General features: G+C 32.9%; 11 protein-coding genes, 2 long non-coding RNA genes and 1 pseudogene across 42 annotated transcripts; 2 read left to right on the top strand and 12 right to left on the bottom strand.

Annotated features, from left to right (window-relative positions):
- Positions 1–14,759: 14,759 nt before the first annotated feature.
- Positions 14,760–19,971, bottom strand: LOC122600645 (vesicle-associated protein 1-2-like). The gene is made up of 8 exons (XM_043773395.1): positions 19,807–19,971; positions 19,592–19,662; positions 19,153–19,234; positions 18,001–18,116; positions 17,760–17,924; positions 17,620–17,661; positions 16,602–16,679; positions 14,760–15,171 (listed from the first exon to the last, which is right to left on the bottom strand). Exons 1-8 carry the CDS (start codon positions 19,856–19,858, stop codon positions 15,067–15,069), a joined length of 711 nt encoding a protein of 236 aa, XP_043629330.1. The 5' UTR covers positions 19,859–19,971; the 3' UTR covers positions 14,760–15,066.
- Positions 19,972–25,602: 5,631 nt separating this feature from the next.
- Positions 25,603–92,317, top strand: LOC122599226 (elongation factor 1-alpha-like). 11 transcript variants are annotated; one of them, XM_043771700.1, is made up of 8 exons: positions 25,603–25,838; positions 27,728–27,836; positions 27,929–27,994; positions 28,084–28,119; positions 89,498–89,545; positions 89,648–89,698; positions 90,500–90,980; positions 91,077–92,317. In XM_043771700.1, exons 2-8 carry the CDS (start codon positions 27,787–27,789, stop codon positions 91,923–91,925), a joined length of 1,581 nt encoding a protein of 526 aa, XP_043627635.1. In that variant the 5' UTR covers positions 25,603–25,838; positions 27,728–27,786; the 3' UTR covers positions 91,926–92,317. The 11 variants fall into 11 exon arrangements, with proteins under 11 accessions (XP_043627635.1, XP_043627637.1, XP_043627636.1 ...); XM_043771702.1 differs by lacking the exon at positions 25,603–25,838 and adding an exon at positions 27,503–27,581 and having other exon boundaries at positions 27,688–27,836; positions 27,932–27,994; XM_043771701.1 differs by lacking the exon at positions 25,603–25,838 and adding an exon at positions 27,503–27,581 and having other exon boundaries at positions 27,688–27,836; positions 89,651–89,698.
- LOC122599227 lies at positions 30,862–41,345 on the bottom strand. The gene is made up of 2 exons (XM_043771705.1): positions 40,877–41,345; positions 30,862–31,545 (listed from the first exon to the last, which is right to left on the bottom strand). Exons 1-2 carry the CDS (start codon positions 41,297–41,299, stop codon positions 31,171–31,173), a joined length of 798 nt encoding a protein of 265 aa, XP_043627640.1. The 5' UTR covers positions 41,300–41,345; the 3' UTR covers positions 30,862–31,170.
- On the bottom strand, positions 43,439–50,171 carry LOC122599231. 7 transcript variants are annotated; one of them, XR_006323888.1, is made up of 4 exons: positions 49,697–50,171; positions 44,900–46,146; positions 44,051–44,119; positions 43,439–43,789 (listed from the first exon to the last, which is right to left on the bottom strand). It is a non-coding gene; the product is annotated as an uncharacterized LOC122599231 (long non-coding RNA). The 7 variants fall into 7 exon arrangements; XR_006323890.1 differs by having other exon boundaries at positions 44,900–45,058; positions 49,697–50,166; XR_006323887.1 differs by lacking the exon at positions 49,697–50,171 and having other exon boundaries at positions 44,900–49,682.
- On the bottom strand, positions 55,305–61,490 carry LOC122599229 (leucine carboxyl methyltransferase 1 homolog). 2 transcript variants are annotated; one of them, XM_043771706.1, is made up of 12 exons: positions 60,013–61,490; positions 59,826–59,856; positions 58,393–58,481; positions 58,163–58,293; positions 58,023–58,070; positions 57,851–57,932; positions 57,561–57,698; positions 57,277–57,374; positions 56,994–57,041; positions 56,322–56,404; positions 56,014–56,078; positions 55,311–55,634 (listed from the first exon to the last, which is right to left on the bottom strand). In XM_043771706.1, exons 3-11 carry the CDS (start codon positions 58,472–58,474, stop codon positions 56,057–56,059), a joined length of 732 nt encoding a protein of 243 aa, XP_043627641.1. In that variant the 5' UTR covers positions 58,475–58,481; positions 59,826–59,856; positions 60,013–61,490; the 3' UTR covers positions 55,311–55,634; positions 56,014–56,056. The 2 variants fall into 2 exon arrangements, with proteins under 2 accessions (XP_043627642.1, XP_043627641.1); XM_043771707.1 differs by lacking the exon at positions 57,561–57,698 and having other exon boundaries at positions 55,305–55,357; positions 60,013–61,372.
- On the bottom strand, positions 61,623–62,809 carry LOC122599232. The gene is made up of 3 exons (XR_006323893.1): positions 62,692–62,809; positions 62,269–62,335; positions 61,623–62,186 (listed from the first exon to the last, which is right to left on the bottom strand). It is a non-coding gene; the product is annotated as an uncharacterized LOC122599232 (long non-coding RNA).
- On the top strand, positions 78,053–83,174 carry LOC122599230 (annotated as a pseudogene).
- Positions 92,318–95,444: 3,127 nt separating the features above from the next.
- On the bottom strand, positions 95,445–98,511 carry LOC122601980. Its single transcript, XM_043774711.1, has 2 exons — positions 98,409–98,511; positions 95,445–96,819 (listed from the first exon to the last, which is right to left on the bottom strand). The coding sequence occupies exon 2, from the start codon at positions 96,749–96,751 to the stop codon at positions 95,753–95,755; it is 999 nt and encodes a 332-aa protein (XP_043630646.1). The 5' UTR covers positions 96,752–96,819; positions 98,409–98,511; the 3' UTR covers positions 95,445–95,752.
- Positions 98,512–106,546: 8,035 nt separating this feature from the next.
- On the bottom strand, positions 106,547–108,961 carry LOC122602359 (SPX domain-containing protein 3). Its single transcript, XM_043775058.1, has 3 exons — positions 108,737–108,961; positions 107,589–107,739; positions 106,547–106,911 (listed from the first exon to the last, which is right to left on the bottom strand). Exons 1-3 carry the CDS (start codon positions 108,959–108,961, stop codon positions 106,547–106,549), a joined length of 741 nt encoding a protein of 246 aa, XP_043630993.1.
- A 1,645-nt stretch (positions 108,962–110,606) lies between these two features.
- LOC122600473 lies at positions 110,607–116,822 on the bottom strand. 2 transcript variants are annotated; one of them, XM_043773192.1, is made up of 5 exons: positions 115,936–116,822; positions 114,873–115,412; positions 114,381–114,452; positions 111,459–114,298; positions 110,607–111,396 (listed from the first exon to the last, which is right to left on the bottom strand). In XM_043773192.1, exons 1-4 carry the CDS (start codon positions 116,761–116,763, stop codon positions 111,803–111,805), a joined length of 3,936 nt encoding a protein of 1,311 aa, XP_043629127.1. In that variant the 5' UTR covers positions 116,764–116,822; the 3' UTR covers positions 110,607–111,396; positions 111,459–111,802. The 2 variants fall into 2 exon arrangements, with proteins under 2 accessions (XP_043629127.1, XP_043629126.1); XM_043773191.1 differs by having other exon boundaries at positions 110,607–111,224.
- Positions 116,823–123,110: 6,288 nt separating this feature from the next.
- Positions 123,111–126,308, bottom strand: LOC122600308 (transcription initiation factor TFIID subunit 11-like). Of its 3 annotated transcripts, none has more exons than XM_043773015.1 (5): positions 126,162–126,308; positions 125,155–125,492; positions 124,452–124,539; positions 123,813–123,912; positions 123,111–123,455 (listed from the first exon to the last, which is right to left on the bottom strand). In XM_043773015.1, exons 2-5 carry the CDS (start codon positions 125,472–125,474, stop codon positions 123,328–123,330), a joined length of 636 nt encoding a protein of 211 aa, XP_043628950.1. In that variant the 5' UTR covers positions 125,475–125,492; positions 126,162–126,308; the 3' UTR covers positions 123,111–123,327. The 3 variants fall into 3 exon arrangements, with proteins under 3 accessions (XP_043628950.1, XP_043628949.1, XP_043628948.1); XM_043773014.1 differs by having other exon boundaries at positions 125,155–125,533; positions 126,162–126,307; XM_043773013.1 differs by having other exon boundaries at positions 125,155–125,512; positions 126,162–126,307.
- Positions 126,309–127,475: 1,167 nt separating this feature from the next.
- On the bottom strand, positions 127,476–129,999 carry LOC122600229. Of its 7 annotated transcripts, none has more exons than XM_043772913.1 (8): positions 129,693–129,999; positions 129,431–129,479; positions 129,188–129,318; positions 128,900–128,981; positions 128,681–128,811; positions 128,290–128,364; positions 127,966–128,103; positions 127,476–127,875 (listed from the first exon to the last, which is right to left on the bottom strand). In XM_043772913.1, the coding sequence occupies exons 2-7, from the start codon at positions 129,476–129,478 to the stop codon at positions 128,088–128,090; spliced, it is 483 nt and encodes a 160-aa protein (XP_043628848.1). In that variant the 5' UTR covers position 129,479; positions 129,693–129,999; the 3' UTR covers positions 127,476–127,875; positions 127,966–128,087. The 7 variants fall into 7 exon arrangements, 3 of the variants coding, with proteins under 3 accessions (XP_043628848.1, XP_043628850.1, XP_043628849.1); XM_043772915.1 differs by having other exon boundaries at positions 128,681–128,742; XR_006324025.1 differs by lacking the exon at positions 129,431–129,479 and having other exon boundaries at positions 128,471–128,815; positions 129,693–129,988.
- A 2,740-nt stretch (positions 130,000–132,739) lies between these two features.
- On the bottom strand, positions 132,740–134,292 carry LOC122601899. The gene has a single exon (XM_043774632.1). It carries the CDS (start codon positions 134,280–134,282, stop codon positions 132,816–132,818), a length of 1,467 nt encoding a protein of 488 aa, XP_043630567.1. The 5' UTR covers positions 134,283–134,292; the 3' UTR covers positions 132,740–132,815.
- A 4,382-nt stretch (positions 134,293–138,674) lies between these two features.
- Positions 138,675–142,045, bottom strand: LOC122599202 (transcription factor UNE10-like). 4 transcript variants are annotated; one of them, XM_043771662.1, is made up of 6 exons: positions 141,728–142,045; positions 140,353–140,977; positions 140,155–140,259; positions 139,939–140,004; positions 139,134–139,529; positions 138,675–138,976 (listed from the first exon to the last, which is right to left on the bottom strand). In XM_043771662.1, exons 1-6 carry the CDS (start codon positions 141,868–141,870, stop codon positions 138,887–138,889), a joined length of 1,425 nt encoding a protein of 474 aa, XP_043627597.1. In that variant the 5' UTR covers positions 141,871–142,045; the 3' UTR covers positions 138,675–138,886. The 4 variants fall into 4 exon arrangements, with proteins under 4 accessions (XP_043627597.1, XP_043627600.1, XP_043627598.1 ...); XM_043771665.1 differs by having other exon boundaries at positions 140,155–140,253; XM_043771663.1 differs by having other exon boundaries at positions 138,675–138,973; positions 141,728–142,043.
- Between the last annotated feature and the right edge of the window lie 2,134 nt (positions 142,046–144,179).

The raw sequence follows: 144,179 nt of genomic DNA, 5'->3' as shown, positions 1-144,179 counted from the left end.
TCACATAAAATAGCTGAATCATTGTCACATAACACATTAACAGGAAGAACATTTTCAACATGCAAATCCTTTAAAATCTTTAAAACCCAAATGATTTCACAAGTAACAGCAGCCATTGCCCTATATTCAGATTCAGTAGAAGATTTAGAAACTGTGTTCTGTTTTTTACTTTTCCAGGAAACAATTGACCCACAAAAGAATAAACAATAACCAGTTACAGACCTCCTATGAACAACATTCTTTGCCCAATCTGCATTTACATAAGCTTCTAAAGTAGTCATACTATCTTTAGAAATGAAAATTCCTTTACCTGGATTACCTTTGAGATACCTCAAAATTCTTAATGCAAGTTTCAAATGAGAATTTAAAGGTTTATGCATGAATTGACTTAAGCAATGCACTGTATAGGATATATCTGGTCTAGTATGAGTTAAGTAAATAAGCTTTCCAATAAGCTTTTGATACTCAGACATATTAACAATAACAGGATCATCAACAGTTTCAAAATTTGTAAAACTAGCATTAGGATCAAGAGGAGTATTCATAGGTTTACTTGCAAGTAAGCCATAATCAGAAAGTAAATCTAAACAATATTTCCTTTGGCTTAAACACAAACCTTGATTATTTTCAAGAACCTCAATTCCTAAAAAGTATTTTAATTTCCCAAGGTCTTTAATTTGAAATTGAGTTCTAAGATACTTTTTAAATTTATCAATTTCATCACAATTATTTCCAGTAATAATTATATCATCAACATATACAAGAATAGCAAGAAAGATATCTTATTTAGATTTTGTAAACAAGGAGTAATTACTTTTACTTTGAGTAAAACCATTATCAAGCAATGCACTAGTTAACTTAGCATTCCACTGTCTTGGAGCTTGTTTTAAACCATATAGAGACTTATTCAATTTGCATACTCTTTGATCACTACTATTAAAAAAACCTTCAGGCAGTTTCATATAAACTGTTTCATCTAAATCTCCATATAAAAAAGCATTATTAATATCAAGTTGATACAAAGGCCAACTCCTTTGGACAACCAATGTAATAAGACACCTAACAGTTACAATTTTCACAACAGGTGAAAAAGTTTCATCAAAATCCACACCAGCCTTTTGGCTGTAACCTTTAGCTACAAGTCTAGCCTTATATTTTTCTATCTCTCCATTAGACTTATATTTAATGTTATAAACCCATTTACATCCTATAGGTTCCCTGATTTTAGGTAAATCAACAATTTCCCAAGTATTATTCTTATATAAAGCTTCCATTTCTTTATTCATAGCATCAATCCAACAAGTATGTTTAGAAGCTTGAAGATAAGTATTTGGTTCAATACTTTTGTTCAATTCAGAAGTAAGGTTAAAACATTCAGAATCAAGATTGGCATAACACACATAATTTTCAAGTCCATATTTAACACTACTTTGCATAACATAGTCATTGTAATGTTTAGGCACATGAGAGTCTCTATTGGATCTTCTCAACCCTTGATCATTTGTATTAGAATTAGGTTGAGTAACCTGTTCAAAACTATTATTATTCTCATTATCATTTTCATGTATATGATCACCCTCAGATTCTTCATTATGTTCATCAAGTGTTGCTGTGACATCCAACTCATTGGTAACATCATTAGAAATGCTGCCAGAATGAGTGTTGTCACTGCCATCACTATCAGAATCCTCCTTCTCTCTTTCTTCATCATTGGGAGTACTAGGATTGTCAAGATCAAAGAAATTTAAATTGTTTGTATCATTATTTAAAGATTGAGTAGTTAAAACAGGTTTTTCTTTTAAAGGAAACTCATTTTCAAAAAACTTAACATCTCTAGAGTAAAAAATTGATTTATTTTCCAAAGATAACAATTTATATCCTTTCTTTGAACTTGAATATCCTAGTAATATACATTTAGATGATCTGCTTAAAAATTTGTCAGTTAAATTCAAGTTTTTTGAGAAACAAAGACATCCAAATGATCTTAGGTGAGAAAGAGAGGGAGAATGACCAAATACTAACTCATAAGGAGACTTTCCTAACAGCACAGATGATGGCAATCTGTTAATAAGATAAGTAACAGTTAGAACATATTCAGTCCACAAATTAAGTGGAATACCACTTTGAAACATCAAAGACCTAGCAACATTAAGAAGATGTCTATATTTTCTTTCAACAATACCATTCTGTTGAGGACTATAAACACAAGATGTTTGATGTACAATACCATTTGTTTCAACAAATTTAATGAAAGCATTATTAATAAACTCAGTCCCATTATCACTTCTCAAAGTTTTAATGTTTTTCTTAAACTGATTTCTCAACAAGTTATAAAAAACAATAACATTTTCAAGAACATCTTCTTTAGTTTTTAATAAATACACCCAAATAGCTCTTGTATGATCATCAGCAATAGTGAGAAAGTACCTAAAACCTTCTCTACTAGTAACTCTGTATGGACCCCATACATCAAGATGAATTAATTGACCAAGTTCAGATGTTTTATGATCACTTAAAGGAAAAGGATTTCTAGTTTGCTTAGCCTGATGACAAATATCACAGACTTTTAAATTTTCTTCCTTATATTGCAAAGCACTGTGTAACTTTTGTAAAACAATTTCAGCAGGATGTCCTAACCTAGCATGCCAAATAGATTTAGTCACATTGCAAGAATAAGCACATTGATTACCTTCTAAATCATTCTTAATATAATACAATCATTGAGATTGTCTACCAGTCCCTAGAACCATCCTTGCATTCAAGGCCTGATGCATAACATAAGACTTAATATCATCAAACAAAACAAGCATCTTGCTATCCTTGGCAACTTTATGAACAGATAACAAACTCACACAGTATTCAGGAACAACAAGAACATCATACAAGTTAAAAAACTAGTTATTCTTAAATTTCCAATTTTCTGAACATATGCAAAAGTACCATTAGGATGTCCTACTTTTATTTTTAAATTTGATACATCAATAACATCAGTCATATCTTTATCAGTAAAAGTAATATGATGATTTGCACCAGAATCAACAATCCACTCAATTAGTGTTTTAATAAGTAAACTCTTATTAGCACAAAAAAATTTATCAAAATTTTCATTAAACACTCTACTATGATTCATAAACACACCTGCCATATTTGAGCTAGCAGCCCCATCTTGAACAGTATTTTCCTTAATCAAATTCACAATTTTAGCAAGTTGCTCATCAGTAAAACTCACAGAAGAATTATCAGTTCCTTGAGATGTGGTAAAACTGCTGTTAGAAATTTTCTTTTGTGAAAACTGATTATTAAAAGTCTTTTTCTTTCCAAAGTCATTAGGGTAACCTATAGTTTTGAAACATCTTTCCTTTGTATGTCCATTAAAACCACAATGTTCACAAACAATAGTAGACTGACTTTGACTCTTTTGAAAATTCTGAATATTACCAAACCTTGGATTTTTTTGAGAATTGTTATTAAAATTGTTAAACCTTGAACTGAAATCTTTGTTAACAATTCAAGAATTAAAAACAGAAGACTGAGATTTTTGCATAGAACCATTAGACACAATTCCTCTATGTGACTCTTCCCTGGAAATTAAAGAATAAGCAGTTTTCACATCTGGCAAGGGGTCTTTGGTCAAAATATTGCTTCTAATAGGCATATACATATCATCAAGACCCATTAAAAATTGCATCAACTTTATCAACTGATTATGCTTAGAAAAATCTGCAGCAGCATGACAAGTACATCTAGGTAATCGAACAAGAGCATCAAATTATTTCCATAATGCATTCAACTTATGATAATAATCAGCAATAGGCATACCATTCTGACACATAGAATTAATTTTATGATGAAGATTAAATGTGACAGAACCATCTACTTTATCATAGGTTTCTTTAAGTTCTTTCCAAATTAAAGATGCTTTTCTAGAAAAAATCTGACCAAGATACAACTCTTCAGCAATAGAATTAAGAATCCAAGAAATCACAACAGCATTACATCTATCCCACTGTCTACTAAGAACTTCATCAGTATTAGACCTCCTACATGTTCCATTAATAAATCCAATTTTATTTTTTGCTTCTAAAGCTAAAATCATAGCACAACTCCAAACTTTATAATTCTCGGTACCTTTTAGTTTAATAGACACAATAGACAAAGTACTAGAATCATTAGGATGCAAATGTAAAGGACTACCAAGATCAAGTTTACTAATTAAAGTCATTATTATCACTTACATCAGACTCAGTTTCATATTGATAATTCACATTATCATCATCCATTGTAAACAAATAGCAAAGAAAGACAGTTAATCTCAATTAACAGTAACAGACCAGCACACAATAAGCAAGTTAATCTCAATTAACAGCTAATCAAGTAATTAATCTCAATTAATCACTTCAACAAACAGATAAAGAATAAATATATATATATATATATATATATATATATATATATATATGTTTTGAAAATAGATCTTATCTCGCAATAATGTCAGGGACAGGATTCCTTGCCTTTCATGAAGGTAGGTTAAGTTTAACAAAATTGTTTTGAATGAGAATAAGATAAAAAAACTTTTATTTTTTTTTAAAAAAAAATAGAGAAGAGGGAAAGAAATCGCAAACAGTGCTATCGGCTGAAGTGAAGATGGAACCCTACTAAATATTTATTCACTTAGTCAATAATTTTAGCAGGATCTGATTAAGCATTTGAATCTCTGCAGCGGAAACACCAGATCGTAAATCAAAAAACCCTAACTTCTTATTGATTCACTTAGTCAATAAAATTAGGGTTTTATTTACACAATTAGATCTAATAATTCAAACGGTGATCAAAAGATCATACGCCGTTCATAAAACCAGATCTCAACAAAAAACCCTAAAATATTATGAAACCCTAAATCGGACGAGATTATTATTAAGCAGTTTTAATTCGATTTTAAAACTGATGATCTAAATTGGAACCTGGCTCTGATACCATGAACAAAAATTGAATTTATAACAAACTTATTCTTTCAAGAATACAAACCAAGATCTAATCTCAATTAGATCAGAAATAGAAGCCAACACAATATCAAAATCTATACCTGCTACTCAAGTATAGATCACTCAACAAAATTATTGAATGTTCTATTACAAAACACTACTGAAACTCTAATTATTATTACAAGTTTATAAATCGAATATATAAAGAATATATATCAGAAAGATGTATATATCGTCCATCAAACCCTAAATGGAAGGAAGCGATTATATATAGCCAACAACTTTGCCACTAACCACCTTTAGTCCCTGTAGTATGTAAACGATCATCATTAGCCCGTCTTCTTATTATTTACTGAGTAAACCCTCTCCTTTACTTTCTTTGTCAAAACTGGTCCAACCATTAAATCCTGCAAATATACTAATCATACACTAAGTATTATGTCTAACAAGAGTTTGAGAATAAGATTACAATATATCTTTTAACAAAAACCTTATTTGATTTATAATATGGTATAGATATAAATATCTCGTCATCTCCTCGGTCTTCATCAACAACCAACCATAAGTTTACTTTTCTTAATTGTAAACTTTTTACATTTAAATAACCAGATAATCTCATTATAATAATTTTTTATTTTTTAACAGCAGAAATCTTACTACAATATTATCAAGGATAAAAACTTAACCTTTAGTTTTTTTACTTCATGTGACACATATTCTTATCAAGTGAGCTAACTTAACATTGATAACAACCGTCTACGCTTTAACCCTTTTCAATGAGCCACTTTTTTCTCTACCCCTTATGTAATAACACACCTTTCGCGCACTTGCCATCACCAACAACAATCGGCGACATTGGCCTTAATCTCTTGTATTCTTCATGTTTCTATGTAGTTCTGTTTTAAACATTTGATAAACTCTCTCTATATATTTTACCGTCAATCTAAACACTAATTAAGCAAATGTTGGTTACTTAGTAACGTGGATTCTTACCGTATGAATTAACTATCCAATGAAGTTGAATTGGAAGTTTAGTGACATCTTTTGTGATATATAGTATTCTGAGAAATATTTATTTAAAAACTAAAAATTTTGTGAAACTAAAATACCGGTCAAAACACAATACAATGTGTTTTTGATAGCATGTGAAAACCGGAAAATTGATATGTGATTTGAAACTTAAAACAATATTTTTTTAGAACACATATCATGTTAAGTTTACAGAGACGGAGTCAGAAAATCAACTGTAAGGGGGCAAATTATATGTCACAATCATTTGTAAGGTCGGTCATGGATTTTTTGATATTAAAGAGGAGTTTTGTCAAAAGATGTTCTTACTAAACTTGGAAAATATAGCTCATTCATATTTTAAGGTGCATAAAACATAATCAAGCTAATCGACCCATTTATATATTTATTTTAATTCTATAAGGAAAAAGTTATAGTTTGTTGCCATAAATATATTATTAGTCGTGAATTAATATATAGGATACGGGGTAAGTTCATGAAATCAGATATTTTATGGGCATATGGGTTTAAAAGCCTTAAATATATTAACTTTCAAGTCAAAGAGAAAAAAATTGTAAATATGATAAAGCTCTAGTGGTGAATTGTAAATAAAAGGAAACAAGACAAAACATCCATCTCATCTTCATCTCTTTACTTTTCCAGTTATCTTCTTATGTTTTCTCTGTAAAAACTTCCGATCATAATTTTCAGATCTCAAGTTTTGTTTTATAATTACCTTTAACAGTCATATACCCATTAAAGTACAACGTAAATCCTTCGTGGTTGAGTATCTCTTCATATCTTTAAGTAAAATTTCCATAATATATTATTAAAGAAATTTAAAAAATTATAATAATCTACAAAAATTGGAATGGAGGCATTTGTCCACACTACCTCCAAGCTAAATCCGTCCCTGACAATATGTGTTGGCCAGTTTTTTAATTTTTATGAAAATTTTAGTTTTTCAAATGATTATAATCCATAGTATTCTTTATTATTAAAATATGTTGTTAATTAATATAATAAACTACATAAAAAAGCATACACTAATTAATAGAGTAACACATACACACGTGCATGAAATTATATTATCAGTAAAGAATAGATTAATATAAACACAAATACATAATATTAAGAAAAATAAAAGTAAAGCCATATACCATGTGATTAAGAAAAGCAAAAAAATGTGGGACTTAAAAGCAATAGAAAAGTTAAATCGATAAAGGAAATAAAGGGGGTTGATAAATGATAAATATCTACATGGGTGTGAGTGTGCAAAAAAGGTTTCACCAATGCAAACGCTTTTCTAAATGCTTACCACCAATCACCATATAAATTTTTAATTATTCCATCTTTATTACTATATACGAATTACGAATTAAGTTCTTGTTTACCTTTCATGTTAATTACTCGTATACTTTTGTATTTAAAACACACTCAATGCCATCTATCATAGGTTTTGTGTACAAATAATACAACAGTGTATGAGTTAGGTTGAGATGTAGATAATCTTCCCTCTACTTAAAATAAAGAAATTGTCATATTCTGTCGAAAATATTTTTAAAAAAAAAGACCCCTGGCCTTGTTATACATGAAGATACAATCCTTAACCTTGTTTATAAAGTTAAAACCCCTGTTTATAGAGTTAAAGTCTTAACCACTTGATCCAACCTTACTAGTTTGTATAGTTTTATATTATAAATTGCGTATCATGAAGTGATAAATAATTATAAAAAAATATTACAATTAAGTCAACTTTTCAAAATACTTTTAGGGATATTTACGTACATGGTCAAATTGAAAGGAGATGGTCTTGCTTTGGCCTCCTTTGTAAAAAATGACTAATTTGGTCACAATATCCGTGGTATACAGGTAGAAATCATACGGGTTTTGAAGTGTCAATAAAGAATAGACACGTGCCCCATTTTTTTTTCTCTTTCCCCAGGTTAAATTTATTATATACAATTAGCAACTAAAAACTGCATGTGCATATAGCAACTAAAAATTGCAATTTCAGCTTTTTAGTTGAACTTAAATTTAGTATATCATTCGATCCTAATTTTAGGAGATTAAATAGAATCATTTCTTTTTAAGTTTAGCGCAGGTTGTAAAATGCAAAAGACTATCTTCTATTGAACCTCAATTTCGTGTTCTATCTTCGTGACCTTTTTGTATGTTTTGTTCTCTTTTCTTTCTGTTTGAACAAGCCTTGAACAACCCACAAAACCAGCAAGATCAATACTCGTACAACCTCAAAAATGAGCAAACAATCCCTGTTTCTATCTCTGTGACAACGTGCTCACTCTAGATCATGTCCGACACAACCTCAAAAATGAGAACCATTAGATCCAGATCCGTATATATGGATGATATTAATTGTTCATTGCATAAATTTCTATTTAAAATGAGCCATAAATATGATGAATACGCTTCTGTCTTGTAAAGCAAAACAAACAACAATTGGAAATTCATGGTTAAATTTATGTGGCAAGTTACATATCCGGTCATAGAACTAATCATACTTACATAGAGATTGGAATCAATACATGTACAAACATCTAAATTACAAGAAGAAAAAAGAAACCCGCTTGATCTGAAGTGTGAAAATTTGCTACCCCTTTGTGGTTGACTACAATTATTAGGAAACTCATTTATTATGGATGAAGGTTTCTTTTTCTTTTCTGTACTCCGTGTTGTTGCGGAGCAGTTATTTCTAGGGTTTATATTTCATGTTGTGTTGATGTCTTCCATTTCGTTCACATAGCATGAATCTCTGTGTTTTTTCAATTTTTTTTGTAATGGAACAACCGAAGGGAAAGTTGGAGAAAGGTAGGAGAGAGAAACAGAGCCACGTGTTATATATTTATTGGTCACATTGGATCTGTGATTATTTATCATGTATACCACGGATATTTTGACCAAATTGGTCATTTTATAAAAAAAATTCTAAAACAAGACCTACCCTTTTCAATTTGACTGTAAATTTCCCATACTTTTATCATACTAAAATTAAACATTTAGACATCATGCACTTCATTGAATTAAAGATAAGAAACATATCCAATAAAACTCTTCACTATTAACTAGTATTAGTATATTTTGATATTTAAATTTGCATTATTTTTTTATATACTGTTAAATATTAATAAAACAAACAAATTTAAGATAAGGGAAGTTAATACAGTATTCAATTAACAAAAAGATGGACTCACACATATGGTTGTAGTGGTTTACAACTTTACACAGATCTATAAATAATTTTCAAACAAAATAGTTACAAACACTATGGTATGCATTATGCAATGGGGGGTGGGGACCCATAAACAAAGAGTAAAAAAAGGAAAAAGAAAATAACTTGAGTTTAATTGGTTGAAATTTTATTTATAAAATTTTGTTTGTAAATTATTTATCAATTTAGGGGTTGTTTGGTAGACTTGAATTCATAGAAGTTTAGTGGAATTGGAATTCAAATTCCATTTATTGCTTTGTTTGGTTGGACCATGAAAGGAATTTGAATGTAAAACATTTTTTCAAATTCCTTTGTATACAGAATTCAAGATTCCTTTATATATACATGTGATGGAAAGTTAATAATTCATTTGGAATTCAATATCTTGACCAAAACAACCATCCTTTCCTTTCATCACTAACGATCAACACATGGACATCCATCAACACTTGGACCTCAGTCAACATTTTTACCGCACTTCCATCACCACTTGCACCCTCCGGTGACCACCATCGTCACCATCACATTATTTTCACGGAGGCCAGAGGCACCACCCCAACAGTTCTTCGTAGAACAACAGTGAATATCAAGAAACAGATAGATCTAGAAGATATATATATATATATATAAAGAGAGAGAGAGAGAGAGAGAGAGAGAGAGAGAGAGAAAACGGGGGGGGGGGAGAAAAAGAAAGATGGATGGTGGCTCAGTTTAGAAGATTGTTCTTGCATCTCGAATTGCAATGCTTACCAGATCCATGATTTGAAAGGGATGATTGATTGAAATGATAAAATGGAAGTATTTTTGTTTTTGATATATGATTGAATTCTAGTTTTATAAGAAAGTTAAAATTATGTTGAAGATGAAACGAGAGAAGTGGGATCGGTGATGGTGATGCTTTTGTCAGTACCTATCATGACTTATCATTTGTATATGCATAGACATGAGAAATGAGATAGTAATAACTAGCAATGGAGAAAAATGTTGAATGACATTATTCTTATTGCGATTTGGAGTCTTTAGAAAGCGCGAAATAATGCGGTTTACAATAGGATTTTTTCTACAGTCGAAATGATCTTTGAAGAAATTCGTTCCATGACATTCTTATGGATTTTAAATAGAGCTGGGAAAGTAGAGTTCGATTGGGAAATTTGGTGCAACAAACCTTGTATTACTTGATTTTATTTTTCTTTTTAGTCTTTTGACGTGTACTATGTTACTACTAGCTTCTTGCTAGTTGGATTTTATTAATAATATTTCGCCTTTGCCGTTCAAAAAAATAAAAAAAAAGTAATAACTAGCAATGGCAATAAAGTCATTTTAATAAAATATCTAATCTAATTCCGTTGATACATTTTTTAACCAAACACTATTGTAAAAATAATAAATTTCAATTCCCTCAAATTCTAATTTCTTCAATGAATTCCAATTTCTTTAAAAACATTTCGCGAACCAAATGCACCCTCAGTATTCAATTTGGTTTTAGACTTATTATTTTTGGCAATAATAACCATGGAATTGAGTTTAGATAAAATATCACTACAACAAATTAATTATTTCTACACACTTTATTCTACACATTTTTGAAATAGTGTATAAAATTTTGTTAAATACTTCGTACTTAAAAATGTGTACAAAATAGTTTACATTAAAATGTGCGAAGAAAGCTAGAAGCTTCACATTTAAAAGTGTGAAGAAAAATGTTCACACTAATAAGTGTGTACAAATTTATACTTTACACACTTATAAGTGTGGAGATCATTTCTTCGCGGGCGATTTCTTCGCACTTTTGTAAAATTCACCTGCGAAGAAATGATTTCTATAGTGCGTAGAAATCACCCGCGAAGAAATTATCTTTACAAATAAAAGTGCGTACAAATCTAATATTTTATACACTTATTAGTGTGTAAAAATTTTCTTCACACTTTTAAATGTGAAACTTGTAACTTTTATTACACTTTTTCATGTAAATTATTTGTGCACATTTTTAAGTGCGAACAACTTGGAAAAATTTTTTGCATTTTTAAAAAGTGGTGCGTACAAACGATAATTTTTTTTTAGTGTATCTAAAGTTGTAAACCGACAATGTTGTTTTAAATTAAACTAATTGAACTGATTATAGACTTATAGTACGTTGAATCTCATATGAAAGACTGCTTAAAAACAACGCTTGCCTCACTTGTGTTGTGTGGATGTTTTTTTTTTTCTTTTTTTTTTTTTCACAAATACAACCAAAAGACAAAAAGCTAAGTATTCATGCTTGCCAAAAGCTCATTATACCCATCGGCCATCCATATCAACAAATACCCATTTGCCTTTTAATGGTCTTCTGGTCTCACCCCATTTAGGGATTGTTTAGTTTTTTAATCATTAAATACTGATAATATTAAGTGATTGAATATATTAAAAATGTCTTTATGTATTAAATAAAATATATGTCATCACCACTTTGGTTAAAGACTTTGTCCTCTTAGGAAAAAGACCAAGGTTTGAAACTTGACAATGGTGTTTCTTTGTGTATTTAAATAGTATAGTAGTAGTTTAAAAAAGTAAAATATATATAATTGACGGTTATTTTTATTTATTAAGTCAAAAAAAGAAATATGAAATTTGACTAAATGATTAAATTCTTAACTATTAAGTTTATTAAGTAAAAAATAAATAAGGCCTTACTGTATAATTAATCTTGTAGCACTTGAATAAATTCTACGCATATAAATTACGGTAAATGATTAATCCTCTAACTAAATATCTTAATAATTTTTATAACCATGAGATGATGACACGTAAAAAAATTAAGGGGCAAAATAGGAAAGAAAGTTAGTTGATACCACATGTCACCTACTTAAAAACAATTTGATTTCAATGACACATTTGTGTGTGACTAGATCGTTATAACTAATTTGTTTTCATATATTTTCTCTTCCATTACTTTCTCTTACATTAACAGAAAAATTTGGAAACACATTTTTATCTCACTTTCTTTGGAGATGAAATAACGATACAACATACATACATGATATATACACAAAGGCGTATCGCATGGGGAAAGGGGTCAATGCACCCCTCGAAATTTAAATTTTGTCATATATTTTTAAATTTTTTATGTATTTTAAATTTTCTTATAGGTTTTAATATTTTGCTCTCTTTTGGATCCATTTTTCATGGATTCTTTAATTTGATTTCTTTGAGATTTTTTTCTGCTGCATTTTACATACATGTATCTATATCTAAATTGTCAACCATTCACAACATTTAAAATACGTGCATTGTATGACAACTTAAACAACTACTAAAATCAAACATATTGATAATGTCAACTCGAGGATAACATAATTGTTACAATTGTTGTGTCACATGTATAACGATATCGACCATTCAAAGAAACTTTATTGGTCAAATCTTCACATACCATCGTGCATGGAAGTGGATGGTTGTGTTGGTGATGCCCACAAATCCATGATACGTTTTCATTCTTTTTAAACACCATACGATGATTTGATTTAATGAGACATTTATTTATCATTCAATTCAAATTTAGGGTATGCAAATTCTTTTTGAGGTCAACCCCAATATCACTATAGCTCTCAAGTCCTTTTCATCATCATTCCTTGATAGTCACATCCATGATTTTGTAATTTAATCCATCAAGTTTCTTTTCATTTCCCATTTAGGGCCTTCAACTATTATTTTGTTACAAAAGATTTCATCTATTCAATTCCCTTTTAGTCCTTGAGATTAGTTGCAAAGTGAGTCACCTTGAGTCACCCAAGCTAATAAAAAGGCATAAAAAAAAAACCTTTCTATTAACCTCAGCTCATAATGTTACCTTATGAAATTTGTATCTGAGACTTATTTGTAAGGACATCAAATCTTATGACCATTGTCCATTTCACTTGATAACTAAAAATTTCTATCATCTTATTCCAGTTTTAAAATAAAAATGTATAAAAATTTAAATCATATATAGAAAAATTTACTTTAAACGAAGTTTTCAAGGAGATGACAAAAGCCATGTGTTTGCACATGGCCAATCATAACCTTCATATTTTAAGCAAACGTTAATCATTCTATTATGTGCATAAAGTACCAAAACCTGCCCAGATATACAAAAACAAAGATTGGCATTGAACTGATTGAGGAAACTTGACAACTGTTGCCAAACCTAATGATTACAAGATTGTGTTTATGTGTCCTAGCAAACAAACAAAAAACAAATACGTCCTTGCAAATTAACAATATTTGGATACTTTCCTATGAATTATGCATTGGATGTTTTAAAAAAGAAAATAAAAGAATACAAGTATAGTTTTGGCACTAGACATTTCCTAAGTAGGTAGTGCTAAGTCTAGTGAATTCGAATACAGACGTCATGACTGGTTGCGAGCAAAGCTGTAAAATTCCTCCGAGTCAGCCGAGTACCTGTAATAAACTTCTAACTCTCCACCTTGCCGAGTCGAGCCCAAGTTCTCCAACTTTGATATGGACAAAATGATGATAAAATGTTAATCGATCCATTAATATTATGTTTACTTATTAAGCTTTGAAGTATGTTACTGCTTTTTTAAGCAATTACTATGTTTTAAATTTGAAGTTCCTAATATATTTTTAATGTCTTATATTCAAAATTAATTATGTTTACATATAAAATTCCCATCACAAGTTCCTCAACCTTAGCTGTGAGGGAAGCTAAACATTTGGCACCCATTTCTGTTGGTCATTTACTTGTGGAGATTTAAAAGTGAACGCACAAAGTTATGGAAAAAAAATCTTGAAACTCACCATATATTCAGAAAACAAATAAAGTTGTATCGTAACCATGTAGCAAATTCTTATCATGCTAAAACTAAGTAGAATAGTGCACAGTGCACTACTTCAATTCAGTACTTTGTGGCACATCAAATCTCGCTTACATATCTTGCTCTGAGTTTTCTCACATTGAGAGCAGAACCTTTAGATTAAGTCTGGGATCTCTCGACTCTGGTATGGCACCGAGCTTTTTCATATTAAAAATAAAAAATTTCAGATAGAGGGTATGTTTGGCACAAAAGCTTGGAGCTGATGCTGTAATTAAGGGTTTGGGGTTGGAGCTTGATGTTGGGGCTAAGGGCTGGGGCTTTTTTTCAACACTCTTCCTACGAGCTTTTATTTTAAAAACCTTTTGGGGCTTTTAGGAGTTTTTCGAAGCTGAGGCTTTTGATTTCTTATATATTACCAAACAGGGCTATAATTTTCAAATGAACTTATTTTTAAAAGCTAAGGGCTTTTAAGCCCTTAAAAGCCCATAAAAAACCCCTGCCAAACAGTCCCAGAGTCTAAACTTTCCTGATCAATATACAGTAAGCTTTGAGATAGACTATTGAAAAAATATCCAATGTAGAAATGAAATAGCAAACACAACTAAAAAAAAAAATTAGATGCTTAAAAGTTGAAACCCCAAGAACTTGTCAATTGAAAAAATATCCAATGTAGAAATGAAATAGCAAACACAACTAAAAAAAAAAAAATTCTAGATGCTTAAAAGTTGAAACCCCAAGAACTTGACAAGCAATGGTGCATTCTTAACAGCTAGGCAAAAGAAAGAAAACTATAAAACTGATTAGTACAAGAAGATGGTTCCTAACTGGACAGTTCAACTTTGTACCAAATAAAAATAAAAGAAAAAAAAAACTGACATGGGACTTTAGATTAACATAACAAATAGCAATCACAGGACACACATTACAAAAGGCACACAAAAAAAAAAAAAGAAAAAAAAAACATGTCTCTTTGACAATGTCTCTTCATATCACAACTAACACAGGCTTTGTCCAACCGTTGTCTTTTTAATCATCTTCAGATGAATGTTTACTTCAGAAAATATCCCAACAGAATACTCAAAATACCAATAAGAAGAACATATATGAATGGGATACCGCCGCTCGTTTTGTTGCCTTGGCGCCTCAATAACTCCTACACAAATAAAAAATCAAACGCGGATTGAGATAATGTGCATTTAGGTGGCGGCCTCTCTCCTGACTTGTGTGGTTATAAAAGAATCTAAAATGACAAGAAAAGGGAAAGAAAAAGAAAAGAGAAGAATGGCAAAGTAACTAAAGGTGGTACCAGTGACCCATTTATATAGAACAGAACAACTCTGAATGTATTTTACTGATAATAACTGATCATATGGGTAACACAAATAAATTGGCAACAAAACATGTTAAGGGGGTCAAAACGGATAGTGTATTGGAAAAAAACATCTTAGTAATCATTGTGTAAATGAACTAATATCATTATTTTACTTGATACAGTTTTCCTAATGAAATTTAATATATTAATTAGTTTAGTAATAAAATTCAATATACTCCCCCAACAATATGCCGCAGGTCAGCCCGGCCCAGTTACTGTTGACAAACTTATCACTTGCCCATTTGACCCATTACCCACCACCTCTAATTATATCTCTTTCAATAATTAACTATATATATTACTCTAGAACTTCGGTAATCTTCACTGGGCATTTCTTACATGCACATTTACATAAATAGTACTTGAAAGGTTTATGTCAAAAGTGGCGCGACACATTGATATATTGGTACACATGTCCTATCTTGTTAGAATAAAAGATTGATATGATCCCACATCGGCCAAGTATGGGATTGGTTGGTGGTTTATAAGCCTAGGTGTCCCCTCCTCCTTTGAGCTAGCTTTTGGGAGTGAGTTTTACACCTAGCTTGTGGCATGATACGAGCCTATTATGGGATGGGTTCGTATCAATTGGTATCAGAGCCAACCCTACCTTTCGAGGTTCCAACACTCGGAGTGGTGGCCTATGGAGAGGTGGCTTGGACCCAAGGTGAAGGGTGCCAACCGTGACCAACATAGCCGTGACCAACGAGGACGTTGGCTTTTCAAAGGGTGGGGTATTGATATGATCCCACATCGGCCAAGTATGGGATTGGTTGGTGGTTTATAAGCCTAGGTGTCCCCTCCTCCTTTGAGCTAGCTTTTGGGAGTGAGTTTTACACCTAGCTTGTGGCATGATACGAGCCTATTATGGGATGGGTTCGTATCAAAGATGTGTCACACCAGATGATTGAAGCCAAGTCTTTTTATACTACTTCTGACAGTAATAAACTGTGATATATACGCAGAGATATATTACTGATGTTAGAATGTTCAAAGCTCGTGCTATAGAAAGAAGAGAGGGATACCTAATTAGGCCTGGGAGTATAGTTAAACAGTACAACCCATAAATAATTTTGAAGGTAGTAAAGTTCAAGGCAAATCAGTGATAAATATTTTTCTTAAGATTTAACAAGATATTATTTGCACGAAGATAGCTGCAAGATATTAAATTGTTGACAACACCTTAGCAAGATATGAATGAAGACATGTACCAGTTCTTGCTGAAGCCTTTTAGACTGTTGAATGGCAGAATTCTTCTCATCTGTCAGCTTGGAAATAAGCGCCCTTGTCTGGAAGCACAAGAGGATCAAAATGTATAGAAGATTAAAACTTAGAAACAATGAATACAAACATGACAATCTAATGACTGCATAGCAGAATTATTCATTGCATAACTTCTGTGTGCTTGTACTTCAATAATTTAAAAGACTAAAAAACGTCTATGTAATCATGACTAGGATGACAGTTAATGTCAAGAAATCAGATGTCTATTGCTTAACTTCAACTTTACAAAGATACTGAAATGACAAGTTTCTTGGGTGAAGTGTTGCATCACGACAGTCTAATCCATTGTGTTTAAGTTGATAACCTGTAAAGCGCGTATATACTTCGAACATTTTATAAACCAAAAGCCCAAAAGATAGTGGCATTATATGCATTGCAAGTGCCATAGACTAAAGCTAAGGCTGGTAAGTTTCAAATTTCGAAATTGCCGTGCTTATGAGGAAATGATCAATATATGGGATGTGAAGAATTTGGATGGATTTTAGATTCGAGTCTTTTAATGTTTGCAGGTGTGGCAGAGTAAAGTCACATTGACAAACTGGGTAAAGAAATTAAGCAAGAAGGTCATATGGCAATGGGAGGTACCAATGTACCATGGATAATTTAGTGTGAAGATATGCAGGTGAAGCTGACGTCTTATTTTTTGAGTATGTCATTACCAGTGTGTATATATCATGTAGTGAGTCTTAATACAAATGAAATGGTAGAGATATAGCATTTGGTACAGGATAGGTATATGGTGTGAGTTTGTACATGATGGGGTTTCTCCATCATTGTTCATTGAATGATGTAAAGTATTTGTGATTAATAAAATGATGAGGTGCTGGCCTCTTTTGGGTAAAAGAAAAGATGCCATAGACTAGTCAACATATATGACAGAAAGTTTTAGCCGGACTTTGTATTTGAGCAATCAACAGATACTCTTTAAGTAACGCAAAAAATTACCTCAGATGAATTCTCATGAGATTCATTATATACTCTTGGAACCTGCGAAAACAAAATTAATGCATTTTACAACACTTAAATAAAAAGAATTTACATGTTTAAAATATAGATTTTACTAAAACAAGCTTTTAGGAACTCACGGTAGTAGAATCAGTTGTATTTATAGTCCCATTGTCTGATATTGATGCCCTTGGAGAAGAGCCCTCCTCTGATCCTTCTCTTACAGGTGATGGTGGTCGCTTGGGAGCAACATAATTAACTTTTAACTTGAATTCCTCCACCTGATTTCCGGATTCCTTGTTAAACTGTTACAAGAGATGTATAAATTTCCATTTCTGGAGTCAAAAGTTTAAAGATAATGCTATCAGCCCAAGTAACTACCAACTCTGGAGTAATATCTTTAGGGGAAGCTCCAGGACTTGCAACAGCACTCTGAAGCAGAAACTTGTCCTTGCATTGCATGTTAGGAGGAGCCTCCTTTTGAGCTTGCATCGTAACTATTAACATACAAATCCGAGTTACCCACCAAATATGCATGTGTACAAGCACATATATGCACTATTACTGCTTGCGTCACAGATAATCAATCCATATACTCATACGTCATCAGCCATATGCTATTTGAGAATCAAATTTGGGTATTTAAAGGCTTGAAATACAAGTACTAATAAACGGCCATCATGTAAGGACCAACCCTTATCTATGTACAACATTCAAAGAAAAAAGTATGCCCTTGGCAGCTAACTTAATTTAATATGTTGTAACATGTCATAAATATAAATGTATTGAATATACCTTCTTAAAAAAACAAGACACAAGTTACATTAATCAAGCAACAGATAGCCAAAGTATTATGTTTAACTATTATATCAACCAGTTATATATTGGAAACAGTCAGAAGACAGATTATCCGCTTCCTTAGTTACATCGACATAATGTGATACAACTTTGAATGCACTTCTTAGAAGTGAAAGCTTGGAGTTTAATGGGTAAAACTTTGACAAAAAGACTGGCATAAAAGACACTTTGCATTCCTTAGTCACTGAAGCATCTCTTCCAAAACTTAACAGCAATCACATTACTTTTTTGTACAACCGTACAAGTATGGAGTTGCAGAATCTTTTACTTTAAAACATAAAAAGATAAAATTAAGGACTAATATCTATCTGCTATAACTTTGAAAACCTGTTCAAACACCCCATCTATAAAGCCTCGGATTGATTAAAATGGAGATAGCCCTTAATATATACATGTACAGTTTTGGACATAAGAACAACCGAATGATTGCGTGTTCTAAAGACGGTAAGAAAAAACATTCTTAATATTGCCAACATATAACGATGGTTAGAATTTAGATATAGACCAAATCCTAATGTAAGTGACACGTACCAGAATGTTTTGTTTGGGATCATTAAGATTTAAGGATAACAATCAAACTGGGATGGGATTGATAAAGACATACAACAAACACCAAAAAGGGAACTCGAAACATACGTATAACTACTATACCAAGTAAAAGAAAAAGGTAAAAACCTATGACATCACAGGTAGAATGAGGCAACACGACTCCAGTGTTAGGCCGAACACAGTACTTTTTCGGATTCGTAGTTTTCACCTGCAATTTCAACAAAAAAGAGAAAGCTAAGAACACATAAATGAAAACTTACTAAATTAGTAAATTCAAAAGTTAATTTGTGATCCCCATTGTCAATAAATTGGTAATCGGTGAGGAACCTATGTTAAGACTTAAGACTACAAGGGGAAAGTCGAGCCTTTAGCGATGTACTCAGCCAAACCGGTATTTTCATGCCCATTTCCTAGACTTTTACCTTAATTACTTAAAAATGTTTGAAACCGGGTTTCTAAGACCTTGGTACACCCAATGATCCTATCCTCAAATAATAATATATATGAAACATATACAATTATACATACAGTTTATAATACTATACAAATAATTTTAGAAAAATACCTTAAACGCCACATGATTATCGGTTTTGTTGGTCAATCGCATGGAACAACAGATCTGCTTCTTCAATTCAACTATACATATACATACATCAAAACGACACCGTATCACACACATAGAAAATTAAATAGCAACAGATCTATATATATATATATAGAACAATAACAATATATACAGAATTGTAACAAAGAGATGAGAATAATAAGATATTCATATACACGGAAAATTAAGCTCCTGGGGATCAACGCTAAGAAGCTCTCCGGTACTCATTTTTCAAATTGAAACGGACGCCGGAAAAATAACCGGCGGTATATTCCGTTACTGACGTCTGAGAAGCTATGTGTGTGAGAGAGAGAGAGAGAGAGAGAGAGAGGGAGATCTGGTTGTGGAAAAATGTGTGTTTTGTTGTTTTCCTGTTTCTGTGTGTGTGTGTGAGAGAGAGAGAGAGAGAGAAAGTAACAGAAATGCGTGTGTGTTGTGTTTTGTTGTTTTATTAATCACGCGGCTGTGATTATACCCCGGTTCCAGCGGTTCGGTTCGGATTCTTCCGGTGCAAAAATATTTTTGCTGGATGATTTACGTAAAAATTTAATTTAATTTATAACTAGATTTTAAACTCGTGTCCAACACTGGACACGAGACTTATGACATTATTAATTAAATGATTATCTGATTATTTGTTTTTTATTAATTAAATAAAATTATGTAAAAAACTTAATAACATCAACGAGAGTCAATTTGATGAAATTGAACGATATGTGATAATTATGGTGAAATCTCACCAAAACAAACCCTAATTTATATATATGTAAATCGGCATTCAAGAGATTCTATATATATATGTGTGTGTTTATATATATATAAAGAATCGGAACCTCTAAGATTAGGAAAAAAGAGGAAGAGGATCCTAAAGTTGTGCTCGTATATAAGTCGGACCCTAATATAAGTTACAAGGCTTATCAGACTTTTATAAGTCGGACCTTAATATATATATACACACATATATATAAAGTTGTGCTCGTATATATAACACGTGTATATAAGTCGGATCCTAAAGATCGGGAGACCGGATCTTGGAGGCTTAGCATTAATCAGATTTTAATATATATATGTATATATGAAATCGGATCTTAATATATATATATATATATATGTATAATCGGATCTTGAACAACCAGATTTATTCACATATATATATATATATATATATATATATATATATCAGTTGAGGCTTAGAAGAAAATAAAGGATCAGAACCTACCAGAGAGAATCCGGCTAAGCCCTGGGATTGGATGACACATTCAAAGAAGAAGAGATGGGATCGGATGACACGTTCAAAAAAGAAGAGATTGAAACAATATTAATATATATATATATACATTTATACATATATCAATATATATTACAAACCTAGGATTGGAACTTAGGATTGGCTATCAGGTGGGTCCCGCACTCAAATCAGATGACCCAAGGTCGGATCCTAGGAAAAGGAAAGGGGTTTCAAAGTAAGGTCGGATCCTAGAAGGTGATTTGAGAACCCTCGGTCTAGGGCTTGAGACCTCGTTGGTTCCCATTAAATTTGGCCCAAGGCTTTATTATTTTTCCTATTAACATCAACTTAAATATAATTATATTTAAATTGATAGCTTGAATTTTGGATGACTAATGGTTGACTAACAAGTAATAATTCTTGAATGATCGACCTCGTACCTTGGAATTTGGGCCAGCGGCCCAGTACAGCCCACGTACGAGGGAAACCCTAATGTGATAGCCTATAAATACTCATAATCATTGTTGTTAGATCATTCGAAAAAGACACAATCATTCACTATCAATTCAATTCACACACACACATTTATAACATTCTCTGCAACCACAGAGAATATACAGCAGTAGCAATACATACATATTCATCAACGTTCATCATCAATCAATCAATCATTATATCAAAATCATATTACATCCATATCCTCCATAGACCGATACATCTCTATGGGAAAATCATCTTACACCTTAGATTCGTCAAGAATTTATTAGGTTTGCACTCTTGTTTGAGGAGATCTTGATGATTTTCGTGGTTAAACCCTCCTTGTAATTGAGCTTTTCATTCTCATGCTCAAACAATATATTGGTTAATAAGTCATTAGTTTGACTATCTTTTAGTATATATTAAAATAAAATCAAAATTATACAATTACTATTAAAATCTTAATATATTTACTTTAAATTGAATTCATTTTTAATTATATATATATATATATGATATAATATAATATTGGATATACATTAGTTACTACTTTATTGGATAAATATTAACTTCTCGATTATTCTATTGGATATACATTAGCTATTATTATTATTTTTTATTATATTTAAATTATTAGGTAAAAAGTGTAAATTTGTGATGAAAAACAAAAAAGTGTAAATTAAAGTCAAAATTGAAAACAAAAGTCAACATTAAAAAATCAAGAGATTTGATCGATAAGTTATTAGAGCAATTGTGCTTTAGTGTAATAAAAGATTGACATATTTAAAAGTTATACTTAAGTTTTTCGACTATTGTTTTTTTCATGAGCTAATTTCATATAATCCCTTTAATTTAGTTGACTTCATCTTTTTAGTTTAGAGTGGGTCATAACCAACTCCATTTAAGTGGATTGACTAGGAGTATCTTATAAATTCATAATGTGGGCCCCAGATGTGAGTTTTTTCCGAGGTCTCTGGTTCGAGTCTTGAGTTTCTCATCTCAAGATATTTTTCAGAAAGAGGGGGTTGGAGATTCAGCAAATCGCTGGTTAAAATAAATTGTCTCAAACACGTCTAAATCGAAACTAACTTTAAAAAAAAAAAGAGTTAATTGCACAAATCATCCCCGTGGTTTACGTATTTTCATGATTTTCATCCTTTCAAGTTATTTTTAGTGGATTTCATCCTTCAACTTTACCTTTTTAGTGGATTTCGTCCTTCAACTTTACCTTTTTAGTCGATTACATCCTTCTGAGGGATGAAAAACACAAAAAGTATTCAAACTTTTTTAGCATCTTACATCCCTCAAAAGGATGTAATCCACTAAAAATGTAAAGTTGAAGGACGAAATCAACTAAAAAAAACTTGTAGGGATGAAAACCACGAAAATGTGTAAACCACGGGAATGATTTATGCAATTAGCTCAAAAAAAAAAGTTTAGAGTCGGTTGTGAACGTTTAATAGTCAACAAAAATGTCCCAAATTCTTTTTAAAAAAACAAAAAACAAAGTAAATGGCTTCCACCTTTTACATAATAACCAAAGTTATACATCATCATGTTTATATTCATCAAAAATGAAAATGGAAAAAGAAGATGTTACCAAATAAATCTATCAATAAAAGTGAAAAAAAAGTATATAATAAGTAGTATATTATTAAAAAAAACCCCAAAGATAAAACTAAAAGTAAAAACTAAAACTAAAAGTTTTTAAAAGTTTTGTTTAAATAAAAACATGTTAAAATTATATGCTAAAACCAAGAAAAGAAGTACATTTTTATTTCATAAAAGAGGAAACTTTTAAACAGATAATATTTAAATAAACCATGTTAAAATACATAAGAAATAAAGAATAAAAAAAGCAAAACCATTTAATAAAATCCAAAGTAACCCAAAATGAATAAAGACTCAAAACCCAGCCCATTAACACATTAAGAGACAAGCCCACCAACACATTCAATGTGTTCAGCGTTCAATATTAAAAAAAATAGAGAGTAAGTCACACCAGGATTCGAACTCGTATGAACATTAAAAGCGAAGTCCTGACCAACTTAATAATCCAGCCACTTGTTCAATACTTTCTGCAGCAAATATATATGTCTAACTAAAAATTGGCACAAAAAGACAAAATAACACTGTTCATTTCCATTTCTGTTAATAAAAGGTAATGGTTTTACAATAAAATTTAAGCAACATTTTTTATTGCAACAAGCCTCATTTTTTATCATCTTAAAAAGAATGGATGAAGATCTTAAAACTTTAGGGGTGAAGTTGGTGATCCTAACCCTTGAATTTAAATCAAAAGTCAAGATTCAAAGGTGATCTTTGAATCTTGATCCTTGATTTTAATTCAAGGGTCAAGATGTTTCTAACTTTACCCTTAAAGTTATAACCAACTTTAAGGGATCCTCATCCAAAAAGAATAGTACCTGCTTTAATTGATCGAATTAAGTGTCATTAACAATGAGTATAAGTGGTTGGTGACCAAGCAAGTGTTTTACATGTGATAGATAATTAATGAGAAATGGATATCATTATCTATACTATATTATAAAACAAATTTATATTTCAACTTGCAACTTTTTAATATTCAACATTTTAACATTTAACAATATACACTATATCATAACCTACATTACTCGGATATCAGATGAACTTTTTAAAATTATAGGTTATGTTTGGCACAAACTTTTTAAGAGCTATTTTATGAGCATTAACTTTTTATTTTAAACTAAAAACTCTTAAAGTGTTAAAAACTTTGTTTGGATGCAATTAGCCTTAACTTTTATTTCAAAGAAAGAACTTCAAAATGAAATCCTATTTGAAGTAGCATTTCAGGAGCTTTAAATTTTCGATGAAGCTTTTAATATTTAAAAACTACACAATTATCTCTGAAGTTGCAGTTGTGATTATCATACCAAGCACTTTTAAAAAATAAAAACTACGTATCTGCTTGGCAAGGGGCTTTTGAGGGCTTTTATTGGCTAAAAGCCTTGAGCTTTTATTATAAGCTCCTTTTAAAACTATGGCCCTCTTTGTAAAGACATTTGAATTCAAAAGCCTCAGCCCCCAAAAAGTTCCTAAAAGCTCCGACAGGTCTTTAAAATAAAAGCTTGTGTAAGAAGGGTTGAAATAGAATCCCCAACCCCAAGCCCTATTTCTAAGCTCCAACTCCAAACCCCTAATTACAACCCCAACTTGAAGCTTTTGTGCCAAACATATCCTACAACTCACAACTCAAACTAAAAGCTCCAACTAAAAGCTGCATCTACAAGCTACAACTATTTTTGCCAAACATACCCATCATATTCGAAAGAAAGAAAGAAACTGCTCAGTGCCGCCTTCCGCGGGTTTTGAGCCCCAACACCTCGATGGTATATGGGGGAGGTTAAGATGTAGGCAGACCTTACCCCTACCTAAGTAGAGAGGTTGCTTCCAGTTTCTACCTAAATGGTACCTCTAACCTTTGCATGGGATAAGGATCGAACCCATGACCTCTGTTTCCAAAGGCCAAAGTGTTTACTACTGATCATACCCATCATATTCGGATTATCCAAATATCCAAAACTTACACATTTGGCTGGGCTGGACTTACTGCTCTGTTAATATATACTGGGCCACTGTCACTTGTTAAAGACTTTAAATTAAACATATTCCTTTTTTACTTTGTCTTTTATTTTTACCCCATTGAGTGATTTACTCCATCTCTCTCTCTTTCCTTGTACTTTTCCTTTTCATTATTGTCTTCGATCTAAATTTCTCAACCGCCCACCTTCGTTTAATTTACCATGTTCTTAAGTTCAATATATATCTCCATTAATATTGGGGCATTAAGGATATCAGAAATAGTGGCGGTGGCTTGGCTCACAAAAAATGATAATGGGTTTTGGGAAACTCACTACCATTAGTCTGATGATAATGGGGCATATAAAGGGTAGTTTGGTTCGCAAAATGTTTTTGAAGGTGGTGCTCGTTGGTTCCTAGTTGCGAAAGGCCGAGAACAAGTAAAGAAGTAAAGTGGCAGCCCATTTAATTAACATTTAGCCCAAAATATTGAAAGTCTAATAGAGGTGGTGCACATGGGCCGAAGCCCATTCCTTTCCTTGTGTCTAAATGGAGCAGCAGCCCACTTGGGCTAGATTAGTCGTGAGCCCAGCCAAGAAAAAAAAGGCCACAGCCTTTTGTTTTGTAAAAAGAGGTCGGCAGGCATCAAATATATATATATAAAGAGAGGTGCTTGGGGAGATTTGGACGTACATAAAAGTCGGCTAGGAGGGAATATTTAGAGTAGAAGTTTTCGAGGAGGTGCTGGACGAATTTGGAGGGGACGAGAGTTTGGAGGTCGGCTAAGGGTTTATTGGTGATTGGTTAGAAGGTGCGAAGAGATAAAAAAGGCTTTTGCTTTTTCTTGGTTTTAATTATTCGTTCGTGAGAGGCAGCAAAAGACGAAAGCCGCAGCCACGTTCTTAGTTTTAGAATCATCAGCAAAACTGCAAGCCAATTCTCGTTCGACTCTTTTCTCTTTTATTATTAATAGTTGTTTAATTACAAGACTATATTACTATACAATATTATTATGGATTATACTTATATAATATTTGTTAGTTTTATTAGTCTTGTCATGTGTAGCTAGATTTTTAATCATCTACTAAGATGAAATGATACAATTGAATGATGGTTGCACTATTTTTATAATTCAAGTTGATTTGATTTAACGTTGTGTCGTAATCTTAGCTTGTTATTTTTTTGTTATTTAACTCTTAATTGCAGATAGTTTTTGCATGATCTTAGTGGTAACTTAGGTTGTGTAAAAGTTATTTTGATTGCTTGATTAGAAGCGATTGTTTCTATGACGGGTACGGTAGAAAGTAATTAATAGTTAATAACATATTAATTATCATACATCTTAATCTTTTACAATAATAATAATAATAATAATAATAATAATAATAATAATAATAATAATAATAATAATAATAATAATAATAATAATAATAATAATAATAATTGTACTTTCCATCATAGCTCAGTGGTTGAGCACCAGCTATATATGCTAGAGGTCTCGAGTTCGAGACATGGAAAGACATTTTAAAGGAATTTCACATAAGGTACTCCATTGAAGCAGATTTGAGTCATGTAGAGGGGGCATGGTTTTATCCTAATTAAATGTCGTGCCTTCGGACGGTTTAGTTGGGAGTTTCTCCTCCTATTAGGTATTGAGGGTGAGGTGGCTCTCTAACGTGGATCTGGTTAAAACAACGTAAGCTAGATACCGTGTTGCGGGTAAATAATCCACATTTAAAAAAAAAATTAAAAAAATAATGATTAATAATAATAATGATAATAGTACTACTGTAGTAGGTATACTCTCGGTCAAAACACACAACACACCACACACAACACAATCTCCCAAGTCCCATCAAAGACCTATCGAACAAAAAATCCATCACCGATCCACCCAAACTTCTTTTCACCACAAATTAGCAGTGTCTTACTCCGGCGATCAAGTTTTATTTGTTTTTTTAAACAGCATCCTTATAAAGATCCCCTTTTCACCTTTATTAATCTTTCTCCGGTGGCTGTTATTCCGACCGCCGTGAATAACTAGCAGCGGTTGTGGCTATTACTCCGATAAGCATTAGTGGTGGTGGCTTTTTCTCTGATAAGCAACATCGCTGGTGGCTACTGACCTACTATTACTCCGCTAATCAGCAGTGGTGGTGTTACTGTAATTCCGGTAAGTACCATGGTGGAGCTGATAATATGGAGAAAAAAGAGAGGTAGGCTAAATAAATAATGTAGGATTTAATTTTAGAGGAGGGGTTGTTTTTTCAAATTTTAGATTCCAATTCCATCAGCTATCTCAACCAAACGTTAGAATTCAAATTCCAATTCCTAGGAATTCCATGAACCAAACACCCCCTAAGGAAAAGAAAGTTGATGTAGCTGTTTTGATCACTATCTGCGATTGAACACCCCTGGCTCAAAGGTATTATAGACTTTTTAGTTAGATAAGGGATGGTTTTTGTTAACGAAAGGACACCATGTAGAGATGGATGTTGTTAATATCTTCAAGTAGGGATGGTTAATGAGAAAATAAATAAAATACAGGGATGGTTTCTGTAATTTGTATAAGTATGGATAAATATATATATCTATATAATCGAGGAGGATACCCAAACCTGACTGAAGTCTTATAACCGAAGTCTTTTAAGTATTTCTATAGGATTTATTTATAACCGAATTATGGTAGTTTTCCTCTGTTTGATTTTTTTTTTATTATTTATTATTTATTTCAGTTTGCCCCAAACACAATAATTCTCATCTCAAATTGTCGTTTTTGTTGTTGTTATAGGTGTAATTACTTAAATTAATTTTTTGTATCATTATAATAGAAGATATCGTCAGTTAGAGATCCCCCCAAGCAGCATCTAAATTATTTACTTGACCAGCAATGGTTAAGTTGGGTAATTTATCACTACGGCCTTGGACTCTTTACCAAAAGTAATAGTTTTTCTCTTTCTTTGTTTTTGTTTACAAAAAGAATCCTTACAGCTATAATGAATGGTTTTCTCAAATTGATTGATTGATTGTAGCAGCAGGAGGAGAAAAAGGAAATCCAAGGATTCGGGTGAATTAGAAGCGAATAAAGCCTACAAAAAGTAATCATTCTTCTCTTTGTTTGTTTTCGCATTTCAGTCTTTAATAACACCCCCGAATTGTTCCTACTTTAACAAATTGATTGTTGCAGGAACAAAAATTCCGCACGAGCTCAGTTTGACAAAAAGTAATAGTATTTTTCTTTTTTCTGTTTGTTTGTTTTTGTGTTTCAGTTTCATGTGCCCCCAAATTACAATAACATCTAGAATTGTTGGAGATATAAAATTTCTATTGTTAAAAAATTGTAGCAGGGAAGCAAAATCCATATGGTGTTGTTCACCCAAGTTTTCGGATGTGCTAAAAGCTAAAGCGGCTGTGTTTCCATCTCTACCTCGTCAAGAACAGTTAGCCTTTGCCCCCATAATATCTATTATTTTGTTTCACAACCCTATTTTTTAATTGTCGTGGTTATGAATTGATTGCAGACTTGTGTGCCTAACAGCGGCGAGCTTTGCAATCAAAGCGTGAGTCTATTCGTTCTTTCCTTGTATATATCACTTTCATATATGTTGCGTTGTATAATTGTTTCAAGTAGTATATATCAGTGTTAGTGTTTGTTTCTGTGTAGTTATGACAGCGATTTAGTATACTCTAGAAAGAAAAAAAAGGAACTTTCCGACCGCAAAGGGTGGGGTTCATACCTGACCAATGAAGAATTGTGAGTATCTAGCTAGTATTTTATATTGTAATAATTTTTATATAAATAAGAGTAGTATAGATTGATAGTAATGTTTAAATTTTGCAATTGATCGAGGGAGCTCGGTTCAGTTACTTTATCATTAACGAATTGAAATTATTGTTGTTGAAGAGCAATAATTGGGGAATTGGACGGAAAGGAGGCCACAGATATATTCAATGGATCTCAGAAGAATTCCTACGAGTATTCTACTTTTGGCAGCAGTGTCAGTTCATATTCTATTGAAGGAAGGGAACACGGGCTATATAGTATGCACTGCGGAGATCGCATGGTATCAACTTGGATTGGAGAACCTTTTGTAGACAGAGATGATATAGATTACGAAGATGAAGATGAAGATAATAGTGAAGAAATACTCGAAGACAAAGCAAGTACAAAATTGCTTGAGGGACATCAAAGTTATTGGATGAAGATGGAGGAGGCGATGTTTAGAAACCAAGTTCTATCAATCTGATGACAAAAATGAAAAGAAAAGAAGCAAAGTTCGATCAATCTAATGACCAAAAGAAAAAGAAATGCTTGAGATGAAGTTGACGCAGAGGGAAGAAGATATTGCCATATTGGCGGAGTTTGTTTGGTAATTTTGGGGCCCGTGGAATATTGAATGGTCGTATGCTTATTTTTTTGTGTGTTAAGAAGATTGTTAATTTTTTATTTTGGGGGGGAGAATCATTATTGTCATATGCTTTTGTATTAAGATATTTAATTTAGTTTTCTTAATTGCTCTCCTTACTATGTGTTTTTCTTATATTAGTGTGTATTTGTATTATAATTGTATGTATGATATGTAGAAAAAGTATATGTTGGGTGAAGTACTAATTGTCTGCTGGAAAAGTACATTGAGTTTGGGCAGCCTAAAGTTTAGGCAGGATAATACAAAATAAAGTGTGTAGCAGAAGAGAGAAGACTCTCTTGTAAAGGAAGATTAAATCCTTCCAACTGCACAATCAAGAAACAAACTTTAGATTTGAATCGAAGCTGAATCTCTTCCTTTTCTTGATATATTCAGATTTATTGTGGATCCAAATTCAGATTGGTTATTACATGTGCCGACAATATAAAAAAGAAGTCTGCGCTGTTGAGACTATTTTTAATAAGCAGATTGAAAAAGCTGAGAATCTGGATTCTGGATCCGTTTTCTTGTCAAGCTCATCAAATTGAGGCCATAACATACGAACTGGTGTAACATTTGACAATGATCATAAGTTTTACAAATTCTACAGCAGGTATAACTGTAAGCAACAAAAAAAGAAAAGAGATTAGCTGAAGAAAAGTTCTCGTGAGTGCCTCTTAGTTCCTTTTTAACTTTCTATGGTTTTCTGTTGTAATTTTCTTATTGCTTAACCTTTGTTGTACATGATTATACCGTTCGTTTACAAGCTACTCCGAAACTTTTTAAGGTTTTTTTTAATATTTAGGTTTTTAAAATTATTTTTATAGTTATAATAATGAGTAATGAAAGGTACACAAATGTTACTGAGTTTACTAGCAATGGAAATGAAAGGTACACAAATGTTAATATGGTGAAACGTGAAAGAAAATGTATATCCAAATCCATGGTGGCTGATTTCTTTGAAGTTGGATTTGTGTTTATTGTTGCAGATTTTTTTTGTTCGGATGTAAATAGGTTTTAGGTAGACAAGACATAGTTATATAGATCTTTGAGTACATATGGGATTCTTGATTTCTGATTTTTATTTGTTTAGATATACATATTTTTGATTCAGATCTTAAAGGTTTTTGCCCCGAAGAATGATGTTCTTGGAAAAGAATATTTTTATATTTGACACACTATATGCTAACTCATAAGTCCATGTAGACATTTTAACGACTATGGCATGTCACATTAATAGTTAACGGAAGTTTAGCGTTAAAAATTAATGATATTACCTTTATTGAAAACTTTTTAAAACCAAGTCCTTTTAATAGTCAAAACCTAAATAGGTTCCCCTAATTAGGAATTTTGAGTAAAAAGATTACCTTTTTATGTATTTTGCCAACTGCATAAATGTTTAACATCTTACACAGAATTAAAAAACTATATATGATAATTATATTTTTTGAACAGGTCACTTTTTGGTAACATAAAATTTCAAACATACAACCTCTAATTTCATAACTATAAATAACAATAAAAGTTTATATATCAATTATTTTTCAAAGTAAAAAAGATTATACAAGGTACATCTCCATTATTAAAATTTTGAGTATACAAAAGTTTATCAATTAAGGATCTGACACACTGACAATTGTATGTTACAATCTCTTGAGTCTCTTGAGTTAAATCAAAAAAGATATCAAATTGTTAATTGGAAGATTGGTCCCTATGGTTTTTCCATTTAAGCAATGGAGGTCCTTTCTGAGTTTACTAGCAATGATGGTCCCTTCTATTAAAACTTGACGACATTCGCTAACGGTTCTGTTAGAAAGGGACCAATCTTGCAAAAAATTCTCAAAACAGAAACCCCATTGCAACGATACTTAAAAAGGGATCCTCATTGCTAAAGTGTGTAAACCACACGGACCAACTTTGCAATTAACTCTTCTGTGTTTTTTGACTTTTGTTTTTTGAATTTGCTTTGTGGCAGCTATTTGGTTGCTTTTTGGCACATTTTGTGTTTCTGGTTTTTGCTTTTTGCGTTTTCTTTTCGGCATCTTATCCGGCTCAAAAGGAATTTCACCGATTCCATCCATAGCCCAATCGTCATAAACGTAAAATCTGACTTTGGACATCTTAATATAATAAGGCATGTTGAAGAAATTGGAAAACCCATTAGCAAACTTCCCACCATGCATGTCAACAATAGCATCACGCACCAAGTTCATGAGGCTTTTGATCTTCAATTGGATAGCAGCCTGACATGAGAAGAGAAAATTGTGAAGCAAATTAAACAAATGATATGTATACATATTCATAAGAAAGCAAAAAGGGCTAATTGATTGGAAAATTCTCCAACTTGACACAATAACTTTAATTGAGGTCTAAAAAAATAATAAGTTCTTTATCTATCATTGTATTAAAAACTTGTTAAAACATTTTTTTTGGACATGATGTGGAGTCGGTCATTGCTAATCTGAAATCTACCTTCGAGAAACCATGCTAAACCCCACTTAACCCCTATTTAATATTATTTATTTTTATATATATCTATCCTGTAACTAAAACAACAACTTATTTCTACACCTGGCACTACTAAGAGTCTTTGTTGGGCCTAAACTTCCCCCCTAACACATCCTGTGCGCTTGTCCCAACATTCCTTTCTACTCTATTTTCTTTTCTAACTTTTGCTAAATTAAAAATTACAAAAAAAAAAAAAGTTAAGTATTTAGGGATGTACGTAACTTGTACACTTTTCCAATTGTATGAAAACAACTTCCATCCGGTTCATTGTATGTAATTAACTTGCAAAATTGAAAAAACTGTGCGGCTAAATGTTGATGTGGAGGTCACTCATTGTGTCACGTCTCAGATGTCAGACGATGCAACATTAGTTTTCGACCGAATTCTTACACGATTCGTTCAATTTTGCAAGTTAATTACATACAATGAACTAGATGAAAGTTGTTTCACACAATAGGAAAAGTGTACAAGTTCGTACATCCCCAAATACTTAATCCCCCAAAAAACCCTTGTCACATCTGCAAGTTTCTCAACACTTTTCCATATGTAAACCTTATCCCTTTTTTTCAAAATTGATCCATTCACTCCGATCAATCTCCACATCAAAATCGCCCTTGAAACCCCTGAAACTGTCCTCTGCGGTTCCATCTCCAGGTTTGTCTATCTATCTATTTATCTATCTATCTATATAAGAATCCTGACATTTTTTTTTACCAATAGATCTAATCGAACTTCCAATCCAGGTCTATCAAAAGTTGTATACAGTTTGGTTTACGGAGACTTGATAGGCCAGCCTAGTTTAGAAGGCTGTTAAGGCAGAAGGCCTTACAGCTTAAGACAAAGCAGCCCTGTCAAGCACTGTTCACACGAATTTTGATTAAATAGGTAGTAATTGTGTTTGTTTAATGTATAGTGTATACTTTTGTGATGTAATTGTGGAAGTCTTGTATCATTAGTTATTTGACATGTTTTTACATTTTATTTGAATTATCATGATTTGTACTAGGCTACTGGGTTTGTATTAGCAATCCTTGTATACTTTACAAAGCAATCATTTGACTATGAACAGTGAAATTGCTTACTTAATACAGTAAGATGGTATAGAAGGAGTGTCAGTACTGTAGTTTAAGTTGACGTTCTATCAATCTATCATGATTGATACTGCATTTTTTATTGTTATGTTATTGATCACTTCTGCTTACATACTTTAGGTGTTAGAGCATAGCATGCTCAAACTGATAAAAGAGAATATGCTATTGAGATGAAAAAGATTGTTGAAAGGCAAGCTTACTTATCATTTCTTTTTGGTTTGGTTAATTTATAATCTAATGGATACCCAGGTTTTATGAGATATTGACTATTGGCTTTAAACTTGAACCTTTTTCTTTCAGCACTCCCAATTTGTTAATTAGATAGGTGATGGTAACATATCTTTATCTGAGAAAAACTGATGATGTCAAAAGTGTTCAGATGTTTTTTGGGGATGAATTAGTGAGGTTAAATTTCATTTATAAATATATAAGTACTTTGTGCACATATTATGGAAGTCAAATTAGTTTTTATATAAATGGGTTGCTTAATTATTATTATCTACATTGCTTTGCAAAATATTAAATATATTTCATCACATGTCTGACCTTGCCTTACATCATAGTGTGCTAATCTGAAAACTTTGTCTTTAGTTCCTAAATTTTCAAAGCATATGCTCCTTTTTAAAAATAAATATTCATACGAACTTGCATGCTATCATGATAATATTGTTGGATATAATACTTCTTCGTTTGAAAACAAGCATCTCTACATCCATATGGAACTCTCTGATCACAGTCTATCTATTAACCACTCCACAAAATTGAGTCTAGACGGTGAAGTGTTGGAAGCAATGCCCAAGGGTGATATACTTTATACAACACATTTCTATTATGTGTAGGAGTGCAAAGTTCATGGGTTTGGGCGGGTCTGTGTAAAAGGGAAAATTTGTTTCGACGAATTCAATTTATGTCATTTGTCTATTGAGATAGTATATATATATATACACACACACACACTATATGAATGACTACTTAGTTTTTGTGTAAGTTTGTCCTATGTGGCACCCCCTAGATTGCAAGAAAAGGGCTGAAATCTTTAGTGGATTTTTTAAGAAAAAGGTATGCGTGCTGTTGAAGATAAAACAACAGTTATTACTTTGTAGGATTCTCCCTTATTTTTGCAAAATCATATTATATTGTATATGTAAACCGTCTTCTATCTCCCTCCCTCTCTTTCTCTCTTTGTACGTAATCCATCTTCTCCAAATTATTATTGAATAGGTCGTTGAATTATCAAAGGGATCAGAAAGGAATTAAATTAAGTTTTGCACTTGGGTGACAAAGATGATCATTATCAAGTATCCTTCTTTGTCTATTACTATTTTGGTGATTAGATGAAGGATTTTTTATTTTATCAAACTGTATAATAAGATTACATTACATTAAACTCATACATAGAAAGTAAAGCAGGTCTCTTTTTCATATTCCATATCATCGGGAAATCACAAAAACTCGATTCTTTGATATTATGAATCCCAATTTTTTCTTAATCAACTCAAGGTATCCTCTCAATTTCAGTTGATGTTTTATTGAGCTTTGATAGGGTTCTTATTTATTTATTTATTATTTTTAATCAATTTTCGTATTGATACGGTTGTTGTTGTTGTAAATTCGGGAATGTGACGTCGTTGGTGTTATGTTTTGTGTAATAAAGTTCATACATATCTTATTATGCCGTCTAATTTATTTAATTGTATATGGTCATCAAATTCAATTTATGTAAATTTTCATACACAGATTAAACATAGATTATTTGGTTTTACGGATTGTGAATGAACCTATAAACCAATCTTAGTATTCTGTTTAATTTTTATAACTAGAGCATAAAGTAGTTCAATTTGTGTTCGGTGTTGCATATCGCTTTAATTGATATTTGTTTCTACAGTTTTGTGTATCCCATGATATAGATCTTATTATGTTGTCTAATTCAAGCTATTGTTTCGTTTCCTTACATGAATGACTACGATAAGGGAATATTTTGAGCATAAGTTGTTTCTGATAAGAGAATATTATGTTCCTGATTTGAGTTGATTGCTGTTCAAACAACTCCATGGGAAAAGACAAACCTAACTATTCTACTCAGGTACTCATCATCATATCTGCTGGTACATTCAAAAGTAATTCTTTCTGTTATTTCTTTGTATTATTCTGTGCTGTTTAATTAGTTCTCACATGTAGTGTATATTTGTATGTAAATTCCAAATTAACTTCTCATTCAAAATTGTGGCTCTATGAAACAAGGAAACTTGGTATGTTCGCATGAGTTAAAAACTGTTATCATTGTCAATCTGGAACCTTTTTTTTACATTTTTATTGTGAAAGTATATTGCTCCATTAGCACGGGCTCTCATATATGTCCATGGGAAGCATGTCATTCATAGAGATATTAAACCAGAGAACCCCTTAATTGGTGCATAGGTAAACCTTCATAATACATCAGTTGTGGATAGCATTTGTTGTTTTACAATTGATTTGGCTGAAGCTACAAAGCATAATGTATGTATTTCCTGTTTGTTTCAGGGTAAATTAAAGATTGCTGATTTTTGCTGTTCCGTATATACATTCAACAACAGGCAAACCATGTTTCAGGGTTGGATGTGAATGGCAGAAACACGGACAGGGTCAGCACATACTACTTTATGGGTCATTTTTTGGATATTCAATGGTTAGAAAACCTTTTAACCACGGAATGCTGGTTTAGTCTTAGTGTTGGGCATGCTTGGGGACCTCACTGTGGCAACATATAAGAAGACTGCACTTACTATTAGAATTATTGCTCATCACCAGAAAGAAAATAACACAAAGAAGTTGTGAGTTCTATTTTCCTGTAAGACGCAATTGACCCAGGTTACTATCTTTTCATAAAACTTCTTTTTTACATTTTCATTGGTTCTGCTACTGTAGCATTATGATAGATAATGCATGTCTTTTAAGAGTTGCGGGCTATAAAGAGACCGTTATAAAAGTGACTTACTTTAGTTTGGTTTCTATTTGGCATAATGAATGTCATTTCCACCCAGTACTTCCTATTCTTGATTCAAGGTAATTCTACTTTAAAAGAGGTTGATGTTGGGTAATCTGACCTCAGTACGTGATCAAAATGATATTTGACAGCTAAATTGTTGGTAGATATTTGAGAGCTGAATTGTTGGTAACTTCGATTATATTGGCCTTTGATTTCTGACGTGGGTGTTGTCACACTAATGAGTCATATAAAAGTTGGCTAGCTTAATAGAAAATTTTGAGTAGGTGATACCTTTTTTTAGTGGATAAAGTGTTAAACAAAATTTGTTATCCTTTATAAGTCAGACTAAAGCATGTTATCTATCTATATGCAATTTGCCCTTTATTTTGTTCGTGCAGTTCCTTTATGGAAGGGCTATACCTTACCAGCAGGTTACTTTAATCACCATGTACCTGATGGGTGTTGCAATTAATTATTGCATACATTTTTCTGTCGGTTTTGAACTACAAGGCTTACTATTAGAATCCATGAATGTAACTGCGAGACGTATAAAAGAACTTATAAATGAGATTAATGATAACTCAACTGAGATAGGTAGAATGGTTCGTGTTGAAGAACATTTTACTGGTGAGAAAAATGCATTAGTATTAAACAAAAGTTAAGTAATCAAATATTCAAATGTCAATTTCCACCATTATTTTAGATAGAATTGGTTTAAAATAGTCTCTAATGGGTCCAATAAAAATCGATATGCTATTTAAGGAAAAACCAGAAAGTTCCCCAAATTTTATTTCGAATGCATATAATCTCCTATATCATTTTTGATCATGAATTCATTATTTTTGAAATAGTAACTTTTAAAATCATATTTTACATGAGGGCCTTGTGTGAGCTAGATTCTAGAACGAAACAGAGTAATCTTAAGTATTTTATGATCCTCTGACTAACTACATAACTTTATAGTTAGTGACTTAAAGTTAATTGCATTAGTAATATGTAAATTTCTACGGAGTACATAATATTTAGGTCCAGACGAGATTATACATTCTTTATTCAAAACGGGGGGTACCCAACAGGAGGCTGCAAAGCTTTTCGGCCAGTCACAAACTACGATCAAAGCTGAATAGATTCATCTCCACAACATACATCTACTGTTAGCTACATCAAACAATGTTTAATTTTTTTAAATATGAAAAAAGATTTGCAGTTTTCAAGTTGCATAAGATCAAGTTACTTAAGTTATCTGGTGATTTAGATAGAAGCAATTAAGTGCCCTGGAAACCTTATGCTTTTTAGCATTTTCCTTGTATTCAGTCGAAATAGTGATTGAAATTGGTTTTGGGTTACTCCATGTAAGTAAAAGCAATTAAGCTTTTAATTTTATAATATCTAAAAGCACGAATGATTGGTCTTGGGTTACTTGGTGTAAACACTAATTGCTTAAAAGAAAGTTATGTTGAAAAAAGTGAAGGAAATAATTGAAACAATACATGGAGTTGAAGTAGATGATGGTGACAGCTCGGATGTGCAATCAATGACGAATGAAGAAACTGAAGAAATGTTCAAGACTGCATAAGGCATTGTTGATGTGATTGTTCCAGAAGCACCCCAAGTTACAACCGGTCAGAGAGGGCAGAAAAATGATGTTCCAAAACATCGAAGGTTAAGTAAACGTGGGGTGGATGCAAGTCAACTTAATACACGCATGTGCTTAAGGGCTAAGGCCAAGGAAATTAAAGCTTCATGAAAAAGGTGCAAATTTGGAGAATCCGATTGAATTCAATAGTTTGATATTTGCAGTAATGATTTGTGTTTGTAAGTCATGTAGTTTAAGTTTCAGTCTAAGAACCATATGTTGTCTTTTGTGCCTTAATGCTGACTAATTACATTGTTTTGTTGAAAAATTAGGGTTAAGTCACTGGATGAAAAATGTACTTTCCTTCATTTACATGGTTGGCTGATTGCATATTGAATTGGATTATTAATGTATATCACCCATATAAATTTCAACTTTTTACATGGTTGACCAACTGATGACCTAATGACCTGCTATACAGGTTAAACTTTATTTTTACCTTTTTTTTAAAAAAAATATTATTTTATGCTTCTCTCTCATCTAAGTTTCTCCTTCATCTCTATCAATCATCTATTTGATTACCCTCTGATTGATTATTAAATTTCATAAACATACACACTAATGTATACATTTTGATTGATTTCTCTCTCTCTCACACGCACATAAATTTCTATAGGAATAAAATGCAGAAACCCTATATTCCATACCAAAATTCCCAACATAAAGTCACCCAAATATTCCGGCAGAAAGGGACTGCTTAAAATTTTCGTCGGAATAACGATTTATGGTGGTGCAGTAGTGTTAGATATTGGGTCTTGGAAAGTGGTGGGCTGTGTAAAATGATTTTGTATCTATAGAATATAGATGTGTATATATTGTGTATTAAATGTGTTTGGCTTTTATGAGTAAATTGGTTGATTAATAAGGAAGGAATGAAGGAAGGAGATATTGGGATCGGATGGAAGAATATGCTGCCTAAAATTTACCTTTTCATACAAATCTAGTGGGTCAAATTTACCTTTTCTTGTTACCATCTTTTTCCGGCGAACATTTCCGGCCAAGAAGGTATGGAGGGTGGGTTGTTCATCAAAAGAAAATATTCAATTAAAAAAAAAAGCAATTAACCTGTTATAGCAAGTCATTAGGTCAGCAATTGGTCAACCATGTAAAAAATTGAAAAGTATATGGGTGATATATATCAATAATCCATTTCAATGGGCAACTATGTAAATAAGGAAAAGTCCATTGTTCATCCAGTGACGTAACCCGAAAAATTATGATTGTCTTAGTAGAATCAATGGCAAGTGGTTATGAACATGTGTAATGACATGAATGTAGGAGTTTGGTTTATCTTATTAGATCATAGTTCTTGTTTTGTATGATTTGCATTGTCTCATAAGGATCATTATGTATCTTTATAAAAGGTAGCATCATGTAATGGTATGTCTTCACAATAACTCCTTCATGCACTTTTATATCATATTAAGACACAGTTACTTTTTTTGGTTGTTCTTTATGAACAACTGATTATACAACGATTATGAAATAGTATTGGAAATTGGATGGGGTGTTTGGTCAGAATATTGAAAATACAATACCATCCAAATCAAATGATATCGTTCCTTTTAAAAGGTATCTAATATTAAAGTTGTTATTGTAAAACTAAATTGACCAAATATATTGGAAACCTCACAACATTTTCAATTTACTTAATGTATCGCAATTACTGTTGTATATACCTATAATTGCATTACATATATATGTGATGAAGTTGCGCCATATCAACCTGAGACACCCCTTGACAAGCCGTTATAAATGTGTTCCTTTGATTTTTGTTTTGTAGCTTTATTAGTAAAAAGAAGTATTAATTAGTCTATTGAATTGCTTTATTTACAAGCTCTAATGTTTACAATATCCATCTACATCCTCCACCCATCTTTCAAATTGCTTGCATTATGGTGGGATAATGTTTAAGTTACGCAAAGGCTATGAATATGTCGGTGGTGGGACAATCTTGATACCTAATATCAATACAAACAAATTTATGATAAATGAATTGCGAGCATTGTACTATACAAAATTCCCTAGACGCACACATGAAGTTTGGTACAGAAAATGTCCAAGGAAATTTCTTCGGATTAAGATTCATTTACTTCGGTTTTTGAGGATCAGCACCTGATATTGTTATTTAGGATATGCTAGATTTTAGACTCGTGTCCAACATCGGACACGAGACTTACGACATTATCAATATTAGATCTTCATACATTTAACTCATCAAAACTTTTAATTTCTAAGTTGAAGATATACGTAATAACTAAATGTTCAATTCAAATGTCAAGAATGTTATGAAATAAAAAGCAAAGTAATGTAATAAATGAACATTGGAAGCATATATTTCTCTTGTTTTATGATTCCTATTGTGTTTATGCTAGGATGTTGTATATCGATCTATGTTTTGTGATTTGTATTGTGTTTAGGATTGAATCTAGAGATTTTTATATTAAATATTAAATTAATTATTTATACAATGTATATTTATCTAATTTAATATTGTGTAAAGTTCGGTTATGGGATTAGGATATATAGGTAGCTACCAATTTTTTTATTTTTTAATAACATTTAATAACCTCATGGTCGATATTTTTATATGTGTTTATATGTTTATTTTATTTATATAATATAAAGTCAATAAAAGTCAAAATTAATTATTTGAAGAAATCAAGAGATGTAATTGGTCAATAAGCTATTAGAGCAAGTGTCCTTTAGTATAATAAAAGATTGATATAAAAAAAAGTACCAATAGCACGTGGAGGCAGTAAAATGTCACTTTTTAGTTCTTTTTTTCTCTTTTTTTTGTACTATTCATTTTTATTTGTGTTTTATGTTATTCCCGGTTTATGTTTTCGGTTTTTGTGACTTTGGTATGTAATTGCAATATAGAGGCTTAATCCTCCAGTTTTTTGTGTTTATAATGATTCACATATCAGTACTCATATAACTTGATACAATCATAAAGTTTGTTAATCATAAATTCATCCCGTTTTCATTATCTTAACATTATCAACACGCACTCATATATATATTCATACTATCGTAATTTGGTGAGTATTGTACTATTTTATAAAGAATACATAATTAAATATTTAACATCGGGATCTAAGTTTGTAAGCGCATTGCGCGGGTCTAAACACTAGTATGTATATATATTCTAGAGGGTATGGAGTATCCAAATTGGGTGTGAACCCCTCACATCTTTTTTTTTTAATCCATCAAAAGCATGGGCCCAAGCATATATATATATATATTAAAATATTGTTATGTGAGGGGTTCTACACCCTTGGGTATCTAACAGCCATATACTGATATACTCCATTTTCTCATATATATATATATATATTAAGGAGATAAGAAGAAGGGGCGGGCGTACGTACACTGAGAAGTAGAGCAAGAATGGATAGCGGCTTATCACGGACGAATTCGGAGTTGAATTCCCCCAACTTTTTTGAGAAGAGATCCACATGTTGATGGCCATAGGTTTCCATGATGTTGCAACGTCCAAGACAAAAACTTTCTACCATTGAAACGATGTGCTTTGGGCTTTGAATATCTCGTGGACTATAGCCTATATCTCGTGGATCCACATCAAACCGTGGATCTGGATCATCCTCCTTTCTCGTTTCATCTATATCTTCCAAAAGGTCATAGAGTTCTTCAGATTCATAGATACATCTCACATCCACACGCACAATCTCACCGCCCCGACAACGCAATTTAAACTTGGCCTCCCTCTGCAACCCTTTTATTTTTGGTGAACCCGTTTTTTCTATCGGCGCTGATTTAGAATTATTTTCCATGGTCGGTCGGTCGGTCCAAACCTTCTGATCGATGATGATTTATTTTTGATAGAATAAAACCCAGCTCCATCTATTAAAAAAACCTATTATATTTCCTTATTTTTATTTCAAACCACTCCTTACTAAATACGTACTTTACACATTCAGTCCTAATCTAATGTACTTGTACATTGTAACCCCAAACTCTTATCACAGTATCTCCCACACAATATTTAATAATCCGTCGATCGAACTAGTTAGGTTTTTTTATTTATTTTTCTTAAAAGATGCTACTAATTTGCTATAAGCCAACAAAAATAATTAAAATACCAAAATAACATTAAAGTATACACATTATTATAATAATAATTTTTTAAAGAAACTGGTTATGCAAAAAAATACCAGCCAAAAACCCAAAAATAGGTTGGACAAAATAAGTAAAAAAATCCGGGTTTAAAAACAGGAGACCCTTCAAAAACTCATCAAAACCGACCAGCTAACTCGTATCCGTGTATAAAGCATTGCTATCAAGTAAGCCTAGAAATCTCATTTGCAAATATGCGACCAATACAAGCTACAATGATGAAAATAATTAAACTTGGTTACAATCATACAAAGATGATACTCAGATTGGTTAATTTTAATGACTTTCTAATTTTCATTTTTTTTTTACTTGTATATTTACACATATCTAAAACCTTCATTTTCACATTTAACTATTAAATGATTGTATCTACACAACAATGACAGAATCCGAACAATGAAATGCAATGCGACAACATGGTCGAATCGAATCTCGTCACGTAGCATTTTCACTATTTACATCCTGTTGATATATCAGAGAAGATAACACATTAAACAACTTTAGTTCTAATGTTCTTTAGGATCATGGTGTCATTTTATGATTTATATTTGTAAATCATAAAACATATTGACAAATAGCGTACCCTTAAGCCACCTACAAACCCGATTGGACAACTTCCCTACAAATATTAAAATTGTTAGATGATATTAATTATGATGTTCGTTGTTGGAAACATAATATGATTTTTTTATGTTTTTGTTTTATAAATGATTATTAACATTGGAAACTAGATTAGTCTTTAGCATGTACAAATCATGGAAAAGAGGGAGAATTATAATGTCTAGGGTATTAGTGTATTACCGTATTATAGACCTTTTAGGGGATGGTTTTTGTTAACGAAAGGACATCACGTAGAGATGGATATCGTTAATATCTTCAGGTAGGAATGGTTAATGAGAAAATAAATAAAATACACGGATGCTTTCCGTAATATATTTATAAAAGTATAGACGTAAGGATAGATATATATACTAGTGCTTAGACCTACGCAATGCGCTTGCAATCGTAAGTAATTTTTTAAACTTTATCCTTTAAGCATTTATACATACATAAGTAATTAGAAACATAATTGTGTAAACCAATAACATCGTAAATAGGAAGATAAATTACAATAACGTTGATTAAAGATCCATGTGAACATAATACTATCATATAACTAAACGTAAAAAAAACCACAAACTACAAACTTAAACATTAAATTCTTAAGTTGACTTCATGCTTGATTTGTTCCTTTTCTTTGACTTGGCTACATCTTTTCGTGAAATTTAATCAACTTCTTGTATACTAGAGACATTATTGCAAGAACATGTTAGATTATTAGATCCATCTTCAACTGCATAAATCTCGTCTTGTGAAATAAAACTGGCTCAGATATGGAAGATGGGTTATATTGATTCAACATGATACCATATATGATACGGGGAAATATAATAGAATGAAACTCATCATACGTCTCACAAATTTTAGTTATTTGATCAAATATTAGTGATCCAATTTTATAAAACTTGCCATTACTATCACCAATAGTATACAGAATTCTACCCATCAATTCAGAAACCAAGTTGGTATTTAAATATAGAACCCAATTAAAGATACCAACATCAAAAAGAGCCATATACTTTGGAATTAGTATTTTATAAGTAATTTTTTTTTAGCCCATGAATTAACCATTCCACCTAGTAACGTTCGAGCAATGTCATGAATATCAATATTGTTTCATTACCAGGCAATCCAAAATATTTATTAATAATATTGGACGAGAATTCATAAAAGTGATCCCTTACAAAAACACGAAGGAACATAAGAGACATATGACATTTTAAATAGCTACTTTCGTTGCATAAAACAACATGTTTGAGTTGCCATAGACCAAGTTACAAATACAAATATCATAAGAGTCGGTGGTTTGATTCGTGGGCACTCCTTGGGTAGAGGGATAGCGGATACAACGAAAGTATCCAGATACATCCTTGAGCCTTTTATCTATCTAAAAAAAACATAAATGGACAACACTATTTAAATCCAACGTCGTGAGTCTAATCACTTTCATAGTTGTGTAAGATCTTCTTGCTTACTTCTCTAGCGAATGTGCTTCTAACGGCTCAAGTCCAAGGGATCATTATCGAGGATCTCCTGGACAACTGCAACTACGAAGAATAAGAGACATCTCATTATTAATAATACCACCAAAACAGCTACAACAAAATTGAAGCCAGAGTATGTTTTTTAGCTGTTTACATGTTACACTCATTTGACAGGGACCAAATTTATATGGTTATATACACGCCTAATTCACCTGACAACACCTTTAATAACTAATGCACATTTGGTTCAAACAAATTTGACATAATTTTGCTGTAGTATATGGAGATAATATAAGAAAGAATATAAGGTAACTCATCACTAACACTTGTAGCTGCATACTTTCGGAGGGTAGCCATGGAGTTTATCGATCAAGGCTCAAATTTAGTAAATACCTATCATAACATAGAGCATAATTATGTATTTTCTCAAATTCAACTTTAAAGTAATCCATATAGTAATAAGCTTTAGAGTCACGACGACTGATCATGAAATCAAAACAACCTTTACAAAGTTGAACACTACATTCTTGCGGTCAAGCAAGATGTTAACAAACCATGCGGGTATATCTCTTTTGGTCCAGTGTAGCAAAACTCATGTATTCTAACTGTTTTTATGTTGCTTCTAATTCTGGAAATGATAATACAAATTTGCCTGAAAGTTGACCCATCCTAAATTTTAACCAGTTTAACCAACTACCAAAACAACTAATGCCACCAGAAACACCTTGTCATAACCTCACGAACTCACCAAGTAACCCCTTTGGTATTATTAATGAGTCAGTTTCACTTTTGTTTTCATAAAGGCACATAATATACAAAAGATCATTATATATAACATATATATAAGATCAAAAGGGTCATATGTAGGTAAATTAATCATTGAAGATAAGCATATTAAACCTCCTATATCATCTCATCAAAAGTTTTTAAACCTCCTATATCATCCCATCGAAAGTTTTCAAAATAACAAAATAGGTTTTGAATCATACTTGACACTTAACCGTTAATAAAGAACTTGTAAAATTCCAAAAAAGTAAAAAAAAAATGGGTGAACCCAACTTGTCACAACCCACAACAAAAACTTTTAGCATTATGAACAGAATCTCCGTTTGGCCCAATCCATCCATATATACTATCGCCGCTATTAAAGAATTATAGCCAACAAAGACATACCTCATTACATAGTAATGTGCGAGCACCAGTGATGGGGGTATCATCCTGCTTTGCTTTCCAGTTCCCTTGTTAATGGCAGTAACAAAGAAGTCCTTTGTGAGATCCATTGTCAATAACAGTAAAGGAGAAGTCCGTTGTGAGTTCCACTCAGCATAGAAACTTCTTGTATGTATTCAATGAAACATTAAAGCAAACTCATAACCGATTATCATAACAAATGCTTGAAAATATAATATCAAACACAAATTGGAACGCTGTAACTATTAACAAAACCAAGATACAACACAACAGTCGGTAAAATCATCACAACACCTTCTTTATTCAACATTTTTAACTAATATCACATGTTTCTCTTGGGAATCCCATAGCTATGAGTGTTATGATAGCATCACCCAACATAATTTCTTTATCTTGCATGATTCAATAAAAACCTACATACATTTCAAGTTTTCATTGTAACAAAATATGAATAGAACTAAAAGACACTAACATGTCGTATGGCCAACTGACATGAGATTGGATACTATCAACAACTTAAATGAGTTAAACACAAAGATTAAAACAACAAACAAAATGGGCTGGATGTGCTGCTGATCAGATCAAAAGATCATAAGTTACTCGAAAGTTTTTAAAAGCGTAAAAACTCCTATATCTCTTTATTGAAATCTTATCGTATTTAACAAATTATAATTTTTCATGTAATTACATAGAATCAAAGAAAGAAAAAGTGTGTTGGGCCGCCCCAAAGTGTGTTGGGCCGCCCCAACCTGTTAGTTACTCAACCTTTACCTACCCATGCAGTATATGTATACAGATCAAATGAGGGAAGACTGTAAAAAATATTCAACCAAATAAAAATAATCTCGAAGGTTTTGAACTTGGACGGGAATTTGTAATAGTGGGAGCACGATGAGTGTTTTGACATTTGTTTGAGATCAACGTTGGGTTCTCAAAACCAGGTTTTCGAATGAAATCTCTCCTGTGATGCTACCGCTAGTGGAGAATGTTGTTCCCCTGGAGTCTCTGGAGCTAATATTTTAACTCAGTGGGAACCGGTTGAGATTGAGGACGAGTCATTAGTGGTCTTAGCCATGACTAGGTCAGTTTGACGGTATTAGAGCGGTTTACAGCTTCAATAGGCCTTTCAGGTGACTGATGAAAAGGGTCGTTGCAACTAGGTACACTTGGGATGCATGGATTGAGGTTTGGTTTGTTCTTGGGAGCTGGCATAACAAGTCCGACACGACCTGTTAAGACACGACAGGATAAGACACGAAACCTGTTGGGGTTGAACACGAACACGATAAGTAATCATGTCATTTTTCCCTGACACGAAAACGACACGAAAATTATCAGGTAACACGATAAGTACCTGTTAAGAAACCTGTTTATTTTTTTTACTTTTTCTGGAAATGTTGATATATAGATATACATATTATATCTCTATCAATCTTTATATCTATATTCAATGATTAAATCTCTATACGAATTCTTATACAAAAACACATATACAAAACATTTCCCATATTCACACAAATCCAAAAAGAAATAAACCCTAGATCTATAAAACAAAATAGAAAGAAGAGGTGGTGATGAAGACGACGATTGTCGTTGTCGTTGCCAATAGGAACCACGATGCAGATCTCCGTATTTGTTGTTGCAGTTGGCGAGTTCTCCGGATCTATCAGAATCGTCTTTGAGTGATGTCGAAATATATTTCGATGAGGATGATGGTTAATTGGTTAAGATCAGATCTGAAACTAGAAGAATATCTTCTTTAATATTCAAAGTAATATGTATGGATCAAGAAACAGGAGTAGACGTTAAGAAAGAAATGAGACAAAAGAAAAAGAATGGAGTATGGGGTTGGGTGGGAAGTGAAAGTGAAAAGACAGTTACATCATCTGATTATATGTTATGTTTTACATCTATACGATATACATTATTATATTAAAAATCTTAAGAGGTCCTAACAGGTATTAACGGGTCTTGACCTTTTAAGACCTGTTAAAATTCGTGTCTTAACAGGTCTGGACCTATTAAGACACGAAACCTATTAAGGCCAAACACGAAACCTGTTAAGAACAGGTCGTGTCGTGTTAACAGGTTTCGTGTCAAAATTTGCCAGCCTTAAGCTGGGCCTGTGAAGACTTATATTGAAATCTTAGCTTGTTCATGGAGAACGGAAGACTTAGGAAACATCTGTTTTGAAGTTTTAGTTTGTTCTTGGAACTAGAGGCTTAAAGGATTTCTATTATCCGAAGGTTACCAGAGTTACTGTTTGACCGGAATATTGTTTGCTTCAATGGCGGGCTAAAGTTTTTCGCAAGGCCTTCAAGTGGGAGATTGTTGGGTTTGAAGGCTTGTTGGCCAGAAGGCCCGATCTATTAAGGAGGCCTGTTTCGGTTACCTTGGGGACAAAGCTATTTACCCTAGTTATTCTCCTATATATACCTCTCATTGTAATTGTAATCTTATGGTTCAGAGCTTAATAAAATAACCTAGTTGCAGCCGGTGGACTAGGCCCCCCCATTGGGGCCGAACCACATTAAATTCGTGTGTCGTTTATCTATTTTCTTGTTTTATCTTCTTGTTTAATTGCTCCCGTTGTGCTTAAGGCTAAGGTTGTTCCTAACAGTGGCAACTTTTTGTCTTATCAGTCCACCCTTCGGGTGGGAAACTTGAAGAATGGAAACAAGGTAGTGTCACTATTTTCTAGACATTGTGCTAAAGTTCTATTTTGTAGTTTACTTTGGTTGCCACTTTGCATTTTGGATTCTTTACACGAGAATTAAAGATTCTTTATCATTGGATTTGAATAAACACGAAATTTATGTTAATTTTTGCGGAAAGTCTATGATTTATGAAAATTGTTATGTTGTTAATAAAAGTGGTATAACGGTGGTATAACGGTTTTCAGTCCTTCCCCAAAATAAAAATTAAAATAACGGTCCCGTTATTAACGGTGGTATTTACCGTTATTTTGCCGATATTTAGCTTTAAAATTTCGATTAACGGTGTTATTACAGGTTTTTTTCTTTTCCCTCTTTTTTGGGCTCAAAACAAATAAATACCTTTTTTATTAATAGTCCATACTAACTAAATAAAAGCCTAGCGATCCATCTAATATTTTAACAGAAGGTGAAAAAGAAAAACAAGTCCCAACCCTAAATTTCCATTCAATCGATCGATAACAGCTCCCATCAGTAATAATTTTAAGCTTGACTTTTAAGTTTAATATTAGTATAAAGTATTAATTATTTTGGAATTTTTACATATATATAATATATATATAGCATAATATTATGATAACCGTTATACCACCGATATAACCGATATATCAAATACCGGTGGTCGACCGTATAACCGTTATTCGACCATTAACAACAAAGGAAAATTGGGGCTAAGTGAGACAGATCAACCTATGTGAATGATTGAATGATACTTCCATAGTTGTTAAAAGCGGTCGCTTTTGGCGCCTAGGCGTTGCGCAACAGATTTTCAACTAATCGCATCCTAGCCCTAAGCTCAAGGCCCACTAACTTAATGCGCATTTTTTTTAGAGTCAGGTTTAGAGATATGTATCAATGACATATATTAACCATATAGATCTATCTTCTATATGTTTCGTATAATCTCTTAATATATTCTATAGAGCATACATATCAAGTCTTCCTTCTCGAATTCTCTGAAACGTTTGTCATTGATTTCTTCATTCTATTCATGTTTTCTTCTGTTTTTCTATTCCTTCTTCAAGTGAATTCTGTCATTACCAACTGCTAATTACAATTCATCAAAATGGTGCTGCTAGCCCATACCAATCCAAAGACCCTCGATGGAAGTAGAACAAGTTGGTTGACAAGAACGACTAGAATGTTGTTCAATGCGACTTTTGAGGAATTATTAGCAGAGGAGGAATTTATAGCGCTAAGATGCATCAAATCAGAGGCAACAAAACTGTAAGAGTGTAAATATGTTATATGTTCCAGTCGATGTGGTGGCAGAACTAGAGGAACATGCAGAAAACCAAAAGGCATTAAGTGCGCCTTTTTTTCTCGGGCCCGCGTTTTTTTTGCGCATCTAGCTTAGGCCACATTAAGTGGCTTTGCGCATTAAGTGCGGCCCGCGCCCTTGACAACTATGGATACTTCATAGGAGATAAAGTTGTTCAATAAGCTCCAAAACAAGAAAAGCCATGCTGCTTTCTTTATTTTTTTTGTGTGTGTGTTTTTCTTCCCCGAAAGGGTTTCGGGGACAAAATGACAAAATGATGTATTGCTAGATTTAGGATTGGTTCAATTATGAGATTTAGATAGTGGTCATGGATTTGTGATATTTCAAGATTTGCTTTCACTATTCTATCTGTATCTCTTGCTCTCACAAGTCTCTCGTCACTGCCCCCTAAGTTCCAGATCGAAATCCAATACGCGTTTTAAGACTTATATTGGTTTGGTTATGACCGTCACCATTGCCATAAGGTTGTACTACTTACCGGAGTTCTCATATATACAAGCTACTACATGCAAAGTTTGACAAGTGACTTCATCTTAAAATCGTTGTTCCTTTTCTAGAGGCTACATAACATCTTAAGTTAGCATTCCTAAGGTATAAATGTATAATGTTGCTAATAGTAACGAGAGTAAGCTTTTGTATGACTTATGTTTCTATTATCATGGGTTTGGGCAGGTCTGTATTAAAAGGAAACTTTGTTTCGACGAGTTCAATTTACATCATTTGTCTATTGAGATATACTAGTATATAATAAAGGAAATAAGAAGAAGGGGTGGACGCACGTACACTGAGAAGTAGAGCAAGAATGGGTATCACGGATGAATTCGGAATTGAATTCCATCAACTTTTGTGAGAAGAGATCCACATGACGTTGAAACGTCCAAGACAAAAACTTTCAACCATTAAAACGATGGGCTTTGGATAGGGCGTTGAAAGCCTATATTTCGTGGATCCACATCAAACCGTGGATCTGGATCATCCCTCTTTCTCCAATAATCTATGCCTTTCAAATCGAGATAGAGTGATTCAGATTCATGGATGCATCTCACATCCACACGCACTATCTTACCCCCCTGACAACGCAATTTAAACTTCTCCTCCCTCTGCAGCCCTTTTCTTTTTTGTGAACCCTTTTTTTCTATCGGCGCTGCTTTAGAATTACAACCCTTGTTCTCCATGGTCCAGACTCTATGATTTAATTTTGAAAGGATGAAACCCAGATCCATCTATTATATTTCCTTATATTTATTTCAAACCAGTCCTTACTAAATACTTACTTAAAAAAAACATGCTCATGTAGATTTGTCATTATATAGTTGTGTTTTCATTTTCACAATAACACCCCATACAAACGTTGGTGCATATGTTTGGAGTCATTTTGAAATAAATTTATCATTGTTCTACGTCTTTTGACTTGGGGTTTATGAAATCAAAACCATCGACCGGAACCTCCGGTTCCCGGCTAGATCGCCGGCTGTCGACTCGACCGGCCGGCCCTTTACACATCCGGACCAACACCATCAACTGGACCGTCATATATGCCGGGTCCCGGCCCTACCGATCCAACCGGCCGGTCCGGTCCGGCCACGAAAACATTGGGTAATACAACACTATATACCAAAGAAAAAAACATACTCCTACTAAATTTCCCTTTACCAAAGCTCAGTTAATAAGGTATACTGTATAACATGACTATATTATGGGGGAGGTTAGTAGCCACATAAAATTAAACTAGAATCATCATCCACCCATCAAAAAACTAGAACAATCAACCACATAATAAACATATTAAGCCTATAACAATTTTAAAAATCTACCTAACCTCACATGACTATTGACTATTGAGCACCTTCCTCCTCCAAAACAATATACCGACTCTAATAATATATAACTTCCAAACAACTAAAGTTAAAGTTAGATAGAACATGTCTAAAGTTCACACAGTAGACAACTGATCATAGAGAACACACGCCAAAACTTTGCAAACTAAATTACATATAGCCATATAGACAACAAAAGAAGTAATTAAATGGTAGGAAGTTATTATAAAGAGTTAATGAGTTATATAGGTCACATAGTTCAAAAGCACAACCACATCATTCAGATTCCTAATATCATCCCAATAATCTACAAGTCAACCCATGAAAGCAATCCATAAAAACAAACAAAGGCCTTAAAAAGGTAGACAGGTTCAAAAAACTCCTTTTTTATAAAAGTATCCAAAGACTATCTGGAGGTGTCCTAAGAACGAGGAAGTGACGAGGTTGTTGGTTTCCGCAGTGTGTGGCACCTACATTGTCGCTGGTGGGTTGAAAGGAGTTGGCAGGTAGCTGTTTTTAAAGAAATGTGATGGAACGGAATTTGGAATTAGCTATGGTAATTCACAACCATAATTCAGAATTCCTTTCCCTCAAACTCCTTTGAATCATGTTGTTTTAAAAGAATGTGATTGAACGAAACTTGGAAGTAGCTATGTTAACTCATAAGCATAATTCTTAATTCCTTTCCCTCTAACTCCCTCTAACTCCTGAATCCTGCTGTCTTAAAGGAATGCGATGGAACGGATTTTGGAATTAGCTATGTTAACTCATAAGCATAATTCTGAACTCCTTTCCCTCAACTTCCTTTGTATCAGGTGAACCAAACAGCTTCAAGCTCTATTTATAGGCAAAGTGAAATTTCCAAAGACAATGGTTTTTTATGATAAAATAGTCATGTACAGTAATATATATGTAAAACAAAAAAAAACAGACGTCTTTAAAGTCCAAAAAAGGATTCGGTCATTAGCTTTTTTTAGAAGGTCCAACTTTGATGTTTTCAAATGTAAACAAGAACTCAATAGCCGGGCATTATATACGAGATAGGTACCAGTGCAATGCGGCGGCAATGGCGGCAACGGGTGGTACTAGTAGCGGTGCTAGTAACGATGTGGTTATTAATCTAAAAGTAATTGACGTAAATGGTGGTGTAGTTATTTTATTGTTAAGGGATATATCTTTTGTATATAACTTTATTTAGAATATTATAGAGATATTAGATGGAAATACTTAAATTAATTAATAAAGGAGATAGATAGTTTGAATAAATATGAGTGTAAAATATTTTAGGGATATATTGGGTAAATTTAGTGTGTGAGTTAGAAATGTGTTAAAAATTAAGGGTATTTTAGGTATTTTAAAGATAGAGATTAAGGGTATTTTAAAGGTAGAGAGTTGAAAATGTAGGAAATAATTTGTTTATTAATATAGCATAGATATAGATATATACTAGCCGAATGTCCACGCGATGCAGTGATGAAATTGGGTGTTAGGTCATCAAAGGTGATCGATCATAGGGAATGATGTGAACCGGTTTAAATTTGGATTTCATATGCAAAAAAATGACTGAAAAACAATCATAGAACCCTATTATATTGGAATTTTATTTTATTTTTATATCTATTACTTATTGTTGATAAATATGTTAATATATTTAAATTTTTTGATTTTTAATAATGTACAAGTCAAAATCAATTGTATATTTTAGATGAAAATACACAACAAAATCAATTCGGTTTATATATCATACAAATTTAATATTTAAAGATTTAATTAGTTACAAAAACGTTTCGGCAAATTTTAGTATTGGTATCATATTTTTTCCTTAACAATTGAATGTTTAATTAATGACTTAAAAAGATAAAAACTTAAAAAAAAAAAAAGATGAAACCTGAAAACTGATCTAAACTAAACTGGAAAACTGACAAAACCGAATCGAACCAAACAAAAGCCAAATCCAACAATTTCAATTTACTAAAACCCGAAAGGATCATCTATACTCTATATTAAAGAAAATACCCCCCATGTTGAAAGTTACATGGGGGGGAATGTCTAAAATGCTCTCCCATGTAATATTTTCACCTACAACCCTTTAAAATATTTTCACATACACTATTCTCTTAACATTAATAATTAAATTACACTATCAATCCTTTATTTTCTAAAATATCTCCATTAACCTTTTAAATCAATTACTTTTATATGAATTATCTACGACACTCGACGTCGCATCCATCACCAACACTCGCCTCTACCACCACACCGTCGTCGTCACGACCACCGCCGCATCGCGCGGGTACAATGCTAGTTTGAGTTTAAGCTTTTTTTCTAAAACCTACCCGAACATGCCTTTAACATTGATCCATTAAAACCAACCATTGAAAGAAAGTAACACAAAAAATCGGATTTGCAATGGGTTAGTGGGTTAATTTCATATCACATGTATTGGTGGGTTGACATGTTAAATGGGTTAGTGAGTTGACCTCAAGTAATATAAATTGACGGGTTGAATTGAAATCAAAATGAGTTGTGGGTTTTGGATCAAGTAAGTTGATGGATTGACCTATTAAAAAACATTATATAAATTAAATTATATTTAGGTTAACGAATTGACTTATTAAACCAAATGGTCAACTCAACCCTGGCCCACAAAAAGTCAAGTTGGCGGGTTACTAGGTCGAGATTCACAACCTTAACCCAGTTTTCTGAGTCGGTTTTAAATCAAATTTCGGGTAAAATCGAGTATTTGCAATCTTAATATATATCAAACCGACTCTATATATCTTATATCAAAAGTTGTGCAAATTTAAGACTTTATTTAACATTATACTCGATTCATAATAAATATTATTTCTAAATAAAATGCTTATAAATTTACTTGGTAACCCGAACTGATCGAGTATTGATCTAGTTAGACTTGTTTAAACAAGTACTATAAAATTGAAAAATATCATTTGATGAAATTCAACCCCTCCCCCCTTCTCCTTTTTATTTTTCTCTTTTTTTTTTCAACATGTTTCCTGATATGAAAAATGAAAATCCAAAAAACTTAAAATATTTTATACAGCTAAATACAACCTAAACTTATGCTTAGTGATTTCGTCACATATGTGCTTTAAACAAATAAAAGGGTTATTCAAGGGGATAAGTGGATAACATAAGTAGTTCTAGTAATATGTAATTTAGATGCTGATAAGACGAATGTTATAAAAAACCATTATATATTATAAGTCTCCAATAACTATAAAAACTTACATATAATCATCTACATATTTCACCTAAACATATTATTATTAAGCTAGTACCCATCTTCTTTTCTTAAATAATTGGAGAAAAACCCAATATTAGTAAGTGTTGATGGAATCATGAGAAACCAAACCCTTGTTTGAGCCAACGCTTTTGCTTTTTTGTTGGTTTTAGTCTCACTTTCATAACCCTTCTGGTTTGCCTTTAGAAAAAGCTGTTAGCAATGGTCTCAACTACTAAAAATTTACATTAAATATTATCCATCTTTCTCCATAGTTTCTATATTATTGCCACAACAATATTAAACATTTAAAAGCATCATTCCGTAACTTTTTGCTTCGGTTTTTAGTTTTGATCTGTCATTAACTGATTTTGTCTGTAAATAATCAGTAAGAAAGATATTTAATTGGAGATATAGCTTAGATATATCAAGTAAACGGTCAAAGTTGTATGATCGCACACTAGAAGAATACGTGCAATGTGCCATTCGTTTTCGTGGTCCACTTGACACATCAAAATATGGAACCCCTTATTCGTATGTATATGTCGAGAGATGGCATCACACCACGGGGAAGGTGTACAGGATCACGAAAGAGCTTTCGCTTAGGTTTTCATGTTTTTGTTGTATAAAGTTATATAACTTATTATAACAGTACAATTCTTTTTTAGTCACCAACAGTGAAACTTTCACGAGGTTGAAGACCCACGTGATAGGTTTATTTAGGATCATGGACCTTTAATGGTCAAATTGATGTAACTGCAAGTGACTAGTTCCCAAATCTTGATAATAATTATCATGGAGATACTGGTGTAGAAGCAGCAGTCACAGGCTGGTCGTCGGGGAAACCATAATCTTCAAACAGGCCCTGAAACAAAAAAATTTAACAGTCATTGTAGTGGTTGACAAATCCAAATCAGATTTTATAGTACTTATCGCTAGATGATTAGATACGAGTAAATAGTACTAATATCAATGGACAAACAGGTATTTGAGTATTTCAACCTTCAAAGTTTCCCCAAAAAGAAAGAAATTGTTGTTGGAGCAAATACTAGATTAGCTGCATAAAAATGCAACTCCATTTCTAGTACACATTTAATTTATTAAAGTCAAACAATTTTTTTTTTAACTAATATACTCATAATTTTACAAGTTAAGGAAAACTCTTATTGTTACAAGTAATTGGTTCTGCCGCAGAATGAACTATGGCATTTAAAATCAAACACAAAGTCTTTCAACATTATTTAAGTAACAGAGTGTCGATATAGAGCAAAAATCTTGATATTTTGGCTTTCAACTTATATTTAACAGTTGAAAATATTAGTGAAACTTGCCTGCATCATGTACCACTCTTCAAACTCATCAAACAATTCCAATCTTTCAATCCTGATCAGCCAAACAAAAGGTCAAATATTATGCAATAAAATGAAAAGAGCCAAAAAGGGAATCCGTCAGCCTAACAGTATACTTTCGCCTTTCGATTATTTAAGGATATCTTTTTAGACTAAAGTGAAGATTATTAGCTCCCTGTTAATGTACTCGATCTTATCCTAAGTAAAGCCAGATCAGATTCTATGAAGAATCAACAGATCTAGATCCACAACTATCACATGTGTCTACGAGATGAGAGTATCGCATCATGCGGAGACATTGCTCTTTTCAACTGCAAACATTATTTTCAAACAAAAATTAGAGTTAACTTGTATTTTAAAGCGGTAGCAAAAAGTGAGGCCACATTAGTATATACGCTGTGTTCACCACTTCCTGACTGATTCTTCTAAAACTTTTTAACAATGCGAGTGTTATAACAGAAGATACAACCTAAGGCTGTGTTTGGTTACATCTGAAATGCATGGTTCAGCACTGAGGGCTGTATCAGTCAGCATTCAGTGTGTTTGATTAGTAGGTTGTTTACATGTATAATGCACTTTGGATGACTTTCAACCCATGTAACATTTGCATGTAAATGCGTTTAAATGGCTACCAATAGTGTTCGCCTTTATTTTTATTTATCAATGACTCCAAATCCAGAAACAAAATACCTTTGTCGTTCTCGAGAATCAATGAAGGCAGTATAGATCTTCATCATATCCCAAGCAACAGCTCTCTGAAACTCGGTATAATTACTAGTCAAGATACACGAGTCCGATAAAAGAAGACAGGGATATGTTTTTTATGAGTTGCATACTCCATGGGCGAATTGCCACCCTTAAGCCACTAATCTAGTAGGACAAGCACCAGCCATGGTGAAACATTTCCAAGCCAAAGTAATGCTTCGGCATCCCATTTCCTTCCTGCTACTCTGCCAGTTCTAAAAAATTAAATATGAGATTGCACATCTATAACATACCTGCCAACCTGATCGAGGAATAGTATTTCCTTTGCAAGCAACGTTGGTGTATCGTATATGCCTAATAGCCCACAGCCTCGACTCTAAAATAACAGACAGAAGTAAAATCACATCCAGATTGTCCTTCAAAAGATAATTTCTTGTCTGTGGTAGCAATATGAGTGGGCTGGGTAATGGTCAAAAGAGGTACTTTCTGGTATGGGTGAGGTTGCGTTGATCCAAAACACTTCTGTGCATAATATTATAATATTTATATATGAAAAAGTAGTGAGTCAAATATGATTATGATTACAAAACTATTTTAACTTAATGATAGTCGAACTATGTTATCCACTGTATACTGTGAGCAGCTTTCAACCCATTTGACATACTCCCTATAAGCATATCTTTTCTTTCTTATTTAACTTACTTCGCCCGTTGCAACTGCCACCACTAGGATTGTATACGTAAAAGTTCATCGGAAACATAGGGAAGAGGACTCGATACATTTAGTAACATTACTAATTGGCATCAAGACCTAAAAATTGATATAAGAATGACCAGCTATTTTATACACATTGTGAATCATTAATTAAGTTCACACAACTTTTTATCTATTTATCAGTGTTTAAGGAACCCATATTGATGAAAATCTGTAAGCCATTTGAAAGGGGAAAACATAAAATACATTACCTCCATATTTCTCATCATTTGTTGTCCAAAAGCATCATAAGGAAGAATCTGTTGTTGCAGAAAAATAGAACATTATGCCATATTGAGACGTACAAATTAATCAACAATAATAGCATTAGTATTGTAGCACGATGAGAATCCGAACAAGAAATATAAGTGTATGAATACTACTATTCGGGCATTCCATTAATTAAGATTTTAATCTAAATTGCTTACTTTTCATACACACACCTGCATACTTTCATGAAGCACAGTGAGTATAATGAATATGATAAAACAGTACCTGCTCATATAAGAAGAATATTGATGTCGAAAATGTTTTTGATGCCCATTCAACAATAGCACGGCTTGATTCAGGATCCAAGTACATTAACACGCATTCTGCAATTATAAATGTTGGCAAGCATCAGTAAGGAGCAGCTTAACTGTTCCACATAATCATCAATCTTAAAAATATGCAACATGCAACAGATACCAAAGTTTCCTTTCAAGGAATGTGAGAATTTATTCGCATCCTAATTCCAGCACTTATTTTGGCATATCCTTGAACTATATTAATTTATTTACCACATATAACGTAAATTGCACGAGAAACTAGATGATGCCTTGGATCCATATGGGTTGATATGAGGTCATTCAAGGTTTGTATATCCCTCAAATCAATAGAAAGAAGTTTGTAGTTATCACTGAATACTTCTCCTTTCTCTGCACAGTTGCAGATCCCAACTTAACAACATTGAAATTTTTTATATCTTTTATCATCTTCATTATTTTATTCAATCAAGAAACACATTTAACAATTTTGAAGATATATCAGAAGGAAGTTACATGTAGTCACATCACCAATGGAATATTACCTCGACAAATTGATGCAGATTCACTGATCTTTTCCCTTAATTGGCCAGAAGTTTCGATAATTGTTGCCTTTTTACTAGTCACCTAAATTAATGTGCAAGTTCAACGTCATCCAAAAAGAAGAAAATATAAAAACACAATCATCAGCAGATTCACCATTTCTCAGATTCTCACCTCCTTAAAATCCAGTTCTACGTATAAATCTGGCGCCTTCCCCTCATCCTGCACACGTTAAATTTTCGTAAACAATCATAATTTCTTTGAACATAAAGCCTCCAATGATACACATCATGGATAACAAAAAATGACAGAACCTGCAACTGAAAGTATGTCGTATCGAAACCAGCTCCCAGCGATAAAATCTGCTTCTTGACAAGACCACCATTATTCGACTTCGTTTCACAATTCAGAAACTGGCGGAAAGTAGCCCAACGAACAAAGTAACCTTAACAAAGTCATATACACATTCACAACAAAAGCCATATCATCAACAACTCATACAAACCTTAAACTTTCTAGTAACAAATGAACACAAAATCCATACCGCGCTTAATTATTGGAGATCTCCTGACAGGCCTTCTTACAAATAAATGTACATAATCATCTTTGATATATCTTTTCTTCATACATGACCTTTCACACATACATACATACGCATGTCGGTGTTACCGTTGTTGTTGTTGTTGTATATATACATACAGCAAAAGTTTGCGAAATAGAAATGCATATGATTTTTCAATAGATGGAGTAAAACCTAATTTGAAAATTATTGTTATTATCCAGGAAACCTAAAATATATATATATATATATATACGAGGCAAAGTACCCGCGCGATGCAGCGGTTTAGTAGCGACGGGTGGCGGCAGAGGTGGCGGTGGTGGTAGCGGTGTAGTTATTAATGTAAAAGTAATTGATGTAGGGGCAGTATAGTTATTTAAGAGTTAAGGGTAGATGTAAATCAACTTTATTAAAGATACCCGCTCAATGCAGTGAAACATCTAAAAAAAGCAGTTGAATGTGATGGCATCTTCCTGTTCCGTGGATTACAAACAAACTCTATATAATGTGTAAGGGACTAAGTGCAAAATATATGGATAAATGTTCGGCCTCATTTAAAGTGTTGCAGAATGAGTCAAAGTAGAAAGGTAACATACATGGGGCAATATTAATTACAATGTATACACAATGATATTGTATCTGACTGTCCACAATGATCAAATAGTGGTAGGATCACTTTCAATATATGTTCAAGTAAATCTCCAATGAAGTCAAACCACTTTGTTTGCAAATGACACTTATTCTAAAAGTAACAAAAACATTCTGCAGTTGTTTAATTTTATTTTATTTTTAAAATGGGGTCCATTGCTTTCTACGTTCCTCTTTAGTTCCAAATGAAGCCTGACGTCTCCAGATAAATGAGGTAAATTTATTACTTAGGTAAATTTAAAAGAATAACCATTTTTTTATCAGAAATTCATCTTTTCTAGATGCACCAGAAGGCCCAACAAGGGACTCGAGTAGAATGAACCTAAAGTTGTAGACATCGTCCTCTAAATGCTTCATTTGCCCGCAAAGGTAGGTACATTGTACTCTCAATATCCATGAAGAGCTCACAAAATCGAAGTGGTAATTCTGAACCATTTATAAAACTTGGGTTGTGTAAAAGCCCAAAGGGTTCAATTACAACATAATAGCTAAAAGTGATTGGGTTGTCAATGAAAATTGCCGAAAGTGCATGTAATGTGTATAATCTTGTTAATCACTTTATCCAAAAACTTAGAGCATTACTGTAATCTTATAGTTTTAGCAAACATATATAAAATACTAGTTACTGAATACATGACTGGGCAACAAAAAATTACTGCAGGTCTAACAAACCACCCCAGACCATTTTTGATCCATTACCCAGCCTCCTGACCCACCCATTTTGCCACAACTGTCTAAAATGAATATAATCTACCAAAAGAAGACATTACCATGTATCAACTTAACGCCTTCTGCATTTGCCTGCAAAAAGAAAAAGGTCACGAAACTTGTTATTATATGAACCAGCAAAAGCTACAATATTCATTCTCTCTTATTCTCTATGCAATAAAAAAAAGAAAAAAAAAGGAATTCAATGTAAAACTGTTTCAGTTTCTAATATAAAGTCACAGATCATACCTTATTTATCACGCAAGACTTCTCGAAACACGACATTTGATGTGTACACACCTTCACGGCGGAACTGTTTTGCTGGCTTCACTAATACCTTAGTATTGGCTCGCGATATTCCCCTTGACAGTGCCACGTACAGCTGCCCATGTGAAAATACGAAATCTGGAAGGTAAACACCGACATGTGATATCGTCTGTCCTTGGGCTTTATTAATGGTCGTAGCAAAATTCAGTCGAACTGAAAATTGTTTTCGTTTCAGCTTGAATGGAAACATGTCGTCTTCAGATGGACATAGAGGAATTCTTGGTAAAAAAAACCCTTTTGCCTAAATGTTGACCCACAGCTATTTCAGCGTCTATAACATTGTGTTGAAAAGCTCTGCATACCAATCTAGTACCATTACATAATCCATTTCAATATTTCGTAACAGTATTATTCAACATCCAATCTACAGTCGGAGGCGATACGGGGGCAAACCACAAACTGATAGTGAGTTTAAAACTCAGTTGGATAAAAGTTATTCTTATCTTCTTCTGCTTCACCAAAACTATAGTAAACTTTTTCCTCTCCAACAAACTTATCGATCATCTGGTCATTAATCTGGTTGAGACTTGCTCTAGAACTGATATAATCTGATGAATGCATGTTTGTTTGTAAAGATGGAAAAGTAGCATCGATCAAAGCATCTTTTGATACCTCTTCATGTGTGTAAGGGATGGTCATGTCATCAGGTATACGAATAAAGCTATCAGAAATCGCTTTTTCATCTCCACCACCAACTCTTAAAATAAAATCCGAAAACCATGGATCAGTCATTGCTCTCATATTTACAGCCAACAACATTTTTATAATCGAAGACCATAGAGGAGACATTCTTAGGCTAGAGTCTACAATTTGTGCTCGAGTACCACGTCTCACAACAAGCCGTACTTGTCTAAAATCACCTCCCAATATCATTATTTTTCCACCGAAAGGTTGTCTCACCCTCATAAGGCCTTGCATTGTTCGATGAAGTGCCTCTATGGCCTGCCTTTTAGCCATTGATGCCTCATCCCATATGATTATCTTGGCATCTCGAAGAAGCTCAGCAGTACCGCTCTGCTGTTTGATGTTGCACATCGAGTTATTATTGAGGTTAAGAGGGATTTTAAACCGTGAATGAGCTGCCCTCCCCCCAGGCATGTTATTAGCAGCACCACGGGAACAAACTTCTGCAAGCAGTAACGGATCTAGGATTTTTATATATGAGGGTCCTTGAAAGCCTTGACTCGGGGTTGATTTCAGACAAAGTTAAAAGCAACCGGTCGGGTCGGTTGAGTTAAAAACACAAATATATTATTTAGTATTACATAATGTCACTATCTCGAACGCTAACCGCTAACTACTAATTACTAACTCGCTAATAGAATAAGGAAACCCATTATATAAATCTGCAAGCTTTGTCAACTCATAAACATAAGTACGGTTAAAAGGCTTAAAAAAAAGGCAATTATTTTTTTTCAATAGAATGAATATATTTGTAATCGAGATAGAACTTATTAATAAGTAATACAACTATAAGGATGTAAGTTATACAAGTCAAAAGTAATATGTATCATGTTAAAGTTTAAAGGGAGTTAAAAAATGAAGATTATGTATCATGTTAAAGTTTAAAGGGCATTACTACACAAATATTTCTTTCACACAGAAACTCAAATTTAGATTTCACCACTAAACAAAACTATCAAGCTTTCTTTTATTGTTTGTTTTTCTTCCAAGGAGGTTCCTTTACATTTTGTAAGGAGGGTCCTAGTTAGATTTACATCACTTCTCTAAGATTATTTTATTTGCAAGGAGGGTCATATGAACCCCTTAACTATAAGGTAGATCCGCCAATGTCTGCAAGCAAGGCATTGTATAGAAATGTTTTCCCGGTTCCACCGGGACCATCTATGAAAAAAACACCGGGTAAGTTGTAATCGACACGGCCTATGATCTCATCATAAGCAGCTTTCTCGTCAGCATTCAGAGATTCACGAGCACGCAAGGATTCAATTTCAACGCCTAAAGATGACTCCTCAAGTACTTCACGAAAACCTCCTGATTGTAGGTTAACATCAATGGCCAACCTTGGAAGATCAAAATCGTCAAGATTCTTACCCATGGATTGTAGAAAAACATTTGGTATTGCTTTCGTTTTCCTACATCATTAGAATTATTAATAAAGTACATCATGTATGTATTGAAACCAATGTATATATATATATATGCTACCGTGCATACCTTTGTCCATGCCAGCTTGTGTGACGATACTGTTAATATTTTCTTCATCTTGAGACCTCATTTTAGACTACAAATTGCGTAAACAAATAAGATAAACTATATTTGTTTAATACCTAAACTCTAGATTGCATAGTTGCTTGTGCTAATTTATCACTGTTAGTCTTGTTTTTGCTCATCAGTAGTTTTAAAAACGCACTTCCAGTGCATTCAACAGTAGAAAATTCAACACCATTCTTCGTTTTTTATATAGGTCAATTATCTATCTATATTTAGAGCGAAAACTATTCAAGTGGCCTGGCAACACCAAAGCATATAAACAATAAATAAAAGAAGAAGCAATATATTAAAACCTAAAAACAAAATTCAGAAAAAAAGAGCATAAAAAAGCAAAATCAAAATTAATAATCAAAGATAAAGACATACCAGCAAACGATTATGGAGAAGATGAAAATCAAAAGTGAATTGCTTTATAATATAGCGGAACAGCTTCTTTGTTGCTCCGCGATTCCCCTGGTGATTTCTCCATCCTTCTCTTCCTCTATTTTCTTCTCTTCCTCTATTTTATAAAATCGAAGAGGTTAAATGCAAAAATGGTCCTTGTAGTTTCTTCATTTTTAAAACTAGAGTGTATTTACATGTTTACTAGCAATGAAAGTCCATTATCAAGAAATATTTGCAACCATAGTTGAAAAAATTCGGATGATTTGTCAATTTCCATGGTTAACATTATGTAACTTTTTCCATTTATTTTTATCTATACTTCTATACTATACTAGGTCTTTTACCCGCACGTTGCGCGAAAGTTTTAAACTCGGTTTGTATATTTTTCCGATTGTATGGAAGATTAAGGAATGAATTATTTTAAGTGAGATGAAATTATATGGTACATATGTATGTGTGTAAATGAATCATTTAGGATACTGACGAACATGAAATTAGTAAATAATATAGTGCAACATTGGAATATAAGAAGCGACAAATTTAATCGACCAACTACATATTTGCTAGATGTTCAACTCTAGTGATATGAGTATTTATGAACATTTTGGTAGATGAATATGAATCTCATTCAGTTATCAACATAATACCTGTTAAATAGTGAATAAACGTTATTATTGGTAAAGAATATATTAAAATATAAAGATGATTTTGGTAGTCTATACACTATGATACCTCCTATTGTTTTAACTCGAGCAAATTGCAAAATGATAACAATATTGTCTTTAAAAGGTTGTGAAGCAATATAAGATGAGAATTGAGTTGCAAATGTCCCAGCGAGCATGCAATATATGCTATAATTGCTGAGCAAAGAATTGTAATTTTAATTAAGTTAAATAAAATACGGAAAAAATAATTAGTTATTAAAGATGGTGTTTAGAAGATAATCCGTACTTTGTGTTTTGTAGATGCAGTAATAAAACCTTTGTCTCTTTGTCATTTTGTATCTCATCTAGTATATCATATTGAAGAATACATCCGATAATATCTGCGAATTGAAGTAAATAAATTATTAATAGTATATTACAATAATAAAATTGTATAAGAATAAAAATAGGTAAAACAACATTATTTATATAATATAGTGATCATGGAAGTATAAATTAACATACCAATACTGAATGAAATAGGTTTGTTAAAATTGTAGATGTCTTTAAAATTAGTAAAGTTAAATCCATAAAGAGGTCCTCGAAATTGATTTGATTTAGACCACTTAGTTGATCGATTGAGTAGTAGTTTGTAAGAATTTTGAATAGGAAAGCTTGTTAAATTGTTTGGTAGAACGTCAAAATTTTGTAGTGTAACAATAGTTCCTTCTGGAAATTCAAGTTCAAATTTGTTGATCAATGCTTTTTGTAACACAACAAGTATCTTGTTTCCGTGCAAAAAGACTTTATTATAACGTTGTCAAATGTATGATATTGAGATAAAATTTAAAATTATTTTGTTTAAATATTACCGTATAGTCCATTAAGAACAAATGTATCATTTCTGTGGATGGTAGATTATAATCGTAAGGCGTAATAACCAAACGAATAATTCTAACTTTTATTTTCCAAAATGTTTTGATGGGTGTAAGTTAGGTATTTTAGTTTTTGAGCCATATGAAATTGAAGATGATTTTGAAAGTATTTGAAGAAGAATGATGAATGTATGAGAAAATAGATATAGGATATGTGATTTTATATAGATGTTTTAGATTTTTGAAGTTAATTATCTTTGTGTTCAAGACAAATATCTTTATATCGTAGGCAGGTTAATTAAATATAAGAGTAAATAAAAAAATTTATTAGTTTATTGAGTATGTTTATTTAGTTTAGTAAATTATGATCATATATTTTATAATTATAAAATATTTGAAACGGATCATATATTCCATTTAGTTATGTGTTGCTCAAGTAACTTTTTAAATTATATATCTCAAAATGTAGTTTTAGTTATTTGACATTATTGCCGAAGAAAGTTTAAACTTTGAGATTCTAATATTATTTAAAGATTTATATTTAATTAAAAATCAAATAAATGAGGTTTATTGTAAAAGAAAATATGGATATGACACATAGAATAAAATCCAACGTGGCAAAGATTTAAGATAGCCCCGAGGCGCGTTTTGAGGCGAGGCGTACATGTATCACGTATGAGGCGGCGCCTCAGGGTAGACTTTTGTTACGTACGCCTCTGGTAGATGAGGCGGTATAGAAGCGCAAGAGGCGTTTAAGGAGTCCGAGGTGTTTTACGGTCACAATCTTTCGGTTCATCGTGTAGTCTTCGTTTTAGATCTTAAGGAGAAACATTGAAAAAGCGAGGCTGTGAAAAGATATATATTTTTTTAACATAACAACATAAAACAATGCACGTATAGATAATGTAATACAGAGAATGAATATTGAATAAAAAATTTATTAAATGATTTCTGTATTCATAAGTCTATGAAAATATAAAATAACAATTTTCTTTATATTTTGTTGTTTACATTTATTATGGTTCTCATTCTTTCCATTTTTTCATCTAGTTCGGCAAACATTTTTTCCACCTTAATCACAACTTTGTCGGCTTCTTCATCTATCTTGTTAAACTTTTCCAAATTAGCTTGTCGTCGGTCTTCAATTTCTTGCATTTTCTTTCGATGTTTCTCTCGTGATTCAACAATAGTAAACTCCAAGCTTGAGAGTTTGCAACTCTCTGTAAAATATAATCCTGTAGTACACATTAAAACAAATTTTACGTTATAATTTTGTAAGTAAAAATAGGATCTATATTTAAGAATACGGAAGGAGAAGATAATTTCAAAAACTCTTGATCGATATATATATATGTATATATATAAGATGAACATTGATGTATTTTTTGCGTAAATGATATCATATTCCTAATTATGAAGATTTAAATTCCTATAATATAAGGGTTTATATAATTTGAAAGATTAGATCTTATGAATAAAGGGGATATATATGGGATATAGATATACGGGATATAGATCTATGAATATGTATCTATGTAATTAGAATCATATCTATTTTTATTTTATTTTAATTTAATTTAATTTATGATTATTTTATTGGTACATTGAAAAAGAAAATAGTTGCCAAAGAAATTGATACAATGTCTAAATATGTTGAACTACTTTTTTGTCGTCGGTTTGTTTGTCTTTTGTTTTTTTGTTTTTTTTTTTTAACTTTTTTTTTAATATATAATCAAATTTATCACTTTTTTTATCATCAAACAATAAGAAAAATGTATGAGAATGACACATAAGTTTTAATCTTACGTGGCATTTTTATAAAATAGGTTTTATTTTTTAGACCCTTTAGAATCCTTAGGATTCCTACCGTTTTAGTAATTATATAGATTATAAAAAGAATAACCTTTTTTATTTTTAAATGTTAAAAATATGTAATATTTTCACTTGACATCCCTTAAAATACTTTCACATACACTACCTCCTTAATATTAATGATTAAATTACACTATCAATCCTTTATGTTTTAAAGTATGTCCATTAACCCTTTACATCAATTATATACACTACTCAACGTCGTTCCATCATCAACCATCGCCGCCACGACTACCGCCGCATCGCGCGGGTACCGCCGCATCATCAACCATCATCAACCATGTTACGAGTTTTTGGTCCCAATATTTCGTCACACTCATTCGGGAGGGCTTGGTGGTCTTAAGAATGGTCCGGGTGGAGGCTAAATAAACAAGACGAATAGAATAGAATTCATGTTCATGCTATGTATACGGAATGTTAAGATGTAGGCAACCTTACCTCTACCTAGGAAGAGAGGCTACTTCCATATTCTATCTAAATGATAGAAAAAGGACCTCTGACCTTTGCATGGGGTGAGGATTGAACCCTTGACCTCTGTCTCAAAAGACAAACGTGTTAACCACTTAATTCAAGTATGCTACTTTCCGACAACATTATCATATACTCCTTCCGTCTCTCAAGTCTTTGTTTTATAACTTTGAAAGTCAAAATAAAACATTTAAATTGAACAGGTGGAATACCTATCAACTATTTATCTTTTCATCTAACCAAATACATGAATCAAATAATGTGTACATATTTTACGAGTATTATTATGCAAATACATTATATTTAGAATCAACCATTGAAAGAAAGTAACTCTCAATGTCGTTTTCATCGGTTTTGGGTTCCAATACCATCTTCAACGGTGTGTTGGAGAGGTTGAGATGTAGACAGCCTTACCCCTACCAAAAGTAAAGAGGTTGCTTCCATGTTCTACCAAAGGTAGTAAAGGACCTATAACCTTGTTGGACATGAGGATTAAACACTTGACTTATGTTTTCAGAGACAAAAACTTTAACCATTGATCCAACCCAGTTGGAAAGAATCAACCATTTATCCACTCATTTTATATCATCTCAGTCACTAAGCAAATACATGATTAGTAAGATGATACAAGACATGAAAACGGAATTTGATAAAATATTAAAAAAAGTTATTGTACGATCTTTGTTATTTGTTGTTATTATGGATCCTTGGTATAAAGCCAAGGTTGTTAATATTGCTTTTCCAAACTCGATATGGATAAAGAAGTACGTCTAGCAAAAGTTGACGAGATTGTCGCACTATATAAGTTATATGCTAGTTATGAGATTCATTCTTACATGGTTGATGGTTCACAATTTATACATGGTTGTAAAGAACAGTTTTTATTTGCTAGAATGCTTACCATGAAATACGGCTTTTTATATTGCACTAATTGACTCTGTTAACTTTGTTTTTCGATATTTAGTTACTTTAGTTGAAATATGTATGTAGAAGTTGAAGTGAGCAAATGTTGAAGCAACACATGAAAACCCTTTTGACTTTTGAGGAAAGTCTAAAAGTGCTATTGAGTGAAAAATTATATAAGCTAGTGATTGGGCATTCACCAATAGGCATGTTCATCTATTTTCTTGTGATAGATGTCCTTCCGTAATAAGCTGAGAGATTTGGCCGTAAGGGGATTAATAGACGCAAGGAATTTAGCTAGCTAGTGATTCTTATAAAAATATATCAAAAACAAAAAAGAATAACAGTTTTTAAGGAGATCTATCATACATGGAGATTTTTCTACTATTAGAGTGCATTTTTGAGTTTTAATTTTATGGGATAAAAAAGGAAAGGAGAGGAAAATCTATGTTTTTGCATTCTTGAGTTTTTTTATTAAAAGAAAGGAAACTGATGGAAAGGAAAAGTGAGGGATTTTAAAGCTAAAAACTTTCCTTCCATATTTGGCATGATTTGGAAGGATAAGTTATAAATTTATCAATATACCCTTCAAACTTTTATATGAACTATAATAACTATGGGGCTATAAATGTAATATTACATATTTTTATCATTTCTTATCATTCTCTTTTAACACAAGAATGTCTTTAAGTCCTTTTATTCACTTTCTTTTCTTTTAAATGATAAAACTCAAGAATGCAATTTATAAATATAATTTTTTATCCTTTCTTCTCCTATCCAATCTTCTCTTTTCTTTTCCTTTAATAAAAACTCGAAAATATAGTGTTAATGTTACTTCTCCTACTACAAACAATTTTTATTTTTTTCTACATTTTTACCTTTATTAATAATTTACTACAGTCAAAATCTCAAATTTTGAACTATCTTTAAATGAATCAAATTCCATAAGTAATTGTGTTTAAGGGTAATGTTACTCTTTAATTAATAAGGGGTTAATCTTGTGTGAGAGAATGATAATAAGTGGTTGGAGGGTGAAAATAGAGGGTTTTGTACTTGCTGGCGGTTCCCTAATGGTGTGAAGGATTAGCCTCACGCCACCAAGTGTTGGAGTAAATATGCTAAGTGTGGGTATGAATGCATTGCCCTCTCAAAGTTGTTGTGAGGGGGTATTTATAAGCCTCCCACGAAGGGTTTCATGAGATGGGCCGAAATGTCTAGAAGTTGGGCCTAACGGTCGACTTAAGGACAACCTCCGACAGGAGGTCGTTATCGTTGTGGAAATCGTTGGCTTGGAGACGCGAGCACGAGTCGTGCGTGCCAGTGCACGTGATTCATCGTACTGTTTGTCGGCTAGGCTGTCGTAGGGTTCGAAGCCTGTTGCTAGTCTCGTTTCAGTCTCCGAACTGTCATTGTCGGAGAGTCCGGAGCCTATATGATGGTACGTCATCAAATGGTTCATGAACAATTTCACTTTAAATCCTTGTCGTCTTCTATAACCACAGAAAAACACTTGACATAAAATAAGTTTCTTACCATCGTAATTATTTATCTCCTATATAAGAGGTAGTACATGAAGATTAAAATCATTAATCAACATGCATTGTCTTCAAATAAAATCCATTAATCATCAAGTAGTAGAGGATTAGTTAGAGAGATGAAGCGTAACTGTAAATTGGGGTCAAGTTTGCTTAAATTGATTTTTTGTGGACGAGATTCTTGGTACAAAGTGTAAAAAGATGTGGTGAATTTGATTTCAATAAAACTGGGGGGATAAAGTATTTGTGTGTATGTGAAAGATATATCAGGCAACTTACACGCGAGTTGTATTCAGTATCATTAGGCCTATCCTTATAGGAACTCACTTCTAACTCACGTCTAATACTATTCATCAGTTTCTCTCTCTTCTAGACACCCCCAAGATGCACCCCTCCTTATAACCCTCATTTCTTTCCGACTTCTAACACTATTCATCTATTATTATATCACACATATATAAAAGAAAAAGAAGAGAAGGTTTATATAAAAACAAGAATGGCTGCGTCTAAATTTAGAAGTAACCTTCCAGACGCGTCCCTAGACGCCGCTGTGTCTATTGCGTCTTAAGCCTTGGCTGCGTCGAAAGCGTAGAAGACGCGGGCTAGAAGCCCTATAAGTAGCGGCCTTAGTGTTTGGGAGGTGGTGTTTGTTTGACAATATTTTTTACTTTTATAAAAAACAAAAGAAAAAGAAGCAGAAAGTATTTGTTTGACAATAAAGAAGTCGTGGTTAATTTCAAGATTTTGGTGATCACAGTGAAGTTGTATGTTGCCATTTATTAATTGAATTTGATTCATTCAAAGATTTGGACTCAATATTTGAGTGCGTATATTAATAAATTTAGTAATAAGGGTAAAAGAGTCATATTAATTTGTTAATAGTAGTAGAAGTAAAATTAGCAGTAAAAAAATCATCTGAAAGAAACCCATTTGTGTGTGCATACATAGCGATTAAATAGTACTCGTAACTAACAGAGGCGGAGGGAGTGGGGACTACGGTTTGTGGTCCTTGCCAACTAGCCCATGCTAACATACGTTTATAACTTGTACAGCTGTACAAAACCCCTTTGATCAGTTGATCTTACTCAATCTCAATTAGATTTAGATAAATGAACTAAAAGAAACGAACAGGCTCCATATCCTATCATTCCTCATCTTTTATTAACATGTATATAAGACCCGTCCAATAAACGGGTAGTCTCAAAATATATTAATAAAAGCTAAAAAATTAGAATTCAAATATATTAAATATAGGGTTATTTACTAAAATGGTACCTGGACTATCCACCATATTACTAGTTTCATACCTATAACCTTAAAATTACTCTCATCATACCCCAACTTATCAATTTTTCACTCGGACGATACCTGACTTGACGGGCGTCAGTTTGGCCGTTAAGTTGGAGTATGACTACCGTAAATTTTAAAGTTTTAGGTATGAAACCAGTAATATGGTGGATAGTCCAAATATCATTTATGTAATTATTATTATTATTATTATTATTATTATTGTTGTTGTTGTTGTTGTTGTTGGTTTTTTTTTTTTTTTTTAATTACACAAAGTACATTTATATTTTTTTTAAATATTTATATTTATTTTATAAAAGAATTCTTTATTTTTATAAAAAAATTATTATAAATATTTATTTTTTTTACTAAAAACTTTAATATTTCAAAAACTATTATTTATAAAAAAAAAATTTTAATAAAATAATATTTTCTTTTCTAAAAGATCATTTTTAGTACAAAGTTTTTATTTTTATAAAAAATATTTGTCAATCTTCTTTTTTAAAGGGTGAACCGGAAAGAATATCATAATTTCTTGTATTGCATTAGTACCTGTACAACTACTATGTAAGGTTTGAATCAGCTCAAAACATATTTAATCAACTCCATGTGGTGGTATCCATTCAAGACTTCACGTTCATTTATCAATGCTTTACATGAAATTAATGTACTGCTTCCGATTTACTTATTTTTTTTAAATAAAAAATAAATAAATATGAAATAAATAATATCATCATGGATCTATAATTTGATTGATTAATAGTTTTTAATAAAAAAAACTAAATATTTACAATATTTTTTATAAAAATAAAGTATTTTTTTATAAAATAAAAGTATATATTTACAAAAAAATATCAATGTACTTTTTAAAATTATTTATTCCTAAATAATACTTTGTGTAATTAAAACAACAACAACAACAACCATAATAATAATAATAATAATAATAATAATAATAATAATAATAATAATAATAATAGTAAAAACATCACTTTCATTAGAAATTAATAGGATTTACAAGAAATTTTAATAATAATAATATAATAATAATAATAATAATAATAATAATAATAATAATAATAATAATAATAATTGTTAATTACATAAATGACACCTGGACTATCCACCATATTACTGGTTTCATACCTATAACCTTAAAACTACTCTCATCATACCCCAACTTATCAATTTTTCACTCGGACGATACCTGACTTGACGGGCGTTAGTTTGGCCGTTAAGTTGGGGTATGACTAGCGTAAATTTTAAAGTTTTAGGTATGAAACCAGTAATATGGTGGATAGTCCAGATATCATTTATGTAATTATTATTATTATTATTATTGTTGTTGTTGTTGTTGTTGTTGTTTTTTGTAATTACACAAAGTACATTTATATTTTTTTTAAATATTTATATTTATTTTATAAAAGAATACTTTATTTTTATAAAAAAATTATTATAAATATTTATTTTTTTTACTAAAAACTTTAATATTTCAAAAACTATTATTTATAAAAAAAAATTAGAAAATAATATTTTCTTTTCTAAAAGATCATTTTTAGTACAAAGTTTTTATTTTTATAAAAAATATTTGTCAATCTTCTTTTTTAAAGGGTGAACCGGAAAGAATATCATAATTTCTTGTATTGCATTAGTACCTGTACAACTACTATGTAAGGTTTGAATTAGCTCAAAACAGATTTAATCAACTTCATGTGGTGGTATCCATTCAAGACTTCACGTTCATTTATCAATGCTTTACATGAAATCAATATACTGCTTCCGATTTACTTATTTTTTTAAAATAAAAAATAAATAAATATGAAATAAATAATATCATCATGGATCTATAATTTGATTGATTAATAGTTTTTAACAAAAAAAAACTAAATATTTACAATATTTTTTATAAAAATAAAGTATTTTTTTATAAAATAAAAGTATATATTTACAAAAATATATCAATGTACTTTTTAAAATTATTTATTCCTAAATAATACTTTGTGTAATTAAAACAACAACAACAACAACAACCATCATAATAATAATAATAATAATAATAATAATAATAATAATAATAATAGTAATAATAATAATAATAGTAAAAACATCACTTTCATTAGAAATTAATAGGATTTACAAGAAATTATAATAATAATATAATAATAATAATAATAATAATAATAATAATTGTTAATTACATAAATGACACCTGGACTATCCACTATATTACCGGTTTCATACCTAAAACTTTAAAATTTACCGTAGTCATACCCCAACTTAACGGTCAAACTGACGCCCGTCAGGTCAGGTATCGTCCGTGTGAAGAATTGATAAGTTGGGGTATGATGAGAGTAATTTTAAAGTTATAGGTATGAAATCAGTAATATGGTGGATAGTCCAGGTACCATTTCAGTAAATAACCCTTAAATATATATACCAAAATCAACTTTGAAATTTGCTAACTGAATAGCCATCCCATCGGTCAAAATACTCCAAAAATTATCTGCCCAAAAAAGAAACATACGAAAATAACCCCATATAAATATTGATTTCAGTTTACCCCCTTTTTTTCAACTCAAGTTAAATAAAAAATTTATAGTTTTTTATATTCTAAAAGTGTAAACTATATAAAAGTATAATTAATTATTTTTAAATTGGGTTAAGTGTAAATTGGTGATAAAAAATCAAAAAGTGTAAGTTAATTATTTTAGATTGGGGTTAAAGTGTAAATTAGTGATGTAGAACCAAAAAGTGTAAAATTAATTTAGATTAATATTAAAAAATCAGAGAATTAATAAGAATAGAGGACTAGACTCAAGGATGTGGATTAGGGGTATTAAGTGTACCCCTAACCCCATCTTTTAATTATATTATAGATATATAATTTTATATAAAGAAAGAAAAAAACTACTTAGTGTCACTTTTTGTGAATTTTGAGCTTATGTACGAAGGAGGTTATTATATATATATATATATATATAGGCAAGCTTTATTTTTACCTAAGTAAAAAGACTGCTTTTATTTTCAATCTAAATGGTTGAAAAGATCCTTCAACAATGGCAGAACTTGAAAATTTATTTGGGGGGGTCAATTTATACTAGCTTTATAAACTAAAAAATACACGTATATTGATGTCACACCAAAGCTGCTCTTCTATTGTGTAAAGTACGTAATAAAAATCTACATCAATAAATCAAATGAATGAAGGAAGGATGCAACGAACTACATAGATATAGTAATTTATTTGGACAAAAATAAATCACATATATGAAAAAATTATTAGAAACCGTAAACCAAAAGAATCAAATCTCAAATCCAAATAAAACGATAAACAAATTTGCTTTTCAATTGAGATATATAAATAAAAGAATAACAGTAATGGTAACAATAAAAAATAAATACTAGTAGTATAAGTAAAAAAAGAAGATAAGTATGAACTCTTATAATGCTTATATGATTTGAAGACAAATGGATGCAGGTGATGTATTAAATTTTAGTGATAACAATTAGAGTAGATTGTTATTTCCACAGCTAGTTACTCTGCTCCTCAATTTCTTTCTTTGAGTTTTGGAGAAATGCAAGGGTCATTTGTAAACATTTTGTTTTATACCCACAATATTTACATTAATGGCTCAAAGTTTTGGAGGGGTCAGAACCCCCCTTGCCCCTTAATAGTTCCGTCTATGTCCTTCAACCTTTACATGAGATAAAATTCATGACCTCTCTCCAGAGCACCGATTATTTACCACTAATCCAATCATGATATTTTATAGAATCTTTATATTTATGATGCGTCTATTAGTTTATTTATTATTAAAAAAAATTAAAATATATAGCATGAAGGTTTGCAAATTAGAATTATAACTTTATAAGTTTACAAGTATATCAGCAATATTTTATAAAAAAGAAAATTTATTTTTAGAAGGGTTGAAAAATATATAATATTTTCGTTTAGCATCCTTAAAATATTTCCACACACATTATATTAATGATTAGGTTATACCATCAATCTTTTATCTTTTATAATATTCTTAACCTTTTACATCAATTATCAACACTACTCGACACCTCCACGACCAACAGTCTCATCCACCACCACACCGTCGCCGCCACAAGTCCACAACAACCGCCGCGATTACCATCATCTTTCAACTATAAAATTAAAGGCACTTAATATATTAGAAAACTATGCATCAAAATCCTATTAATGGTTTTAGAAAGTTCAGGGAGTAATTAATCGTATATTCTATAGTTTAACTTTTATTTATTTATGTGACACAATCTATTATGTTTAGATTAATGTGTTTTTTTTTCCTTTCATGTTTAAAATTATAGTTGATGAATATTGCAAAAACATGACTTTTTTCTGATAAAATAATATCACATTTAAATTATATTAAAGAGTTCTTAATTGAAGTTGTCGATCAATGCTCTATTTTAATGATTTCAAGTTAAGAGAACTCCCACCTTATTAGATTTTTATACCTTATTTTGTTTTTTGTTTTTTTTAATTATATCTATTTATGACATCATCTATTCTTTAGTTTGGTGTGACCGACTTAAGTTCGATCCCTCCTCCAACCTCTCCTAAATCCTATTTTAAAGAGAATTGCTTCCCGCTCATTTTCATAACCGCTTCTTCACGCACAAACTGCGTGTTTCATTTTCTCTCACTTCTCCACACACACTTTCTTTTCCTCTCTCTCTCTCTCTCTCAAACTCATACTATCTATCATCACTGAGAAGGAAATTCTCCGGCCTGATTCCGTGAAAATTCTGGTGCGTTGCTGAAACTAATAACGCTTTCAAATTGAAATAGTTATATGTTGTTCGAAATCGGTTAATTATCGGAAATCGGATGTGATTTTCATTTTGAATCGATCAAATTTTATACGATTAGCTTCATTTCAGTTATATTTGATGAGGTCACTTTTTTTTTTTTTAACAAATGTGAATAAACTTATACTTATCGATGTGATTTTCATTGAGAATCGATCATATAATATCCGCTCGATTTTATACTTAAGCGTATCGTAACCGATTTCGAACATATTATATATGAATTTCACTTAATTCATACTTACATTATTAGTGTTTGTTGTTCGAATTTCAATTCCGAAAGTTAATCCGATGTGATTTTGATTGCGAATCGATCGATTAGCTAGTTATTTGAATAAGTAATTTTTTTTTAAATAAATGTGAATAAATTCATACTTATTTATGAGTTTTAGCCGTCAGTAACTTATATCCGATCAAATTACAGTTCACTTGCCGTTACTTATGTTAAGTCACTTTTTATATGAATTTCACTTAATTCATACTTACATTATTAGTGTTTGTTGTTCGAATTTTGATTCCGAAAGTTAATCGGATGTGTTTTTGATTGCGAATCGATCGGTTAGCAATTTATAGTTGAATAAGTCAAAAATTTTCAAACAAATGTGAATAAATTCATACTTATTTATGAGTTTTAGCCGTCGGTAACTTTTATTCACTTGCCGTTACTTATATTAAGTCACTTTTTATATGAATTTCACTTAATTCATACTTACATTATTAGTGTTTGTTGTTCGAAAGTTACGAGTGTTAATCGTGAAATTGATTATAAGTTAGGGGGATTTATTTAATCTTATTATGATCCTTTTGTTGCACTTTAACTTAGATGCTATGTACTGATTGTATGTAATAATAATTCCTGTTTTTTTGATTTGTGAAGGAAAGTAATGGAGGACTATAACTATAAGAGGAGCAAAACTGTTGTTTACCAGTTGGATAAGGGAAGTGAGTTTAGAAAAAAGTTCGTTAGACCGGGCTACATGGAAGTTAGGAAATCTAGGTTCCAAAAACCAGATACCGAAAGGTTGCTCAAGGCTCAGGAGGTCACCATAATGCAACTTGCAATAGAGAAGAAGCATCTACAGTTTTATTGTAGGAATGATAACGCCTATATACACGCTATCTCGAGGAATCTTCACGGGGGTAAGGAGTTTTGTGCTCCAAGGGAGTTGTATAATAAGGAGAAACAAAAACAAGAGCTTAAACAGAGTACTCCTAAGAAGGCAGGTAAAAAAAGCCGGAAGAAGAAGAAGAAGAAGGCAACTGTCCAAGGGAGGGTGCAAGTTATCTATGGTTCTGTACCACTAGGTGAAAACTTTGAGTTGAGGTATTCAAAACCACTTTGGGAGAGAATGAATAACCTTGACCGTAAGAGTGTGATTGATGCATTCAACAACGTGTATGCCAAGCTTGAAATTCCACAGGAGAGTGAGGCTGAAGATCTGAAGCTTCAAACAGATGTACAACTGTTAGTATCATTGATATCCGAATCATTGCGGAATAGGTGGGTCGCATCGAAGTTTGAAAAAGTCCTTGAAAAGAGCGGAAAAGTAAAAGATATGCTAAAGGAGCTTGCAGACGCTCATTTCGACAAGTGGCGACATTATACCAAACTGAGTAGAAAGTCATACGGTAAGAAAGAGTTGATGCTAGAAGAGAATAAAGAACTATGGAAGAAGAAATGTATCGAACTTCTATGGAAGTATCATAAGGAATGTGACATTGCATGTGAGAAATTACTCTCATTGAAGTGTCTGTATATGGCAGAAGATTTTGATCAAGAGGGTAAAGCTACTTTTTTCTACGGAGTTAAAGAGGGCAGAGATAGTGCAGTTGGTGGAAGTGTCAACAAATCGAAGATTGGAAAAAAGAGGAAGATGGGGAGGAGAAGGTAGGAGTACAGTTCCTGGAAGATTCAAGAATTTGCAGATGGGAGAAAAGAGCAAGAGGATAACAAAGACTAGGTGGTGCTATAGATATGTGTTGACTGCAAACAATATTATTGGTAGAGACCATTAAATGCATGAATAAAGCATATATGTTTCGATTTAGGTGGTAATAATTGAGTATTAAATAAACACAAGCCCATTGTGTTGTTTTGGGTTTTTGTGTCTTATTCTCACATATACATACAACATACAATATTATGTATGAATATTAAATACAATATACTTTTGTTTCTTTCTCACATTTGTCCCCCTTCTCGCTCTAGACCACCGTTCTTGTTTCTCTCTCTAAAACCTCTCACCATCTATCAGCTTTCTTGAAATTTACATTTGGCAATTATATTTTCTTGATGGGTGTTGCCAATTAGAGGTTTTTAGATATAAAAAACCTCATCAGGTTTGCAAGTATTTTTAATTGGATTTTTTTATTGCAATATTGATTTGGGGATTTTGATGTGTTTGTTTTGCCCCTTTTTGATTTAAGTTATTTTTTATTATTCTAGGGTTCTTGAGTTAAGTTGAAAGGTTAATTATTTATGCTTATTAGAATTGGGCGTTAAGATTCATTAATGTTTGTAATTGAGTGCTTTTTTTTATTTATGTGAATTAGTCATGATTTTGAGGATCGTTTAGGGGTGTAATTCTTGATCTATAGGGGATTTGTTTGAAGTTTTTTTGTTGTTAATAAAAAAGATAGTTTTTTGGGATGAAAAGTTTGAATCTTTAGTGTGTTTGGTTGTTTTTTTAGTTTAGTTTAGAGTGTGTTTGATGATTGGTTCTGTTGGGATTTGTGAGATGAATCGTAGAGTTCGAAGAAAGTGTACGCAAGGAACCCAAAAGTTGGATTTGCCAAATCAACTTGAAACCGAGGATGCAGATATTGGAAACTGAATGCAGATGGATTTGTTGATTGGACTAGATTGCCCAATGATACTGTAATTCAGCTTTTCACTCATTTGAACTATCGTGATCGGGCTAATTTTTCATCAGCTTGCAAAAGCTGGAGATCACTTGGATCATCTTCGTGTTTATGGAATTTTTATCAATGTTGTGGTCATTGGACACTATAATTCTGGGAAGTCAACCACAGGTCACTTGCTCTACAAGCTTGGTGAAGTAAAAGAGGATGTGATTGAAAGAAACCTGGGATCACTATTGACTTTTTTTTTTGTCAAAGTTTGAGACCACTCGCTATGTCTGCACTTCACTGATGCTGAGCATCGTGACTATATCAAGAACATGATCACTAGAACCTCCCTGGCTGACTGTACCGTTCTCATCATTGATGCGACCTTACCTGCTTTTGAATATGGAATGACCATTGGACAGACTCGTGAACACATTATGCTTGCATTTACACTTGGTGTCAAGCAAATCATTTGCTGCTGCAACAAGGTACTTGTTTTTTTCTTCGTTCCTTTTATGCATTTGAGGATAGTTGTAGTTGATTTCATTAATGAGCACTGACTCTGTTATTTTTCTCTTTTACAGATGGATGCTACCATACCCAAATACTCAAAAACTAGATTTAATATAATTGTGAAAAATTGACTCTTTACTTTTGGAAGGTTGGATACGACGCTGATAACATCTTGTTTGTCCCAATTTCTGGTTTTGAGAGCGAGAACATGACTGAGAGGTCACCTAACTTTCAATGGTACACTGGTCCAACTCTACTTGAAGCCATTGACCAGATCAATGAGCCAAAAAGACCATCTGACAAGCCTCTCTGCCTTCCCCTTCATGATGTCTATAAGATTGGTTGGATTGGAACTGTGCCAGTGGGACGTATTGCCACTGGTGTTATCAAGCCAGGTATGGAGGTCACTTTTGGCCCATTTGGTTTGACAACTGAAGTCAAATCTGTACAGGCGCACAACAAAACACTGCCTGAGGCATTGTCAGGAGACTTTTTTGGTTTCAATGTTCAGAATGTTGCCACGAAGGATATTAAGCATGGGTATGTTGCTTCAAACTCTAAGGATGACCCTGCAAAGGGTACTGCTAGTTTTACATCTCACCTCATCGTCATGAATCACCCGGGTCAAATTAAAAAAGGGTAGCACCATTGCTATGTTGCCATACTTCTCACATTGCTGTTAAGTTTGCTGAACTGTTTACCAAGATTCACCGGAGGACTTTTGAGGAGCTTGAGTCGGAACCCCTAGTTCTTGAAAAATGGTGACTCTGGAATGGTGAAGATGGTTCCAATAAAGCCGCTGATGGTTGAGACTTTCTCTGAGTATCCTCCATTGGGTCGGTTTATTGTGACTTTGTGAGGTACGTGAGGCACACTTTTTGTTTAATTAAAATGGTTTATCCGATATAGTACAATCTATGTGAGGAATTAATTAAAATGGTTTTAATTAAAATTGTTTGCATCTTCCTTAATGTATATATCATACTTTTTGCAGATTTCAGCAGATATAGTACAATCTTCCAATTCGTTAAATTCATCTTTTCAAGAATCTGGCTTGAAGAAGCTGCTATAGACCATAGATCAAAGGATCGTAATTTGTTAAACTCAAGAACCGCTTCATGAAGAAGGCTATATGGACGCTAAATTTGAGATTCAGTAAGTTATTATACTCAAAAAGTAGATCTTGATTAGGATGATGGATTTTAACTTTACTCTTAAAGATAATAGAGAAGATTAATTATAGGAATGGTGAACTTTGTAGTTTAAAGATCTGGCAATTAGTATTGCAAATCATGTTTACTGTTTGATATTTACTTGCGAATTATTTTGTTTATATGTATATGTATATTATATATATGTACATTGTGATATGAGTCTATTTTGTTATGTAGGTAAAAAACGCATTGTAGAACTGTTGGGGATTTTATGTTGAAGATGATGAGATAGGATACCTTGCGAATTTGAAAACGTTAGGGTTGATGCTACAAGATAGGATGCATAACTGCATAAGGTACATCTTCGATTGTAGCTAACTCGGTGGTTCCTTCTTTTTTTTTTGTGCTGATAAATATTTTTATGGAAATAATTTTATGAAATTGGGTTTGATATGTATTACAACCATTATTGTCCTCTTTAGACCTCACAATGTTACTCATTGAGCATGTATAAAATGGCCCATTTGGTTGATGGTTGCATTTTCTCTTCATGGCTATTGTGTGTTATATATTGAAAAAGATTGATGATTTATGTCTTCATGGTTGCTAGTTCATGTTTTAAGCCAATCACGTGTATCTGATTTTCCTTGCAGGTCCATTCTGCTGCGACAATACTGGATAAAAAGTTGAAAACAACTTAGATTTCTTAAGGTGTTGACAAATAATATTTTTGGATTTATATTTCAACAAAGTAACCATTTACCCTGTCATTCCAATTGCTTCAGTCCTTCATATATGGTAGTTGCATGTTTAGTTTTACATTGAAACTCAAAAGTATTACATTTAAACTCAAGTCTATGCGTAAATTTGTTGAAAGAGTTAAGTGGTGATTCTACAACTAGCTTCAGGGGCAGATTGACATCATTGCCAAAAAGTCCAATTGGTGTGTTGGAGGTTACATGTTTTGGCAACATGGTTACTATATAATCGATACCAAACTATAACTTTGATGGTATTTATTCCAAACTATAGATTTGGTATGTTTGTACATTTAGTGAAAATGAGAATACCTTTGTCAAGGTAATCAATTAGCTACTCTAATATAATACTAAAACATTCTGCCAAGTAAAACGCTTTGCCAAATAAGAGGTAGCTTTTCTTTGTGCGTATGAACTTATTCCTGCAAATGATTTTTTCGAGGGTATATTTGGGTGATCTATTATTACTTTCTGTTTAGTTTGGAAAACATTATCATAGATTACAAATAATGATAATATTGAAGGATAGGGGATTCCTCTTAGTTTTGAGACCATTAGCATATTCGGTTTAGCTTTGAAACCATTAGCATAGACTACTCTTAGTTTTAATTGATTACTTTTTTTTGTTTGTTTGCTGGAAAAGGGGATTACTACAGCTGGTCTTTCGATGAAAGCATATGAGGTACACTACACAAATGCCGATTTTGTTTCTCACTTAAATCTATAATTTTATTACTTGTGGTAAATGAGAATTCGACATTTTACTTATACTCTTGGTCAAAAAATAGCATCTTCATGGTTATCAAATATCACTTATATGTTGTTCTATGATAAAGTAAGATGCATTCATGTTTTTGCAGAGACAAAAGAGTGTTCTGAAGGTGTATTCTCTTCCAGGAAAGCTTGCTGATTAAAATTGCATATAAGGGCTCAATGATAATTGGATTGCACTACAAAGCATTTGGTAAGTAGAAAAATAGTCAGTTTGATGGGCTAAAATTAATGATTTTTGACATGTTAACAGGTTGGTTGATGGTTTTTACGCAAAGGTTCTTTGGGGTGTCTTTAGCGTGTATAAAAATTGTACCATCCATACCCAAACACCCCCCCCCCCCCCCCCCCCCCCCAACCCCCTCTTCTTTTTTATGTACTGCATGCCTTCTGGCCACAAAATGTGCTCGGGCCGATTTCGAAGACTGGGAAATGAAAAAAGAAGAGGTAAGAGTGCTTTGTTGTTGTTTTTACATCGAGATACTTAGATGTGGCAAATTGAACATGTTAGGAATGTTAGGTAACTGGTTGAGGTTAAAAAGGGGTGAAGTTTTTGTACTGAGGTCGTGTTTGTTTCACCCGAATCACGTTTTTGTCCAATTTTTATAATTGTTTTAAATATTAATTTTGTCAAATTTGATTAGAAAAGTTATACTCTTTATATAATAATCTTATTAACAGGATGAAATGATTGTAGATTTTTTTGAGAGTTATTTTAACTAAGTTAAGATTGAGGCCATCTTCGTAATGTTTTTCTCTATTGTTCTTTGCTTAATGCTTATTCAGTAGATGGAAATTGTGAGAATGCTGAAGAGATGTTAACAAATATGAAAGCAGCAAGGTTAGTTCCAAACAAGGTGTTTGTTTCATATGCCCACGGTTTGAAACCAGTGACGCCTGTCACATTAAAGTTTCGGTTTTTTGAAGTGTAATGTTGTTTTGTGCAAACCCCCTTTTAACACGTATGATAGTAATTGTCACTTCTATGTTAAGAAGTATGGTTATTAACCGTTATGATAGTAATTGGTAAGGCAAGTTGTGAGTCAAGTTTTAATAGCTAAAAAAAGTGTTCAGGCTCAAAGATAGGTGGCTCAAAACTTGGATACCGCAGAAAAATATTCAAAGATAGGTGACTCAAATTGTAGAGGCGGCTTAAGGAAATCACACATCATTATAAATATTAGTACCCTCTAAAGAAGATGATGCAACTAACATGATATGGAGACACTTTAGGACTTGATTTTTCCTGGTGATGACTTGATGTATATAGGAGTAGAAAGCTAAAAGTTACTGACTCAATATGATTAATTTGCATTGTTGTCACAAGTCATAACTAAGTAAGTAATGTTGTTTTGAATGTTTGAAGATGGTAGAGTTAGAACTTAGATGTACAGAATGAGGAACTAAAGAGTTAGGTTCCCTTTTATTGCTTGTTACTTGTGATCGAAGTCATTGCTGGAGACAAAGTAATGCTAGAATTGTACCCCTTTTTTTAAAATAAAATTTCATATTCAATTAGCCATTAATAAAATGCGTAATTATACAGTGTAACCAAGTTGCTTGCATACATTGTTTTAAGTATTTTATATAGTTCCTGGCATTCTTATGAAATCCTAAAATTTGACCCGTTTTTAACCAAACTTTGTATTTTAAATTCGTATTATTTGCACACGGGATCAATGGCCATCATATGTAAAAGAAGTTATTCTATAAATAACCTAATGGTTAACTTCCAATTTATTTATTTTTTATGGTTTTCTTGCTTGTGCAGCCCAAGGCTGGAGATGCCGCTATTCGCCAAGAGCAAGAAATAAACTATGAGAAATTTTGCATCATAAATTTTGCTTTAGTTTTATCAAAAACCTGTAGCACGAATATTACGACTAAATACGGCTAATTGTATAAATTTTGGCTCAATACGACTAATTGTATAAATTTCCTATTGTCAACCCGTGGTTATAAGGCTGTATATAATTAAGACAACTATTTTTTTAAAGACATATTTTAAGTTGTTTATTAAGGTTATATTTCCAAACATATCCTGTGTTTTTACACGGGTTCTACATCTAGTGTACACTTATAACTTAATCTAAAGCCGAATGTAGTTAAAAGTAGATATGTTTCTATATCATTGCCAGAACTTACAGTAAGCAGTTCATGTTATGCTGATTCAGATATGGCCATTCAACTCTTCCAGTGAAGGTGTACTCTGTAAAAGATGATAAGATTATAACGTAGCCTTATAATCTTTTAAATCTTTTAGTAAGGAGATGTTTTATTAATAAAGTTGGTTGTTCTAAAATTTGTAAAAAAAAAAAACTTTTACTGAAAGTTCACAGGTGAAAGACTATATCATAGTACCATTTCTTTTACTTCCGAGTGTATGAAGAGTGACTATATCCTGTTGCCCACATTCAACAACCAAGTGACTGAATCTGTATTGACATTGGGACATGTTTGTTGTTTTAGATGATCAGTTGTGGTTTTTGCAGAGCCAAAATAACTGGAACTTTGGCGACCTTTATTGTGTCGTGATTATGAATAACCCATTAAAGCTCAAATTGAAGCTTCCTTAATCGGGATCTGGTCACAAGATTTCTGTGTAACTTAATTAGTTAACGATAGTTTTATCCGAAGCGAAAATTAATCTGTCAAAGAGGTATGGTTAAAAATCTGAGGACATCATACCTTATTGTTTGTTAATAATTGTCACATATCGGAAATTCTTATGTCCAAGTCATCATAGAACTTCTTGAATCTGACATCAACGGTGGTCATTTCAGCAAGTTGTGACAATGTAACTTCATAGGCTTCTGAAAATGAAGATATGATCATCACCTAAGGTCCTCTTGGGGGATTCTGGGGGAAAGTATGTTTGCTTGAAGATCAGAGATCGAATTTCAATTCCTCATGGTTTTGGACATTTACCTTTTTGGACGCGTGCAGTATATGTTATCGCACTTTTAGTCTCCAGGGTGCCTTCGGATTCCAACATCTAGCATATTGTTCGCTTAGATGTCACTCTTATGGTTAGAACCATAAGTCAACTAACATGCCATTTCTTAGAAAAAATTGTTATAACAGATTTTTCCTGGGAACAATACCACATTTTGTAAGTATATTGATTAATCGTTACTAAGAAAATTAACAAGAAATCATCAAATGAACGGTTAATAGACATGGACATGTGTTAGATTATTTATTTTTTTCGGGAACATTTTGTTTTCTTTTATACGTATGTAATTTCACTTTTTAACCTTTTGTTTTTCTATAATTTTTATTTTCTACATATATCTTTTTATGAACTTTTTGATACCTTTTCTTTAATATATTTTTTGTTTTATGGGTTTTTTAAACATTTTTGCCCATGTTATTTTTGAAAGTAAATATGAATATGTGTTTTGGGTTTTTTTGGAACATTTTTTTCTTATAATTTTTTTTTAGTTTTCTAACTTTTTGTCCTCTATAATGATTTTTTCTTTTTTTTACTAAATATGTGCTAGAATTTTATTTATTTTTTTGAAACATTTTGTTTTCTTTTATAATTTTTTTAGTTTTCTAACTTTTTATCTTCTATAATGTTTTTTTTTTTAATATGTTTTGATAATGTAGTTAGGGTCTTACCCTTAAATAAACAATTTTTTTTTTGTCTGTTGGTTTTTGGAAGGTTTTTAAACATTATGTTTTAAAAAAAAATTAACAAGCGAATAAACAGATTTATGTTATTGTGTGAGATTGTTTAAATAAATTGTAAAAAAAGGAAAGGGTTAATTTCATTACATACCTATAGGATATACAACTTTATCAAATTTCACCCCGATATTTTTTTTAATCATTACATCCTCTGAAGGTGACTTTTTGCTACATTACATACCCCTCTGACTAAAAGCCGTTAATGTGGCTCCGTTACCCCTCTGAGGGTAATTTTGTCATTTCAACCAAATTCCTTACTATTCTCTATTCATCATCGTTAACATGAACCCAGATATTATGTTTCTTTTTCTTTCTTCCATTGCTATACTAAAACTTAATTCCAAATTTATCAACAAAACCCAATTTGAAAATCAAATATTCTTCATCAACACTTAAAACTCAAATTGTACATGATAATAATAATAATATATTAATAACATATTTATATTTATCAATATCTTAAATTCATCACTAAACATAAAAATCAAAAACATTTAATAATAACTATAATATTAATAATAACAGTGAACATATCAAAAATTTTTTAGCTTGCGGCTGTGTGATCGAAGGATAGAACCAAGAAATTAAAAAAAAACTCAAATCCCACATAGGCCTTCTTGGGAGACGTACATCACTAAAAAACAAAGGCATAAAGCCTTTTGGATATCATCGATCGCAATCTAGATCTGTTTTTAGGACTCTTGAAGTATTCTAGATCTGTTTTTTTTTTAATGAGTTTCCTACCTATGTATTGTAACCACTATTTAGTTTCTATCACACTCTTTTCTTTTAAGTTTTTAATTAATATATTGAAAAGAGTCCCATTCAAATTTTCTATATATGAAAAAAACATGTCAACACATAGTTATTTAAAATTAAACGTTTGAACATTCAATGCAATTACAATTAAATAATGCATTTGTTTTAACATACCACTTGAAGCTCCTCAACATGGGGCCAAATTTACTAGCTTACAATCTTACACAGTGATATACTAGATTTTAGACTCGTATCAAATACACGGGTTTACTTTGTTATAAATATTTATAAAGTAAGTAAGTAACTGCTCAGTGCCGCTTCCCGCGAGTTTTTAAGCCCCAATACCTCGACGGTGTATGGGGAAGGTTAAGATGTAGACAGACCTTATCAAAGTAAAATTATATGCAAGTTAAAAAATCTTATTAAATAAAAGTAAAATGGTCAAAAAATAATGTTGAAAGATGTTAAAAATGTAATTAAAAATAAAGTCATGCAATAGTTTGAACATTAGAAGCATATAATTTTTTTCATTTTTTGCAACACTTCTTTGTAGACGATATTCGTTATAGTGTTTTTTGTCTTCGCATCTTTGTCGCATAAATAAAATTTATATTCTAATCCTAAACTAACAACACACTTATACAAATAATAAAATTAGAATAAAATTAACGTTGTTTATATAGTTTAATTTATTTATTAGAATTCTAAACTAATAACAAAATAATCATAATCATCATAATATAAATGAGATCTGAATTTGTATCTAATACGGATAATAGATATTACAAACTTATTTACAAACTTCATTTGGATAACTATTGCTCAATTGTATTTTGTATACATATTCCTTCGGAAACCATATATTCGTGAATGGATATTAGAAGCTTATTTTAAAGATTCATTAATTATTAGATAACTATTGATCAATTGTATTTTGTATACATATCCATTCGTAAGTATATTCGTGAATTGTAAATTAAAATTATTGTAATTAGAATTATGACATCATCAATGTTTAATTTGATAAAATCGAGAGTTTTAATTGGTTAATAATTTATTAGATCAGTTGTTTTTTAGTATATATATAAAGATGTTTAGTTTTTTCCCATTTACATATATGGAATAGTTAGTGTAATAGACCTAGTGTGTCTTGACTTGCGATTGTCTGTCTTCAATCATCTTGTAATTTGTACTCTTACTTTTGTGTTATTTAATAAATTCCATTAAAAAAAGTGTATAGTTTTAGGACTTCAACACGTGAAAACAGCTTTGTCGTATGTGAATATGAATTATAGCCGAGAAGTGGGCCGTGAGTTGCTGGGCTAAATCATGGGATTGATGGTTCCACTATAGAAAATAAAAGAAATCTGGGCTGGTGGGCTTCGGCCGGAATGGATTATGGCTACACAGAATGGTAAAATACATTGGCAAATTATGTTTGGTAGAATTTAATAACTTGCAACACAACAAAACATTAGAATTACAACTTCAACCTTCACTTTCCTCCTTAAAATTGTCATTCTTTGAAAAAACGTTAGTTTTTGTTCAAGTCAATGTCTTCATTAAAGTCAAATGCATCTTATCTTTTTTTTCTTTTTATCATTTCTGATGTGATCGATTTATTCATGGTCCTATAAAAAACATGAATAACGACAGATTTATTAGTATTATATATACAATAAAATTGTGTGTAGAAATATGAATGTAAAAGTTGAGTTAGTATTACTAGTAAGTATTAAGATTAGAATGTATAGCTGTGTACAACGGTTTGAGAATTAATAATTGTATAAAGAAACTAGAGTTAGTAATTGTATAAAGAAATTAGAGAATATCAGGCCGTGCGTGACCTTCTAAAATTGATGTTTTTAATAAATGTTTAAGGTATTTTTAAAACATATTTAGATAGACGGTGAAGAAAAAACATATTTTAGTCGAAAAATTTTCAATGTTCGTGTATAAATCTGTTTTTAAAAAAAATATATTTCAATCGAAAAATTTTCAATGTTCGTGTATAAATCTGTTTTTTTTTTCTTATAAGAAATGTATTACCCATCAAGAAGTATTTATTTTAAAGATATATAGGTTATCTTTATTATTTTTCATAATTTATATTAACTTTATTATATTTACGCCCGTGTCAGATACACAGATTGCTTATAACATTTTTAAGATGGCATTATACAAATTTAAATGTGAAAAATGTAAGTAAAAAAAAGGTAATTGGATAGAAACCTCCCGATCTTATGTACCATTTGGTACCCACTAATCCCCCAGTCAGACTAGTGTCTAGGTGATTCTCAACCACTTAATAATCCACTGATTATCTAAAGTGTTGCCTTCGACAAGACTCGAACCTAAGACTTTCCCTTGAAAGTGGCCACTGGGCTATAACCCAATAGTTAAGTGAAAACAAATTTAAAGGAATATACTTTTAGAATATTGAATACGTATATTTTTTGAAATACTTTTTTAGTCAATAGTTCATGGGAAGGGATTCCCGCAAGTTTCCTAACATAGCTAGTCATGTTAGAGAGATCCGAACCTTTAAACTAAATTTAAGAGTCAAAATTTATATATGATTGTTGAATTTTGACCCTTTAACATAATCCAACTTAACCCTTTAATTTAATTTAACTTGACCCTTCAAATTAAAAAGAAATCCCTTCTCATATTTCACATGTTATAACTTTTTAATTATTTATTAAATTGACCTTTAATTTTTAAATTTTATATGATACAAAACACAATAAATATAATGTTTATCAGAATAATACGTGTCTCGTTAACTCTTTACTTTTAAAGAGGGTTTTTTTTTGCCTCCAAACTCATAAAAACCCCTTTATTACCAAACATAATTTTCACGAAATGGTGTAATTTTCCTTCTTTTAAAATTAGAGATCCCAATCTTTATATTAAAATCAAAATCAAAAATAAAAAAAGCCCTATCCTTTATTAATTTAATTATTTTTCGAATCCCCCCAAACACCACCAATCGTTGTTGTTGTTAGAGGTATAATTAATTACTCAAATAACAGTTGTCGTCGGGTTTAAACCCCCTCCCATGGATGAAGTAAAAGCAGCAGCTGCTCCATCCGAGGGTTTTGATTCTGCTGCCCCAGATTTCCATATGACAAAAGATTCATCGGCTCCAACTATTCAACACAAGTAATAATTTGTCTCTTTCTTTGTTTTTGTAGCTGTAGTAACTGTAAATATCCTCTCCCCTTATAAAACCTTGGCCAAATTGCTGTCTGTGTTTTTCACCAAATACTGTTTTATTTAATGATGCAATTAGTACAATTTTCCGAAAGTAAGATACTGATCGACTATAGATAATCGCTTTGATCATAATTGTATCCGGTTTTCTCAATGGTATAGTGAGCATGTAAAGATTTTTCTTTTCTGAAAGACTGCATACAAAAAGTATAGTGTAATAATTTGTTTGTTTTTGTATACCAGTTTACAACAAATTGTTCCACGTATAATAATTTTCTCTGGTTGACAAATTGATTGATTGTAGCAGGAGGAAAAGGAAATCCAAGGATTCGGGTGAACTAGAAGCTAAAGCGTCTCACTTTGACAAAAAGTAATAATTCTTCTCTTTGTTTGTTTGTTTTTGTATTTCAGTTTATAATAACACCCCTGAATTGTTCCTAGTTTAACAAGTTGATTGATTGTTGCAGGAAGAGAAAATCCACACAGGGTTGTTCACCCAAGGATTCGGGTGAACTAATAGCTAAAGTGGCTCAGTTTGACAAAAAGTAATAATTTTTCTCTTTGAATGTTTGTTTGTTTATGTATTTCAGCTCCCCAAAATTGTTCCTGGTATAATTTTTCTATCATTAATAAATTGGTTGATTGTAGCAGGAAGGAAGAATCCATACTGAAAGCTAAAGCGGCTCAGTTTGACAACAAGTAATAATTTTTCTTTTTGTTTTTGTATTTCAGTTTGCAATAACACCCCCAAAATTGTTCGTGGTATAAATTTTCTATCATTAACAAATTGGTTGGTTGTAGCAGGAAGGAAGAATCCATACTGAAAGCTAAAGCGGCTCAGTTTGACAAAAAGTAATAATTTTTTGTTTTTTTTGTTTTTGTATTTCAGTTTACAATAACACTCCCAAACTGTTCGTATAAGTTTTCTATCGTTAACAAATTGGTTGATTGTAGTAGGAAGGAAAAATCCATACGGGGTTGACCCAAGGATTCGGATGAACTGAGGTGGTTCTTTGGAGTAGGGCTACCATAGAGCCGAGCTTTTTTCGAGTAACTCGAGCTCGACTCGATCGAGTCGAGCTATTATCGAGCTCGAGCCCTAAAATCAAGCTCAAAATAATTATCGAGTCGGGCTCGAGCTTTACATAGCTCGACTCAAATACTTATCGAGCTTTCAATATATTATGTATTTATTGTATATGTAATACTTGAATAGTCAAGTTCTGTCGAGCTTTTCGAGCAATTAGAGTTCCGAACTGAGTTCGAGCAATACTTATTGACATAACAAGTCAAGCGCGAGCCTTTTTCGAGCTTTTCAAGCCGAAATCGAGCCATATTTTAACTATAACGAATCGAGCTCGAGCCTGCATACTGAAAGCTCGTCGAGCTATCAAGCTCGGATCGGCTCGATAACACCCCTACTTTGGAGTACTGGGTTGGTTGGGACTACAGAGTATAGGAGTAACACTAGACTAATGGCTACACATAGGATTAGAATGAAACGTGGACTTTGATGTGAAAGTTTCTAAATAGTTGACTCGTCTTTCTGCTTTTGACGGAATTTTGTTGTTGTTGCTGCTGTAGTGTTAGTTTCTCTTGTATAATACTTTCTAAGTACGTCTATCTGACATTGAATTTTGTTCATAACATTAGCCAGTCAGATTTCAAATTAACTATGGATGAAGAAAAGACTCGTATCAACATTGTGGTCATTGGACACTATAATTCTGGGAAGTCAACGACCACAGGTCACTTGCTCTACAAGCTCGGTGAAATAGACAAGTTAGTGATTGAAAGGTATGAGAAAGAGGCTGCTGAGATGGACAAAAGCTCATTCAAATATGCTTGGGTGTTGGACAAGCTCAAGGAAGAGCGTAAACGTGGGATCACTATTGACATTTCTTTGTCAAAGGTTGAGACCACTCGCTATATATGCACTGTCACTGATGCCCCTGGGCATCGTGACTATATTAAGAACATGATCACTGGAACCTCCCCGGCTGACTGCGCGATTCTCATTATTGACGCTACTTTTCCTGCTTATGAATATGGAATGACCCTTGGACAGACACGTGATCACACTTTGCTTGCATTTACACTTGGTGTCAAGCAGATGATTTGCTGCTGCAACAAGGTACTATTTTTTTCTCTTCTTTCCTTTTATGCATCTGAAGATAGTTGTAGCTTATTTCATTAATGATATCTGGCTTCGTTATTTGCTGTTTTACAGATGGATGCTACTTCACCCAAATACTCGCAATCTAGGTTCCATTATATTGTCAAACAATTGACTCCCTTCTTTTGGAAAGTTGGATATAACTCTGATAACATCTCGTTTGTCCCAATTTCTGGTTTTGAGGGCGAGAACATGACCGAGAGGTCACCTAACCTTCAGTGGTACACGGGTCCAACTCTACTTGAAGCCATTAACCAGATCAATGAGCCAAAAAGACCATCTGACAAGCCTCTTCGCCTTCCCGTACTTGATGTCTATAAGATTGGTGGCATTGGAACTGTGCCAGTGGGACGTGTTGCAACTGGTGTGATCAAGCCAGGTATGGAGGTCACTTTTGGCCCAATTGATTTGACAACTGAAGTCAAATCTGTACAGTTTCACAACAAAGAACTGCCTGAGGCATTGCCAGGAGACTTTGTTGGTTTCAACGTTCAGAATGTTGCTGCTAAGGATCTTAAGCGTGGGTATGTTGCTTCAAACTCTAAGGATGACCCTGCAAAGTGTGCTGCTAGTTTTACATCTCATGTAATCGTCATGAACCACCCTGGTAAAATTAAAAAAGGGTATGCACCATTGCTATGTTGCCATACTTCTCACACTGCTGTTAAGTTTGCTGAACTTTTGACCAAGATTGACCGGAGGACTTTTGAGGAGCTTGAGGCGGAACCCAAGTTCTTAAAAAATGGTGATGCTGGAATGGTGAAGATGGTTCCAATAAAGCCGCTGGTGGTTGAGACTTTCTCCGAGTATCCTCCATTGGGTCGGTTTGTTGTAAGGGACGTGAGGCAGACTGTTGCTGTGGGCGTGATCAAGAGCGTGGATAAGAGGGATGCAACTGGGTGAATGGTCATATGAATAATTTGAAACTTAGTTGTGACAACAATTTTCTTCAGATGTTTAGTACTTCTTGGTTGGTCTTGTGGGCATGGTACGATGGTGGTTCTGAAATTCTTTCGGGACCATACTTGGGTGCTTGATTGGCGGAGGCATTGTTTTTGGTACCTTCATGACTTCATGTTTATTCTAGGTATGACAACTATTGACAAGTTAATGTCTAGTCTTTTGTTTCCTTCATTTTGGGGAGTGTTATATTCACCACAGGAGTCTGTGTTCTTTGTGAAACGTTTACAGCCTTTGTGGTAGACCACAGGAGGCTGTTTCTTTTCCAAATCTTTGTACAAAACCAAAGCATCGCAAATTCATATTCACAAATACCATATTTATCATTTACTGTATATACAAATCTTGATCACATTACACCCAAGTAGTACTTCCCTTTTTCCATTCCAAGGTAGTTTCTTGAATTTGCAAACTTTTATCTTAAAGTTTCTTTCTGTTTTGGAAATCCCAACAAGTTCTTGGATTGTTTTTAAGGTTGACCTTTTTTTTTGAAGATCAATATATATTAGAAATCCAAACTTTATTATATGGGGAAGAGAATATGAGGCTGTTAGGCACCCAAGTTGGGTGAAAAACCCCTCACATACCTTTTTTTAAAAGGTAAAAATCATGAGGGGCCATGTATTTATTTAAATTATTAAAATATTAGTATGTGAGGGGTTTTTCATCCAAGTTGGATGCATAACAACCTCATACTCACTTTTCCCTTATTATATTGTAGGCATATATTTATATTTATCTGTTGATTTTATATCAGTTTTTTTTTTAATTCTTGGACGGATTTCACGATTTTGGTTTGTTTGAAGAGTAGTATATATCATATTGTATGCAGGGTAAGGTTTATGGGAGAATTATTCAAATGTAAACATAAATATATGAAATACATCTTAATCCATTCATATGTGGATGAATTTCTTCACATGTATGATTCACATATGATCATCAAGTTATAATTTAAAAAAATTCACATATGATCATCAAGTTATAATTTAAAAAAATTCACATATGATCATCAAGTTATAATTTAAAAGTTTTTGTGGTTTTTCCAATTCAATTAATTATCAAATGAATCTTTTCCGTTATATGCATGTATATCTATAATTGTATATTTAGTGTTATAGACAGAAATGGATAATAATTATAATCCATATCCTAAAAATGCTGCACCATATCCAGCCCTAGCAGATTATCCACAATGCCCACCTCCTAGTTCATTTTCATATCCATCTCCTTTTCAGGTTATCCTCAATACCCACCTCCAAATTCAACTCCTTTTTCGCCATATGGCTCGTATCAACCGTAACCGCCACATCCCACTCAGCCAGAGTATGTTATCCTTCTCCACAACGTTATCCCGGTCCCACCTTTCTTTACTTTTTTTCATTGATAAATATTTAATTTAAGTGTTAAGTATAATCATAACAGTATTCTAAAAGCTTATTGTTGGTAAACTGTAAAGTTGGATAATTCATTAGTTTGATCAAAATGAGATACGTAAAATATGGTTAAAATACATAAGTGAAAATGATTATTAACTTAATATCATAAGTTAAAAGCCAAAGTAAACATGAATCTAACTTAGTGATTGGGTCTTTAGATATAAATCCACACACACAAAAAAATACAAATCATTCAAGCAAACACAAAACTTCCATTGTAATCTATGTCGCTCCTACTTCTCAACATAATATTAGTTAGACAAATGACAAAAATATACTAACATAATATTAGTTAGATCAAAATATCAAATGTTAATGACACGAACGCTACATTGAAAAAAATTGCAAAAAATGTATTTAGGAAAAACAATTATTTTATATTAATGTTATTAGCAAAAAACACATCAAGTAGAAGTGTAGAACTAAGAAAACAAATACGAAAATCATTAACTCCAAAATTATGAACCACATGACTGATATAATAAATAATTATCTTTAACGAACTCATAATAGGAAATTGATAGCAAAAAATTATATATTCGTAGTAGATTATAAGTAGAAAAAGAAGTCCACGAAAAGAATATCACAAGTTCAAAACGTATAGTCTACATAATTCAATCACAGAATCATAGGATTATGCCAATAATAACAACTAAAATAGTGCAAACTTAAAATTTTCACTAATATTTATGAAAAATTGTTTCAGTATTTAATTTATGAGTGTTTCTATACTCTAGTTGAGATAAGAAATTTAATGGGGCTAAGATTACGAGGGCATCTAATATTTATACGGAGGGCATCTTATGTAATTACTTAAATTTACATGATAAAATGTCCACTACATGCTCTATAAAACTATAAGCTTGCATTTGTATCGGGGGCATTACCCCCCACTCCAAGCAAGGTACATCCGCCCCTGATCCAATTACTACAAAGGTTTATATGAACCGAGTCACCCCCAAGCTCCAAATCTCCAATAATATATCAGAAGATACCATGAACAAGAAATTACATATGAATTTTAGTCTTCAAGGAGTGTTACAGTGATCATACTTACAAGTTACAAGTCAGCGGTTGTTGAATGTTGTCGGTCTCTGTTCATCACTTCATGTGCGTTTTGGTACTATATTTTCATTTAATGTATTTCAATTATTGGGAAGAAAGGAGGAGTAGAAAATATGGAATTTTCAATTTTCAATTTTTGGGGAGAAAGAAGAAAGAGTTATAGATATGGAGACTAGATGAGTTTTATGTTACTGATGTGTTTGATGGGTATTGGAAGTTAGACTTTTGCTGTTTATATCAAGCTCATTAAGATTACTTTTATACTCGTACTTATTTAAATTTTCTAGAGGAAATGAATATTTTTCAATATTTGTAGATCATAAAAGCCTCATGTTACTAAAACCCTTTTCCGTATGTAATTTTTTTTTTCCTTGCCTTCTGTAACGTTTAAATTGGTGGGTTTTTCTTCTCATGTGGTCCCTGACTTCGTGGATCGGTCGTTAATGACTGCCTCCGTATGGATGTAACGGCTAATCGTAACTTCTTTATTTTTTTTTCCATTTTTAGAGTTACTCCGTAAATTACTACTCGTATCATTACTAGAACAGGGGCTTATTTCTACACTTCACCCTAAGGAGAGTCTTTGTTGGGCCTAACTTCCCGCCTAACACCTCCTGTAATGCGTTCCCTTCTAATCTATTTCCAATTCCAAATTTCTGCTAAATTAAAAAGAAAAAAACCTTCACACATCTGAGACTTTCTCAACATTTTTCCATATGTAAACCTAATCCCGTTACACTATCATTATCTTACGATCCTTTGGTTGAAGACATAGCTTTAAACAGTAAAAAATAAACTTACTAAAGACTAAAGAGTTTGAATAACATAAGGGGAGTTATGATTTGCACACAGCTTCTGTTAGCTATACTGTGTATAAATACAACAGAGCGTATATAGTGATAATAAGCTATTACAAAATGATGAAAGCAAATGACAGCTAAAATTACCATCACAAAGATAATTTCTAACTGGTCTATCAAATAGGAATCGGATTTTCTGATCACTGCGGTCTGCATCACATCCAATGATCCAAACACCCAATAATATATGAAGTCAGTATACAATGATATAAATTCGAAAAGACACAGGTAAATTAGACGATTTTTGCAGTAAATTTATACAGTGATTGCCATCTTTTTCTAAGAAGTTGCATAATGTCGCTAAAAGCTTGTACCAATTAAAGCTTATTGTCGGACTTTATATACAATACCAAATGGTACTAGGGTCTTTAAATGAATTAAAGTTTAAACCTTTCAGTAATCAGCATCAACCCGAAACAGCTCCCATTTCACTAGAACTCAATGACTCGTTTTTATGAAGGTGAGCGGTGAATCCTGCATACCAAGCAACCCTCATGACCTGCACCCCAAGAACAAGCACCCACCAGCACACCAGACCCCTAATTGTATGAACCGTCCAGGCAGGTGCCCCAAGCTCAGAACCAAGCTTCAAACCTCTCATCAACTGCAAAACACGGTATGTTTCATACACAATGGGAGTCACAAGCCAAACAGGTGACTCCCAGTGCCACGTCAGCATCTCAGTTAGCATTTGTACTGCAAGAAGCAAAAGATAGGGGCCCAAAAGAATTGCAAAGGAAATTGTTGGGAGTTGAGGTTGAAAAAGTCCGTTATGAGAACCAAACAACATTGTTAAAGGAACGATAAGACCGGATACAGTTGCAACCATGTTCCAGAACCTGTAGTTGAAAGGGGCTTGACTATAACATGGCTCTAGGGTGACATCCTTTGGACGTGAGCATGCGTCTGCCATGAGCAGGAACAACGATGCACCCAGGTTGAATACGCAGTCAAGTCCGGTCAATGACAAAAGGCTGGCTATGTTTGGTCCTAAAAAGATGGAAGAAACTGGTAACCAAAGGGTGGGGACCATTCCCGTGGCCAGAAGAATAGACGGGCCCATTAGCCAAAGAGGCCATCTAATGTATCCAACTTTTGTGACCCTTTTGGTATCTGTTGTCAAAGACTCGGCTGTTTTAGTTTGATCAGAATCGAGGGTTTCAAATAAGGTGGTAGAACTAGTCAAAAACTCGCCTTTGGTGCTATCATCTTTTAGGGCATATGTAACAGGTGGTGGTGGGTCCCACGAAGACGTATTTGTGCAGCAAATAGTACGATATTTTGTGGCTAAATGGGAAAATGTTAACTTGTAGTTAGTGGGTTTCCAGATATTGCGGTTTGTGATGTACAGATTTGGAAGAACCATTGATGTCATTGTAGATGGCGGCCGTACAACAGAAAACATTTTTATGGTGTTTCTTGAATGTAAACTATACGACTTTGATCTTACAGATGCTCCCGGACCCGGTTTACCTGATAAGTTAAAATAAAGAAACAGCTAAAACGATGTGCCATGCCCACAGACTTAGAAACAAAAAGACTAAAAAATTTTCATGCCATTAGTACTTATAAATAACTGACTGATTGCATTGAGTTTCATTCACCAAAATTTGTTCTCTTTATTGAGCATATTAAAACCTTAAATTCTACATTCTAGTTGGTTAATATTAGATCGATTACCAAAGGTGACATAGAACAAATGTTTCAATATATATAATTACCATCGCTTCGAAAAAGCAAATATGAAAAAAGTTATAAGTATATATTGTATTTCATGCAAGATCAAGCATTATATCACACCTCCATTAGTTCCTTAGTTAATGTGCCACTTTCAAGAAATGGGCTTAAGTTCTTTGGGTTACCAACAGTACCGTATTCCTGGAATCCAGTTATTAGAAACTTAATTAGACAGAAAGATACTTAAAAACACTATACACATATTTCTGCCAATGATCCTCAGGTTCAGCTATATCCTCACCCACCACATAGTCCCAGTCCTCTTCCACTTATCCTAAGGTCACTAGGGCTAAGCAAGTTGTTAAACCCATTCAAGACTTACTTAACCTCTATGTCACCATCATTTTTTATTTCCGCTATACATACTCTTAACTCCAAGCCCTTAAAGATCCTAGATGGTGAGTAGCAATGCAAGCAGAATACAATGCTCTTACAAGGATTGGAAGTAGAATCTTGTTCTAAGCAGGCGGTTAACATAATATGGTCTATATGGTTGCATAAATGTAAGGTGGATAGTTACAAATCTGTCTAGGTAACCAATAGAAAAGGTCAACTAGGTTTTGATTGTGACGGGACCTATTGTCTGGCGGTTAAACTGCCTGCAATCTGCCGTCCATAACACCCTCAACTTAGCACTTGGCACCCGAATACTACATATCTATTGCAAAGTCTCATATTGTCTCCAACACAGTACCATCGGATTTGCTATGTATGCCATCAGTACTCTTGGTTTCGAGAACATGTCATACCATGGGTACCATATCTACTTCTTTATGTAGATGTTATTCAACTAACCACGACTTCTACGGGGACTACTTTGAAGTGTCATTCAATACCATCTTTTGATATTGGCATCTCTAGAACACCTAAAAGAATTCATTTATCTCTCGACAGAACTACTCTCGTCCATTTCAGTCGAGCAAATATGACCGAGTGCAAGCCGTGCAACACACCGATTGACACATATACAAAAATCGGATCCCCTGATCCTCCTATCGCTTGTAATTCCTTGTTTAGAATCTCACTGGAGCAATTCAGTATCTCACTCTCAGTCATCTAAATATTATATTATATATCTTATATATATATTGTTCAACATGTATGTATAGTTAGGCACACATGAATAGCTTCACGAGGTTATTAAACATGGTATTTAAAAACCTCTGGCAAAGAAACATATATGTTGTATGTAAGATGATTTTATCACAAATTATATAAATCCCTAAAAGTTATATCCAAAAAAATTATCAGGTTTCAGAGTTTGATAGCAATAATATAAAAGATAAACAACGAATTATATAATAAGAGCATATAGAGAAAATTACCTGGTGGATTGGATTAGGTTTAGTGCATAAATTAATCTTCAAGAGATATTTATTTTCTGTTGAACTTTAGTCGGTATTGATATAAAAATGACTACATGAAGAAGGCTACCAAAAGAAGATACTACAAGTTTAGTCCCTTCACAAAGTGTTTTCTTACATTTGTTATCCAAACTTTTTTGTTTACACTTTATAGAGTTCCAAAGAGGTTTGTAACTTTATGTGGCTTGCTCAACTCGTCAGTATTGATATAAAAATGACTACCTGAAGAAGGCTACTAAAAGAAGGATACTACAAGTTTAGTCCATGTTTCTTTTAGAATGAAGTCGTGAGAAAAACTATCGTACATGAAAAATTCACATTTAATCAGTATTTACCTAATATGATCATACATATCATAAACACTATTTTACAACATGATAACGTGGTGATGTGATTTGAAATTAAATATCTAAAATTAAATTAAACTCGTTCGTCCGACGGTAATATTATATTATATAATTATATCTATGGTCATATATATAACTTAAAAGTTAAAACAAAAGCAATTCATTTTAACATTAACATTGAGCTAATTGGTCCGATCTATTCATTAATTAATCTAGAAAAAAATGTTTGCAATAATTCTTTTGAATGATTTTTTATAAGTAACTAAGAGAGAATATGAAAAAGTTTATAATAATGTTTTAAGTTAGATAAAAAAAAATAGAATTTTTACTTATTTATCAAAAATTGTTAGATAAATAGTGTTTATTTACATTTCAATTATAAGGTCATTTGTATATACATTCATCTCATTTAATTACATGACATTTTTAGTTGGCAAACCAATTTTCTCTATGTTTAATGTGTAATAAATAAGAATTTTAAGATATAAAGAAAATCAGTTTGCCATGGACATATATTAGAGTATACGCATATGTTTTTAAATTGAATTAATTCAGTACACATCAAATACAAGAAAAACTGGTTTGTAAACGAAGAGCATATGAGATTAAATGCGATGAGTATATATATATATACTAGGTATTTTACCCGCTCGATGTGCGGATTGTTATATTTATTATTTAAAAATGTTGGAAAATAAAAGCTTTGAATAAATATGATAATGTTTTGGTGTTTTCTTTTTCATCTCACCATTTTATACATACCCATTTGGTAAGATACAAAAGAAATCTTTATCACGGAATGATTAATTATTTTATGTTAATGGTAGTCAATATTATGATTAGTCTAGTTATAGTCTAAGTGTCTTACGTCTACTAAATACTTGCTTTGTAATTTGTGAAGGAATATAATGGTCGGGGATTATGATTACGTAGGAGCAGCTATTTTGTTTACCAGTTCGATGATGAAAATAGAAACTTTAGAAAGACGTTCATTAAAGACGTCTATAGGCAAACCAGGAAGTTTAGGTTCAAAAAACCTAAGCGTGAAAGAGTGCTTAAGGACGAGGAAATTAAAAAAAAAACTAAATTAAATATGTACACTTTAGTTTTGCAACAAAATAAATGGATGTTAAAACAAGGAAAGTGGCTTGTGAGGATGATGGATCAAAAAAAAGGAAAACGAGACATGAAGTCGGTTGGGCATGAAATAAGAAAACTCCATCTATTATATATATATATCTGATTTACAGGAGCAAGAATTTATCTCTTAGAATACCTATATAAATGCGATTTGAAGGAGTGAAGACGACGGTAAGAGTTTTGGTGTACCAAAAGAATTATTTGGCAAGCCGGGTCCACCAAAAGAGCTTAAAGAGAATGAGAAGACGGGTAAAAGAAAGAAGAAAAAGAAAGGTGATCAAGAAAGCAACAGATTAACGTTATAAATGGATCGGTACCCTTGGGATATGAGTTTGAAGTCAAGTATTACAAGGAGACTTGGAAGTTAGTAAATGACCTTAAATATAAGAGGGTATCTGAAGCCTTTAATAATGTGCATGCTAGCCTTGAAAATTCGCCATACGATGAGGCTAAAATTCTGGAACTTCGAATCAATATACAACTTCTGATAGCCATGCTCCCAGAATCATATCGTAATAGGTGGGTGGCATACAAGTTTCAGCGGATCCTTAAAAAGAAGGGAGTGGTCAAGGATATGCAAGAGGAACCGGTAGATGATCACTTCTATTAGTGGAGATGGTTTACGCTATATAGTCATAATTCAATGGGTAAGAATACGTTAACAGAAAAAGCCAAGCTACTATGGAAGAAGAGAAGTATCGAACTTGTTAGGGATAAAAATGATGAACGTAAATTTGCGTGTGAGAAGATACTCACATTGAAATGTCTGAATAAAGAAGAAAACTTTGATGAAGATAAATAAGCGAATTTTTACTATGAAGAAGAGAAAGTGGAAGGAGGGGGGGGGGGAGGTAGGAGTGGTGGTGAAACTTTCAAGGATGTGTCGAGAGACATTAAGAGACAGAAGGTGCAGTAAGCGTAGGGTGGTGGAAAAATTACTTTTTTTTGCGTGTCATCTCTCATCCAATTTTTTTTTTATTATTACTTTATTGTTTCATTTGCTTACCGGTTCTCTTCTCCAATTTTCTATCATTTTATTAATTTTTATTTTATTAATTCATTTACATATAATTAGAGTGAGCAAAATGACAAACTACACTCTTCCACACTTCTTGGGTTGGCACTTGGCAGCAACCTCTTCCAAGGCTCTTCCTTCCCCTCCTCATCCTTGGGTCGCCGAGTGAAGACAAGAGAAAAGCAAACTTATGTGGGGTCCGATAACTTCCAAACAATAAAAACTTTTTGGTTTAATTAAATAATATTTTTTTTTGTGAGGAAGAGATAAGGAAGAGGTGATTTAGGATAGAGAAAAACTGATGTGGTAGTGAGAAAGAGAGAGAAAGAGCTTCAGGGTTGGTGGAGGCCTAACAACTATAGAGAAGAATTTATATAGAATCAATGTAATATACATTAAAATACCTTGTACCACAACAATTCACGTTGCATTTGAAAAGCTGCCCCTGGCACACCCTTAAGTTGGTTTTTCTCTACCATATTACCAACCAGATGCAACATATTGTTCTCATTTCTGTCTTTGAGAACAACTATCATATCCTTCATCGAGCCAATCTCATATAACAGATTATAGATACCCTCATGGCGACGAGAGACAGCAACGTGAAAGATACTTCGGTTATCATTGTCTACCTTCCATATAAGATCAGGATACTTACGTATAAGCTCAACAATGAATTTAATGTTTCCCATTTCTGCAGCAACAAAAAGTATCCGAGAAGGGTATGGGTCGATTTGGTTTGATGGTTGACAAATCCTATACTTGTATATAAATGAAAAATAATTACATACTTATTATATAAATGAAAAATCCTATACTTGTTATATAAATGAAAACAATTTGACAAATAAATAATTGTGCGTTATCTAAATGAAGAGGTCACATAAGCTTTTTTTTATATATATAATTTTTGTTTTTTTCCTCTTAGATATATATATATATATATATATATATATATGATAAAGTTTACCAAATTTTAAGTCTAGGTTCAAAAAACTAAGCGTAAAAGAGTGCTTAAGGCTGAGGAAATAATAAAACTAAATTAAATATGTACACTTTAGTTTTGCAACAAAATAAATGGATGTTAAAACAAGGAAAGTGGCTCGTGTGGGTGTTGGACCAAAAGAAAGGAAAACGAGACATGAAGTCGGTTGGGTATAAAATAAGGAAACTCCATCTATTATATATATGTAACTCATATGAGCAATTTATCCCTCACAATTAAACGTTTGAAAATAAAACTCGTACGTGAGGATTAGCAGCCCTAAAAGCCAGCTGGCTTTTGCCTTGGCTTTCGTTCGTAAGTTCGCATACGCAAGGAGAAGGATTCTCATTGGTTTCTACTTCCGGTTTTTTTCCTTTTCTTTATTTAGATTACAACATCAGATAAACTCTTTTTGTGTTAGATTTTCTTATATGCATTGATTAATTATTTTATGTTAATAGTAGTCAACATTATGATTACTATAATCATAGTCTAAGTGTTACATCTACTAAATACTTGTTTTGTAATTTGTGAAGAAATATAATGGACGGAGATTATAATTACATTAAATGCAGCTTAAATGCAGTTGTTTTGTTTACCGGTTTGATGATGAAAATAGAGACTTTAGAAAGACGTTCATTAAAGACGTCTACAGGCAAATCAGGAAGTCTAGGTTCAAAAAACCTAAGCGTGAAAGAGTGCTTAAGGCCAAGGAAATAAATAAACTAAATTAAATATGTACACTTTAGTTTTGCAACAAAATAAATGGATGTTAAAACAAGGAAAGTGGCTCGTGTGGGTGATGGACCAAAAAAAAGAAAAACGAGACATTAAGTCGGTTGGGCATGAAATAAGAAAACTCCATCTATTATATATATATATATCTAATTCATAGGAGAAAAAATTTATCTCTCACAATTAACTTTGATTCATAAGAGAAAGAATTTATTGCTCAGAATTAACTCGTACATAAGAACGTTCAAAAACAAAAAAAAAACTCGTACGTGAGGATTAGCTGTCGTAAAAGCCAGCTGGCTTTTGCCTTGGTTTTTGTTCGTGAGTTCGCCAGACGCAAAGAGAGGGATTCTCATTGGTTTCTACTTCCAGTTTGTTTCCTTTTCTTTGTTTAGATTACAACATTGGATAAATTCTTTGTGTTAGACTTTCATGTATGCAATGATTAATTAATTTATGTTAATGGTAGTCAATATTATGATTAGTCTAGTTATAGTCTAAGTGTCTTACGTCTACTAAATACTTGCTTTGTAATTTGTGAAGGAATATAATGGACGGGGATTATGATTACGTAGGAGCAACTATTTTGTTTACCGGTTCGATGATGAAAATAGAAACTTTAGAAAGACGTTCATTAAAGACGTCTATAGGCAAACCAGGAAGTTTAGGTTCAAAAAACCTAAGCGTGAAAGAGTGCTTAAGGACGAGGAAATAAAAAAAAACTAAATTAAATATGTACACTTTAGTTTTGCAACAAAATAAATGGATGTTAAAACAAGGAAAGTGGCTTGTGAGGATGATGGATCAAAAAAAGGAAAACGAGACATGAAGTCGGTTGGGCATGAAATAAGAAAAGTCCATCTATTATATATATATCTGATTCACAGGAGCAAGAATTTATCTCTCACAATACCTATATAAATGCGATTTGAAGGAGTGAAGACGACGGTAAGAGTTTTGGAATACCAAAAGAATTATTTGACAAGCCGGATCCACCAAAAGAGCTTAAAGAGAATGAGAAGCCGGGTAAAAGAAAGAAGAAAAAGAAAGGTGATAAAAAAAACAACAGATTAATGTTATAAATGGATCGGTACCCTTGGGATATGAGTTTGAAGTCAGGTATGACAAAGAGACTTGGAAGTTAGTAAATGACCTTAAATATAAGAGGGTAAGTGAAGCCTTTAATAATGTGCATACAAGTTTTGATAGCCATGCTCACCGAATCATATCGTAATGGGTGGGTGGCATACAAGTTTCAGCGGATCCTTAAAAAGAAGGGAGTGGTCAAGGATATGCAAGAGGAACCGGTAGATGATCACTTCTACTAGTGGAGATGGTTTACGCTATATAGTCGAAATTCAATGGGTAAGAAAGCGTTAACAGAAAAAGCCAAGCTACTATGGAAGAAGAGAAGTATCGAACTTGTTAGGGATGAAAATGACAAACGTAAATTTGCGTGTGAGAAGATACTCACATTGAAATGTCTGAATAAAGAAGAAAACTTTGATGAAGATAGAAAAGCGAATTTTTACTATGAAGAAGAGAAAGTGGAAGGAAGGGGGGGGGGGTAGGAGTCGTGGTGAAACTTTGAAGGATCTGTCGAGAGACATTAAGAGACAGAAGGTGCAGTAAGCGTAGGGTGGTGGAAAAAATTACTTTTTTTTGCGTGCCGTCTCTCATCCAATTTTTTTTTTATTACTTTATTGTTTCATTTGCTTACCGGTTCTCTTCTCCAACTTTCTATCATTTTATTATTTTTTATTTTATTAATTCATTTACATATAATTAGAATGAGCAAAATGACAAACTACATTGCTATTGAATGGAAACTATCTTTACAAAGATGGGTCATTTGTTCAATTTTTGCCATGCTCTTTTCATTATTATTTTTGTCGTTTTCTTATACAAAATGCCGCACCTGCATAATTTGTACTTTCGTGTTAGTGCTTCTATATGGCCAGCCTCTAGTCTAACCTTTTGTATACTGTCAACCAAAATTACTTATAAATTCTCTTTTAATTTTCTGGCACAACAATGTTTAAATATTAAACTTATCCATTGGAGTTTTATACATTCCAAAATCCTCTCCTTTACCATCTCTTTGGGCTTACAAACATGTTGAAACCTACTAGAGTTGCTTTCTTTCAAACTCAAGTACACACTTGCAACAAAAGCAAGTCCTTAGACCACATTCCACGCCTTATCTGTCCATTTGCTGTTGATAAACCATCTTGTAACTTGATCCCATTCAATTGGTATTTCACTTCCCTTGGCTTTTTCCTTTTCTTACTAGCAAATCAACCTAGAAAAATCACATTCAAAATCCAGTACAAATATGTAAATTTTAACAGATAAATGTTTTGATTGTAACTCATGAAACCCCATCACATCTGTCTTTATCAAAATTATTACATCAGTTGCCAACAATCTTGAAAAATTCAAAAATTCCAACAGTCACCGACGTTGCCTGCAGCTTGCAATGTAACTCAGTGCATGCAGTTTTTGTAACCATATATATCATTATTGAATAAAACTATTAAAAGTAGAACCAAAAATGAACAAATACCCAAAGAGCACTCAGTCGTGGTCAACCTTGACTTTCTTCGATGCTTAACAATGCACATGCATGCACGCGTGCGCACACACACAGAGAGGGAGGGAGGGAGGGAGGGAGGGAGGGAGGGAGGGAGGGAGAGAGAGAGAGAGAGAGAGAGAGATAGGGAGGGAGAGAGAGAAGTAATATTTGGTAACTAGTTCCATATTGAAACCAAAAGGAAAATAATAAAAAACTGATGAACATTATAGAATTCTATCTTTTTTATGTTAGACTCTAGGCTACCTAATGTATTTAATTTAGCTGCTAAACTTTATAGTTTCCTACTCATAAATTTCCTCTATAAATGGGATGTAAGTTTGGTTAGAAAGTCAGTTTTTGATAATGTTAAGAAAAGTCTTCCTTCCTCCCTATACACAATTGTGTGTTTAGTGTGTGAAATCACCCTGATTATCAGTATTCTTTTTTGAATCTACGATAGTTAGAAAAGTTGTTCTTGGGTATTTTTTGAATCAACAGGTCTAACTATTTATCCTTTTTTCCCCTACATCAGTTGGTATCAGAGTCAAAAATCCTAATCAAGATGCTATCTAGTGATGATAATCTTTGATTCATTCTTTGATCTTCGCCTGTTTACTTGTGTAAAAACAAACATGATAGGAACCAGATAACTCCCTGGCTTATGCGACTGAGAGCTTCGCTACAGACGCGTTAAAGCTTTTTGTGTAGCTATGGACATGTGACTCCTTTGCTTCGAGTTCAATATATATATGTGTGTGTGTTTCGGTCCATAATACAAGGTTGGCATATATCCGTTTATTTGAACTTCATAAAAAGCTAATGTTCTATGTATGGTTTACAAATATTATGTATACCAAGCTAGTAAGAGGTTCTTATGCATTTGAAATTAGTACTTTAGACATCTTTTAACCCAATCAACACGATTATTTTCAGTTAAATGATTTAGTCTTACCATTTGACTTGTTTTGTATAAAAGACAACCCAAGCCAACCTTTTTATAAGTAAGTGTGGTAAAATTGTTTTCTTGCGAGATTGGATCCATGATGACTTTACTAATTACTCGAATTATCTTCCTTTCAATGCCGATAGGATGTCCATGTGAATGTTTGCCTTGAATTCTTTGTTAGCCTATTGATACAGACAATGTAATAGTCGAGAATGATGGTCCAGAAAGACTGAAATTCTTATGTTTTCTAATATACTCCGTATTACTTAGACTATTTAAACCATTTGTATCCCAAATATATCGAGGGACACCAAACCGATTATACATATATAAAACTCAAAAGTTGAAACTACTAGTTAAATGATTGTGACGGATGAGTTGAGTTGACATGACCGAATAAGCTCAGTATCAGGTAAATTTAGAGTTGGGAGAGAAAAATGACTCTGAGTCGAACTCCCTTTTCGTATCTCTTTCATGATCATCAATGCTGCAACGGTGTTCCTAAAAATTCCTTCTCGCGCCATCATGATTGCTGCCTCTTGCATCTCCTCTTCCACCACTACCGTAGGAAAAAGCTCGTCGATGGTGGCTTCACATTCTTTCACAAGCTTTGAAATGAGCTCGGTTGTGAAGAAAGGTTGCTCTAAAACTTTTTGGATGAATGGCCACCGCAATAATCCCCCAGTTTGTTTGTCATATTTCTTCAAAATCTTTGCCATTCCTGAGCCAAAAATGCAAGATTTAGAGAGCTTGTTAATTTAACTACACCTAATTTATTGCACTAATTTCTTTCATTCATTTTGTGATTTGTAGTCATAATGCACGAATGTCATAAAAACGTGACCATTTGAATTTGTCATGTCTTAGGGGTACTAGTAATCGTTCATTTAATATGCATTTATGATTCTTTAAAAAATTGCTAATTAGCGATAAATATATTTTTTTGATTATATTCTAAAATAAGGACTTCATTAAATAGTTGGTAACTAGTGCACGCAAAGTAAGTAAGCAAGTAAGTAACTCCCAATGCAGTCTTCCACGGGTTTTGGGTCCCAATTCCGTCTTCGACGGTGTATGGGGAAGGTTAATATGTAGACAGTCTTACCCCTACCAAAGGTATAGAGGCTGCTTCCAGGTTCTACCAAAGGTAAAAAAAGGACCTCCAGCCTTGCTGAGCATGAGAATCGAACCCATGACCTCTGTTTCCAGAGGCAAGAGCTCCAACCACTAATTCAACCCAGTTAGTTTTATCTACCATATTTATCTACCAGTGAAATTTTTTGTTGTTGTTGTAGTTTAACTATATATACCGATTTTCTTGCATTCATTTTTGTGATCAATAAATGGTCCTAATGCACCAATATTATAAAAATGTTACCATTTTTTATATTTATTTACCAGTATAATTTATGTTGCTGTAGTTGACTAAAAGCACCATTTCACCATGAAAGTCAACAATATCTTTTCTTATCTTGGCCATCTCTTCTTCATATTCTTCTTGTGATAATGGTTCACTCTCATTCACCCCCTTTAGTCTTTGTTGCAACTCCTGCATATTCCCCAACAAAATTTATACATTTTAGCAAAAATTCTGATCTTCCAAGTCATGTGTCGTTGACCAAGTCAACACGAGTAGTTAATTTTAGGTCGTTTTTTGAAACATCGATCGATATCATCAGTAAACTTACTCATCACCAAAGATTTTAATAGGATTGTAAGTGAAAAGATGATTTGTATACAAGCTACTATACAAAAAGAATAACAATTTATTAAGTGATGATAAGTTATTTGTTTTATCAAAGACTTCAATATATGACATGACAGACTGTAGCCAACAAAACATTATAACCATAAGTCCAAAATATTGATCTTCTTGTCGTGATCTAAGGCGAAATATATATAACTCCTTATAAAATATATTGAAATTTTTATTTTAGGAAATTCAGTACTTTTTTATACCCAAAATACTCTTATTTCTTAAACTAATTTCCTTATACACTTAATCTATACTTTTATGCTATCTAATAAAAAAATACTCGTAATTCTCTATTTAAATGTTACATGGAGAAATTATCTAAAATAACATTAATGATTAAATTACATTATCGGTATTTTATCTTTTAAAACATTTTCATTAACTTTTTAAATCAACTATTTTTACATCTATTATCTACACCACTTGACGTCGCCTTCACCACCAACAGTCGCTCCTACCACCGCACTAGTACTACAATAAAAGTTCTCCTTGGTCTATATACAAAATAAAAACCAAAACGAACTTGGTTTTCGCTAATTAACGTATGTAACAAAAGAAAGGAAAAAAAAAAGAAAAAAAAAAGAGACACTTAAAGACACCCAGACTATATTGACAATTATGTTAGAAAACCATCATTTTGTGAGGCCAATTCTACAAAGTTATATTCAATTTAAATTCGTTACTTGAATATTATATTTAGTAGTACCGTATCGTAGTACAATAGTAATGGCGACATTTGGTATAAAAGATAAATGCATACGATAGACAAACAAATAAGAACGTAACTTGCCTTATGACGAATAATGAAATCCTCTTCTTGCTCCATGAAAAATGCATTAAACTTTTCAATTTCATTGTTCAAATGGTAAACAAACTCAGCTTCGGATCTTCCATACTCCAATGACGAGGAAATCAACCTCACGAGCTTCTTCAAGTCCTTGTAATTCAAGTACATATCGCGCCACCCGGGCAACGTTTCTTGAACATGTTGTTTTAGTCTCTTGCCAAATTTCATGTTTTGGTCTAACACACCCTTATAACTAAAATCTGGGTGTTGTTAAAAGGCTCAAAATCTATAAAAAGATCAATATTTGTAATGAAAAATGTTAAAATTTGTGAGAATTTATTAGCAAGAGAGGGCTAGAATATTTGAAGAGCATATGCTTGGCGTGAATGAAGTGGCAGTTAGAAAAAAGGTACGAATTGAGTAGTCTTTGATGCAAGAGAATTCTAAATTCTTGGCATATTCCATTGGTAATACTCATGCTTTATAGGCCAACACCAAGTGATATCTCACATTCTCACTTATTTTGGCAATAAAATAACACACATTGATAGGACTTTTTGTCCTATTTTTATTTTTATATCACTAAATTGATGGTATATTTACCATGAACTTAATTTATATAGTTCAAATTCCGATTCTAGTAGGATATCTCATATGTGCCGTTCATTTGTATACTTAACGTTAACCAAAATGCACTTAGAATATCTCAAAGTGTCTTGCAAAATTATATGATTGTGATTTTATTTGTCAAATTGATACAAATTTTATTATAAACAAAATTTAACCTTTTGGGTTGTGTTCACAAACTCTCATTTTGTAACTTTTTGTTAATAAGAGAGCATATATCTTCACACGTTTCTTATAATCTCTCAATCAAAATATTAGTTCTTCAAATAGTATTCACTATAGTTTCAACTTTCAAGACAGTATGTATCTACATATGAGATTGGATGGTATTTTTGATGACATCACACATTCACATTTGATGCTCTTAAAACCAATTCGCATTAGCTTTTTTTTTTTTCCTTTTATTGTTTCTTATAATCAAGACAATTTTAGGCATATTCCATTGGTAATACTCATGCTTGACACCCAATAAACCAAGTGATATCTCTTTCGTTTAGTGATAAAATAATACATTAATAAGAGTTATGTCCTATCTTTTTCGTTTAATGGTATGTTTACCATACACTGAATTAAAAAACTTCAAATTCCGATACTAATAGGATATGTAACATTTATTTTGTTTCCTTTATGCTTACGTATTTTGAAGATAAAGGACGCTCTTACTCGAACTTGATGTGGTGAATGATGTTGCCGCAGTAATGGTTGACGGCAAAGAAGCCAACGTGGTGACGCACGACCTTACGTTTACTATAATTGTATGAAGTCACAGCATAGGGTTACATTTTACAAACGCTGTTTTCTCAAGTGTAGTTACGATTAACAAAAGTTAATTGGTTAAGGAGTCAGGCAGATGATGAAAGTGGGTCTTGTGATGGCTGCGAGTAAGTTTAGATGAGCTGTTGCTGTCTCTTTAGCTTAACGCCTGGATTGATGGAAACCAAAAATCCTACGAATCCCCGGAAGGATCTCCAATGCCAAAGCAAAATTCCAGAAAATGCCACGTGAAAAATTGTATCAATCATATATATAAGATAATATAATAATAATATAGTATAATGTTATTTATTTAAGTTTCTATATAAAAAGAAAAAAGGTAAATGGATGGGTTTATGGGAACCCTCTGGTCCCATATACCGTTTGGTACTTAGATCAGACACCGCATAAAACTTATGTCCGGTGACTCTCACACATGCATCACAGTATATAGTTTATCCAGTTGCATTTATACACACAAAGTTTGGAATGCTTTAAAACAAACATTCAGACACCTATGAAGCCAAATTCCTAATAACCAAAAAATTCTAAAAGTACATGTTCTAGAGTTCAGTTATTGTAATCTTCTTATAACCATTCATACTAACTACAACTTGCTTTCAAGAGGCAGGCTATCTCCTAATCAAATACAAATTGAAGAAAAATAATAGAACAAAATCACCTAATTCTTATTTATAAACTTTACAAACTAAGAAAAATTATATAGCTACTGAAGGGCTAATGAGTAGGAGCAGGCCAAATAAATTACCAGGACTGTAGTTTCATGAAGCCTGCAAGGCAGGGAGACAACTAACTTTACCATCACGACCGTAGAAATGCATATCGCATTGATACATATATAACTTAAGAACTGCAACTCGTTAAATAGAGCCAATCAAGTGACATGAAAATGATACTGGAAGCTTTGAGAGGGGTGGGATAGATCCTCGTGAAGAATCAATCAATGAACCATCGCCAACCCCATACATGTGTGTGGTGTCCCTATCTCTAGCCACTCAATTTGGTGAAGCAAAACACATCAGGCAGTATAGCTCCCAAAGGGACCACGGAGGCGCACCTAAAAGGTGGAAAAGCGAACGGGTCCAACAAACTGTTTGCAATGAACGGCAGCATAAAAGAGGGGTCAGGTGGGTTGGGTCCAAATTAAAACAGGTAACCTAGTTTTACGATTAACATGATTCAGACGTATCCAGTTCTCTGTTTGTTATTTTTTTTTTACCCTGTTTGACCCGGTCCAGATGAAAACATAGCCTGAATCAGACCTATTAATAAGTAAACGAGTCAGAACGTCCACTTATAAGTTCTTAAACACAAAATTGTGTACCTTAGCATATATGTTCCAGCCCTGAAGACAGTAGGTCCAGAAAAGGATTTAGTTGGAAGTTACTGAAACTCTGCAACTATAACCTCCTAATCCACTGGAGTGAAATGCAAGGGTAGAAATGGTAAGAATCCCGATCCATCCTTGATCCTGAAGCAGCCTTCATAGATGATGCCCAAGGGACAGTAAACCAATATTTTCATCAGGAAAGGATACTAGTGCGGTCAACATGGCTATTGACATCCTCATTGGTGAAAAACTTCAGCCTAGAAGACCTCTAGATGTCAACCGATGAAACTATGTGTTTCCACATATGACATATATGAAGGTTCCGATGATAAAATCATCTATAAAGGAGCAATACTGGGAATAATTAGGGGGAGTAGCTTCAATGATATCGATTCATTAGTCGAATCACATTTATCAAGTTGATCCTCCAAAGTAGTATAAGCATCTGCAAACGCCTTTATACACTGATGTATTCTAAAGCAATTTCTCCCAACATTATTTGCAGGAAACAAAGGATCATCAATATAAATCGGATCTATACTATACCCTCTCTCTCGATTTATATACACACCACTACCCTGAACCGAAATCCGCATCTGGCGTGGATCAAAGACATTCCCAAAAAAGTAGAAAAAATCCATTAAAAGACATCCGAAATTTTGATTAATCGGCTTCCCATAATGATGTTCATGTTGAAGAAAACGTGTTATCAACAAAATTAAACAATAGGAACTCAGACCACCCGAATAAGATTGGTCCAGACTACGATCAGCTAAAAACTGTTTTAACACTAAAGCGAGAGGGGTAGATGCAGGAAATTGTTCAGTGAGCTCCTTAACGAGTTCTGTAGTTTGTAATCCAGTGTGTGATGGGGCTTTAAAACTAATGTCAATCCGAATTGTTTGCACACTGGTATCGTTTTGTGAACAGTTTTCTTGGTCAACAGAAACAACAATATCTGAAGGAACTTCCACAATGAGCATGATAATGGGTATAGCGGTATTTTCAACAATTTTTAAGGAATCGTTCTTTACCCATTCTTGATTAGCTAGATATCGAGCAGCATGTTGAAGACAAGTTTCTTTGATTCCATTCCGCCCTTCCAAGATTCCTGCTTCTTTTATAGGTTCCAAGTTTCGAACAGGAGGAAGGCAAACCACAAGATCAACATCACTTGTTGGAAGGGATAAGCCCGTTGCATTTGAACCGAAAATGTTTGTTCGGGACCGTGGCCATAACACCTGAAGAGAGCGTGTGACCCTTTTTACCGCCCAGTTGATATACGGTTTTCTACTCAAGTTGACCCCAGCCACCTGTTTACAAAACGAGTCAATTTCATCGTTTAGTAAACTGTGCATGACGGGAAGAGATGCTAGCCGAGTAGAACAATCATGCAATTCACGTGATTGAAGAGGGATCGCCAAATCAGGATGTTCCTGATCACGCGTTAGCTGTGATATAGCAATGAGACGATCCTGCAACAACGCTCCAGGTAAGTTTTGAGTCAACTGACGAGCTGAAAGACTTTTTTTTCTCCATGAAGGCCAAACAACTTCACTACCATCAACTCTAACACATGCCTCCTCAAAACTAATCCCATCATGAAACCAACCTTTGACGCCCCAATGCCGTGGACTCGAGCTACCCGATCGAACAGTGGGAAAGGCTCGTTGCTTTCTGGAATCGGGAACAGGTGGAACACAAAGCACAACAGGTGATGGTGGTCTCTTAATTCGAGGTTCTTCCCGTCTGCTAGGAGGAACGCATGGGCTTCTGTGTTCATAATTACGTTTGAATTCCCGTGACCGATCCCGTGAGATACTGGGAATTATAATAGGTCGTAAAATGGGATACGGGAATAAATCTCCAGTCTTTGCTTCGATATCACCTGGGAAAGTTGCTAAAGAGCCAGGAATGTTCTCATCGGATAAGTCAGCCATTTTACCAGCTACCTCACTGGGTATAACATAGCCAAGTGGATCAAAAGGCGTGCAAAATGATGCGGCGGACGGTGATGTCAGCCCATTTGTACTATACGAGGATGAAAACGCGACCATGTCATCAACGGTTTGGTTCATATCTGCTTCCCGCAAAGCCCATGAGCTGTCATCTGAGCTAAGAGAGGGTGGGCGAGAAAAGGTGGCACCAGCCACAGGGTGATCAGAAGAATCCCAATACATCACACCGCCACCAAAATATTGACTATAATCCATTCCTGAAACTGCAAAATCGTCTTCACCAACCCAATGATTATCATGTGTACAAAGCCCAACTGTGTGTACAAAGCCCGACTGGTGAAAATGATTTTGCCAGTTGTGACCAACATCTAGATGTAATCTATCTGTAGTGGCGGGGAGGTGTGGGTTTACAAATGATAATTGGGGTGATGCACCATGCCACTCGTATGGTGGGTTTCCCGCAAAGCTCACGGGTCCAACATCATGAACAACTACCGGATTTTGTTCTTTATTTTCCTTGCTAAAAACTAAAGAGTGTGTATCTACTTCCTTTATATGCTCAGGCTCGATAGAGTCAATATGTTGACTTTCAATGATATGACCATTTTCAACCATAGGTAAGGTATCAGGTGACACATCATTAGCTTCTACTAGATTTTCAACCATGCTTATACCATTGGAAACTATTTTGTTGTCAAAAATCTCGGATACCAATTTGTGATCATCAGTTGACAAACTGGATTTTGCAGAAGCAGTATGGGAATCGATATTTTTTACTTGATTGCTTATGCCATCCTTTTTATGTTTCTTTCTTGCTCTCTTACTCTTCTTTGAGGTTCTTTGCACTGTTCCATTGATGATACCATTGTCATGTTCCTGATAACATTCAATGAGTTATAGATCATTCATCATCATAAAGCATAGGATCTGTATTTTACATAAATTGACAAAGTACAACCATTTCGGCTGGTGTCGACGGAGCATCACTTTTGAGATCGTTTATTTGAATATTCAACGTATCTCTCTCAACCTGAAATATTCCATGCAATATCAAATGACAGGTCAATTTAGATTGGAACAAAGAAAAGTAAAGATGGGTGGGTCATGCAGGTTGGGTGATGGGCCGTGCTGACTCAAAACACATTTTGCCATTTCATAAAGGTTAAAAATAATTAATGTGTTCAATGCTATTACAAGAACATATTACAGAGATAAACTTTATCTTGAATAAAACAATTTCAGGAGGATTTATGCATAAAACATACACTTTAGGCGACTTTTAACCCACTCCCATCGGACACGTACGAGATTAAAAATAGCCCAATTTATTGACTCATCTCAAAAGTAAAAAACTCAAAATTGCCACCTTCACAATATAATGCAAAAACGGTTTATAAAGGATATTTCAATACAAAGAGAAGACTGAACTATATGACTAAGAAAAGTTCACCTTGGCTGGCTTGTCTGAAGTGGAATTACTGTCAAGTGATTTTTGAATAGGAATCGGGTTTTTTACATCACGTGACTTCCCCTTCTTACCAGAAACAGATTTTGATTTCGATTTTGGTTTCTTTACAGACTTGGTTGAACTTAGATCTTCAAGAAGTTCAAGTTTCGTGAAATCAAGAGAAACAACCATGAGTAAACCCCGCAATCTCCTTAATAAGCGATCAGAAATAGTACTAAGAGACCCCAGTGAGCTAAAGAAAAGTGACTCCTCATCAAATTGGCCATGCTCAAATGCTAGTAACGTTGATGAAATCTCACAAACAACTAAAAGCTGATTCAATTTATGGGCTATTGAAGATAAATTATTAGGCAGAGGAATAAAAAGAGTTGACCCTGATTCTACATCTTTCCCTTTAAGAATATTGATGCTCGCTTGGCGCGACCTAGGGTCGTTGTATCTCAAGGATCGTCTATCTCTCCCACTAGTGGTATGCAACTCGTCCTCCATACCAGTGCTTCTTCCATACAAAATGTCATGAGTCTGAATTTGGAAAAATTATATCATTCTTGTTCAAAGTATAACAGGAATACCATAAAATCATAATAGGCAAACTATGGTACATTTAGAATCTATAGTACAACATATACACATCAGATATCCCTTAGGAAGAGTTTGGGTATGCATTTTCAAAATAGTAGGGACCTGTAGGTATATTACATACATTCACCTTGATATTCAATTTCTTAAGATTAACTTTACTTAAAAGCCCACATTTGAGTAGTTGATCCGACTAGTCTGAAATAAAACTTTACAATCAGTTAACCTATACACTTGTTAGCTATTATTGCTACTTCAAATCACAGTAATCAGTTCAAATGCAGCCTAGAAAACTACGGGCAACCTGAACTTCACGTACCTCCATATAAAACTAACCCAAATTAATTCACATAGCACAACATTCAGCAATAATGTATTGATTTTTCCATGATGAGCAGATTAATAAAGATATTAAATAAATACGCAAAAAAGTTAATAGCAATAAATAGGTTAGCAAAAAAAGTACCAAAGCTCTAGCGGCTTTTCCCAGTACTCCCCTGAAAACATTCCTTTTTGTGACATCATCCAACTTCATCCACCAATCCACACACCCTTTCTTTCTCCAAAACACATTTTGCGCCACACCTGCGTTTGCACAAGCAGACTTCTCTTTTGACTTCACTCCTCTCTTCTTCCCGATATTCGAATGCAACCAAGCCAACCTCAAAGCCAACTCCAACTTATTCGCAACAAACGCCTCGACACTATAATAGCCTTTTGCTTTCAACCAATTCAATTCAACCCAATCCAATGATCCCATCACCAACACACTCTCTTCACCTCTCAAAAACTCCCCATTCGAAATATCGTCCATTATCTCAACAAATCTATCCACATTTTCAATAAACTCTTTACTAACCGTAACCGAATCCAAACAACAACATAAAGCTTCAACCTTTTCACCTTCTTTTGAATCAAACAACCTCAAAGATTCCCTAACAGCCATCTGGGTCACCGAATTTTCGTGCTTTCTCAACAATAACCCTCCAGATTTCCGGTAACAGAAACTGGGTATGTTCGGGTTCGACGATGGAATATCAGGAAGTATGATAAACAAACCACATCCATTATTTTTGACTTTCAATTGCAATTGAATCAATAATTGTGTAAAAGACTTATCAACAATTGTTAAATAAGATTGTCTTTGATCAACTGTGAGTGATTTAAACCATTTTAAAATTGAGGATCTAGGGTTTGGATTGGGGTTTGATAAAGGTGATGAATTTGGTAATTGGGAATTGTAAAGTGAAATATGTGAAGTTAAAGAATCAATTATTTGTCTTTTTGATTCCATTTTTTTTAGTGTGTGTGAAAATTGGGAATTTGGAGATAATTAGGGCTTGTTTTTGGGAGAGAAATTTCAGGAGCAGATTTGTAGAGAAATTTTATTTGAATGTTTTTGGGAGGAAAAGGGAAAGAACCATTTTTGCTGGAGTTGACAAAAAAGAGAATTTTTTTTCTAACTTTGATATTTTAGTTTTTTTACTATTTTATCCTTAGGGGGTGGGAGTCGTTGTGGGGTGAGGCGCGGTGAACCCCGGTCCCGCGTGGGAACACCGCCGCCGGTGGGTCGGGGTGGGGAAAGGTGAAGCCGGTTTGGGGTTCGAACACCGAAGAAAGAGAAACGCAAGGGGGGCCCGCTTGAAGTCAAACACCCAACCAGCATGAGCCACGTGGTCGTGGGACCCAGCCAACGGCTAGAATGTTTACCGTTGCTTTTTTTTTTTTTAAATCTCACCCATCTTTCTTTTCACTATATATATCCAACACCATTTTTAAACAACATTACACAACACAACCTTCAAATCCAAAAACCTCCACTTTTATAAAAAAAAAAGGCGCGCAAAAGGAGGCATCCACATCCGGATCCGCCTTTTCAACTGTGGCGGATGACATTAGCGAGTACGCCAAAAGGAAAACGAGATACTTGGAAGAAAAACACGAGACGGATGAGAGGCGCGCAAGACAGCGGGACATCTTGTTTTTCACCAACTCGCATGCTCATATAACCGATCCCGTGATGTTGGAAATCGTTCTTAGCGAGAAACGCGAAATTGCCGCAAGACATGGATGGCAATGCCCTTTTTAGTTTCGTTCGTGTAATGTTTTCATTCAAATAACTGTTGGACTTGTTTTTAGTTTCGTTGTTTTTTTTTTCCAAGTATTATTATGTATTTTTTTAATTATTAATGAATGTTTTTTTATGTTTTAAATTTATAGAGTAAAAATAAATGGAAATAAAAATGATGATTTGAAAATTGGGGTTGGGGTGAGTGGCGTCATAGTTTTGGGGTGATTTGGGGTGAATTGGGGAAGTTTGAGGTGGAAGGTTTTTATTGGAAGATGGTGATGTGGAAATTTGGGGAATTTTGGGGTTGGGGAAACCACTCCCACCCCCTTAGGTATTTGATGACCAATATTGGATTTTTGATTTTTAATGGGACATAGAAAAGACAAAAATGTAAATTTTCAAAAAGAAGACATGGATTCGAAGTAATTTTTCTTTCCCGATTCTATAGCATAACTTAAGATATTGGTCTGGGGGTAGTTGTAATTAAAGATGTGAAAATCTCACAACAATTTTAACTACATACAAATAAACATGTTGGAATTTAATCTAAACAATATTGAGTTGTAAACCAGTCCGATTCAGTCAATTACGAATTTATTTATTTAAACAAATGGTTATATACACTCTCGGATGTTGGGAAAACTAAGTTAACATGTTAATTCATTTAAGTTTAGAATTTTAAAAATAAATATTAAGGTTATAACATATTTAGCTTTACCAAGTTGTTTAGCCCATTTAGTTGAACAGAGTACACTAATCGTCCCTAAAATTATGTTGGTTAAGAATGCACAAATTACAAATTGTACTCTCAATTATAACAGTTGATACAGCTATTACAAGTTTTTAATGAGATAAAAAAGTGGACGAAATTCAAGTGGTGTGTTGAATCATAAGAAGAGGAAGAGGGAAGGGGGCGGCATGGGTAGCAATGGCGGTGGTGAAAAAGGTGAACGAAATTCGAGTGGTGAGTTGAATCGGAAGAAGAGAAAGAGGGAAGGGGGCGGCTGAGGTAAGTATGGTGGTGAAGGTAATAGGGGTACAGGTGGAGTTAGGGGTATGAATGACGGTGGTGTAAAAAGTGGACCAAATTCAAGTGGTGTGTTGAATCGGAAGAAGAGGAAGAGGGAAAGGGGCCTTTGGGGTAAGTATGGTGGTGGAGGTAATAGGGGTACATTTGGAGGTGAAAACAATGAAAGAAATCAGAGTGATGTGCCAAAATGAAAAAAGAGGAAGACTGGGCGGCAGGGGTAAAGTGGTCAGCTGGTGTTAGAAATGGGTGTTTGAAAGTGGAAAGTTCATGCTCAACACTGTATGCTACTATGTATGTTTGGTACTATGTATGTTTGCTGTGTGGTTGCTAGTTTGTTAATATGAAATTTAGCATTATACAATAACCAATGTATAATAACCCTCCAAATTTTCGTGCTTTCTCAGCAATAACCCTCTAGATTCCCGGTAATAGATACTGGGTATGTTTGGGTTTGATCAATTGTGAGGGATATAAACCATTTTAAAATTGAGGATATAGGATTTGGATTGGGGTTTGATAAAGGTGATGAATTTGGAAGGTAAAAAGTCAATTAATTGTCTTTTTGATTCCATTTGTTTTAGTGTGTGTGAAATTGAGAATTTGGAGAAAATTAGGGCGGAGAGAAATTTTAGAGCAGATTTGTATATGAGAAATTTATTTGAATATTTTTGGGAGGAAAAAGGAAAATTTAGAGCAGATTTGTATATGAGAAATTTTAGAGCAGATTTTCATCATTGTAGCTTGTGTTGGTCGCATTTATGCAAATGAGATATCCTATTTACTTAATAGCAATGCTTTATACACATATACGAGTTGGTTGGTTATGTTGAGTTTTTGAAGGGTGTCCTGTTTTTGAATCCGAATTTTTTACTTATTTTGTCCAACCTATTTTTGGGTTTTTGGCTGGTAGTTTTTTTGTATATTTTTGTATAACCAGTTTTGTGATCTTTTTAAAAATTATTATTATGATAATGTGTATACTTTAATGTTATTTTGGTATTTTAATTCTTTTTGTTGGCTTATAACAAATTAGTATCATTTTTTTAAGAAAAATAAATAAATAAATCTAACTAGTTCGACCGGACTTTTCCGATTATAAAACATTGTGTGGGTGATATTGTGATAAGAGTTTGGGGTTACAATGTAAGTATTTAGTAATGACTAGTTTCAAATAAAAATAGTTATGCTCTAACCCACCCCACCCCCCACCCCCCCAAACTCCTAATATATAGAGTGGTCCTCACTTTTTGATGTCATCTTCTGTTCCAACAATAATGTTATCATTAACAATTTTGATATTTGATGTCTCATCTTGGATAATAACAAAGTCCTCTGTTTTTCATTGTTTCATTCGCCCATCAAGATTTCATTTTTTTTATATTGGTTTCTAATTTTAGTTTCTGGGTTTGTCTTCTTTTTTGCTTGAATATTATAAAGTTTCTTCTTCTTTGTCCTTTCTCTTAAAAACAAGGCCAATGAACTAGATAGACATTATTAATACCCCTGTTCTCTTTGCTCCTTTTCTTTTTCTTTTCTTCTCCAGCTCCTTTTCTTGTCCTCTGCCTCCTCCTCCACATAGTCAAAGTGTGGAGATTTTCCATCAAAATCTGATTTACGTGAAAAATTCTTCATGGTTATCATTAGTTCACACACCTTCAGGTGCTTTGCGTGTGCCTTTTTTCAAAGGTCAAATTTTCTTTCGACCCACATTATCATAGCTTCCGAGCTCAGTTCCGGCAACACTCTGATTCTCTGCTTCTTCGAGAGTGCTTTCCCCACCTCCAAATGAGGCGTTTTACCAACTCTGAATACATGCCATCAATTACTAAATCGTCATTTAACACTTTCCAGAACTTATCAGCAACGCATAAATATATATATATATATATTCCTGCATGATTCTGCGACAAAAAACATTAAGATCTCAAGACTATATTTCATAGCTTCTTTCTCATATACTTCTAGACCATCAAGCCCAGATTTTTTTTTATCAACTTTTTCGGACAAAATATCTCAAGACTATACTTCCCCCTACCTTGGTAGTTTTAATTATAAAGGAAAAAAACTTCTAAGTGGAAGGAAAATTTTAAAAAATGGGTTCTTGAGTTTTTTAGTACATAACGTAATAAACTAACACTATATTCTTGAGTTATAATTATAAAGGAAAAAAAACTAAGTTAAAGAAAAATTTGTAAAAATGGGTTCTAAGCAACCGCCTCTGAAAGTATAACCCTAAATCTAAGCAACTCGCTATGGCTAAAAAAAGTTAACTCCCCAAATCAACTGCCTCTAACCCTAAATCAAAAAAAGTCGTTGTGGATAACAAAACTTTCAGTAGGGTGATTGAAGAGTCGGAAAAGGAGTTGAAAGAGCTCACAAAAGGACTCCACAAGTGGTATGATGTAAAGCTGCTACAGATGGTTCTATGTGATGGTTGTTCCACCAATTTGGTGATGGGCTCTAAAGCAGCCAACCATCTTCGTACGTGCCCGGTAAGTGAATTTTGATCATCTTTTTCATTAGGTTTTATGTTCAAGAACTACATTCGGTTCGTGGAAACTATCATTTTTAACAACAGCTTTGCCAGCCTCCTTCGTCTGTTTATTTTAACCTTTTGTTGTTTCTCCACTTTGACAGCCAAAAACGACAAACTCATACTTTCAAAGAAATCTGAAGACAATATAAGACATACAACAACAACAACAGCAACTGTACCCAATCCCTGCGCGGGGAGACAATATAAGACAATATAAGACATACATTCCATATAAAGACAACAAGAAATATTACTTCCCCCTGGCTTGGTAGGTTTGTTATTCTTCATTTTTCCAGCTTTACACGCTTCTTTGTTCTTCACGGATCTGCCAGTAGATTGAACTGTTGTCTGCTGATTGCAGTTTCCCTTCGCAATTGATATAGTCCCAAACGATGAACTTAAATGTGAATTTATTCTTCTTGTTGTTCATTAACTTCCTTTTGTCGTTAGATATTTGACGACCATAATTGGATTTTTGGTTTTTAGTGTGACATGTAGAAGACAAAAATGTGAATTTTGAGATTTATCCAAGAAGAAGACATGGATTTATAGTTAATTAAAGTATTTTTTTTCCCGATTCTATTGTATAACTTAAAATTTTGTTCTGAGTGTAGTTGTGATTAAAGATGTGAGAATCTCACAACGATTTTAACTACACACAAATAAACATGTTGGAGTTTAATCTAGACAATATTTGAGTTGTAAACCAGTCAAATTCAGTTAATTATGAGTCTGTTTATTTAAACAAATGGTTATATACACTCTCGGATGCTGAGAAAATGAGTTAACATGTTAATCCATTTAAGTTTAGAATTTTAAAAACAAATATTAAGGTTATAACATATTTAGCCTTACCAAGTTGTTTAGCTCATTTAGTTGAAGAGAGTAGACTAATCGTCCCCAAAATTATGTTGGTTAAGAATGCACTGATTATATAAACAGTAATTATCAATTATAACTGTTGATACACCTATTACAAGTTTTTAATGAGATAAACAAACAAAATAACTAAATAATAACAACAGAATATCAGATTTGTCAACAGGCTCAAAATAATATGATACGCACACATTTCTCTTTTTTTTTTTTTAAAGAAAAAATACTAGTTTTGACCTACACCTATATAGGGCTATAGATGCCGAGTCTTGTCCACCAACAATCAATCCACCATAATTTGATAATCACATGTTAAACATATATGATTGTAATCGTGTATCTCATAATATATATAGATCTAAGCATGACCTTACTTAAGTTGAGAGAAAACGATTTCATGATATGTACACCGTTAAGACGTGTGATCTTCTATTTGAGTCTCTCCTTGTTATGATGGAATGAACATGATTAGTACTTTTGTGTGCGTGCTTTTAGTGGTAAGTATGGGGTTAGACATAAGCCCCTATTTATAGGAGAGTCAAGATAAAGATCGACTCCTAAATCATTAAGGAATGGACACTCAAGAGTCTTTCATCAAGACTAATAAGAGCACTTGATTGTGGTAATGGTAATAATAGTAAAGACTAATATTAAAGAGTCTTATAACTTAACATTATATCAACAATATACAATCATAATGCATAAATAGGTTATGACATATACATAGATATAGATAATTATAGCCTAACATCACACACTTACACACCTAATACCTCTAGATGGAGACTTGTCCACTAATCGGTCAAGCCACCATATGATAAAAGATAATATGAATCTATACACACAGAAGGCTCAAAATAATTTAGCAAGTGTTGTATGAAAGCCCATAGAAAGTGTGCGCGCGCGCACGTGCTGGTACGGTAAACATTACATTCTAGTATAACTGGAGGAGGAGCATGTCATCAAACATAGACCTAATTAAAAGATGCATCATTATTATCAAGTTTCAGAAAAATACAAAATATGATGTTACCACAATTCTGACTTTTCAAAGCTCGGGCTCAACACTGTAAAAGTAAATCAAATTTCGCAGACTGTGGTTGCTATGTATGCTTGCTGCTATGTATCTTCACTCAAATTACTGTGACTACATTCATTTTAAGCATTATACAATAAAAAATCTATAGTCCAACAACACTATGAATATGTTCTATGGGTTGTATAAGCATCAAATACAGATTTCTAAACTAAATGTGGAAAGCAAAGGGAACACAAAAACCCAGAGAAAGGAACTTTAGAAATTGATTTCGAACATATGGACCTACTTTACAAGACAGTAAGATGTCTATCGAAAGAGCCTCTGCATCGACCTTTTTGGTACCTTGCCTTCTAGTTTGAGCCTTCTGTGTGCTTCGCGTATGTGACAAGGTCTGATTGGTCCTGTCTCTTTTCTCTCTGTCATCACTACCTTGGCTGCAAATTCATGACCACTTTTATATCATTTTATCCCATTTTACTCATTTAATTTTGAATAGGTCTATTTATGTTATGCTTCAACTTTTCTTTAAGGGGTCAAACAACCTCCTAAATCATTTTATCATCAATTCTAAATAACTTCCGTAACTAATAAACCTTTAGTAATCATAGCTGACATATATTACTAATAAATAGATTGAAAACTTATAACAGAAGGTATTCAAGATCAATCCAGCCCGGGCCTTTTCGAAATGTTACCCGGTGTAACATGTTACCCAACCAACCCAAATGTCGCTTTTAATGGCATTCTTGTCATGATTTATGTGAAAGTGTAGGTGACAGTGCTCTACAAACCTGTTTCAACGAGTTCCCCGACAAAAATCTTTGCAATTCCAGACACCACAATAGTCATGGGCATCGAAATTTTATTGCTTCCAGTGATGCTGCCTAATAACTGCATTCATGGTACAATATAAATAAGAATGTTATTTACATAGATCGCAATTTGTTATAAGATCATAAAGTTGTGTTTAATGGGGAAGTTTTAAGCCCAAGTAACCAGATGTTATCCTCTTAGGCCATTTGATATATAAGTGTTTTAAGAACATTGAGATGAGACCCTCAAAAAGGGTATATGAAGAAAGAAAATAGATGGTGTAAGTGAATATCTAACTTGTATAAGCAACTCTGCTAATATGTGGCAAAATGGGCACAATCAGGTACGGTCAGAACGTTTGGGGTTTACCTTTTGGCTTTTAAAATTCACAAAACAATTTTCAAAGGTTCTAAAGCCTTGAGTATGCTTCGGCTACCCGTTATCTTTTGGTTCTCTTTTGTAATTTTAGCCATTTGACTTGTAACCTGAATTGATTTAATTTCCACATAAAATGGTTGAACTTGCCCCCACTAGTTCCGCTGAAGTACATGCAACTTGCACACAGTGTGTGTGTGTGTGTGTGTGTGTGAGAGAGAGAGAGAGAGAGAGAGAGATACTCTTTTCATGACAGACTTCTGAAATCCAGACCGTCGAAATGATTCATATCTACTCATTTGTTCCTCGGTAAACTGGGACAGAATAGACCTGAAATATTACAAAGCTGTGATGGTTTAGCCCTGTTCTCGAGTTTCTGTTTATAAGTAAAATATAAGTGCAATGACAATGACAGAAAGGATGTAGGTCTCCGTCCCACCCAAAAGCAGGATGATGATTAACCCCCCCCCCCCCCCCCCTCTTCTCCCCCCAAAAGAAAAAAATCACTCCCTCTCCTCTCCATCCCGTTTCCTTCTTTATAAAAAGTTGAGCCTAATCAAATTTTGCTTTCACTCCCTTTCTCTCAAAACATTAACAGATGCACACAAAATGCAGAAAATAATCCTTCAAGCCACAAAGCAATAATCATAAATATTATGGAATAAAAAGTTAGTTTACCAACTTCATGTGAAGGTTGTAAGCATTTATGAATACTTTATCCCATTAACGGCCCATTTGATTCATTCCAATATTCACCAAGTTTAAACAATTCACCATTTGACCATTTTAACATTTAGCCAAGTTTTTTTCTAAATTTACCCGTCAAAGATAAACATAGCCCAAACCAATCCAAATTTGAGTTAACTAATTTAAAACTGCTGTCATTGAACTACAACCAAATTCACATGATTTTAAGTAAAAGAAAATTAACATAACAAAACTTACTGCATCTTGGCCATCTTGGATGGATCACTCGATGAAGGTAATTTATTAAGTTCAACATCCATATGCTCCTCTTCTTCCTCGTCATCATCTTCCTTGTTCTTTCCAGCTTTGGCGCCTGCTGATGTGGATGCTGACTTTATAGTTGTTTTTTGCGAGGTTATAGAACGAACAACATTGTTTGTATCAGCTCCATGAGAACCAACAGTGATTGGCGCCGCTGCAGTCTGAGCTTCGGTCGATTCATGAGCAACTGGAGAATCAGGCGGTGATTCCTCGTGTTCCTCTGCCGCTACTTCAAAAGGATCCTTGGATTGGTTCATGGGGCTATACTTTTAGCTCTGTATCTCAACCGTATATCCTAATATGCGTGTGTTAGGTTCTGATTAAAGGTAGATGTAAATACTTAACCGCAACACATTAACAAGAAGCAAAAAAGGCTTCAAACGCACTTTTTCCGTTCCAGATAGAAAAACATTTACTTCGACTTCCAAATTCAAACATAACATAAATTTAAGCAAAAGCATTAAACTTTCAAAATCGTAAACGAACATCAATTATGATCCAATAAAATACAAGTATAACCGCAAACGGTTTTTCGATTTGATAGGACTTGTTCTAAAGTTTAATAAACTATCAGTAACATCACCTCTTTAACTAAAGTTTATATTTTTCCAGATTTCAGTCAAGAAAGATGCAAACTTTATCTTGAATTCTTGATTTGATGTAAACTCTACTATTATATTTAGAAGTTTGTTTACTTTTATCTACAAGAACTCACTTATGGGGTGTTAAAGATTAGCAAAATCCTAATATTTATTGCTCAGCTAAAAAAAGAAAATAATAATAATCAAATAGCAAGATGAACCACAAGAATCCCAAGATTAAAACTTTAGGGTTTAAAGATATTAGGGAATGGTACAATTAGGTTAGAAATTAGGGTGACTTTTACATAGAAACTAAGGCTTTTTACATATTTAAAAGATTAATTGGGGAAAAAAAACATTTACCTGATTGTTATTTTGATGAGGAACTGATGGATGTATGTATAGGTACTGCTAGTGATGAGAAGAAGAAAGTCCTCACTTATTCAAGGGTGTTCTTCAAGTCCTTTTCCTTTTCGTATTTTTATGATCTTGCTATTAGTTGGGTTGAATCAGATCGGGTTAGCCCCATATTTGTTTCTATTTCTTTGTTTATTGGCCCGTTAATGATTAAAAACTTAACATATTTTTTCGGTTAAAAAAAATGTAACATATTAAATCATGTATTTTTTTTAACTTATCACATGCTCAAAAATTGTCAAAGTCAAGTGAATAAACATATCTTGTTATCTCACATATGTGAGGATAGTACTTATTTTATACGTTTTGAATATCAATATGATTAGATACGAGGGTTTTCACCCATTTACCATTTTATACATTCAATATATTTAATAACAAAAAAAATATTATTTATGCATTTAGTTATTGAAGGAAGAAATGTTCCTGGAGATGTAGGACTTGAGACCGCCAGATTGATATTTAATAATTTTAAAAGTAGATACTTACATTACAACATACAAAATAATTAGTAAGTCTATCAATTATGTCTCATGATATTGTGTTGTTCAAAGCTTGGAATGGATCGACAAGTGGATAACAATAACACACCTGTTTAACATTAGGTGAAACTCGTGCGTTGTATCGGGCTATTTAGTCGTCTACGTGATTCATAGTAAATGAAATGCAACAAAAATATATTGGTTGATCAAACATTAAGGCGAAATGAATTTCAATAAAATAATTAAAAACAATAACTACAACTAAAATTATTGGGTTAATATGGTTGATCTGTAACATATGCATGCTTATTTTGATATATTTTACTTGATTGTTAGTGTATAAAATCAATATTATTTGCTTGTTAATTGAACAATACAAAATTAAAAATGGTACACTACAAAACACTTATGAGGGGAGATCAGTAACTTTTGTAAAACAAATAAGATGAATTGCTGAATTGGATATTGGTTTCCGTAACAATTGCCTAAGTTTCCATTTGCCATTAATTACTCGTATTTCATTAGTCGAATGATTTACATATGAAAATCCATTACTATGGATAGTAAATTACAAAATGACACACCATTAGGTTAAAAATTCAAATATTAGATTTATAGATTATGTGTATCATTTACTATTTACAATTTAATATATATATAACCTTAATTTGTTATTTTAATGATGTATTTATGTAGACGCTTATTTGTGCCAAAGTTTGATATTACTACATAATCACTAAGATAGCCTAGTACAATTAGTATATAGAAAGAGGGATCATACAAAGATAATTCTAAAATTTGAATTGGGTTTAGACTTCAGATGATCCCGTAGGATAGAGCACTACACAAATAATTTCTAAGGTTCCAAGTCCTGAGATGACATGAAAACCAAACTACTCAATATCTTGCACAATGGTAATAAGTGAACAAAGACTGGAACATGAAATGAGATACCCTAAAATGAAAGCTATAATTGTGTGGACACAAAAGAAAAGTAGCAGATCCCCAATATACAAAGCGGGAAATCGATCTCCTTATGAACTGTCATTAGATCTCATGGATGATATGAATCGTACTGGAACAGAAGCAATTGGGCTGCTTAAATGTCACTGCCAATTGGGTAGTCGTAGTTTCCCGCTCAGCCTCTATATTGCTTCTAGACATATACCAGCAAACCACTGGAAGTAGATTTCCACAAAATTAATCATTGTTCGCAGAAGTTTAGAAGGACCAAGCATAACTAATAATTCATATCAATTGTAACTAACCCGTTTGGATCCACTCCCGTTACAGAGAAAGCTACAAGTGATTTATTTTTTTATCTCGTTCACGACTCTAAATTTATATTTCGAGATAAGTAATGCGCTTGAAGCAAAGGAGATGACAAACTTCATATCCAAATAATACTGCAAATTTTCAAGATGGAAAACAATCAAATTTAATAAGCAAGAAGGCACATAATAATTGAATATTGCAAATTTAAACCTGCTGAAGTCCAAGAGGACCTAAAGAGGTTGGCCCTTTCTTCAATAATAATCAATATCATCAAAAATGCAAATAAGATAACAGTTTTTGTAAGCCTCGTTACTTACATTGTTGAAAAACGTTCCCTACCAACAAACATTTTGGCTGCTATAGCAAACATTTTGTAGACTTTCGCAGAGTTCCTGAAAAACACATAGAAATTAGATCTTGATGATCGATACCAATCAATTCTAACAAAATTCTAAAATGATAACTAATATAACATGGATTAAAAGTAAATCCAAATACCTGAAGCATTAGGGAAGGAACCATTCTATTTGCTAAATATTGAACAATGATTGATTACATCCAATGAATATGACCAGTTCGGCAAGCACCAAAAAACCACATGCTTTGACCCATTACCCAATTTGCCTTATTATGTCATCTCTAAATAATACATTTGTCTTTTTGGTATCTAGATCTGATAAAAATAGTGAATAGCTGGATAAATTTTACCCAAGAATGTCACAGAACTGAAGACATTTTGGCAGAGCGTGTAATCCGTGATGTGCTGCAAGCTTCAACAAAGTTATCAAGATGAGGTGAGGAATAACACAAACAGTAAATTTGGTGATCTTGATTTGCACCTAGCTAGGAATAACACCAAACAGTAAATTTGGTTAATAACGCCTACAATAATAGCAAGATATACAGTGATATATATTGAAGACTTACTCTAAATCCTTGAGATAACAGTAGTCTAGAATTGGGCTGACATGGTGTTGGGAGAGAACATAATCTTTGAAGTAAACATAATCTATGAGATGGACACAGAGCTAACATTAATAATGTTAAACATCAATCCGTATACTGCTAAACTTGAATCAAGTCAATAGACTCAAACATGTTAAATGAGTAGAACATGGCAAATGTGTTGATGTCACCTAAAGTGTATGTTAAACGGATAAAATCTTATAATTATTTTAATCTTAATCTGATCACTATAATTGCTTATAATCTTACTTGTGATTCCTTTGCGATCCATTAGATGCGGTAGAAAAGGCCTTTATGGAAACAGTTACACCATCATTCAAGACATGTTGCAACTGCGATATATTTTTCTTGCCTCTTAATGAAGAGGGCATTCGACTCTCCTGCCAAGTTAAATCAATCAAATTTTAAAAGATACACCTATATAAATGGTAACACTTATATTGTCTTAGTTCATTTAATAGATAACCAAGAACGTGTGACGCGAACCCTTACAGTTTCATTCCGTGTCCTAGGACATACATCGTTAAGCCTTGTTACCATCCTAAATAAATGATAACCCTAATATTATAATCAATTGTAAAACCCGAATATCATATTGATTAATAGACACAAAACATCTCTATATTACTATGAATCATGAAAAACCCATTTCGAAATCCATATATACATATAAAATTTTCATGAATTACATTCACAAACATTGAAACAAAGATCGATTAAACTAAATTTTACTCAAAGGATTGAAAATTTTTACCTGGAATAGGTGTTGACATCGTGATGCTGTCAGTGGGTATAAAGAAAATAGAACCTGCGAGATATATAAGTGGATTTCGCCATTTATTTCAAAACCCTAAATCTTTAAAGTTTAGAGATCTGAGAGTATCTTTAAGGATGGAAAATATAAAAACATTTTGGGAAATCAAATATATTAAGGGAGTTGGGGAAACTGAAAATAGAAAAAGATTTGGGAAAAATGGTTGTCAAACGATGGGAAAGATCTAACAGTATAACTATTTCCTATATATATGTTCGATCAAATGAGGCTTATTAATAGTGGGTTTCCAAACAATGAACAAAACCAGCGTTTGGTTGAACTGGTAAAGATGCACTCATCACTCATCTTAACTAGATCAATACCCGGTCGGTGACCGGGTTACCAAGTAAATTTATAAGCATTTTATTCAGAAATAAAATTTATTATGAAATCGAGTATAATGTTAAATAAAGTCATAAATTTGCACAACTTTTGATATAAGATATATAGAGTCGGTTTGATATATATTAAGATTGCCAATACTCGACTTTACCCGAAATTTGATTTGAAACCGACTCAGAAAACTGGGTTAGGGTTGTGAATCTCGACCTAGTAACCCGCCAACTTGACTTTTTGTGGGCCAGGGTTGGGTTGACCATTTGGTTTAATAAGTCAATTCGTTAACCTAAATATAATTTAATTTATATAATGTTTTTTGATAGGTCAATCCATCAACTTACTTAATCCAAAACCCACAACTCATTTTGATTTTAATTCAACCCGTCAACCCACCAATCTATATTACTTGAAGTCAACTCACTAACTCATTTAACATGTCAACCCACCAATCCATGTGATTTGAAATTAACCCACTAACCCATTGCAAACCCGATTTTTTTGTGTTGGTGGCTAGGTTCGGTTTGACAGCAGGTTGAGATTTTCAAGTCGATTTTGATATCAAGTCAGGTTCAGGTTGGTTATTTTCAACCCGTTAATCCAAATCAGTTAACCTAAACCTGTTATAATTATGTAAATAATTATAAACATATTTATTTTAGCTTTTGTTCTATATAAAGTTATTCATCCGTGCATTGGAAATTTTAAAGTCGATCTTTGGTGAAGTGGACCATCGTCACCCTCACCTGATTTAATACGTAAAATTTATAAGCATCATTTTTAAATTTGATTTAACTAAAAATTTAAATCTTTTGAAAAATTATTAACCATGTTACGCATTGTGGGGATACGATTCTTGTTTATATTTTCGCACCGTATTTATACATTGTATCTGTAATATCTATAATTTCCAATTTTGATTCTTGATTTTCGATATTGATTTTGGTTTCACATTTCATGTTGTAGAATTGACCAACTCTAAATTGAAATAAGCTATTGTTTGTTATTTGAACATCCTTACTTTTTCCTGTATTTCATTTCAGATGGAATTACCAATTAATAGAGAAATAAGGTTATCTTGAAGTTCCAAATGGTATTAAAATTAAAAGGCATGTTTTTTTAATATTATTATGGTTCTAAATTTAATAAAAGAACATTAAATACCTTAAATACCAGTCACTTTTTATAAAAACAAAATTTCAATTGTAAATACCATACGTTTAAGTAATTACAGTTTACAACATAGTTATGTTAGTTAAATACATTTACTGGTACTAAATTAATATTGTGATTAAAAAAATAAATAAATAAAATTATTCAATATATAAACCTAAAAGAGTTGTATATTCATTAACGTTCTAATAGTAGTCTATAAATGACTTTTATTTTTATGCTGAGGTTTACTTTTTTAGTTTATTTTGAAAGGTAAAAAGTAAAGAGTAAGTATTAATATTTTTTTTAGGGAAATGCTAAATACAGCCCTAAGGGCTGTATTTAACGTGCATAAAAAAACTTGTACCTTTCATATTAAAAGTCCGCCTCCTGATTTTCATGGTAAATTTACAAACAATTTATGCACCATAAACACAGCCCTAAGGGCTGTATTTAGCAAACCCCATATTTTTATGTTATTATAAATATTTATGGGGATACTTTGAAATGAGAAGTGTTATGTTTTTTTTAATGATATAAACTCAAATGTCATATAAATTGTTAAGTATAATGTAATTAATTATGAAATTGTGATTGATGAGTATGTTGTTACTGATCATTGTCGTGTTTCTTTTTTGGTACACAAATTCAAAAATTCTAAGAATAATTAGCATTAGTATTATTAATATGCAATTAAATAGTTACCATGTTTATTATCTTTTGACTTTTAGATTTTAGAAAGTTGATTTTGAATTTCAAAGGTCAAGATTTAAAAGCTTATGATTTTTAATGGCCAAGATCAAAAGTTTAAAATATTTTTTTCTCTTAGCTATGGTGGCCATATATATATATAATACGGACGTTGCGGGTTCGAACCAACAACCGTATTATTTTTAATATAAAGGGTATATTTATGCCTTGCATGCTTATGTGGACCATACACATTAACACGTAAATGTTGTGTTGCTGACGTGGGGTTCGAATCGCTCTGGTAACGTCACATAGGAAAATGCTGACGTGGCAGGCTTAAAGAGCGCCACGCGAGCACTTTCTGATAGACTTTTTCTTCTCACTTATTATCCAGAGTTAACGATATCTCGCTTAAGGAGATATCTAGCCATGCAATTCACCAGATCCAGACACGCCAATAGGTTTTATATAGATATATAGATAACTTTTATGGCTTAAAAAATTAATCTTAATGTAAAAAGTTTCATACTTTAAGTAAGATACAATATTTACAATATTCACCTCCCATTATCGCATGATACCTCATTTTCTTATATTCTTTCACTCATTCATTCAATCAATGTTCTATATCATGCTTCTTCAATTATTAACATTAATATTTTGTAAAACTAAATATACTCAAACTTAATTGAAGCAGTTACATATAGGATAAGAAGGATTGCACTTATTGTATATATGCATGTAATATCAAGTTTGTATCAAGACACCAGCTTTATTTATATATATAATAATATATATGTTTAGTCGAATTTACAAAAGAAAGTTAATTACAGTTTCTAAACTACATATATACTTGCTTTGTAGTAATAAAACTTTTCTGGCAATTTATAGGTCGGGAGCCACATCAGTAATTGAACCAATCCCAACTTGCAACCATGAAGATGAATCGCCATTTGTGTCCTTCAAATCACCAAGTTTCGCCAATTTCGCCTTACTCTGATCTTCTTCATCCACATTACCTTCCATTGTTGTTGCGGCAATACCATCATCTTGATCCACATTGATTATTTGATGTTGTTCATGATGATCTTTTGCATTCCCATCTCCATTTTCTTGATCCGCGGCTGAACTAGTCCATGCATGTAGATTGATCTCCGTTGACACCTCTGACGACTTTATGGGGATTTGAACGTTGTCATGAGTTGTGTCGTTTGTGTTATTGGGAGGAGTAGTCGAGAGGTTGAGGTTTAGTTCGAGTCCTTTGGGTATTGCCAAAGCTCTTTGATAGAGTTGTTCTATATGTTGATGAAAGTTCAACTTGCTTATAGATGTTGTTTCGGATGAATTAGTAGTAGTGTAATTCGAGGTGATCCAATGGCACCTTTTGTGACCACCTAGGGCTTGACCGGATGCAAAAGTCCGGTAACAAATGGAGCACTTATGCTCCTTTGCTTTCCGCCCTGCCAATGAAGCTGGACCCGTGATAGCAAGTCCATGGCTTGATTGGTAGGAACTTGTAGCTTTATAATTATTATCGAGTATGATAACATCTTGATCATTTGTTAAGTTATCATCAAATTGATCGTTTCGTGATGCAAAACAACCTTTAACGTTCTTGTGACTCGCTCTATGTCCGCCCAATGCTTGATGTGAGCTAAACACCTTTTTACATGCTTTACATTGAAACATTCCCTTAAGGTTTGTGGTATTAGCCTCCCCTTTGGCTTTATCTAACGGTAATGGAGGAGCTCTTGTGACCGAAGATTGTAAAAGAACCGGCTCGAAAATATCCCTTCTTGGCTCATCCTTGTTGTTTGTGGTGGCCTTAAGATTTCCCTCTTGTTCCATTTCCATTAAATCAACACTATTGTTTGATAATGCCATTAAACATTTAGCTAATGTGATATCCTCTTCATTTGCACTACTAGAACAAACCCTTACAGATCTCTTCCTCTTATACAACCCACTCCCACCACCATATTGGCCAAAAACATCGGCTTCATCATCGTCGTCATCATCATTATCAGTTTCTTGAGACCAAACAAGCGACGTTTCACCATCTTCTGAGCCACATTTTCCATGTTCCAAGAAAGACTTCCATGATAAGAATTCCTTACCACAATTCTCACAAAATCGTCTAAACCGATTATGATTTGTTCTTAACGCGTACACTCTTTGGTTTCCATCCCCATCATCGCTTGGATCGTCATCGTCGTCGTCAAGATTCATAGTTTCATCCCCAACACCATGAGCTCTCATATGCCCACCTAATGCTCTACCACACATGAAACCCTTTTTACAAATTTTGCAAAAATGTTTGAAATTTGGTTGTTGGTTATCAGAACAAGCCATGGATGATATGAAAATGATGAGAAATGGTTATGATCTTTGTAGTTGAAGTTGTCCTGGTTTTAAGTAACACTAATGGTTTGTGTAGTAAAAGTTGAGTGTGTGTGACAAGTGGGAGGAGGGTAGTAGTTTTAGAGACTTTTTCCATCTTATTTCAACAAAGGAAGCACAGGCCTTTTCGAAGCGCCTATGATAGCGTATGATTTTCCCCATTTGTGACCGAGGGTTGCTTGCTTTGTTTTGTAGTAATCGAGATGTCGATATATATATATAGCATTTGAGGTTGTTTAAACATTGTTACTTAATTGGATCATTATGCATGCAAAATTTGTTTAAGATACTGACCTTATATTAAATTTAGTAATGAATCAAGTGCTTAGTTTGTAACATCATTCAAAAAGGATGCCCGATGTCGAATATGATTATAGTTTGATTTCATTTTAATTGATCTAATAGTATAATTTTTATATACTTCTATAAAAAGCAAACTATCTCCTCCCCCTTTAACCAATTGAGACTTTGAAATGATCATATTACTCTTCTTCTTTATTTACTTATTTAAACATCTTCACTTATATACCTATGATACCATTAATGAAATAACTTACAAATAGATTCCCCAACACTTAAATAACTATATTAATATCTCTTACATCAATTAATTTACATGCACCACCACGCCACCGCCACGGTCGCACATCGCCGTCACTATACCGTCATTGCTACCACCATCGTTGCCGCATCGTGCGGGCATACGTATTTTAATTTTAGATCAAGACATTTGCTTTGTAAGTAAAGGGCCAGTTCTGAAAGTAAGGCCTGCAATAAATAAATTTTAAACAAGGCCCGGATCATAGCGTATTTGGCCCAAAGTTAACTTGTAACATTTTGGCCCATAGTTAACTTTTAAGAATCTCTAGTTTTTTTTTTTCTTTTTAAAGTTAGTTACGATTCAGACGTGCTAGAGGCAATTTTAACCAACAAATCGTTGGACCTCCAATCTCTCCTCATAAAAAATACCTCATGGAAAGTTAGTTTATCTGTGATTTATCACACATTGCAATTTAATACTTGTCTCTCACAGACAACTAACTTTACGTGGACTAGTTATGCCCACAATTTTGTATGTTCTTCATTTCACAATTAGTCACAATTTATAGGGGTACAATTAGCCTCCTTAAAAATATTTATCATCTCGACAATGTATCAATCAACTATTGCAATTTGCGGTTTGCCACATGCATATACAAACAAATAAAGAAAATTAAGATGATCGCTTGTTAACTTGTTTTAATAAGATTCTAATCTGATTATATCTATCAATGTGTTTTTTTTTCCCTAACAGTATAGAACTAACGTAACATAGTCGTTATATGAAGATTAATTTCCAGTTATTCAATCGCATACCCACAATTTTGACTCCAATTTTTATGAGTATTGATATCATACAATGTGTTGCCTGCTTGGTTGTGAGTTGGCTGAGTGATATGATGACTCAAGATTTTTTCGTTTAGCTGTAATTTTCTTACATTAAAACCTGTTATTTGACAAATCACTAAAAACAGAATAAGTAGAATATATTACATCAAACTACGGTCTCTGCTACTACAACTAGCATTGTATCCGCGCAATGCGGCGGTAGTGACGGCGACAGTGGTTAAGTGGTGTCGGTGACGGGTGGTGATCGATGACATCGATAATTGGTGTTGAGTGGTCTAACCGTGTATGTTGATACAATGCTGGTAGTGATATTTTAGAAGATAAGGGTTTAAAGTGTAAATTAATTCATTAAGGGTAATTTTGGTAATATCTAATAACCATTTTTCTTATGGGTTGTTTATTAAGGGCAATCTAGTAATTTCCCATCTAACTATTTTCTAACCATTTCCTAAAATAAGGGGTGAATAATCATTATAAAGGAGTATTAGATAGAGAAGTCTGAGGTAACTATTGACTTAATTAAAAATGTCTATGGAAAATGACTTCAATTAATTACGTTTGCTTTAACATTTGTATGTACTTAAACACTCTATACTCGATCTTCGGAACATTATACTCCGTATTACATTACACATAAATATCATTGACTGATGTGTGTGGACGTACCAGCAGTGAACATTATCAACACTTTATTAGATCAAATTTAATTTACCATAAGTTTTTTTTTAATTGTAATTAAAAAGTTGATTATTTCAAATGTGAAGTATTGTATTGTGTATTATGTATGAGGATCGGAAAGTGCATATGGAGTTTTCAGTTTTCACATCCAATTTGAATGAAAAACGTCTCAAATTTGATTTATACAGGTGTTGATAATGTTAGAATATATATAACGTGATAATGTAATATTTTACTGATATGTATTATTATTATTAGAGAAAATAGCCTAGATACCCAAAAATCATCTTTAATATACGAAAATACCCAACTTTTTTCGAATGCACCAAAAATACCCATAAAATCGCAAGACCGTAAGGAGGAGTTGCGGATCGCAAGCACTAAGCAGTGCTTGCGATCTGCAAACAAGGCTTGCGATTTTGACTTTTTTTGACTTTTGGATAAGATTTTTTGTTAAATTTTCTTGTACTTGTTAAGATAGCAATCAAATTTTTATGTACTTTTTTTACTTATGAATTTACCAACAACCTTTCACCATAAACAACACCATAATTTTTTGTTTCTTTCAATTTGCAAAGTAAAACGTATGTTTTTCTTAGCTAATAAGTATTTAGTATTTAATGCCGTTGCAAAAAGTGGCAAACCATGATGACCAATCTTGTAATTACAATGTTGAGAAACAACTACTGAAAAGATACAAGGGTTTTTGAAACAACAGTACCAACTACCAAAAATCCAGCCAAGTAAGGACCTGTACAAAATTGAAACTTTCTTTTATCTCTAGTCAACTAAAAAACCTGCTTGCTCAAAAATATTTATCATCGAGTTTCTGTAAGTTTCAAGCACAAAGCAACAAAATATTGACCAGTTTACACCTCTGACTCGAGTCCAGTAATAACGTGGTCCATTTTCTTGATAAAACCTGTTGAAATTACTATTTAACGAATTTTAATCTTAGCTTTGTTACTAGATTTATGTCTTTCAAGATTACCATGATCAAAGAAACACAAACAGTATCAAATTTCACTTGTTAAATAACAATTTCCCATAATGAAACAGAGAAACCGTCTCAGTTCTTAGTGACACACCAGTACCTAAGAAGATTCAGAGTTCACCCTCAAACTTCCATCCTAACTCTACATTTCAAACAAAAAATAAATTAAAAACTAAATAAAAAACTAAATACTTATTAGCTAAGAAAAACATACATTTTACTTTGCAAATTGAAAGAAATAAAAAATTATGGTGTTGTTTATGGTAAAAGGTTGTTGGTAAATTCATAAGTAAAAAAAAGTACATAAAAATCTGATTGCTATCTTAACAAGTACAAGAAAATCTCACAAAAAATCTTATCCATAAGTCAAAAAAAGTCAAAATCGCAAGCCTTGCTTGCGGATCACAAGGACTCCTCGCGGATCGCAAGACTTGCTTGCGAATCGCAAGGAATCCTTGCGATCCGCAACTCCTCCTTGCGGTCTTGCGATTTGATGGGTATTTTTGGTGAATTCGAAAAAAGTTAAGTATTTTTATATATTGAAGATGGTTTTTGGATATCTAGACTATTTTCTCTTATTATTATTGTTTTGAATTGATGAAAAAAAAACCTTCACATTTACTTAGGGTGTTTAGTAGAAATATAAACAGATCTAGAAGAGAGTATAATATGTTAGGGACATACAAATTAATCATTTTAAAAATTATTCAGTTTCTCCAACAATTATTTCTTTGAGCAAATCATCAACTCCACTACTACTTAGGGTAATAAACATGAAGAAACTTATGCTCTCAAAATATCCTATATTTTTGGAATAAACAGTTAAACATGAGAATTGAATGATTTTAATTATTGGATTGAAGTGAGGTCACAATCCTATAAGAAAAACCTCTGGTCGATATTTGCATATATATATCTGACGCCGACGGTATGAGATCCAATTATTTGTAGTACAAAACATTGCACGTTGCATGTTTCTCTCCATATGCATTCAAACATATATATGTTGACAAACACACTTTAAAGTGTTACTGGTAACAATACATTCTTCAAGAAATATAGAAATGGTTTCTCAACCAAATAGAAATTAAATAAAGATATCTAATTAGTCTCTGTAATTACTTACCTTTTGTCCTTTTCTCCTTTCATCAACGTATATTACATAAACGCTAAAATCACATACCGAAAAACATCGCATAATTAATTCGAGTAGTTAGCATGTTCAAAATATAACAACAAAAAAAAAGAAAGAAAAAGAAAAGATTATCGATAAACTCTTCATATATATTTATTGATTGTTATATATATGAGCTAAACATGGAATATATAATAGAAAGAACTACTATATATGTATATACCTTTAAATGATATTTTAAAACCTACGTACGTACACACACGTTACGTAACCTAAGTAAAATTAAAGTTAATTATAAATTAAATACTAGCATGTTTAAATAATTAAAAACAAGATCGAAAGTAATTAATATATATAGTTTCAATTCTTGAGACCGGTGTAGCCAGGCTGATTCTGCATTTGCTGAAACATGGCAGCCATTCTATTGTAACCGTCCATAGTCATTGGCTGCTGAAACCAAATTATATAACATACAAAAATTAAAACTACGTACTATGTTAATTTATTAGTTGCCAAATGATATGATATATACAAATTAATTAAAAAGTACTTGCATGCATGTCATTAAAAAATGATCATTATGTTTGGTTAATGATTATATATATACCTGCGATTGGCATGCAAGGAAGGCCGCCATCGGGTCGTTTTGGTTTGTTGTAACTCGTCGATCTCCGGCTGTTCCTGCTTGATGCATATCCCATGATGGTTGCATGAAGGCGGAAGCAGGGTGGAAGCCAGCCGGCATTCCAAGAATGTTGGGGCGGTTTCCCCCAATGGCGTTCAAATCCATGACCCCTGGTGGCGGCGGCATTCCCATTCCCATGGCGGCGCCGGCCATTCCCATTGTCATCGGGTGGTTCATCATAGCGGCCATTTGAAGTTGTTGCTGTTGTTGCATGGCCATCATCATAGGTGACATGTTCATTCTACCTATCATGTGGATTTGAGCTTGTAATTGCTTTAGATATTCGATCACTTCATCCAGCATTGACGCTTTGTCTGTCTAAAATAATCGAAACAAATAATTATATTTCATCACATATACTTAATTAATGTATTAATTAGACCCGTGTAAAATTTTAACTAACAAATGTACGTTTATATAAGTACGTGGTAATTTTTCACCGAGCTAAGCTAGTATTCCTTCCGTCCTATTAAACTTATCCACTTTTAAATTTTCAAAGTCAAACTTTATAAACTTTGACCTTAAATATCTTTGTTTGTCTTGTATAATATTAATGAAAGTTATATGAATTGATTGTGTTTTAGATATGTATTTTATTGATATAACTATCATCAACTATTATATAACACAAATAAAAATATATATGTTAAAATTTTACTTTAAATTTTAAAAATGGATAAGTTTAATGTGAATAATTAATAGGAATTAGTTTAAAAGTATAATATACCTTATTGGCATTTGGAACAAGCTTTTGTAGTGTCTTCATTTTCTGATTGATCTTGTCCCGTCGTTTCTAAATATATAATTCATGATTTATCAACGTTACACATCATGATTTTTTTGATAATAACAATAACAACAATAATAGAAAGTTGATCTTATAGATAATTCAGTTTGATTGTCAAACTTATATGTGAAAAATTAAAAGAAAATCAATCATCACCCGTTCAGATTGGTTATGAATAGCAGCGGCTCGACTTCTTTTAGTCGAAGTTGTTGACGACTTTCCCTTTCCTTTCTTTTTGTCTTCCAATTCACTACTCTGCTTCTACGTACATATATAATAAGCAAGTGCATTTTTTTTATTTTACACAAAACATATATAATGTTTGTTTGAAATGTGTATATATTTTGTACGTACCTGAGGTCGACTATGGCAAACAGAATCATTTTCATCAGGAGATGTCGATTTAGTAGAATGTTTACCACCGGAGACCGTATTCCCTGGCGACCCCATGGAAGGAGATGAGTTGAACCCGCCTTTCACACCCAAATCCCTCTCACATGTGTCAAAAGTCAATTGTCGGCTACTCTCCATTCCGAACGTCTCACTACCACTCACACTTTGGCTGCTCCATTCACGCGCTGTTGCCCCACCATTGGCCACCATGTGGTCCCCAAAACCGGACTGCGCACCACTGCATGATGCCACGCGTGTGGAACAGCGCGTGAGAGCACCATTGGTCCCAGACAACAGCGCACGAGGTTGGGTGTTTGCGCTTGGGACCAAGGCGTCCATGGTCATGGTAGCGGACCTACCACTTGTAACCACGGCCGAGCTGTGGTGGTCTATCCATGGGACTAAATCGTGGGCGTAGAAATCCAATTGGGGTTTGTGGCAGGTGGCTTGGTTCACAATGGCTTCTAAGGTCTCGGCTGCGCGTGGTTTGTCCCATGTGTACTTGCTGACCACGCGCGGTGGACCTAAACCGTGCATGGCAACTTGACCATTTTTCCACGTTAATTCTGCCACCTCATAATCCAATCTGGAGTTAAACAGATTAAAAATAGGAATAAATCAATTCATTGTAACAATATATGTATATATACTTGATTATATATAATAATAATAATAATAATAATAATAATAAAAAGATTCAAGTTATATATAGTATGAAAAGTTTCATTAGTTACATTATATTTATAGACAAACTAAAGAGGTGAAATAATCTAGTATATATAGCTTAACGAACAATAAGAATATACTTATTGATTGGTATGATACTTAGTTATTGATCTTATCTTAATCTTATCATTTGATATTGACTTATGATTAAGATATAACTAAGATAATATCAATATTATATTCTTATTGTCCATCATGTCATGGTAATTAATTAATAAGATTACCATACACTAGCTACGTTATTATATATACTAACAATAATAGTGTATAAGATGTATGTGCCATATGTATTAGTATATATGAATCATGAATGTGAATGAAGAAACATAACTAATTTCAGAGATAAATCTCGCTACCTAGCTAGCTATACAGAAAAAAATAATATATAATATCCAAAAAACATATTTAATTAGAAAGATCCCATTCATATAATTAATACATATTCTATCTAGCTATCTTGAAAAAGAATGCATAACGTACGTACAAGATGAATTCTTAAACATGTTATTATCGACAATATAAGAAAACGTAGCATTCATCATGCAGAGTGGGAATACGTAAAATTATATTAATCAATTTATATGAGTAAAAGATAATATAGAAAACGTACGTGGGAACATCGAGAACGGATGACATGGAGTTGGAGGAAGGAGCACGTAAGGCGACTTTGAGACGACCCTGATCAGGGTTTGATGAAGAGCTATTAGGAGCAGGATTGTCTTCTAAATCCCAACTGGGTACACACTGACTCATTATTCTTCTTCAAATTAATTAGAATGCAAAATAATGAACAGAATTAGAAACAAAAAATGTGTATAGTGTTTTTAGAGAAATATGTGGTGCATCATAAGCTAGGAAAGGGGAGATAAACAGCTGCCTTTTGTCTCTAGGTTCCACATATATGGACTAGGACTAATTGGGGTCACATTTGGGTGCAATTTGATTTGCAAGTGTATTTATTATTGGGCTACAAGTTATGATAAGAACAATGTCAGAAAGTAGACGAGAAAACAATTGGACCACCAATTATTATTTCTTACTCGGATATATATTATATACTTTATTTGATTTTAAACTGAAAACGATTAAACGAAAATGAGGAAACTAGTTCGTTTGCCGGTCATGAATCTACTATCAAATTATACGTATACACCTGCTAGTAGATAGCTCTAAGTTTGTTGCCATTATTAAATTAGCTGACAATTTAATTAAAGTCGCCCAAGTTTGATTCAATTCATATAAGTATGTTATTGTGACATGTAGGGTGACCAAAAACCGAACCGTAAAACCAAAAACCGAAAAAAACTGAGAAAACCGAATCAAACCGATTGGCTTGGTTTTGGTTTTCCAAAAACCGAACGAATCGGTTCGGGTTTCGATTTCATATACAAAAACCGATTGTTAAAACCGAACCGAACCGAAACTACATATATTAATATATATTCTTATGCTTATAGTTGGTGAATTAAATAAAACAAATATTAGATTATTTTGAAAACCAAAATATAAGTGAATCCTTATTTTCCTAGGAATAATACGTTATACATTAGGATCAAAATTGAAACTTGTTTATATGTTAAGGTTAAAATGAAACTTGTGTAAAAAAAGGGTTGATTATGTATAACAATATTAAATTTAAGGGTTAAAGTTGTATAAATGGAAAAACTTTAGATCTGGACCATATTTGTCGTCTTCTTCGTTGTTGCTTCCTCTGTAACTGAATATTTCTTCATATATGAGCTTCTATTTTTAATGTCTCTTTACTAAACAAGTTCGTAGCTGTAGTTTTACTCACAAAAAGCCGAATCAAAACCGAAACCGACCCAAAACCGAGATAAAAACCAAAAAACCAAACCGATAAAAAACCGAACCCATTGGTTTCACAAAATGAAAAACCGAATTAATCGGTTTGGGTTTCGGTTTTGGGTCAAAACCGATCCAAACCGACCCATGCTCAGCCCTAGTGACATGTATAGAGATATCATTGTGTATATAGGTTAGCAAGATCCAAATTTGGTAAGCCAAAGGAAATATAGTAAAACTTTTATAGCACGATAACAATGTGCACTACTACAAAAATACATGGTTTTTTGGAACGCTCATTTGGAACGGTTGTGATAAAATTCCGTTCCAAAGTTAAAAATAATGGTGTTTGGAACGGTTTTGAAATAAACCGTTCCAAAACTTTGTATACGAGAACGGATTTTAGGAGAAGTGTTCCAAATCCGTTATAAACATTTAACATTGGAACGGTTTTCGTTCAGGCGTTCCAGAAAGTGTTCCAAAATGCGTTGATGTGTGAAATCGAGTTTAATAATTGATAACAAGATCTACCGTTTACTGTCTACCACACACTTACGGGCAGTGTAACCGTTCATATGTAATATAGTTAATGGGTAAGACCAGGATCGAACACAAGGACTAAATGTTGTACTTAAGGTTGTAAAAATGTAAATCAAGAGAAAGTTTGGTTTGTGACCGAGTTGTCACTTTGCGTTTCAGAAAGCTAATTAATCGACAAGTAAAATAAATTAAATACTCAACCGGTGTCAATCGAGAGTATGCAAAAATAGTATGAGTTGTAACAAATAATTAAAAAGCCATCTATGTCGAATCCACTACACAAGAAGTTTAGGTTGCATATGGTTTAAGCTCAAAATTCAATATTGTTGGTGACAATAATCGTGTCAAGACTAAAACACACCCGACGTGCACTCCGGTTGTAAAATCGACTCAATCACCTAATCAATTCAATTCCTTGCAACAAGTGGTACCACCAACCTTATTATACTTCCTTGAACTAACTAGTTTGTTTGACTACTTAAATAACAATTTTATCTTTGTGAAAGAAACGTGGTACCACCAACCGTTAAATTCACTTAACAAAGTAATTTCTATTAAACTTATATTCTTTACTATCATACCATGACCTAGCAAAAATTGTTCATAGACAAACAACTAAAATAATACTTGCATTCAACTAGTACCACTATCGAAAAACACAAATATCACCAAGAACACAAATCTAAGTGGAAGAAATCACTTCATTAAGATCTTGACAA

Source organism: Erigeron canadensis, chromosome 5 (genome assembly GCF_010389155.1).
Source record: "Erigeron canadensis isolate Cc75 chromosome 5, C_canadensis_v1, whole genome shotgun sequence".
Classification (NCBI taxonomy): domain Eukaryota; kingdom Viridiplantae; phylum Streptophyta; class Magnoliopsida; order Asterales; family Asteraceae; genus Erigeron; species Erigeron canadensis.
Note: the sequence above shows the minus strand (reverse complement) of the source record. Positions and strands in the feature narration are given on the sequence as shown.

Bases quoted from the DNA above. Each gene is read 5' to 3' on its own strand.
- LOC122599202 (XM_043771662.1), bottom strand. From the start codon at position 141,870: ATGAGTCAGTGTGTACCCAGTTGGGATTTAGAAGACAATCCTGCTCCT. The intron at 140,005-140,154 runs GTGATGATTGAT...TTATATATTTAG, and splicing joins TTCATAACCAATCTGAACGG to AAACGACGGGACAAGATCAA. The intron at 139,530-139,938 runs GTATATTATACT...CGATTATTTTAG, and splicing joins TTGTTCCAAATGCCAATAAG to ACAGACAAAGCGTCAATGCT.
- LOC122599229 (XM_043771706.1), bottom strand. From the start codon at position 58,474: ATGAAGAAAAGATATATCAAAGATGATTATGTACATTTATTTGTAAGA. The intron at 57,699-57,850 runs GTAATATTCCAT...GCAACTGTGCAG, and splicing joins ATCTGCATCAATTTGTCGAG to AGAAAGGAGAAGTATTCAGT. The intron at 57,042-57,276 runs GTACTGTTTTAT...CTGCAACAACAG, and splicing joins TATTCTTCTTATATGAGCAG to ATTCTTCCTTATGATGCTTT.
- LOC122601899 (XM_043774632.1), bottom strand. From the start codon at position 134,282: ATGGCTTGTTCTGATAACCAACAACCAAATTTCAAACATTTTTGCAAA.
- LOC122599226 (XM_043771693.1), top strand. From the start codon at position 88,692: ATGGATGAAGTAAAAGCAGCAGCTGCTCCATCCGAGGGTTTTGATTCT. The intron at 89,217-89,313 runs GTAATAATTCTT...TGATTGTTGCAG, and splicing joins GCGTCTCACTTTGACAAAAA to GAAGAGAAAATCCACACAGG. The intron at 89,699-90,499 runs GTAATAATTTTT...TCATAACATTAG, and splicing joins GCGGCTCAGTTTGACAAAAA to CCAGTCAGATTTCAAATTAA.
- LOC122600229 (XM_043772913.1), bottom strand. From the start codon at position 129,478: ATGGTAACAAGGCTTAACGATGTATGTCCTAGGACACGGAATGAAACT. The intron at 129,319-129,430 runs GTAAGGGTTCGC...TTAACTTGGCAG, and splicing joins CTAGGACACGGAATGAAACT to GAGAGTCGAATGCCCTCTTC. The intron at 128,982-129,187 runs GTAAGATTATAA...TCCATCTCATAG, and splicing joins GGATCGCAAAGGAATCACAA to ATTATGTTTACTTCAAAGAT.
- LOC122600473 (XM_043773192.1), bottom strand. From the start codon at position 116,763: ATGGAATCAAAAAGACAAATAATTGATTCTTTAACTTCACATATTTCA. The intron at 114,453-114,872 runs GTGAACTTTTCT...GGAATATTTCAG, and splicing joins CTTCAGACAAGCCAGCCAAG to GTTGAGAGAGATACGTTGAA. The intron at 114,299-114,380 runs GTTGTACTTTGT...GAATGTTATCAG, and splicing joins CGTCGACACCAGCCGAAATG to GAACATGACAATGGTATCAT.
- LOC122599227 (XM_043771705.1), bottom strand. From the start codon at position 41,299: ATGGAAAATAATTCTAAATCAGCGCCGATAGAAAAAACGGGTTCACCA. The intron at 31,546-40,876 runs GTACGTACGCCC...TTCTCATGTCAG, and splicing joins TTCTTGCTCTACTTCTCAGT to GCTGCTATCCAATTGAAGAT.
- LOC122601980 (XM_043774711.1), bottom strand. From the start codon at position 96,751: ATGTTTTCTGTTGTACGGCCGCCATCTACAATGACATCAATGGTTCTT.
- LOC122600645 (XM_043773395.1), bottom strand. From the start codon at position 19,858: ATGAGTACCGGAGAGCTTCTTAGCGTTGATCCCCAGGAGCTTAATTTT. The intron at 19,663-19,806 runs GTATATGAATAT...GTATATGTATAG, and splicing joins CCAGGAGCTTAATTTTCCGT to TTGAATTGAAGAAGCAGATC. The intron at 17,662-17,759 runs GTGAGTTCCTAA...TTGTTTTCGCAG, and splicing joins ATACAACTGATTCTACTACC to GTTCCAAGAGTATATAATGA.
- LOC122602359 (XM_043775058.1), bottom strand. From the start codon at position 108,961: ATGAAATTTGGCAAGAGACTAAAACAACATGTTCAAGAAACGTTGCCC. The intron at 107,740-108,736 runs GCAAGTTACGTT...GGGAATATGCAG, and splicing joins ATTTCATTATTCGTCATAAG to GAGTTGCAACAAAGACTAAA. The intron at 106,912-107,588 runs GTAAATAAATAT...TTTTTGGCTCAG, and splicing joins CAGCAACATAAATTATACTG to GAATGGCAAAGATTTTGAAG.
- LOC122600308 (XM_043773015.1), bottom strand. From the start codon at position 125,474: ATGAACCAATCCAAGGATCCTTTTGAAGTAGCGGCAGAGGAACACGAG. The intron at 123,913-124,451 runs GTATCTCTCTCT...CCATGAATGCAG, and splicing joins AGAAGTCTGTCATGAAAAGA to TTATTAGGCAGCATCACTGG. The intron at 123,456-123,812 runs GTTTGTAGAGCA...ATGAATTTGCAG, and splicing joins CGGGGAACTCGTTGAAACAG to CCAAGGTAGTGATGACAGAG.